This window comes from Microchirus variegatus, assembly GCF_963457635.1.
Source record: "Microchirus variegatus genome assembly, chromosome: 16".
Lineage (NCBI taxonomy): Eukaryota > Metazoa > Chordata > Actinopteri > Pleuronectiformes > Soleidae > Microchirus > Microchirus variegatus.
The window spans coordinates 7,501,841-7,646,019 of record NC_139817.1 but is presented as its reverse complement, the minus strand read 5'-3'; the positions used below and the strand labels follow the sequence as shown (position 1 = coordinate 7,646,019).

Sequence of the window (144,179 nt, the reverse complement as noted above, 5' to 3'; positions counted from 1 at the left end):
TGCTTTTCTTTCAGTATAATTGCTGTATTTTTTGTGTTGTTGGCACATATTAAAATTTCACAAGCACTGTTTACATTAAATATGTGGGGAAAAGGAAAAACAATAGCGCTGCTGGTGGTTCGTGTGCTGCTCCTGCGACGACTCTTTAATTATTCATTCTTGTATTTACACACACACACGCAGCAAACCAGTCATATCAGAAACGAGCGCTCGTGCAAATGTGGAGGGGAAACGAAGCTGGAAATGAAGAATTCAAATCACACAACGCGGCTAATTTCTCTCTTTTCTTGTCCAACTGCTCTAAATGTCCAGCTTGTCCAGCTTTTATGTCCACGTCCAGTTAACAAAGCAATTTATGCATCTTCTTGCAGCCACGTTCAATATAACAAGACACTAAAACATAATACATGTGCTTTAAATAAATAAATCGCACTTCTTTCCCCCTGCTGACATCGCTAGTATTCCAATTACAGCAGTTATTATTAGTTTCCTGTCATCTTCTGAGGCTGCAGTGTTGAATATTGCATTGTTAATGTTTCTGTTTTATTTAAAAGGAAGACAAATATGATATAATGCTTTATTTTGTATCAGCCTGCTGCAGAAATGTTTGGGAGTATGGAAATAACCCAACCTGAGGGGGAAAGATAATGCTATTGATATGTTTACCTCCATAATAATAGGAGAACTTAGGGGAACGCTCTTTCAGCCCGCTCAATAAAAACACGATTAAAGTGAAATGAAAATATGGGGCTCTTGTGTGCGGAGACTCCTGGGAACAAAAAAATCTTGATCCATCTTAACGACATCAGCAGAATGTATGAGGCAAATCAGTCTCTGGAGCCGTCAACGGTCGGCTGTCCACGAGATTGTTCCCCCCCCCCCCCCCCCCGTTCACGTATCCGCTCTGTTCTCTTCTATACGTCCGCGTATGAATCACGCGGCACGCTCATTAATCAGCGTCGTGGAAACCCGACGAAGGCGCGTCAGGCTTAATTTGGAAAAGCAGTAGATCGCTTCCCCACATTTTCGATATACCCGAGATGTATTGTTGCTTTTCCCCCCCTGAGTAAGTAGGAGGTGCATATGGGCATGAATTAACAGCAGTTTTCCCCAGACTACAAGCTTTGATTTTACAGTTATGGTAATGCATGATAAGGAACAAGGTGTGGCTGACGGTCACAAAACAGCTAGCTACGCTAATGCCAATGGCTATTTAAAAAAAAAAATGCATTGTGCCTAATGACGTTGCACAGTGTTTGTATTATGTTAGCCCTAAGCTAATGCTAAACGTTTGGAAACGGGTTCGCCGGGTTAGCCGCAAAATAGTAGCATGCTAATGCTAAATAAATAAAAATGTGCTTGTGTATTGGTGAATGGACATCGACTTCGTCGTTTCAGTATAACGCCATGTTCTGTGGTGAACCGTGTGAAATGATCCGCTGCCTACCCGTTGTTGACGATCCTGATGCGCCGTCAGACGCACTGCCTGGTGTAGCGTGATAAATCAACGAAAATGAAGGATGCACACCATCGGGCCATGGTCAACCCCATATCCAAAGTTTTAGGGCGATCTGACTAACGGTCAGCGAGATATGCCCGTCACAGACACACACACACAGACACAACTTGCTTTAAAGATAGATACTCTATACATTTCACATGCTACTCTGCTACAGTGAGTTTTACAAGGCATGCTCATTCTAAACCTCACGTTAGGCCGTGTGCACACCCGCTCGCTGTCATTCTCCTCACCTCACACCTGCGCCTCGGTGTCCGTCGTTTGCTTCGTTCTCCGTCGAGTATGAAGGTAATTTAGCAGAGAAACTGTCAGTTTAAGTCCAAATTGCCTCTGCAACACTTGACGCAGTATGTGTGTGTGTGTGTCCTCAAGAGCTTTGACCTTGGGAGACTTTCACTTTGCAGCCATGAGACATTAACTCAGACGGTGGAATGGAGACAGCGGGGGGGTCTTCATCTTCAGCAAAGCCTGTGAACATAATATCAAACACACTCAGTCATACAATGTCTTATATTTTAAAACTATACTGTATCATTAAATAAAGGTCCAGTGTGCAACATTTAGGGGTCGGATGTCAATAAGGGAAATGTTGCCAATGGAAATCTATCAACGTGCCTCAAGGCGGTTTGTCATGGAATAGAAAGCTTGTTGTTTTTTTATTTATTTTTAATAGAAAATAGTAAATAAAACCACAGTTTTTCACAGTTTCTTTGTCCTGACGATGTTCTAAATGTGGCATACCTGTACAGATCTGTGAAAATGAAGGAATTAACCCTTCAATACCGAACGTATCGCATAGAAGACACTTGGCATTGCCGTAATTACGCGACACTTTGTGCAAACGGTGTCAGAAAGCTGAGCAGCTTAGATACTTACACACTGGGCCTTTAAGAGTGGATCTGGGTCAGATTACTTTTGATATGCAGTTGGTTAATAAATCTAAATCACATTTTTGTCCGTAAGTAATAACCCACTGGAATTTAATAGTCGGAATAGTTTTTTCATGTGAATAAATAAAATAAATTGTGTGAAACTATAAGAAAACTTCAGAGGCAGCAAAAGTAACAATAACTTTATGTTTTTAATATATATATATATACATAAGTATTCATTGCACATGAATACACAGACTTCCTGTAGCTCTGTCTCACCTCGACGCTTTGAACGTGAACCTCTCGCGCGCCGTGATGCAGATCCACGCCCATCAGGCGCTGTGAACTGCGGAGAGGCCTCCCGTGAAAAAAGTTCACTGCTCCAGTTGTGATTGATTATCCATGCTCATTAATTTCCTCAAGTCATGGTTGTTGTTTTTTAAATCCATGAGGGAGGCGCGGCGAATCATTTGGGGGAGGCTTAATTGGTGCAACGAACGTCTCCCGTCGCACTCTCTCCCTTGACCTTCAAAAACGTAATTGCACTTTTAAGGTCACATAAAGGACATGATGTGTCTATTTGCTAAATTGCAACACTCATAACAAAGGTCAGATTTGCATGCGTGCAACCAGAGCAGATGTGTTGGTAGGATGCTGACATGAGTGGGCGTGTCTCAGAGACGTGGCGTGGAGAGCCCCTGTGCTCAGGGGGTGGAGCGCTGTGAATAATTAGCTTTCCGATTCGTGCATTAGCTCGTGTTTCCTTAGCTCGGCAGAGACAGCGAAACAGGTGTAGCAACAACAATTTATCATGTTACTCGCTGTAAGTATCACCTGCAAGACAACACTGGTGCACCTGACAGAGCACTTCCTCATCTGGGAGCGGGGTTTTTTTTGGTGGAAAGTGGATGTGAACACTTTGGGAATTCACATTGATTTTACCAGAAAAGATAGAGCGCAGAGCATTTAGGCTGCTTTTTCCATATATAGAGCACAGAGGCTGTAAGAATGTGCAATATAGAGTGTGACCTATGAAGGTGTGACCTATAAACACACACCCAGGATGTCCATATAAGGTGTTGTGTATTATTCCCATAGCAATTTACCAAGGGTGCACCTGTGGCACTGATCTGTGAAAATGTGTCTATTTCCCTCTTAACCCTGAGAACACAAAGGATTTCGGCTTTTTCCATTACTATGCTAAAACATATACAGAGGGTATAAGAATGTGCAGTATAATGTGTCTTATATACGTTTTTCAGCAGGCAATCTGATTAAATATATATATTTTTTCCATTTTCACCAACTATATAAAGACACTTGATCAAAAAGTACTACTTTTAATCGGATTGAATTTGTGAAATTTGGAAAAAAACGTTGCAGTTCAAAGTATTTTGTGACTTCTGCACAAGTATCAATACCCCCGTTTTATGCGATATACTGTCGAATGAATCATAACTTTGACTCAACAACACATAAAAACGCATTTAGTAAAGCCTGAAGATGTGACCTATACAAACACACACCCCCAGGATGTCCATATAAGGAGTGGTGTATTTTATCCCACAGCAATTACAAGCAATTTATGAAAAAAAAAACAGTATATTGTGTGACTTCTGCACAAGCATCACTACTCTTAATCATAAATTTGACTCAACAACACATAAGAAGAGTAAAAAAATGCACTTGTAGACTGGAGATATGACCTATAAACACACACCCACAGGATGCCCATATAAGGAGTTGTGTATTAATCCCTGCAGCAATTTACCAAGGGTGCACCTGTGGCACTGATCTGTCACAATATTTGACAGAGATTGAATCCTAGTACTGTAAGTACTGTATACTACGTTAATCTGAATGCCTCATTGTAGAAGAACACAATCTATTTGGAACCAGGTTTTGATTCAAGTGGTTTGCAAGAACATGAACTCGGGGCATAATGAGCTCAGAGATAACAATAGAAGATGTCGCAGCTTATACTCTCTCTCTGTGTGTGTGTGTGTCAGTGTGTGTGTCTGTGTGTGTGTGTGTGTGTGTGTGTGTGTGTGTGTGTGTGTGTGTGTGAGGGAAGAGTTCAGTACGCCAACAAACCCACCGCCCAGGGCAAGACATAGATGCAAGGTGGAAAGGAGGAGGAGGAGAAAGAGCGTACTTGGCATTGAAATCGTACCAGATGCTCTGCTACTGTGTGTAAGTGTCAGTCAACTCTGCGTGCAGCCTGCGCGGAGGTAGAGGTTTTACATTTATTTTTTTATTTTAACAGTGTGGCTCATTGTCTGTGGAACTTTTGAACGAGATATAACAGGCATTAGCACACAAGCGGTATTTACTGGGATGAATACATACATTTGGTGCTTTTTTCATAACTATAGTAGCTCCTCAACGTGGGCGGAGGTCAGCCGCAACATCATTTTATGTGGACTGAACCATTAGACTGAAATCAACTGAATGTGTTGTGTTTAGGCTCACGATGGCTTTTGGCCATACTATTGCTAAATACACAAGAATCCTCTGGTAAATATTGAGATTTTAGACATTTTCCCTTGCTAAATGTTGGCGAATAATGCATGCTTTCAGGATTTTTGAGTCTTTTTAACCGATCTACAGTTCGCCATTGTTCCGTTTGATTCTCGAGTTGGACGTCTCACTCATCACTTCCGATCAGTGGCTGTCGGTTTGTCTGACGTCACATTTTAGCATCGGCTCGGTGAGCTTGGAACTTCACCAAAGTGGGCACCAGGTATTATCACTAATGGAAAAGCAAAAAAAAATTAACCCGACAGGAGATGACCGACTAGCACTTTTTTGCGTTAGTTTTTAGCCCCTCCCACTTCCAATTTCCCACGCTTTTTCCTAAAACGACTTTCACACGCAAACGTTCACCAGGTCTGATGTGGTTGGAGTTTTGGGGCATGGGAAAGGCCTCAAAAATGTTATTTAGTCCGAGGAATAAAAATAATAATAAAGAATTCCTTTAGTTTCAATAGGGTTCTTGCACAGTCGTGGTCGAACCCGAAAAATTAAGTCATGCCGTAGAACGTAGGTCTTTACCAATAGCATCAGAATAATACGAAGAGGTGATAATGATCTTATTTGTTGGCGCCAATGTTGATTGAATCAAGTGCTAGTGCGGCAATAAAAGGATTACCGACTGTTCATCGTCAATCACGTTGATCATGTGCTGCGATGATGAGATGAACCACTTCTCCACGTCCATCTCTTAATTAACGGCCTCCCACTGTGGCTTATTACACGTGTGTGTGTGTGTGTGTGTGTGTGTGTGTGTGTGTGTGTGTGTGTGTGTGTGTGTTCCCACTGATGGATGGATTCAAGGCTCCCAAACACAGGCAGCTAACACTCTCTGTGACACCCAGGCCAAAGGATGTGGTTGAAAAAAAAAAAAAAAAAAGCCAAGGAAGTGTTGATAGAGCAGAAAATTGCCCTTGTTGGTCCCTTAAGTGAGGCTGAGAAATTAGATAGCCACGGTGCGGATACACCTCCATCGCTTCCACAGAGGCTCCGGCTCACACTGGGCAGGCACGGAACATTGGCTTTGCTGAGCGCCCTCTGCCTTTTGCCTCCTGATCAAAGGAAATCAAAAGCGTATTGAGGCTCAGGGTGAACAGAAAGGGGACAAACCCAGGAGGATTCTGGGAGAAATGAATGACATAGCACACACAGAATAGCCACAGGGTGAGGACAAAAATGTCGGGAGATTCATTCTTCATCCACTGCTTTGCCCCCAGAGATGAGCCTGTACTGTAACACTGCTGCGAGCCATTACCACACACACAATCAACAGTGCAGTGTAGAAATGTACGGAGCCCCCGAAGTGACATGAAAAAAAAAAAAAGGATGAAAAAAAAAATTAAATCTCAAGTTTCAAAGTCGAGATCTCAAGTTTCCAACAAAAAAAAAATTTGACATTTTTTTTTTCATCATTTTTTGGAAACTCAAGATCAATTTTTCTTTTCTTTTTTCGTCATTTTTTTTTCTTTCTCATGTCACTTCGGGGGCTCCGTAGTGTAGACATTTTTTTTCAATGAATATCACATTAACTTAATCAGAAATACACTCTATACATTGTTAATGTGGTAAACGACTATTCTAGCTGCAAACTTTATAATGGAATATGTACATAGGTGTATAGAGGCCCATTACCAGCAACCATCTCCAGTGTTCTAATGGTACATTGTGTTTGCTAATCGTGTCAGAAGGCTATTGGATTGGCTATTGGACCCTTATTATTATGAATAAGAATCATTATTTCTAATCTTGTCAATGTTTTGACTATACGTTCTATTCATTTTGCAGCTCTTTGGATGAATAAAAGTGTGACTTAATGGAAAACACAAACAAAAATGTATAGGTGACCCCGAGTGTACGTCACTTACAGTTGGTGCAGAGAAGACGGCCATTTTCATCTGTTTCTACACGGAGGGAAACAAAAATCATCACCACGTTTACACCACAGTTACACACAGATCATATACAGCAGATGCGCGCTGAGCGGAATTAATTCACATCACACTAACACTTTTCCCTCCACAGACGGCAGCTGAGAAGTACATAATGATGTCATTTCATCTTTGGCATTCCGCGGCGGCCTCTGAGGGGGCCGGCGGCGGCGGTATCCAAACAAAACACGAAAACGCCACGCGGCAAATTAAAAGTGACAGCTCCATATCATCTTTTGTTAGCTATGGGCTGGAAGTTACAGCAGGAGCCGCCGCCGCGACTGATACGGTGATAAATCTGCAGTTGGTGAGAGGATGTTGAGTTTAATTGACAGGTTATATAAAAAAACATATCTCAATTTTTTTTTTTTTGGGAGACGGTGGCTCTCGGTGCTGAAAACTTCTCTTTAGATGAGCGCCAGGCAGTTTTTCATATGCAGCAGATGCTCTGAAGCGATTTCTCCATCTCTGAGACTCTTTGTTGATATTGACCACGTTTTATTGCAATTTCTATAACACTCTTTGCCTTTTCCGGGCTTTTTTGGCTGCAGGTATCCACTCTCTCTGAACTGTCCTTTAAATTGGTCAAAGCCTCCCTTAATGCAACAGTGTTGGTTGTGAGGCTGAAAGCAGAGCCCAGAGCAGGAGGTTTTGAACTTCTGGAGTCAGTGGTAAGTTCAGTTAAAAAGCTTTCTCAGAGTGCAAAGGTGCATTATGTAATAAATCTAAAGCAAGTGGCCATAAAATCCTCCTCATATGTCACAGAGACTCAGGAATAATGTTCATATAACAAACTGAACTCACCAACAACAACAGTACAGACAAAATATTTGCATTAAAAATATATATTTTGCAGACTGCAAATCATGTTTATGTTTTGAAATCATGTTTTGGCATGTGGCGCCACCTACCGCCGTCTACCAATCATTGCAGTCAGAGAGTAGAGTCACAGCTGCCGAGCAACCACGGGTTGCCAGTTACGTCAGAAAACGAAACCTAAAACATCTCGGTATTTTGAATTTGAATATTCTTGCTTATGGCACCTTTGAGTTTAAGCCAAAGAAGTAGACTGGTAGTAGCAGATGTCCACCAGGGGGCGACACTGCTGGTTTAAAAGAAAAAAGAATTCCAATTTTCATTTCAATGGAAGTCTAGTCAGTAGAGTCTCAGCAACCACGGGTTGCCAGTTACGTCAGAAAACGAAACCTAAAAGACCTCGGTATTTTGAATTTGAATGTAGTAACAGTTTTTGGCCACATTCTTACATATGACGCCTTTAAAGTAGATCTTTGGTTTGAAGGAGAGGCGAGTTGTCGGTCCTTTTGCCCCAGTTAGGTTCGGTTGCTTTGCAAAGCCCCTGCATTTTATTCCGCTGGTTTCATGCAGCAGCAGCAGCAGGTGTTTCTCCGTCGACTCCTTCCACTAAAAACCAACGCTGTGTTATTAAAAATGCGTCTTCCTCAGAGAGAAGATACTTTAAAGGTCTGAGGGCAAAATTTGTGTTATGATGACATTTTGATATGGTGCGTTATTACTCTTAATGAGCCCAATCCTCTGGCACCCCCCGATGGAAAATCTCACTCTTGATGGTGTTAATGTCGGCTGATGTGAGTCACAGTTAGAGACCGTGCTGATATAAGACGGCTCCTCCAGGAGCCTTGATACGGCTCTGCTGCGCAGATGAATTCACTTCAGCTTTCTCGTTGATTAAACTGCGATTGATTTTGAATTTTGGCTCTGTGTGAATACAGTCTCTTTTTTTGTGGTACAGAATATCCTGTGGGGCATGAGCTATTTATTAATTAAGTATATTTATTGCCTAACTTTTTTTTTTTTTTTTTTTTTTACAATCAGGGGCTTTCAGCTCCTGTCAAATAAGCAATAGTGCCCAAGAGTGCAGCATACAAAGGGCAGCAGTGTTTGTGTTTTTGTTTGTGTTCATTATTTCTCTCGTACATCCCCTCTAGGCAAGAGGGAAATCAATAGGTGAGTTAAGTGATGAATTCCTCCGACAGCAGCGGGAGCGAGCACACTGGCACTGCCAGCTGTGCCTCCCTGGGCAATAAAGGTTTCTAACTCCAAACCCTGTAGTGGAAAACAATTTTATCTCACACAGGTGAGACATAACTCAGCCTTTAACAGCCGCACTCGCAGTGCCATCATTATCAATACAGCGTGCGTCCTCCTGGCTGCTGCGTCCTCAGTGGTGTTTGAAAAGAATTATTCGTTTCTTACACAGTTCTTACCATCGATCATTGCCTCTCTCTCTCTATATATATACTGAATATGTTCTACAATTAGATGATTTTCCATGGTGGATCTGCAGAAATGGTTACCAGTCTTGTACGTACAGGAAAATGACTTTGGTAGAAGTTGACACCTTTTTTTTTTTACAATATTATTTGAGTAAAAGTCTTATAGTATATGACATTTACTGTACTTAAGTATCACAAGTAAAAGAGTTATGAGAGTGAATGGATCAATGTGAAGCAACTTTGAGCTTCAAGACTCAATTTACTAACTCTTTATTTAATTTTTTATAATAAAAGTAACCACTTTGGTAACATTTAAGATTAGGGAACACATTCTCACTATTAACTAGGTGCTTACTAACATGCATATAAGTCGCATACTAGCCCTTTAATAGTAAATATTAAGCACATGTTGGAAACATCTTAATTCATGTCGTAATAGAGGTAGAATAAGGTGCTAATAATAATAATATAATAATAATAATACGTGCTTAATGATTACTAATAAAGGGCTAGTATGCGACTTACATATGTTAGTAAGCACCGAGTTAATGGTGAATATGTGTTCCCTAATCTAAAGTGTTGCCCACAATTTATTTAGGAAATGTAGTGGAGTTAAAGTTGCTAAGAAAATAAAAAAATTAAAGTACTGATAGGTGAATTTTGCACTTAAGAACCATATTTGTACCTACTGTTACATTACAACAATGCTAGCTAGAAGTCCTCTGTGAATAATGGTCTGGCATTTTTGCTAAATAAGACACCGACCAACCATGACCACTGGGGGCACTCGCATGACGTATTTGTCGCTATAAAACCACAATGGTAGTTTTTATTCCTTTTATTTGTATACAAATATCAGATTATTTGACATTAATCATGATAATTGTAAATATGGAATTATTTGTCAACTGTGCTTTTCAAGCTTTTCTCATGCTCACGTCGCACATATTAGTCATTCATAACTGCGCCTCGGTGCGATGCAACTACATTTTTTTCCTGCCCAGAAACACAAACCTGCAGCACGTTCAATCACACTATGCACTATAGTGGACAAGTCAATTTCCTTGTTTGTATTAAGCATTTGCATAATCACACACAAATAAAACAGCCCGCTGATCGAATAACGTGTAAACCGTGAGCTGTGACAAGGAATTAAAAAAAGGCTAAATAATTCATAGCTGACTCATGACGCTGCCACGGGGAAAGGAGACAAACTGTCGCAAGCATCTGCAAGAAGCCACTTCTGGCTGCAGGAGTGTGTGTCTCCACCTGAGAAAGTTGAAGAAGTTTGTTGACAACAGCGATAAAAATCTGCTCCTACTTTGCAAATCAAGGACCCAAAACAGCACTGGGAGAAGAAGAGGAGGTGGAATATTGGTCGTATGTTGAGCTTCAAGTTTGTGTCCAAACGTCAGTTATCGCGTTGTGTGTGCGTGCTTCTCCCAAGACTCCCAAGACTGCACCACCATCGCTGCCACGGGGGGGGGTGGATGTCGGGGTGTGTGAAATTGGGAATCATTTAGAGCGCTGTGTGTGCTCGTCTCTCTTATCGGCTGACCCGTTTTTAATGGGATTTCCAGTTCCGTGTTTTTCTGTGCTTTTGCGCGGTGAACTCATGTGGTCATCGCTCACTGACGGTGAACCAGAGAGAGGGAATTATGGCTCCTATCTGTGCACGTATATACACATGCATACACTCGTAACACACACACACTGGTCGGTAGTTAACAGGAGGGAAATTGTCACCATCTGCCTAAAGACGGTCAAATTGTGCAGCTTTTTGCAAATGGAACACACACTACAGCATATCTAATCCTTATGACTACATTCCACTACATTACCATATTATAACTTTCCCCTTTATCGTCCCGACAAATCCCCTTATCTTACCGCAACATGCTGTCACTGCACTTAGCATGGCCGCAGCGTTTGGTATAGCCCGGCCGGGCGCCGCTGCCACCGCCGCCTCGGTGAAACCACCCACGCGGTGTCAGTGACGAATGACTCCGTGCAGAGACTGCAGTGATGTGTGGCTGACACAGCAGCAGCTACAGGACTCTTGGAAGATCGATACTGCATTTGTGGAGAACTTCCAGAGAATCGGTGACACAGGCCGTTTTCAGCGCCGGCACCACCATTAAGAACCAGTATGTTTTTGAATTGAATTACTGCTTGGCTGGCTAATGTTAGCTTTATACGTTTTTTTAATACGACATTTTGTTGCTTGAGAGTTGCGTTTTGTCCGTTTTTGAAACTGGAAACTTTAAATGAGAACATCATTTACAAAAGTGGCATCACACTCGATTGTAGAAGACATCAAACTAGCAGAAAATGTTTCTTAAGGTTTATTTCCTCATAGACTTTCATTGAAATGGAATTATTTTTCTTTTCAACCAGCAGTGTCGCCCCCTGGTGGACATATGCTACTTCCTTGGCCTTTAAACTTAAGGCAGTCATATGTAAGAATGTGGCCAAAAACGGTTACTACATTGAAATTCGAAATACAGCTGAGACTCTACTGACTGCAATGATTGGTAGACGGCGGTAGGTGGCGCCACATGCCAAAACATGATTTCAAAACATAAACATGATTTGCAGTCTGCAAAATATTAAAAGGCTTCCACTTCATAAATCTGAAAACAAGGCTTTAATTAGTATTAAAATGTCTTCAATCCCCAAAAGTCTTAAACGTGTCAACACATAGGAAGTGGGCTTTTATGATTATTTTTAGTACGTTAAAATCTCAAAATAATTGCTAACGTTACACCGGGAAGTAGATATTCTAACTCTAACTGGAACAAAAAGTCAAGTTTTATGTTGAAATGTATTGTTGTTGTCTTTGTTAACTGTTGAATTGGTCTTAAATTGCACTCGAAGTGGCTTTAGGCTGTATAGGAATCCCGATCCAGGCATTAGTCCAACTATACTGTCTTAGTCCGACTAAAATCAGACTTTTAACATGCACACTGTCTGTATGGATACATTATTCAAGTAAATTAATGTGGGCTGCACGAATTCAATCATTTATTCAACTGTAGTTTTTGAAACACACACTGTGTGAAATAGTCTATATCTAATTATACATGCACACACACACAGCCTTGCTATCAGTGGCAACAAACTGAATGAAATTAATCAAGAAGCTTCTTTCTGGATGGAAAAATAGACGTCTGAGATCACAGGGGTTGCTGTAGAAGTGAATAACACTTAAGAACATGCAGCTCCGTGGAGACGAGGCTGTGAGTCTTTGTCTGTATTATACATTCACATTAAATAGATATTGTTGATAATGTTTTCCCCTCCTTTAGCTCCTCTTGTAGTCTAAACACAACTCAGGGGACACACACGTGGCTCATTATCTGCTAAATCAAATTAAAGGTTTGTTATAGGAGACACAGAAAATGTGTCCAATGCTCCACCGTGTTCACCAATTAGACTCTAACTTTGTGTGGCAGACACCGGTCAGAGAGTTTATTAGAGCGTCCGCGGGTCTTTAAGTGTCCGTCTGCGCGGTGTTGCTTCGCATTATGTTTGGACTGAACAAACGAGCACAGTGAAGCCAATAAAGAAGCAAAAACACTGAGCTAACAGACCCTTAAAAAGGGTTCAACAGAGCTGACAGGAGCAGATAGGGATGCAGTGACCGTGCTCAGGACAATTCTGTGACGTAACATTGACATAAATACCAATTTTCCTTAGAAAATTTATATATATATATATTTCTAAATGATCTAAAGAGACTTGGTCTAATGTTGCAAAAGTTTCTTTGTAGAATAATGCAAGTTCATAGCCTTACAACAGTTACTGTCATAGAATGAACAGAAAAGAGTCTTTAATAAATTAAAAAACTCAAGGCATACTAACCTTGGACTGCCCCCTGATGGAAGCGCGCGTCCACTGCACTTTTACAGCGTTTGCTCGGGGTCAGGTCAGATGCCGGCGGCGTGTGCTCGTCGCGCTTCAATAGCTTCTTACAAGAGGACGACGACTGCGTTTGTTTACTTCTGCTCTTCTTCCCCACAGTGGAACAGTGGCAGTCTGGCAGGACGCCTGCTGCTGTCATTTAAACTCAGACGTGACAATGTCTCCTCCCCACGTTCAGTTAGCCCAGACAAAAAAAAAAATATTCTCCCACAAAGATCTTACTTTTCAACACTTAATAACCGTTAACAACGGGGACACATGGTTTTAGTTGGACCTTTTGCTGTTGCTTTTGCAATTCCAGCAATGTCTATATTGTTGGGCACAAAGTTGGATTTAAAACGATGTTATTTCGGTGCGATTTTTCTAAAGTCAAACACAACAGCAGCTCCGCATTTGGCATTCTGTGTGTGACAGCAACCTCCTCACCTCTCTCTTTCCCAAGTGTCAGGGGGAACTACAGTGGCCGTTGAATACCAGAGAGGTTGTTGCTCTTTATGTGGAGTAAGTTTTCTACTTCCAGATGCGAAACCCAAGCAAAACTCACGTCTAATTCAATTCAACTTTATTTGTATCGCGCCGATTCACAGCGCCAACAACATCGTCGAGAACAGAGAAACCAGACAGTTCGCACAATGAGCATCGGTGGAGAGACAAAGAAACAGACTCAAAAGATGTGTGGCGATCTGCCTCGACCGGTTGCGGTGAAAGGAAGAATTTTAAATATGAAGAATACACAAAAATGTTATTGTTATATGTTGAGACGAGACGGTACTGAGTCAGTGATGACATGTTTATAGAACTACAATATCATTGTTGATAAAATGACACTGATATCAACTAGTCTACACAATAACCCACATGTAAAAGGCTCATTTTAAGCATACTAATGTGCAGTATTCAATCGACCCTTCCAAGTCAAGATGAGATGAATGGATTAAAGCAGGGGTCTCAAACTGGGGGCTCCAGGGCCACATGCGGCCCCCCAATCGATTACATGCGGCCCCCCACTTAATATCATGTTATGATAAAAACATGACCCACGACCTCACAGTCTTTTAAACACAGTATGTAGCTGAGGCACAGCTGCCAGCGAGGTGATAGAATATAATATAATATATGTTTGCTAGCAATGTTTTTTATAACAGTAATAATAAGACATTTGGTCATAATTATCCCATTATTAAATGTATCATATACAACATTCAATTACATATAAATACACTTGTCACGAATGGCAGTGGATGAAACGGCTCCTGGTACGAATTTTAATTACAGTACGCACACTATTATTATTTATGTAATTTAAAATAAATGTCTGTTTTTGATATTAATACATTCATTTTGCATCATAAATAGTATAAAAAGTATACGTGTGATATCATGATGCAATATTGTGAACAGCGCATTGGCCCAGGTCATTTGAGTTTGAGACCCCTGGATTAAAGCATGGACTAAAGATTTACGCCCTGAAACATCACGTGCATATTTCTCACCAGCCATGTTCCCTGGAAGTGAACTGCAAAAAAAAATATGCTGCATCTTAAATCTAAAGCTTCCATGCTTGCCAACGTCTATATTCTCTCATTTTTTATTCAGGACTTTCCAGGGCAAATAAAAAATAAAACATGTCGGAGTCTATAGTGAGCAGGCGTTAAGTGACACACACACACACAGACACAGAGAGTGAAAGTGTACAGCAGCAGCAGCAGCAGCAGCTACAACAACCAAGATGAGAAGTCATCCCTCTGTGGCCTTTTGATCTTCTGTTTCTCCACATCCTGTCGCCGCCACAGCGCCGGATAATGAATCAGCATCAATGCCTCTGAATAATATATCTCCGCGCGGATGCGGTAAATTTATTTCAAAGCGAGGCTTCGGCCTCGACACATGCGGGCGACGAGCGACAGCGGCTGAGCTGAGACAAGACGGAGCTAAAGGTCTGACCGGTGGATCTGAGACCGTACGCAGTATGAATCGACTTCAATGTCTCTGCTGGGCTCCAAATAAAAAAAATGACCTTGTTAGTGGAATCACGACATTGCACAAAGACAGTTTATACATTACCATTCAAATTATTTGTTAGCGGCGGAGGTCAAACGAAGCCAGGACTGGACCACACGCTCTTTTAAAGGCAGTCTTTGTATAATTTCTGATGGGAAATGCAAAAAACATACAAGAAAAACACATCAGTTTGTACATCACAATTCAAATAATTTGATTTCAATGTGCCGCTGGGTTCATACATCAGTGGAACACATGCTATGTTGAGTCAAAGAAACCAGGACTGGACCACACGCTCTTTTAAAGGCAGTCTTTGTTGAAACAAACAAGAAAATCACCAGTCAGACACACATGGAGCACCTACGGGAAACTAAAGGGATAAAAAGTCACATAACACACAATAGGGAGTTCCACATCTAAATCAATGCACAGTGAAAATAGCTTTTGTTGATTCATGCATTATTACACACAGACAGCAAGGCATGGTCACTGCGGTGTTTATCCCATAAAGAGCAGCGGTGGCATTAAGTGAAAGACCGAGCAGTGCTGCAGTAGAGCTGTGAGGTTGTCATAAAGTAGTAAACCATGATGCCCTTCAGGGTGTGTGTGTGTGTGTGTGTGTGTGTGTGTGTGTGTGTGTGTGTGTGGGGAATGAGCAGCATATAATATACTGTACTGTAGCTCCATATACCAGAGCATAACAAAGGAGAGACATGTTCATTCTATACAGAAATGGCCATTTTATGGACTTTGTTGTGGTCCGGTCAAGATCCAAGGCAAAGTTTTTTGTTGACAGTGGTCACAGCTCCAGCTGCCACGGACCGTGGAGATCACAAGCCGCTAAAGGTCATTAAATATATATATATATATATATATATATGAATAAATCCATGTTCAGTCTTTTAAATTGCTTGTAAAAGTATATATGAGAAATTATAAGGAATAAAACAAAGCCATAATTTGTTGATCGACCTCATTAACGTCAGAACAGTTGATGTTTTTTCCGCCTTCTTCGCGCCGACGTCGGGTTTAATGTTGTGACATTTTCAGTCAACATTTCAGTGTTTGCACTCGGTTAAAGTCGGTTTGTGAATTTAAATTCATACACTGTTATTTGTGTCGGAGACGGATAATTAGGCACTTTGTTGTGACGCTAAAGCTTTCAAATATAACATGAAGCTGTAGTAACCACATGTGCTGAAAGATGTGCACGTTCATAAATAAGGTGAAGTGGAAAATCTTGACATTTTGTCATACATTTTAACTTGCATCCGTCTAAATATTTGGTCAATCTTTGAAACTTTCATAGTGACTTTTTTATTTCCTTATAGCACCACTCTCTACAATATTACTGATTATACTAATATAGTCACTAATATTGTTGATTAATATCCTTTATACAACATTTATATCCTTAAACGATAAGGGTTTGTGTTGTGTTTCATCAAACTAGTTGTTTTTTTGTGTGTGAATACAAGTGTTTACAGCTTGACTGAAGTGAGTCAGAATACACAGTTTTATTGTGGCGTATTATGCCTTTAACAGAGTCAGGTTAGCTCTTTTTCTTTTGCTTTCAGTATTCATGCAAAACATCTGTACGAAGTATTTAACAGCATTTCTTAACAACTGACAAGTATATGATGGCGAACTCATGGTATGTCTTTGTCAATAATAAATGATGCAGTCGCAAAAGAATGCAGAACAGACAATTGAGACGCGAAGAAGAAAAGAAAAACATGCTCCGCGGGGATGTTATGGCTTTTATTTGCATCTGCAAGTTTTCTCAATTATCAGCACATTTCATAGCCTCAGTTTAGTTGCTCTTCTCTCTCCTGACTCTGGGAATTACCTTATTTTATCTCTGCAGTTCTCCTCAGAATAATGCACAAAAGGCTTCTCCAAACACACACACACAGTGGCATCACTCGGTCGCACACAGGCTGCTGCTGTCAGGTCTCAGCACACGGTCACGGCCCTGGTACGTGAATTGAAGCCAACAAAAATTATAATAATAATAATAATAATAACGACAGTGAGCTCCTCTAATCCACTGCTCTCATCCACACTTACTAAAAGGCAAACACGCCTGCTTTTAGCAGAGGTTGAGCGGCGCTCCGCCGCAGAACCGCTGATTCAGCAGGCGCGACGCTCGCCAAGTGGCTGGATTCGATGATATACAATAGGAGGAACATCCTATTATAATAATGCGATAAAAGAGACACAGGGAGAGAACGTGGGTGCAGGAACTTTTGAAATGTGCATGGCACTCAGTGGCAAACAGCGAGTCTCCAAAGTGATCTACTTTTGCAAGTTTTGCTCTTAATGTCCTGTCTGTCAGAAATAGGCCATACATAGGCTTTTATTTTGTGAATGGCGTCACTTTGCAACTCGCCCCCAGAAAAAGAAACGCTAATTGACACTCTCTCTTAAGAGGGTCAGCGACCAGTGTCTTTGAAGAGGCTCGATTAACATTAAAAGGGAGCTCCGTAATGGGCTCCGGGAAGAGGTTTTTTTTCTCGCCGTTTGATTGATGGCTTTTTATGCCGAGGTCTCACAAACAAGTCCTCCGCTTATTTCTCGTCGTCCATAACTGTCGTCTGAAGACAAAAAAACAAGTCCTCTGAAAGAAAGTATAGGGAAATATGATAATGTATTTTTTTTTGTGCACTGGGAGTAAGTGGAGGACAGCATCTGCCCAAACTGTGTGATGTCTTCTTAAAGAAAAAGCATACAGCAGCGACCAGATGGCTGCATGTGACTGATGACCACAGGCAATCTCTGAAAGACTCCATTTTCGACACGTGCTATATTTTATTTACTTACTTCACTCTTAGCTTGTTTTGCAGCGTAGCCAGTTCAGCATTTACGCAGAATCGGACGTGCGCATGCTGCAGCTAACGATTATTGACCCCCGCCAAGGAGGTATATGTTTTCGCCGGAGTTTGTCTGTTAGCAACATAACTCGAAAAGTCACGGACTGCGGGGACCAGGAACAAGTGATTCGGTAACGCTTTCTTTTACAGTCCCCTAATTACCAGGTATTTACCTGGTAAATTCATGGTAACACCAAAGTATTACTAGGTAATTACCAATGGTAATAAGAAAGTAAATACAGTGAAACTGTTGCCAAAATACTGGGCATTTACCTGGTAACTATATAGTTAATTATAGCGTGTTATTACTGCTGTTAATAAGAAGGTATGTACAGCTAAACTATGGCAAAACTATGGTTAATGTAAGTGTATTATTGGGTTATAAACTGGTAATTAGCAGGTACCTACAGTCCCCTTATTACTAGCTATTTACCCAAGGGGTAATCTAACAAACCTAACCCTAAAAATGTGTGGAATTACATGGAAACAAGCTTGGCTTTCTTTTACAGTACAGTTTTACTTTACTTACCGAGTACATTACCGTGCATTACCCAGTATTTTGGCAACGGTTTCACTGTATTTACTTATCTTATTACCCTTGGTAATTACCTAGCAACACTTTAGTGTTACCATGAATTTACCAGCTAAATACCAGGTAATTAGGGGACTGTAAAAGAAAGCGTTACCAGTGATTCAAATTTGGGCATGATTCGTAGAAGCTATCACTATTTTTTATCGCTATTTTGTAGGAACTGAGCTGCCTTGGGGCAGGCCTGCGCTCTCCGAGTGCTTTCTAGTTTTTGCAATAGATGAATCTGTCGATTATTTTATCGTTATTAATCGTTCAGTCCATAAAATGTGAAAAAAAAAAATCGTTGATCAGTGTTTGTCAAACCTGGAAAGGAGGATCTTGTCGGAATCTTGTGATTTATTTGTTATGTGGAGCAAAGAAACAAAGAAAATGTAGGTCAAATAATCAGAAATCTTATTTTAATAATGAAAAATGCTTCAAGATTATCAAAATAGTTGACAATTCATTTAGTTATCGATTAATAATGGAACAAGGATGCACTTTGCCCAGAGCTACAGTATTACCGGAGCTTAGAGGAGGTGCAGAGGTCCAGTTCTCGCTCAGATCGGTTGATTTAAATTACGCTGAAGGATTATCATGCAATTATAATGACATATAAAACACTTTAGGTCTGCAGAGTCGTCCATTTTTTTTTCAAATTCCATCAAGAATCACAGTAATGAGGGGTAATAACACCTGTGACACATGGACTCTACAGCTCTGGTAATGGAGATTTGATTTACTTGTATCCATCCTCTGGGTCTGAGTTGCCCCGAGGCCTCTTTGGTGTTTTACAGTTCTTTTTTTTTTGATTGGCTGAAATGTGTATGGCCTATAAGAGTGAGGCATTGAAGTACATTAAAGAGTCAGCGTATCTTAGAAAAAGAAAAGACGTTATATGAGAGCATAATGCAACAGTTAGTATGTTTACATTAGAAAACGATCCAATTATTGTGTTCGTCTGAGTAAAAATGGCCTTTTAAATGCATGTAAACATCCTGAGTTTGTACTAAATCTAAACTAAAGACATATTCAGTTAAAAAACCAAGGCTAAAAGTGCTGACGACACATGACAGGGGGGCCTTGTGTTGCAAAAACTGATCTCCATTCATTCCGCTGATTGATTGCCGGGTTAAGTCCATGTCTTGATCCCATCAGAGCGCCACGCGGTTTTATTTCCCTGCTGCCACGCGCGCTGTAACTCTCCATTTTTTCCAATGATTCATGAAGGGCCATTTTCTTTTTTTTTTGTCTCATGAAGCTATTAGGAGGTTGCCACCAGAGCCTGGGCATGTCACTCTGCACTTGTTTTCCCCCCAACGAGGCTGCATTATGAATTATGTTTCATAAGGAATGAGGTGATCTTTTTTTTTTCTTTTTCTTTTTCTTTCTACCTACCAAATCACACTTGTTTTGACATCACGTTCAGAGAGATGGTTCTGGACCAGTTTTGGTAGAGATCTGAGACACAATACGTCTCTTTTCCATTATATTATACAGCTCTGCTGTGACGCCTTTTTATACGAGACACAAACAAACCAGTGACGAGCGAAGCAAGTTCTTCTCGGTGTAATGACTCATTTAGAATCAGTTAATTGAATGACCGGAGCACAGACACAGTCGCTGACCTGAAACGCTGCTGAACAGGTTGTGATTTGGCTCATGTTGCCGTTAAATACACCAGACTACTCATTTTCTTGCTTCATGTGGGAGATTAATGCATGTTTTTGGGATGTTTAAGTCTTTTTAACTGATCTACAGTTAAAAAGATTGACTCTGACCAATCAGTGGCCGACAATCTGTTGACATCACCCCCCCCCCCCCCCCCCCCCCAACTTTGTTTATGGCTTTTCTTAGGGACATACATTTGACAAATGCATAAAAAGTTATAATGTACAAACCCGTTCCCTTATAACTCGATAAAACATAACATACAAGACACTGCAGATAACATGAAAAAACCTTGACGATCGCTGCTATCCATCAAAAGTCAGACATTGAAACAGGACAAAGGCACTTAAAGGTCAAAGGTCATTCTGGAACAGAGATGAAACTATTAGTTTCTCAAAGAATCGGAGCAATGGCCCCACCAGGTTTTCCCGAATTTGTCAGAAGAAGCCGAAAAACCGGACTTGTTCCAGTTTTAGGAAATAAAGAACATCCCTAATCCAATGACAAAAGGAGGGACCCATAGAAGTGGATAAAGAAGAGGAAGAGGAGACACCAAATAAAACAGTGAGTGGATTTGGAATCTATTTTTTCCACAAGATTGGATTAGAAATAATGATTGTATTCAAAATAATAATCGTCATCGTCAAAGAACCAGCAAAACTGTTTTCAGCTGTGCTAACATCATTGCACAAGGGTTTTCAAGGGTTTTCTAATCATCCAATAGCCTTCTAACATGATTACCAAACACAATGTACCATTAGATCACTGGAAATGGGCCTCTATACACTTATGTACATATTCCATTAAAAACCAGACGTTTGCAGCTAGAATAGTTGTTTATTTGTTATATTCATTTAAAAAAACATGCTTTTCCTTCAAAAATAAGGACATTTCTAAGTGACCCCAAACTTTTGAACGGTCGTGTAAGTAGAGTCGAGCCAAGCAAACACAGTGTGTGAAAGTGTTTCATATTTTATTCCGATATATAAAGTATAGCAGACATATTTAGGCTCTAAAGCTTTGCCTTTTCACATCATTTTACTGTCCGAGTTATGGGGGGAATATTTCAGGCGAAAATCTCACCATGAGGTGGAAGGAACAGCGTCGGCACGTAACTAAGCACAAACCACAGAGATCACTTTAACGTCAATATCAAAGATCAGAAGGTCTGTTGCTGATTTCTGCGCCATTGTTGAGGAGATTTGGGTCAGCGAGACGTCCACCACGCAGTCCAAGACCACGCATATATGCAGAGGATGTTGCAATGCTGCCAGCAAAACCATTTAAATATCCAAAAGTATGTCTTTTTAGGGACCGCGAGCGTTGCATTAGTCTCGTTTCCTCAGAGCATTTATGGCACCACGGGAGGTTAAAGAACACGATCACGTTTTTGCAGCTATGGTTGCAAAGAATCATTTCTTGTAGACCACATTTGCTTCCTCTTGATCTTTACTGTACATTGATGTTTCCAGAACTAATTCTACTAACTCACGCCGCGGTAATGTAAAACCCGCGGTGCAGCCTGTATCAGCCATTTGGTTTTCAGCATAATCCGTTTATAATTAAAAGAAAAACAAAAAAACGATCATGCCGTGAGCTCACTTCTCTTTCAGCTTTGCCAGATTTGCTCTCACACCCACCTTTTTCTGCCACTGCCAGCATCCTGAACATCTAGTGATGGAGGGGGGGGCGGGGGGGGGGCAGAGGGAGGAGTAATTGATGCGAGCGAGGCGTGACAACGCATGCAGTCACAGTGAAATTGTTCTGCCAGTACGGAGCTAACCCGCTCCATCGTGTGACATCCGCGTTCTCACCTTCTTGTGAGATTGAACATACATAATAATAAAAAACTTCTATCGAATCACTGCATGATTGACTTGATACTACACGTTTGGTTTTGCACCTTTTAGCTATTCGGATTTCTCTCTCTCATAGCACTTTTTGCATGTTCTACACGTGTGCGTGGGGTTTTCTCCAGGTTCTCCGGTTTCCTCTCACAGTCCAAAAACATGTAATATTGGGATGAATTAAATTAGAGACTCTAAATTAACCATAGGTGCGAGTGTGAGAGTGAATGGTTGTTTGTTTCGACCCGGATGTGGAGGATAAAGCGGTAGAACATAGATGGATGTCTCCAGGGCTGGCCCTAGGCATAAGCGAACTAAGCCGCAGCTTAGGGCCCCGTGACCACTAGAGGGCCCCCAAGAGCAATTAACTAAAAAAGAAAAAGTTTGGATTGCTGTAGTTTATTTATAATTTTTCTCCCCATTTTTACCAAAGCTTTTCACAATTTCAGTTCATTTAGTTTTACAAGCGTATTCGTATTTGTGACAGAGTAGAATAAGTAGAATACCTTTAGTATAGTTGGTGTGTGAATGATCAATAATCATTATTATTGGCAGTAACAGAGGGCCCCGAAATCACATTTTGCTTAGGGCCCCATGGAGGCTTGGGCCGGCCCTGTTGTTGTTGAAGTTTAAAGCTACAGTTGGCAGGATTGCTAGGAAACACAACAGGTTAATAAAATACAAATGTTTTGCGTCCTATAAGCTCTTTAGATGAGAAACGCAAGTCAGACACACTGCCGACTGTATCTGTAAAACCATCTGCTGATATTGACACACATCCTGCCTTCTGTACCTTTACAGAGACACAAAGGCCCTCAAGGCTGCAAATCTTAAACGTTAGTGCTGCTCCCTTGGACTTCCTGAAGCTAATACTGGGGCAATTATTATTATCATTTTAATTCCAAAAAGGAGGCTATAGCACGCGGGCTTATCTCCTCTGTTTGAGTGGGGGAACACCAGAAGAAAAAAAAGAAGCGGCGCTCGTGCACTTTCTCTTGCATTAATCTTTGCGAATGGTGATCTGCGCTGGCAGCCGCGCTGATGAGCTGCAGCGCTGATGGATACGGCAAGATGTGTGTTGGCTCTCTGCTCTTAACGTGCAGCCTCATATCACCAGATGGAAATGGATGGACACTGTTCTCCTGACTGCGAGTGTTTTGTGTTCCCACGTTATGGCCCGAGTGTGGGATTTATATAAAAACAGAAAATGAAGGTATACCTCAGGGTGCCGAGACATAAAGCAGAAAAAAAACAACCTGTGTTTGAGCCTGTGTGTGAATTAATGAGCAGGGTGGAGGAGGTAGGAATATCTAACCGTGCCTGATGCAGACGCTAGTTAAAAACTTGTCGGAAACGATCAACAAGACAGATTCGGCTCGTAGTTAACGTCAGACGACGCCGGCACACGGAGAAGACGGCGTCTCTGATACAGGGAGCTAAGCCTATTTTTTCTTTGTCGTGCTCTGTGAAATTATTAAGCTAATTGACAAAAAACGGGTGCGTTTTTACATAAATAATATGTATAAATATGTCCTGTATAAATGTCCTTGTCTTGTCCTTTCTGTCCCCCATTTTTCCTTTCACCACAATCGGTCGAGGCACATAAAAGGACGTTTTTCTCTCTCCGCTGATGCAATAAGAAAAAACAAATAAAACTGAATTGAATCCACTTGAACATCCACAAGTGCGAGGAGCTAAACACTTTCAAGCGAACGGGAGTTTGAAGGTCCATAGATTTGATGCCGTAATTAGGCGTTTGGCCGCCTCGGGGGCTCAATACAGGAATACATTTTTGGAGACAAAAGGAGGATGGATAACTGCAGGATACAAAATTGAAAAAAAATCAATAGCTGCATCTTACAAGGTTTTACTTATCTTAATCTTGCTGTTGTATATAATAATGTATCTGGTGCACATCTGTCAGTTATTTGGATATCTTTGCTTAGGGAAGTTAGAATGGCTGATTTTCTCTGTGGACTTTGCTGAAGGGAGTAAATGTGCTTTATAACAGTCACAAAAGCAGCTATATTCAATCTTGTCAAAAAAAAAATATCTCCCTCTGAGGTGCTTATGCATCAAAAAGAGAGATTGAGAGAGACAGACAGAAATAGACAGTGGCGTCTCTCCCGGGCCTGTGCCAGCAGCAGGTCGACAGCGGGAGCAGCAGAAGCCACTGGAGCTCCGCTCTTCTCCTGAGGCGACTCAGGAGGCAGCAGGTGCACTTATGTGCAGACATTTCATGCACCAGCTGAGCTGACTGCAGGTGTCTTCTTCTGTGTTTTCTCTAACTGTTGTTCAGATATTCATAAAACAAAAAGGTCAAAAAAAAGAGCAAGAAGTATTAAAAGGAGTGCGATTTTCTCAAGATTCTGGCAGTTTTACTGTATCCATAATGACATTTCACAGTTATCTTCCTCATTATGAGCGTAAGAAAGATCAACCTCAAGCCACTCGGGTCAGTATGTGGGCATGATACATTTCTGCAAACTGCATGTTTTAACCACATGGTTTAGGCTCAGAAAGCATGAGGTTAGAGCCAGGGAAATATCATGGTATCAACATCCTCGAGTGGTTACAGGTTCCCTAAGTAGGCTGCATATTATTATTAATCTGATTGTACCAATACCTTTTTAATTTTACTTCACACAGTTGGATTTTCTAAAGGTTTCATGGTCTTTTATTATGTAGTTTCTTCATCAGCAGAACACTGTCATTTTTCAGCCAACATGAGTCAAAGAGGACAAATGTATGCTATTTTCAGTGCTGGTGCATTAACACATCAGCAAGAAGGTGTGATTTGCTTAAAATAATCCAGCACCATGGCCAATGTTTGGACTTTAGCTGCACAGTCAGCTGGATATGTCACACTAACAGTCATCTAGGATGTTATCCACATACTATAATGTTTTTTTTTCATCATTAAAACATAGAGACATCACCATAATCTATCATTGGGGAAACAGCGCATGTGCTCTCAAATCAGGGAGGGAAGTCACATACTGCAGTGTCATCACAAGAGTCTCTCTCTCTCTCTGAAGTTGGACACTGTTCAAAGGCTGAGCGCATAAATACTGTGACAGCGACCGGGCTGATTTTCTGTGATATTGATACACTTTTTTTTCTTTTTTTTTTAGCAAACCGTAGACGAGAGAAGGCTTCAAGCTGACTGTCGGCTCCTCGCGATCTATAATCCGCTGTCAAGTGTTTTGAGCTCCCGTGACAAAAAACAAGAGGCTGAATTTGACAGATTCAAGCGCCTCCCTCTGTCAATTGGAAACAGTTTTTCTCAACACGTGAAGGCAGAGCTGCAGCGGTTATGTATTGTTTGCAGTGTTTCTCAAGCTCATTTAGATGTTGCATATGAACGACGTCCCATTGTTCTTCTGTAGTGTCCCAGACTTTGAATTTGGCACTACCTACTGCCTACTTAGGTGAACCAACTCCTGATATTCATTCATTCATCTACCACTTTATCCTCCACATAAGTGTAGCTGGGGGCTGGCGTCATTCCCACCTCACAGGATCGCCAGTCCTGATCCCCAAATCCACAGGTTTTTGGACTGTGGGAAGAAACTGGAGAACCCGGAGGACGCTGAGTTTTTCGTATACTTGTTCAAATCAAACTACAACGTGAGATGCCCAAAAAACAACAAATAAACAACAACAAGTAAAGAGTTAAGTTAACCCACCTGTCCTGGTTCACCATGGCATGTCTGATGCAGCACTGATGTTCACGCTGGTTCTGGATCTGCTCTGCATCAGCCTTTTAGCTTTCCCCCCAAAAGACTGCCTTTCATTGTGCGACAGAAACACCTGTTGTTGACACCTTCTCTGCCATGATGTTGCTGCAAGTGTAAGCAAATGATAGAATAAGCTCTGGTGTTGTCTCTTGAGCATGTGCGATTAATGCACAAAGAGGGGTATGCGCATGGGGGGATGGCAGTTTGGTTGCTGCATCACCATCCTTACCATTTTCTTACCACAGGCCTGTCTAAGCAATGCAGTAGAAAAATGATTTCCCACCCTACCTTTAATAACTATAACTAATAATGCTATAACATTACTTAGTGTCTTTATCTTTACTGTCCCACTGCGGGACTAATAAAGGACTGTCTTCTCTTTATATTATCTTCAAATTTGTCATGTTTTCATGAAAGCAGGCTCTTGCAAATCAGATGTTTTTATTATTCATTCATATGCTGAAGCCAGGGCCGGCCCAAGGCATAAGCGAACTATGCTGCTGCTTAGGGCCCAGTGACCACTAGAGGGCCCCCAAGAGCAATTAACTCAACAACAAAAAAAAAAGATCGCTGTAGATTATTTAGAATTTTTCTCCCCATTTTTACCAAAGCGTTTTCATAGTTTTTTTTTACATATTTAACTTTATATTTCATTTATAAACCATTTTTATTACCTTGTTCCGGGTGCTGCCTCTGTTGATTTACATTATAATTGAAGTTTTTGTTTGATATGTATTCGTTTATCTTATTTAATGCTGTGTTTTTTACATATAAAAGTCAATACAGGTGTATTTTGAATCACCCCCCCAAAGATTGTGCACATATTTAGATTTAAAAAATGCTGTAAGCTGTCTGCTTCCATGCAACAAAAAGTTATCAGATTTAGTTTTACAAGCGTATTCGTATTCATGACAGAGTAGAATAAGTACAATACCTTTTGGTAAAGTAATCATTATTATAGGCAGTAACAGAGGGCCCCAAAATCAAATTTTGCTTAGGGCCCCATGGAGGCTTGGGCCGGCCCTGGCTGAAGTGGATGAAAACTCACCCAACTGCTGAATGGAAGTGGCACGAATCTATTTTGTAGTGTATTTTGTTTTCTTTGTTTGTTTTGTGGACGTAATAATGAGGCTGCCTGTTTGTAGTGGAAGGGTAAATATAGGCTGCTTTCTTGGCTCCCCCACCCGCGTCTTTTCCGGGCCGCGTCTCTCCCGTCTCTCCACCCCTCCTTTTCCATGTATTATTCAAGTTGCGACCAAAGAGCTCCTCAGACCCCGCTGCCTGGTGACGTCAGCAAACTTACCCGAGCCGCTGCTGCCGAGACTGGAGGCAGACGACGACGACGAGGAGGAGGAGGAGAAGGAGGAGAAGAGGGAAGGAGCTGCTGCTGCTGCTGCTGCTGCTGCCGCCGCTGCCGCCGCTGCCGCCTCCTCCGCTGCTGCTGCTGCTGCTGGATGTGGACTTTTCTATCTACACCGAGCTCTTCTTCTTTTCCTCCGGGACTGTTCGGACTTTCTACTTCGCTTTTTCCGGTAAGTCAACCTCTCCTTCTTCTTCGTCGTCTTTTTGACAACTGAGATTCATCTGCTGCTTAAAACGGTCGACTTTCGTTCCCCCTGCGTACTCTATGTTGTCATGTTGCTTGTGTGACTACTGTAAGTTGTCATGTTTTTTTTGTGCTCCGTGTTGCGTTCGAGGCTTAAATCCACTCCCGGCGCTAACGGGAAACTTTGTTGCGCAAGTGCCGTGCAAGGTGGACCGAGCTCTGTCGACTTTATCTCCCCCCCCCACACACACACACAGGCAGAATAAATGTTATAAACCCACAACTTTTCGCTATTTTGACGTGAATGAATGAATGAATGAATGTGCGTCACCTGCTTCACGTCGAGCCCGTTTGTTGTTGTTTGTTGTTAAGCTAGTTTTGGGGCGTCAAAAAACAAGTGAAAACAAACCAACACGGCGCTGTCATTTGCATAAGCATAGCATTAGTTTTGTGCAATATTGGTTCATGGTAATTGTTGTGGTTACTGGCAGACATTTTGACACACAGTAGGGAAAGCACAGGTGTATGTAATCAAGTGATTAATGGCTGAGACCCATTTAGCTTCCCCCTCTGTTTTCAGGGTCCATGCTGTCTCAACCTGGTGAACAGTAAAAACTACATTTAAACTAGTATATTAAAAAAAAAAAAACCCACACACACTCAAGACTTGCCTTTTCTTTTTAGCCTCTTTTAATTGAATTCCTGTGTATTTTTTCCCTCCAAATATTCATATTTCCTCCTATTATACTCTGGCCCTTTAAACTCTTTACTTTTCCTTTATTTATGTATTCGCTAAATCATAGTTTTCTTGTTATTACTATTATATATGTGTGTTGCCATCCATCCCTTGCTGTGGAGTTGCTCCACTGAGATAAACAGTAGGTGGTGTTTTGTTGTGGAAGATAAGAACGTGGGCTTTTTATTTATGTACGGACGTTGTGGTTTCCTCAGCTCGTGTGAGGGTTCGGGCCATTTTTCTCCTGCAGTGAAGGGAATTCTAAAAAGGTCTTTTATTTTATATCCACTGTATCTTTCCATGCTTAAAGGTGCATTATGTAATAAATCTAAAGCAACTGGCCATAAAATCCTCCTAATATGTCACAGAGACTCAGGAATAATGTTCATATAACATGCTGAACTCACCAACAACAGTACAGCCAAAATATTTGCATTAAAAAAAACTTTTGCAGACTGCAAGTCATGTTTATGTTTTGAAATCATGGTTTGGCATGTGGCGCCACCTACCGGCGTCTACCAATCATTGCAGTCAGTAGAGTCTCAGCTGCCGAGCGTGAATGTAGTAACCGTTTCTGGCCACATTTTTACATATGGCACCTTTAAATTTGAAATTCAAGCATAAAAACAGGCTAATGGACACTCACGCTGTCCTTACTTGTTTTCAACTGCGTGTAAAGCCGAATATTAACTCATCCATGGTGTCAAGGTCCAAGAATTTAGTATTTCAGAAACTCCTTCAACTTGTCTTATGTACCTAATAAAGTGGCTGATGAGATCAACTACTTACAGTGTATTAGCGGTCAAACTATCGGTCTTCATTGTGCTAGAAATAGACAATATACAGATAATGTTGTCATTACAAATGAAGGTACTCGAAAGTAAATAGTCCCTGGCAATTTGGGTGTCACTACTTCATGTTTCCTCACAGCGGCGCTATTCAAATGAAAGAGGGCAGATGTTACCTGGCTGAAGGAAGAGCGAGTTTACAGCAGGATAATGGCAGATAAAGCTACATTAAGAGAAGCCCCATCCACCTTTAATACATAGACTTTATACACTGCTCTTTATGTTCTGAAAAAATGGATTATTACGTAATCGTTGTATCGTGATATTATTGGTAGTGTGGACAGTGCACCCTATGAGATGCAGGAGAAAGCTGCTGTCGGCCATCTTCATGTACTGTACATGTGTACTGCGCTGTGACACAGCCAGTGATGCACGCATGCATGCAATGCCTTTATGATTGACTCAGGCGGCAGAGGCAGCATATTGCCTTAATAAAAAAAATGAACCAGCAATGTGTGTTCATTGGCATTCACCTTTTTCATCTCTACCTGTCAGCTGTCCTCTCCCCTGCATCACAGTTTTCAGTGGTAAACATAGGACTCAGCCTGGCACGCCTGCCACCGTGAGTGCTGCGAGTTATTATCAGATGAAGTGGCGGACAAAACCAGTACCATTTAAAGCATGGACAGGCATCTCTGAGAGTGGAGCACTTCTGCTTTCCCAGTTCTGTTTTCCTGGCTGAGAATTTGTGTCGTGAAATTAGTTTGGAGGGAAAAACGGTTAAAGTAGTCAGCGTTTGGCAAATGGGCCAAATCAGCCTCCTGTCTGTGCCTGCGCTGGCTGAAGGTTTCACGTCCATTGGACATGCTGTGGATTTTTTTTTTCTCCCACCACCCATTAGAGGCAGTAATTGAATAGCTGCTCTCCAGGTGGCTCACGGTGAACATACAGTATCAGTGAGCATTAATTAGCCTTTAAGCCTTTTACAAAGTGCAATTTTGGGGGGACATTTTTGGATTCGTGAAAGTCTACCAGCACTAAAAACCAGGTGGCTGTGCAGAATCTGATTTAAAGTGGCGTTACTTAAAAGTCAAATGAATGACTTCATGTTGGGCACTCACCCAGTGTGTTGCTACCCTTTGCTTTATTTCGCTGAACGAGCTTTTAACTCCAAGAGTTGTTGTTTATATAATAATATAACAATAATAATGCTAATTTGTTTCGGAGCGAGCGAAATAGTCTCTAGTAATCCATACATTGGGAAAATGGTGACACACTACTAAATATGAAAGAAACAAGAAAATACACAAATTGCAACACATTACTGTGTGAAAACAAACATCCCAGCGGAGTGTATGTTAATAAAGGACATGTTTTTTTTCCATCTCTGCTTCCCTCAGTGTCAAATGATTAACTCGTAGTTGTTTTTCCACTCACTACTTATTCACGGGCGTTCGATGAGTCTGAGCATGTCTGATGTGTTTTTATTTTTTAGAGTGAATGAGGTTACTCATCATGTCAGTTGAGGAGTTTTAATTGAAAAATATAATTAGATTTTTTTTTTTTTCGTGCCTATGCAAATAAAATTTTAATTAAATTATAAAAATATATTTCAAATTAAGTTGATTTGTTGTTCGTTTAATTTTCTTTATTCGTTATTTGCTTAATGAGAACAGTTGGCCCTGATGAGACTATATTGATGATTAGTGATAAAGAGTAATGGCAAATTTGCTTCACACGACATCTGCGGTGCTCATCATTTGAGACGAGGCTGTGAAATGTGATTTATTATTTGGTCTGCCAGAGAATAAAGACATGCATAGAATAGTTGTTTACCCTTGAACACGCTAACATTGAAGCTGTTTACTTCGAACCTTTAGACTCTTTCATGGACCATGGCACTGTAAATTACTGAACTCGTACACTATCGCACTAACTTCTCTTGTTTATCCTCAAAGGTAGCCCACAGTGCTGTGTGAGTTAGAGGAGGAGTGGCTACAGTAGAGCGGCGAAAGCCAATGTGTTATTCTTTTAGTGATATATTTAACGATATCTTTTGCATTACTTATCCGAACAACGTCAAACTTGGCACCGCACTCGCTTGTGCCCGTAGCAAAACGCCTGTTGAGTTTGAAATCATTCGGACCATCGGTTCTTGAGATATAGGAATAACAGACACTGTTGTCAGTGATGGCACATTACAGCTATTTGTGTTTCCTTCACTCGTGTGACCCGACAGGCAAACAGCCAGAGAGGACAACCATGAAGGGCATGTCAGTCTCCTGATTAAAAAAAAAAAAAGCCCCATGATGGCTTTGATTAAATCCTTTTTTCATATTTTTGAGTTGCCATTTTATCCTGCATATTGTTCCCCCACTGATTTATCACATCTGAGAAATAGCCGCATATTAGCACATGAATTATGCTGTTCAGAAAGTCAGTGTATTGCCACTGTGCTCGTCGTCGTGTTTTACTACTCGCTCGCCGGGGTTCAGCAGGCACTTCATCTTTTTGGGGCACGAGATCACGCGGTGAGTGAGAACATCGTTACCATCGGCCTCTGCTCGCGATTCCTCACTGTCGCCAAAAAACTCTGTTCACCAAAGTTCATCTCTCCCCTGAGAGCTGCTCGTTGGGAAGGCAGACACGACTTCTTTCACAATAATCAACTTTTCTTCCACTCGGAGCTTTGCAGCTATTACAATACACTCATTACTAAATTTTGTAATCCTCATCATGCCCCTTGTCATAAACACCTTCTTAGAGACTAAAGCCATACCAGACACTTACCTTGTTTAAGGAAATTAAAACGTTTTTCTTGCAGAGTGAAGGCGTTGACACTCGTAAATGTCAGATTATTTGGTGCCACTATCATTGGGGCAGTTATCATACACCTTAATTAATCATGGGGTTTGACGTATGAGATAGTTGCCTGAGGGAGCCTTGGTTCTGGCCGCACTGCCACCTGTTCATAGTCTTTTCTTTTTTCTTTGATAAGACTGTTATTGTTCTGTTAAATAGGGGCTCCTTTCAAGTGCCAACAGTTCTTTTAACATTGCTTGAATGATGTGTCACTTTGAGTTTATGGACAAGGAAAAGGACCTGAAAGCGGTTTGGATCACAGTCGGTGCTTTAATGTGCGCGAGGAAAGCAACACAGCACAAGTTTGGGTGACTTTACAATCTTAGATCTTGTTTGAAGAGACAAAAGAATGATTTGACATACCAATTATTACATTACACATTTTCTCGTGCAGTGCAGTGAAAAACAGCAGCACATCATCTCTCCCTCTTGTTCTTCCTCCTCTCACATTGTTGTCATGTAACGGCAGCATCTCTAACAACCCATAGCATAACCGCTGTACTGTATGCAACAAAATAGGAACATAAGATGTAAATAAAAATGTATATTCTCTTGAATGTCCAACAGAGGGTTGTCTATACTGGTTGCAGTACCTTTTTATATTCTCTAAAATAACTGTATTGTGCTCATTTAAACCGTGTGGACGTAATGACAACCGTGTCAGTCTGAACGTATCAAGACCTATTTGTACATAATCTTTAATCACAGTCCGAATAAAACCCCATTTTCTAAGCCAGACAACAGAAGTTGAATGCATATAAAATGTGTTTTTGTATTCATCACCGTCTATCACCCATTGACATTTGTAGGAAATGTCTTTGACTGTCCCCGGGATATGCCAGATTGATCTTGTGAGTAAATCACAGCTTAGACAAGGGAAGCCGGTGAAGGGAGGGGGCGGGGAAATGAGCAAGTGAACTTCCATCAGCCACATTACATTATTGCTTTCAAAATGCGACCTTAGTTTCAAGGCAAATCACTGCGATTCGAGGCAAATCACAGCCACGTGTTTGATTTAATGTGGTCTACGTGAATGGCTGTGTGAGCAGCACTGCCTACTGTTGTACTCCCGTTTGTTGGATTCATGGAGCCAATTTCTTCAAAAAAACCTTGTAATGCATGCGCACAGCTGAATGAGGATTGCTTGTCATAGATTGGACACATAAAGTGGGCTATACATGTTAATTAAAGATGGTTTCTCTCTGGTAAATGTGGATGACATACGCCACTGGGATGAGAATCATGTCCTCTCACAATTAGCACTCATAGCCATCAAAATTTAATAGTGATGGCAACTATAAATAGACACAGCAGACATGGACCAAATCCAAAATCGGGTTCCAGTTGCATCTCTGTCCTTATCCAAACAGCCAGATCAAACATCAAACATCTTTGAAAATCAAAGCTTCACTTTAACTTGATGTAAATTTGTATACCAACAGAACCTTATACCACTGCAACTTATTTGACTCGTGGCTCACCCGTACTGTTTGTGCAGATGACCTTTTACAACCAGACATGTATTGAAAACTGTTCTAAAATATTGCTGCGTCGAGTGTTTAATTTCTCAGCGAACACTTCTAGTACTAAACATCTGAAGGACACCTTTGAGTGATTCTGTGTCACTTCAATAGTAAGTGCAGGGATTTCCACAGGCTGGCAGTCTTAGATTTGCTTTGTACTTTATGTAAATGTAAGTGCTTATATTTACACAGACCAGTGATAGTCCAAGGATAAGGGCTTGAATACACTATTAACAGCAAGAGGGAAAACAATCAATGACCAGCTAATAACCTACACAATAAAACTCAGAAACCATGGCGATGTAAGCAAAACGGAGCACAAAGTACACAAAAACATCGCAACCATGGAGAAAACAAACTGTTATGTATACATTAACTTAATACTTCAGATGTAGTGGGCTTCAAAGCATGACATAGCCTTAATTATTAACGGTTGAGGCATGTAAGAGTGTAGATTGATTCCTGAAAAGTTCCTGTATTTAGCAGGAATAGTTAAAAACTGGTTAAAGATTGTAGATCTGGCTATCCGAATCAAAAGCTGTGGCACAATTAGAGCATTCTTTGTAACTACCCCGGGTCTCTTGTTGAGTCGCGTCACTGAAAAGATCTGTGCGTGACACAGAAAGGGCTTTAGATCCATGCTCTCATCATAACATCACAGATTCTGTTCAGCATTTGCCGAGCTGACAAATCCCATTTAGGTCTGATGGCTCGGAACAAATATGACGTGGAGACAGACTAATGCTGTCTCCACCGCCGCTCCAATTTGACTGAGGTCTTTCAATGCATGTCTTTTTGATTCCCCCCCAAAGAACTAACCGACATCAGGCTGTGCTGGGTGTCTTTCTCAACTCAAGAAGTCGTCCCATTGTGAGGAAAACCGACTGCTTTTTATGGCTCTTTTATTCCTTGATGAGTATCATTAATTTCAAGGGGCAGGCCTCATTGCTTTGCAGCTGGCTTTTTATACGCCATTATATGCACCTTCTGCTAATGAGTTGGCAGAATTATGTTTTTTTTTTGTTTTTTTTTAATTGGTAATGTTTAGCCCTTCAGATAGAAGGCTGGCTTCTCTTTTCATTCTCCGAGGAAAACGGCATATCTCATCCTCACATGACTGAATGGCCATTAATGTGTTGTGGATGCTTTTTTGCCACGGCTGCAGTCTGGAGTAAATACTTCTCAGGCACATTATTTATTTTCTCTGACTCTATCAGCCTGGAAGCCTTCTCTATAAAAATCATTCACATTTAAAACTAATGAGATTTATTTGTGCTCATTACATTTCCACCTCAGTGTGCAAACACAACCAGGATCTCTGTGTTCCCTTCTTGCCCGAGAGATTGTGACTACATCACAAACATTCTTCATCACTTTGGGAAATATACATTTTGACTCACTTTCCAACCCCCAAAAAAAGGATGTTTTAAAGAATCCACTTGTGGCTGAAATATGCTTTGTCTTTTACCATCTTCTTCAGTCTTGTCATTTTTCACTTTTTTATATCAGCAGTTCCCTCGTAGCATATGGAAGAAAAATGCCACTGGGAAGCCATGGTATGGTATGCAAGATGGCATGTGTGTTTCTTTTCCAGCCCATTTTAATTTAGGAGAAACAGGAAAATATGAAAAATGTTAAACTTGATCGAACTTGGTGTCTGTCTTCTGGTGACAGAAGCAAAAATGCAACATAGTGCAATGGTAACATTGGCTACTGAATTAATAATGACACACATATGACCTAAATGTTCATGGGAGCGTCTGCTCCACTGAAGAGAGAGAAGAAAAAAAAAAACTATGTGGAGCCATAATGAGAGTATTATGATCCTGAATCTGAGTACATAGTCGTCTATTTCTAGCTGGCAATGCTTCACTGGCGTGTTCACTATTTAGTCTCTAAATGTGTCTGCTCTCTGGTGTAGGAAAAGCTATATACCCCTGGTTAGTAAGAGCTTTTGAAATTGAAAAGCAGGTCCCCCTGCGGTTAATCTGCAGAGCTTGGCTCACAGTTCCCTACAGGTTTGTTGCTTAGAGCAACAACTCTACAGTTCCATTGGTGTTAGGTTCACTGGTGATATTAAAGCATCAATTCCTATATTATGCTATAGAAAATGATATTTTTTGGACATTTCGCTCATGTCTACATTCTATTTTCTAACCTATTTCTATTTCCATTATGGCATACGAATCTGAACTCCTGTTTTATCAAAACACCTAAGTAAATAAAATCTAAAGGCAAACCCAATAATATAAAAAAAACATGTACCCCTTCTTATTTTCCAGATTTATTTTAGATTATTTTCAACCCTTGTTAGTTGTTCCTTTGCTTTATCTCACCGGCTCGGTTGGTGGCTGTTTAAATACCTGTTGTGGCCAAAAATGATGCCACAGAGGAAATCTAGTGTGTAATTGCCGCCCCTGACAGCAGTCTGGGTTAGTGTTTTTGTGCTGGAGCCCAGATACAGACCTGGAGGGTGAATCCTGAGAGACTGTTGATACAGGCTTGGTCTCTGTGGCCCACCGCCACAGCAGCAAGGATCAGTCATCAGAAAGCATGGCAAAATTATATTTTTGATGAAATATGTGCAGTTGGAGCACACACACAAAAAGGTGCCATTATTTTTCTGCTGTTTCTTTCTGTGCCTGTCCTGTCTCCATCAAACTTACTTAAGTGACTGTTCATCAGCCATAACTGTGCAGAAATTTACTGGAAATAATTATTGTGGGCTTCTAAATACAGATGGAAAAATAATGGATTTTGAATGGTTGATAGAGTTATGATGGTTTGTAATATTGAAAACCCAGTACCTGATTAATCGGCTGATATCCTCCTACCACTTCAGAAATTAATGTTCCTTGAAAATATGCAGCAACAATATTCATAACAATGTTAAAAAGATATGGAAGTGATGGAATTTACAATGTTTCTTGAAAGCACCTACTTCACTCTACTGTGAATTCTGCGACTCTCGCTAGCTCTCATGCGCAGATACAGCAGCAGTTTCGTTTCATGGCGTCTTCAAACGGTTGTTTTGTTATTAATCATCATTGTGTAGACACGCAGGAAAAGTGAGCAAATATTTAAACTAACGACTATTTTGATAGTCGAATAGGCATCGATTATTGAAATGATTAGTTGTCTAATCGGATAATAAATAAATCACACAATTATTCAGTGGCTTTCTGAATAATTCAGTCAAAAGGTAAATTAAAATGCTTAAATAAACTGAGTTGTCGACTTCCTTTGCAGAAAACCATCTGGAGTTCCTCTACACTTCTTTGGAGGATTGCATATATTATATCAAATAAGACATTTGTTAGACAAGACTAAACTTCAATATGCCAGGAATGCAAAACAAACAACTGAAAGAAGATTAATTCACACCATATTGTCTTTCATGACTTTTAACATTAACTTGTAGGTGAGGGACTGAGAATATAAACAAGAGTGCTGGCACCCGTAGTGCCAATTAACCTGTGATGACAATTAAATTTGTCGCCGACTAATTTTAGCTGCCCGACATGTGACTAGCCGGTAGCAACCTTGACTGTGGAGCCTCTAAGGGGAGCGGTGATCTGCATCTCCACCTGACTGGCAGAGGCAGTGCAGCCACTGGGCTCTATAGCAGCCGGTGTCCACTGATGCTCATAGTGTGAGAGTAGTAAGTAATCAGTTAAAAGATTTCCTCTGTTGCCACCAAAGAAACTCTGTGCCACCACACCACATGGATATGGGACCTCTGAGGGTGGTCCCCTCTGTTTCTATCACCTGCAGCAGATTCATTGGGCCCTGTTAATTGCAGGGCAGATTCCTCTGTGGCTGTGACTTTTTCCTCCCCGACACATCTGTCAAGCGTTCGTGGGTAGATTGGGATCTGGGGAGTGTGAAGGTCAATGTCAATTGCTCTTTACTGTGTTCCGAGTTATTATTGCGCTGCGGCAGTGAGACATCACCGTGGTGGTGACGTGTTTGGTCTGCAACAGCATTTTAACACGTGTGGTGTAGCATTTAACGAGATGTGTGAGCGACACATGGACGATAAGTACTGACATTTTATTCATTAATTTATAAATTAAGAATTTTATTTTGCTCAACTTGACAGTAATGACACTTGCATGTATCAACTTTTTGACTGTGTTGATCAGTCTTTCTTGTTAATGGTTACCGTTTGCAACAAGTGAGATGAATGGAACACAGTCTTTATTTAAATGAGATATTGACAATAGACTTCTTTGGGAATATTTTTTTGGCCTTAGAAAAAAGGTAATTGAATATATTTAATGTTGCAATAACTCTTGGTAGGGCTGAAATGATTACATGAGTGTTTTCCAAAGAATTAAAACTGTTTCTGTGATTTTTCAGCTTCTTAAATGTGAATATTGTCTGGTTTCTTTGCTCCGTATAACTAAGAAATCATTCAAATTGAATAATTTTGGTTTCTGGACAAAAAACAACAATTTGAGAACATGGTCAGTGTTCAGAGTTTAATCCAGATGAATGTTGGGACTAGGCACTTCTCTCCAGAACATTGTAAACTAGACAGAAATTATTCTTTAAATTACCAACTTACACATTCCTGAACACAAGCCTAACAACTCCGTAGAAGACCAGCTGCAACTGGCAAATCGCACAAGGTGTACACTCTGTGTAACCTTGGCAGCTATACTTTGTCTCCAAAGTGTTCCTCCTCATATCATTGTTGAGCCTAACTCCACTGGGGGTAAGGACCGATAACTCAAGCTATACAGTCCTCCCCAAGGTTGACTCTGGGTATCAGCAGAGGAAGGCGCCAGACATCTTGACCTGTGGCCTCTCCTCTTAACTAGAGATATACCTTAACTCATGGAGGACGCCCAACTGTTACCATCTCGTTGTTCATGTTCGGCATCGTCTTGGTTCTCAAGATCTCCGTCACTTTTCATATGAAGGATGCAGCATTAAAAAAATAAAATAAAATCTGCGTTGACAGATGTGTCTGCTCAGACAGTCCTGTGACAATTTTACAAAGTAACAGTGTGGCAGCGTAAGTGACGGAGAAAGAGCCAGGACAGTCAGGAGAGACTGACGGACTGAATACATGAATATATAAATTATAATATGATAAGTGCCGGATCATATTAATGCATGCTGTGAAGTGCATTTTGACAGATTCATATTTTCTTTTTGTCCTGCTATATTGTTAAGAAGGTTGACTATTATTTTAGTGTGACAAAAATGACCTATATATTGGCCAAAAAGCAAAAATTCAAGTCATCAAAGCCTCGTCTGATAGTGCAGGTATTCTCTCTGAAGAGTCTGAAATGATAAATTCCACTTTATTAGGTTGATTTATTTGGCTGTGATGATGTGAAATTGCATTCACGGTTGAAAAAAAAAAAAAAGGGTGATGGAAACAGAGGTTTGCACGGCCGCCGCCTTTGTTCTGTGCCGCTCCGACTCTTTCATCTCTGCTGCCTTTACGTTTGCCAAGTCAGCTGAACTACTCTCCAAACCAGATGTTTGTACAACACCCCCCCCCCCTTTCTGCTGTTCACTGTGATTGACTTTTTACCTGTCAGCACTTTTCAGGCAGTCACAGGAGAGAAGCTCTGGTATGTGCCAGGACTCAGTAATGGAGCTGTGACCATAGGGGAGTTCATGTCCCTGGTTTGAAACTCACATTTCTACATTATGAACAGGCAAAGTATGAAATGTGACTGTTTCATGTACCTGAGACTTGACTGGACGATGACTCAGTGGAGTTAGGGCTGACCTCGGGAAACTATCTTTTTTTTTATGACATATCTTGCAGAGTATTGGATTTGCACTTACATGACTTAACATTTATAGTATAATACATTTAAAACATGATGCAGTGTTTTCAATTCGAGATACCATCAACACTGCATAACGTAACGGCTCAGTCTATGAATCATTTATTAGTTTTATAAAAAAAAAAACTATACTTTGTTATAGGCAGTGATAAAGTGGGTGTGGCTTCTGCCTTTTATTACCTCCACCAAGGCAGCTTTATTTTCCCCCAAATTTGGTTGTCTGCATAATAATAATAAAAAAAAAGTAAAGGATAATTTATGATTAAATTTTGGATGTACATTATGGTTAGCTACACTTTTCCATTCTTCACAGGTGAATCTCAACTCTGTTTTGGAACTGCAAGATTCGTTATGTTACAAAAGATTGTCTAAAGCTTTATTTGAGTTTGGCCGTTGGAAACGACATAATCCACTTTGCCCTCGGACATCATCAAATGATTATGATAGTGATCTTATTAGATTGCTCTGAGCATTTCGGCGTCATTTACTAAAATTCAAAGATTCACACATCAAAGACACGTTTGCAAAGTGTTAAGAAGTGGTCGCCGTTCAAGTAACGTTCAAGTAAAGTAAGAAATAATAGATGATTATGTTATATTACGTTTTACGTATTTTTTGTTTCGTTTTGTATATACAGTAGAACGGTATTTCTGATTTACCAGCAGAAGAAGCTTGTGTACCACTGGTGTTACACGCACCACAGACTGAGAACCCATAGATTCTGGTTCTGTTACTGGCAGAGCAATTGTTTTCAGGGAATTAGAAAATGCCAGCAGTGACAAATGGACTCATTTACTGGAAACTGACTGTTCTTTTTTTTTTTTTTTTACCAGAAAATGACTCTTCTTGTCATGAGGACAATTGGACGTGGGACAACTTAGGCACTGCAGCCTTTAGTTACATCAGTGTGACCAAAAGGTTGCCTGGTGATGATACTGTTACTGTCACAGGTACATTATACCATGTTTTAAAAAGATGTGGAAATCAACTCAGATTCCAGGTCTGCATTAATATTTTACCTTTTTTTTTTTTTTTTACCAAATCACCCTCTTGAACATCCCCACACACAAACGGCGTCTATTCTGCTTTCTGACATTTCCACAAAGAATGTTGTTTTAACTTTATCTTGATTGACCTTTAAAATTATGCCCCAACTCCTAACCCTGTCATTGGTTTTTGGCGAGCCAGGCTCATCTCATCCCTCCCAGGCTTTTTTTTTTTGTTTCCCCCATAATTGTGTCCCCTTCATCTGTCACAGCATTCCCGCTGTCTATGAGGAAGAGACATTGATGGATGCTAATCACTTTTTCTGTGTTCCCATCAACCCTACAGCCTCTCCAACAAGCTGAGCCCGGGCTTATATACCTCCTCCTCCTTCAGCCTGTGAATAAATGAGCTGTTGTCCTCATTTCTAACACCGCTGTCACTAGTGATGCGCGGGCCGACCCGTAACCCGCGGGTCTCGCGGGTTACCCACGGATCGGGTTGGGTCGGGTCAAGAAATGTTCACTTTATTGGCGGGGCGGGTGGGGCGGGTCATGAAGGATTAAATATGTCTGGTAAATCCACCTGCGACCTGACGTCACAAAAGCGCCAGCAGCGGCCACAACAAACCAGTATCAAAAGAAGCGGGGAAGATGGAAGAAGTGAGGGAAAGATTACCGTCGGGAGAATACAAAGTTAAAAGAAAAGAAGGACAAGCTGCTAAATCTCATGTTTGGGACAATTTCTGTGAGGTAATTAGTGCAGTAGACGACAGCAGCATTGGTTACATGAAGTGCAATTCTTGTGATACGCTATCCAAGCATGAGAGCCACAAGACGGGTACGTCCAGCATGACACGACATGATTGTGGGGGGTCTCAGAGTAGTGTAACCGGCTTCCTAAAAAGTAACAAAATTCCAACGCAAGTCATTATCATATTATTTTATGATTTATTTAATTATTTATTGTTTATTTTTTATACGTAGGCTATATATATATATTTTATTAAGATTTTAATTTGTCGTTTCCAGTGCCGCTGTGTTCAAGCACATTTGTCAGACAGAATAAAAGCCTTGTTCAATGACATATTTAACGTGTATTTAATAGCAGCGGGGCGGGGTGGGGCGGGTTGTGAAAACAGATGCGATTGTGCATGCGGGATGGTGCGGGTCAAATGATTAAATAAATGCGGGACCCGCGGGTTGGAAAAAAACCCGACCCGCGCATCACTAGCTGTCACTGTTGGTAATTGAACTGCACTCATTGTACTGTAGTGACTTCCACACACAAATGCCGTAGTTATTATACCTGACATTTAATCCGTCTACATCTATTTTTGCAGACTGTAACACGGTTGTAACTTTAAAAAATTATTTCAACATCAAATCCGGCTTGTTTCTGTGTAAGCATTTTCTGGAATGAGACGCTGACTTCCTTTGTCAGGAATCATTTCAAGCAGTTAGAATCACTCAGCACTCAAAAGACATCATTAGCCCGCTAATGATGACATATTGCGATATAGTCTTTCAGAAACTTAAATATTTTAGCTGGCCATTTCTTAAAAGGAGAAACATGGTTGAGTTTTGGGTGAAAACCTTTACCCTCTTTGTTTTAGCTCAAAGAAAAATGCAGATGACAATCACTTTTGTGATCAGTTCAACCATCCATGGTCGATGGCTTTATCCTCCACATGAGGGTGGGCAATGGTGCCAATCCCAGCTGACATTCACGCTCACTCACACCTACGGTGAATTTAGAGTGTCCAATTTACCTCTGTACTGTGGGTGGGAAATGGAGAACCAGGAGAAAACCCACGCTCACAACTGGGAGAACGCGCAAAACTTGGTCGGTTACATCACCACTGCTCCGCCATGTGATTCTCAGTTTAATCAATCCTGTTGATTTCTTTTTATCCCTTTTTCTAGGAACACTGAATAATATATACATTGATTGTTGAATTGAAAGACTCCAAACCCAAAGATGCTAACTTGACTCCCACAAAAGACAATAAAAGTTGCAAACAGTCAAAACAGGAAGCGAAAGTGACAGTTTATCAATCTCTTCGTCGTTGATGCATCCTGACATTGAAAGTCATTGACATTGACACACTTTCTTAATTTATTGTGGGTGGGAGGAGTGAGGATGATTAAGTTAACAACAAAAAAAGAGCTCTGCCTTTGAAATAAAAGTAGGCCTCTGAATACTTATACCTGCCCACTGTGGATTAAGGGATATTGAAGGATCTGAGGTTCACAGCTATTATTTATATTCCACACATTTATAAAATAGGAGCCTGGATTTAGTGTGAGTTATTGTGTATTCAGTGGAGGACCATGTCACAGTTCTAATATATGGTCTTTCTGCAGGAGACCTAAGATGCAACTCACTCAGCCTGGTAATGACCTGGTTTACTGGTCAGTGAAGTGCACACTGAAGCTTTGCATTGATTAAATATAACACCACCTCTGTGGATAAATGCCCTTATTTGTCATTTTTTTTAATTTGCCCATGGTTCTAAGTGACCGACGATGACAGATAACGCTGCCACTGTGCACAATCGAGTTTGTTTGTTAGAGGAAGCGTCTGTGAATGATAAGCTTTCTCGTATGCAGCCGTGCAGACTACTGTTAAACCTGAAAAATTTCATTATTAATCAAATGATTTGATAACAATGTAATTTATTGTGTGTGACTACCCGACAGCCATTGTATTGTATTGACTTAAAGATGCATAATGCTCAACTGAGAGGAAAAACAGACCATGAAAACAGAAATGTATGCATTAAATTAGTCCAGGGGGAGATGAGCTTTTTTCTATTGCTGGACTCGATTGTGAACTTTTATGACACGATAAGCCAAGTACAGGACATCCTGAACTGAGGAACTTTCAACAAACTTAGCAGTTAACTTTTATAGACTGCATATAAAAGCTAGACGTAGTCTTCTGCCGTGCCCCTGGGGAAACGGACCTGGATGTAAAAATATATATTCCTCTGGCAAAAAGAACTAGCTCGGAATGGAAGTCAGTGGTAAAATGAGCCGACTTCTGACTTGATTTAAAGCTTAATATTCATAGTCTCACTCGCTTGTTTCAGGTGTTCTTCAATAGAACATAGAAAGATAATGGCACGTATGAGTGGACAGGTGATGTCTGTGAACTTCTGGTTGCAAAAACCCCAACATGGTGCCGGCCAAAAAGGCAAATCTCAGGCTTCAAAGCAGAAGTTTAGATTCTTAAGGGTGAAGTCGTTAACCGTTAATGAATATAATGGGGGCTAAAGCGTCAGGGCTAAGTCTATAGGATCATGTCCAGATTGCACGCATGGGTCAGATCCGATCAAAACACACTGACAAAACACATTCAAAGGTGCTTTGAGGACACATTCCTGATCTTAAATGAACTAAATCTATGCTCAGGACAGATTAGAATTAGTAATTTTGCACACACTCCATTTGGTAACAGTACATTTGTCCTGCACACACAGGGAACAATGGTTCCTTTCCTCTAGGCCATGGCCTGCTGTGAGATTACCTTCCCAGCAGAGCTGCAACTAACAATTATTTTTCGTAATCGATTAATATGTCAATTATACTTGAAGAAAAAAGAAAATATTCACATTTAAGAAGCTAAAACAATTGATTATCAAATAAGTTGATGATTAATTTAGTAATCGATTAGTTGTTTCAACCCTACTTCCTAGTGTCTGTTTGCAGAATTTACACTGATCGTACGAAGATTTTCAGTTCCCGTTACAGCAGCATGATTCACTTCTCTCCTTTTTGTTCTCGCTCTCACACACATTCACAGTCAGACTCATTAAAAAGCATCTTTTATTTTTCTTGCGAATACAGTTATCCATTTCAATGCCAGATGTGATCAGTCTTACTTAGCGCTATTCACATGAGATGGCATCACTGGGGGATGGATGTTACCGTCAGGTTGTGAATGGGGGGCCAAAGGGAAACTTTTCATTATTCCACAACAATGAATCCAATCAGGAATCCACAAAGAGACGCTGCTCTCTCTCTGCCTGGGAAGTTAGGCTGTTAGTTGATGAATAAATGAAATGCCTCCCTCCTCACTGTGTTTGTGAGGTGACGCAGGAAGGAGGGAGAACGCTAACGGCATTGTCGGAGAGGAAGTGAGCCAAAAGTTTGATAACTTTCTTACTGAGGTAGCACTGCTCAGAGGGTGCACGGCAACCCGCCGTCTTGTAAACACCAGGTGACCACCACCACCACCTGCTCCCAGCGAGAAACCAAGACTTTGCTGTAGGGTGCGCTGCGATGACAGTGATTGATACGTACATTTATGAAGGTGCTTACCTGAAAGCCCAAAGGGGAGGTTAGACTTTGTGGCAGGGGCACTGAGACAGGATTATCAAGAACTCGATGAATACTGCATGCCACAGTAAATTAAATATGGTTAAGTGAGTGATAACAATTTGTAGCTCAAAGGTTCCTTCAATAATAATAAAAAAAAAAAAAAAACAGAAAAAACTTTTCACTTCTTTTTAACAGGCTCATCACATTCAGCCCCATGTGGCGTTGCTGCGCTCCGTGTGAACTGAAAGAGCTGAGCCACTAAATCCTGACGAGCCGAGGGGAGTCTGACGTTTGCTTAGTTACCCACACTGCCATTTCCTGTCACAGTCACTCTGCGCACTGACGGTGAGAGATTGCCCCTGAGGAGATTGTTTTGGCCTCTGGCCCTTACATGTATTGAACTTTAAAGTTGGTATGAAATCTTTTCTTTCTTTGAGCGAGTCGAGCCCACTCCAACATGAGTCTAACATGCAGCAATGGGCAAGAACTTTGGCAGATTGTTGCATTGTTTATGGTGATGGGCATGTCAACGGCATGGCGTGTTTCCATGACGACTGACCAGAAAAAGACGCCTGTGACGTCATGTTTACGTGACTCCCGATTGTTAAAATGAGTCTCTAAAGCAATGCAGTTTTTCTTGCCACGGCACCGGAGGCCAAGCACCGTTCACCAGTTAGCTTTGTTAGCTCCTTTAGCGCCGTTAAGAGGGCCACATGGCATGGTTTTCTCCGGGTACTTTCTACAATGACACTAACAGTTTAAGAAACTCACTCAACTCTTGATAGCCACTGCTGATTTAACCTCACGCGCTGAACGATAACATGAAGATTGAACAGTAATTCAGAATGATTACCATTTTTTTTATCATAACATCCAAACACTTAAACGTAATGTTGTGTGAAGATACCAACAACCACAGGATCAGAGAATCAGTTGAGCTGTAGCCAAAATTATTATTGGACAAAGTTTAGTTTGTCGTCGAAGTTTATATTCATTTGTTTATTCAAATATGTTTAAGTACTCTTCAGACCAGAGAAAGAATAATTGTTGTTTACTCAATGATACAGTTAAACCAATATTAGTTTACCTCTAATAATGGGTCCACTTCATGACCTTCTTGTCTTTGACTCGAATTATGGTAATAAAATTAGGATTTAAGGATAGAAATTGAGTGAAATGTCTTTAAAAATTTCTTAAAAAATTTCTTTAAGTGAGCACACTTACAGGGGCTGTTACTGGCGACAGTGAGTAGAAGTAAACTACATCATTAATATGCAGATTAGTGCGTCGCTGTCACAAAAATATCCCCACACTTTGCAGCAATAGAGGTGTTGAAGTTGACAAATACTCCTCTACATCTTAATTTTGATTACACTGACCATACACGGTCCATCCCTGCCCTGTAGCCGTGTCTTCACTCAGTCTTGTTTACACACAGTTGCTCTGCCTGAGGTTTCCTCCTTGTTATTCGTCAGCGTTAGATTCAACAGTGTCCCCACGCTCGCTTTGCAGAGCTGACGTTAAATCTAATGAAAACTGATGATTCCCCCATCACAGTGGCTTAGACCTATCATCCACCAAGTTCCCCCGTCAAATTCCAAAATCATAACAGAAGTCAGCTGTCGGCACATCACCTCCCCTGTGATGCTCGCAAAGTTCAACAGATTGGAAAGGTCACATGTCCCAGAAAATAAAAAAGTAAAATATAGACACATTGAGAGCAAAATTCACTGCCAAGTCTTCTGACTTAATAACTTGAGGGGTGGAGAAAATGCAGCTCACTCTCTCTGTGACACTGTGCTGATTCACTCAGTGAGACGATTTGTTTTACTTTTTTTTTTTTTTTGACATGTTTATAGCGCTGATTTGAGTTACTTGAAGGGAAAGTGCTTATTACTTGCAGATAAAGTGCTTAATCTATTCATACCGTACAGTGTGTATTCACTTACTTGGCAGTTTCTATAGCTAAAACAAAAGTCGGTCTTATACCGCGATAAATTCTCGTATATTACTCGCGTTACATGCCGCACAGATCATTCGGGTACATTACAAATAAATGATGACGTGTCATCTTCTAATACTATATCACAACCGGAAAAACACAACAGAAACATGCGTCTTAAACTGTGTGAAAAATAGAAGTTTTCAGCCAATGTGGGGGGAAAATGCTGGAAAGTAAGAATGCTTTCATAAAAACATAAATTATTCATTGTTTTTTTTATTTTTTTAAATCAATTCTCAAAATCCAAAGTTGGGTGTCAAAATACTTTTATTTTGAAATGCTCCAATCCAAAAGAACCACAGTAGACCAAAGGTGCTGTAAAATAATAGATAATGAAATACATTTAAAAGACATAAAGCAACAACTGGATAATATTGTCACAATATTATTGTAATTGCCATAAGTAAGGCATATTTAAAAACACATTTGTAAGGCCAGGAGCTGCTGAAGAGTGCAACAAAGGAGTGTTTTGTGAGTTGAGATGAAGAGGGGGTTTTCGTGAAGCTCTCTGCACAATCAGGAAGCACGGATAAACGTGGAGTGGAACCCTGTGGTGCCGGATTGGCAACTGGGCGACAAGGAAGACGTGTGGAGAATAGAGAGACTGTGACTTAAAGAAGTGCAACAGCAGGCTCGATGAACCATTTTCAGTCCATTAAGTAGAGTATGAATAAATGCTGACCGGCTTCTTTTATGACTGAAGCCAATTTGTAGGCTTGCAAAACTTTACATAACGTATACACTCAACAAAAATAACAACTTAATGCTTTTGTTTTGTATATATTAAAGTAAAAGATGTACAGTTTCCTCGCTGCAAACAAAAGGCTTATTTCCTCACAAAGCTTTGATGCCAATACAAAGCGTTTTATACACAAAATCAATATAATTCACATCACCCCCCGCACCCTCTGGTGGAGGATAAAGCGGTAGATAATGGATGGATGGATGGATGGAGTATATGAAACCGTCAACTAGGACCATAAAAGCTACATCACTGGGATTTTATAAAATCCTATGAAAACTCAGAAATGGCAGTCCCACAAGACATAAAATGACTCCTCTCTCAGAGGTCCATGGAGTTGTTTTATTTTGGGAGTAATTGAGGGTTTTTCGGACAAGTCTGAGAGTCAGAAAGTCAAAATAAATCTCCTTTCCTATCCTCTATTCCTTGACCCGAATGAAAAATGCCACGAGGGTTGAAGAGAGATTTGAAGGAGAATTGGTAAGGGCCTAGGAGAGGAGAGCCGTGGGGGCAAAAGAAAATCCACGTACACTGACACTGAGGTTATGTTTTATCAACTTTATTTATAATGGAAGGTACAGCAGGAACTTTGCACTGGACACATTCGATTCAAGAAAGGTTTCTTCACAAACACAGTCCCACCTTTCACCACCGTTTTTCTTTGATTGAAATCCTTTGATTGGATTTACCTAAGTCACAAAATAACACGTTTGAAATCACATGATAAGGGATTAGTAAATCCACAAGTCCTCTGTGTCCTTATGTGAAGTTTCTTGATGGACTTTGGTGTGGGAATAGTCACTTTTATGGATGAGGAACCCAAGCAATCATGAATATTTCTCTCTGTTGCGTCCAAATGTATGTCCTTTAATGACAACTCTCTAAAAGTTGCTGCTGTAAGGATTTGTGGGACATCATAATTCTCCTTTCCCCCTGTAGAAAAATGATTCTGTTGCTCCTATGCTAAAGTTGATTGGATAAGAAGCTCCAATCATGGCTGGATCATGTCACACAGCAAAATACACTATTCAACCACAGCCTAAGCAATTCTCGATGTTGTCTGCATCCAGGAAAGAACAAAACGAATGGTCCCAGCCAGTCTGAGTAGCAACTGGCCAAGTTTAATTAAAGTTTAAGTGTAAGTACCACAGGTTCCGAAGCATCTTTGCCAGTTACTGAACTTGGCTACAGCTCAACTGATTCTCTGAGCCGGTGGTTTGTTGGTCTCCTCACGGAACATTAAATTTAAGTGTTGGGTTATTATGATAATAAAACCGGTAATCATTCTGAATTATTGTTCAATTTTCACGTTACCTTTCAGCGTGACATTAAATCAGCAGTTGATGTTCTGCAAGTTTCTTGTTAACTGTTGGTATAGTGGTCGCTGGGAGCAACAGCGTCAGTATTGATCAAAGGAACATCGTATGTGTCCATGATTAGGCTCCTGTTTGGTGCTATTTGTTTTGACTCTGGCATCTAGAGGCCTCTCAAAACTCTACTCGTCTGTGATACGTTTGCCAACAAGGTAATCAGCTGTCAGTGAGCACGCAATGAGGCCTGAGCCATGTAATCAGGAAATGTAAAGGCTGGTGTTTGAAGAGTGGAAAAAGTTCTGCCACATCCAAGATGTGCATTACGTCGAGGCCTCATCCTGAGAAGGGAGGACTGGCGTTCATCGCCTGCCCCTGCTATACATGCTGGGATTAGCTTTTTTGTTTTTAAGGTTCTTGGATCTTGGAGTGGTAATTTTGACACCTAAAAGTTAGCTAGACTCGGTACTATTGGGGACTTGTTTGTAACATTCAGCCGGTCAGAGTTTGCTTTCATGCTGTAAGCATAACGTAATTCCCATCAAGAGTTTCTGAAGGAGAATTTGAACGGCAAGCGCTATGTTTAGGTTGTGTTTACCACACGGTGCCCTGCCTGGTAGTCCGCCTCCTGCATTTGGTTCACTTTAAGTGAACCGAGGCCTACGTTTCTGGGCGGACCAGAGTGCTTTGATGTACATCAGAGTTTGGTTGCACATTTACTCCTCCCCAAAGGAAACAGACTCTCTGAGCAGACGAACTAAGGTCCGATTAAGAAGGGCTAGCATGAATGCAGCTTTAAACTTATACTGCACTATGACATATATGTCGATTTAACACTTGACGGTGTCTGTGTCCCTTGAGAACATGACCTATATGAGCTTCAACCCTCATTTGATTTGCCGATTCTTGGGCTGCTAACGCATCCACAATGCAGTTTTGGCGACGTGTGACTCAGATTAAGTGCAACATTTCAGTGAAGGCGTCCACTGCGTATGTTTAAGTACAGTGTCGTATACTTCCGCAATTGCATCACCAACATAGTTGTCGCCAAAGAAAGCATAGCATTGTAGCAGATTGTAGCGTTTTTCTCTTCTTCTTTGGTAGGAATGTGTCCCATTGCCGCCGTCATGAGACTTGTACCGCCACCCGATGGTTAGATACTACATGAAGTATACCACTGACTTTACTCTTCCCCACAGCTGCACATACATATTTCAGAAGGCTTGTGGGAAGAGCATCAGTACAAGTGAGCTGTCATTTTCGGAGGCCATTGATTAAAAAACAAACAAAAAAAAACTCAGTGGAACAAGGTCAGCTTTGAAGCTGGAGATGCCAGTCAAGGGATTTTTCAGTGGTAGAGTCGTAAGTACAAGTAAATCTACAAATAAGTCCTTTAATAAACCAGTAAGCAAACCTTTTTTGAAAAAAGAATGGAGTTTGTTGTCCCCGGCTCAGCAGAACCAGAGACGTGGAATGCTTCAATATTTATTTCAAACCAATTATGTCCACTGGTGACATTTGATCAATAATAGAAAAATCCCCCCTTTCTCGTTGCTCGTCAACCAACTGTGCGCACACTTGGAGAGAGAGCCTGGTTTGCTCGAGTGGAATGGAAAGTTCAGCCGAGTTGGACTGAAGGTGACTTGGAATCTTTAGTTAGTAATTTAACTGGGTCAGGTTGTACATTAATGCTGTGTTTGTGTGTGAGTGTACTGCTGGTAAGTCCTTTCTGTGATGCATTAAGTGTTTGGGCCTCTTACAAATCCCTCATCTTTTCAGGAGACTTATTCCGACCTTGCACATGAGAGGTCCAGCTAATGTGTCTCCTCCTTTGTGATTTTTTTTCTACTTTACCTTCAGTAGATCTCAGGTTTGAAAGATATTGTGTCAAGAAAGTTTATTCCCCACAAGTCTCAAATCCTTTGCTCATAAAATGGCGACTACATGAAATTGCAGCGTTGAATTTCAATGTATCCTTTGAAAGCAGGGTGTGATTAAGCGAATTAATTATACGTACGGGAAATAAATTGGTGTTGTCAACATCCAGAGATGATGAGTTGGTGCTCAAGTAAATTACTTGATGAAAAGAAAAAGAAAGGGGTACGGCCAACGTTGAAGAAGTAGAGAGGAGAGTTTGTGTGGTCCAGAAGCTTCACCTTTTACCACTTTGTCATATTTGAACAGACTTTAGGAAATCCTGTATGTGTTGTCAACAACAAAGAAGCAAAACTTAAAAAGAAATCAAAAAAAGGTCAGCTCCAGTGGTTTTCGATGACTGGATCCAGGTTGAAAAAGAGTGTATGGTGTGCAAAGGCTATAAGAAATGATTTTAAACCACAGCACAGCAAAACGTGGTAAACATTGTTTCAATAAGGGTTCATGGGATAGCTATGGAATTCACAACTTGTATAACATTATCTTCTAACAACAGACCGAGATTCCGTTTTCAGATTTTATTTTATTTCTTTTTTTGGAGCATGAGAAGACCATAAAACCGTGAGCTACTGCGTGCCGTTGAAAGTGATTTTTTACCTCGGTTATTGCTTCCAAATTAGTTTTCCCCCAAATACTTTTGTCAAAGCTGGGCATCTCTGATTGTGTGAGCGCTTTAATGTCTCGTTCCCTGGTCACCTTGTGCCCACATCTCAGCTATAAAATAAAACAAGTAAATGACATGCCCTGTCATAAACAAATAGAATTATGGCTCGGTTTCCAAAAAAAATAAGATCCAGGTTGTAAAAGGAAATTGTTTCCATTAACCCCAGATTATCAGTAAATGAGTAGTGCAAGTTTTGAAATTAAAATTGCTTGAGATTTACATTATAAGATTGTCCTGAAGCTGCATTTGCTATGCTCTATATCCCATGATGGTCATAATCCTTTTTCCCTGATAATGTGCCATGAAGGAAGAGCTTTTTTAGAAAAGCCTTAGAGTCATAAAGTCTCTGCCTATTTTCTCCCCCCCCCCATACTGTTTCAAAGCAGATGCATTTCCACCATGTACCCTCTCCTCTGTGTGTGCAGGTCAGAGCACTGTGGGTTTTTAAGATAATCACACCCCAACGTGTACCTTTTACCTTGCACAATGCAGGCAGGACTTTCTGCCACTCACGAAGTGAGATGGGCCCGGGCCAGGAGGTTGCTATCACTATGTTGCATGTCTCTTATCTACCACCTCCAGCATCTTGGTGCACTGGATCTCTTCTTCTGCCCACATCATGGGGTTTCACTATCAGGGAGCTTCATGCTACACAGCCAAGAGGGGGGGAATCAGATCTTTATTAACAGTTTTCAAAGAGAATTTATTATATGTTATTATGGAGGTCTGGGGACCACATGGTTGTGTAGTGGTTCGCACTCTTGCCTTTGCAGCCCGGCTTCAAGCCCCGGTTGGAACAAGGCCTTTCTGCATGAAATGTGCATGTTATCCCCATGTATGCCAGGTTGTACTATGTCAGCTAAGATTGCCACTGTGACCCTTCTTTGGAGGATAAAGCACAAGAAAATGAATTGATGGATGGATGTAGGGCTGGATATTCCATGCTAACTCATGGTATGATCCGAGTCACCGTAATGATGATAATGCCAATATCCTACATATAATGTACTCAAACAGCAAGGAAAATGGACGTGATACAGTATGTCAACCTGGACTCTTTTTTATCGACACTCACTTAGATGCCATACACTATATTTGATATATTACATGAGGCACATTATAATCCTTCTTTTTTGGATTAGAATCCAATTTTCTGCTCCAAATATATATAAAAAATTCTAATTACAGTTTTGGCATCTTTCACTATAGCGCAGTCCTTCCACTCTGATGAGTATGTCGTTCCTGGAGACCTTGGTGGTGGTGATGTTGATGTTTTCTTGAAGTCATCTTAAATATTGGGAGCATATGAAATATCTTCACTCGGAATAATATATCAAGGAAAGTTTGTTTTGGAATTGACTTCCTGTCAAACTATCAGAACTCGCCTCAAAATGATTAATAAACTAGAGTTCCGTCCTTTCCGAACAAGTAATCCTCCCCTGCCTTTTTGGACTTCTCACACCAGGGCAATGAGCAGGATTGGAAAGGTGCTGTACATTTCTGTCTTTGTTGTTCTGTCCCAATGTGCACTAAGAAGATGAATGAGTTGTAGTATAACTCTACTTCCTGCAGTCGACTATTGTCCTAATAATAAGACTTCTAGAGGGGCTATATGTAGCAAGAGTTTCCATTAACTTTAAAGAGATAATCTGGGTCTTTTGAAGTACTAACCCTATCTTAAGCATACAATTGCCACTTTATCTTGCTATCTTTTTATTTTCACAGTTTGTGTTGCGTTATAAACCATCCGTTTTCCTGCACCAAACTCTATTGAGAAAATGTGTGATTTTAGCTTGTTGGGTGAATGAAGGGTTCAAAACACACACATTTAACTTTTATTTACCTTGATGTAAGATTGGTAAGAGTCATAAAGTCTCTGCCTATTTTCTCTCCCCCCCATACTGTTTCAAAGCAGATGCATTTCCACCATGTACCCTCTCCTCTGTGTGTGCAGGTCAGAGCACTGTGGGTTTTTAAGATAATCACACCCCAACGTGTACCTTTTACCTTGCACAATGCAGGCAGGACTTTCTGCCCCTCACGAAGTGAGATGGGCCCGAGCCAGGAGGTTGCTTTCACTATGTTGTCTCTTATCTACCACCTCCAGCATCTTGGTGCACTGGATCTCTTCTTCTGCCCACATCATGGGGTTTCACTATCAGGGAGCTAATGGTGAGAATGGTGATTTTCTCTATGAACTTTGTTATTGGGATTGAGTGATTTACAAAGTGAAACTAACTTGTTATGGTGGCAAATAGCACTCTTATAGCCCCGTGGAGCCTGCATAGAGTTTTGCATGTTCTCTTTGTGTATTCGTGGGTTTTTTACGGGTCCTCCAGCTTCCTCTCACAGTCCAAAAACATGCAATATGGGGATTAGGTAAATTGGACAGTCTAAATTGACCGTAGGTGTGAGAATGAATGTTTTTTTGTCTTTATTATATGTGGCCCTGTGATGGACTTGCGATCTGTCCAGGGTGTGACCCCGCCTATCGCCCTATGTCAGCTGAGATTGCCACAGCACTCTCCTGCGACCCTCCAGTGGAGGATAAAGCTGATAATGGATTGATGGATGGACATGCCACCTTCTCTCATGGGGCTTCCATGCACAGGCATTGTGAATAACCATGTTTCAATAAAATTCCCATGTTTTCGGTGACTTAAAATGCTTTCTGCTGACCTTTTGTACCATTTAATGTCATTCATTGCCCTGAAAAGAAGGAAAAACTGGCATCTACTATGCCATTCATCTGCTCACATACAGCGTGAATATATGTGAAGAATAGCACAGGATAGGAGAAATTCTATCTCCTGTGGCAAGCTTTGTTTATGCCGCAGTGAAAATGGATAATATGAGGAAGGAGAAGACTCAGTTCATGAAAGTAGGGCACAGAACACACCACTGTTTCTTCCTTGAGCAATTTTAGTCAACTTGGTTCTGCTCCCAGGCAGCCAGACCATTAACTGCACGTCACTTTTCCATCACCCTATACTTTCTTTTTGCCTCCTCTTCAAGTGTCTGAATACTGACAGAATTCCTTTTCAAAAAAGATGCAGATGTCTCAGTTTTGTTTTTAATTAATTCCCCATTTCTCTACTCGTAGCAACAAGCCATTCTTTCTCTCTTTGGCTGAGGCGTTTTGATGTCACTGATAGGATCGTGAACTTGCAGAGCTCGGCAATAAATATGATGAACTCAAAATCATGGTAATAAAATTCCAAAACTACAGTGTGTTTGTGTGTGTGTGGGTGTGTGTGGGGATGATCTGCAGCAGCATATGTGAGGAAAGTGCTGCAATACACGAATCAATCAAGTGCTGTAAAGAAAAGACTTTTCACATCTATTAACACTCGCTGCCCTCTACATCTATAAATGTCATTTCTCACAGATTCCACAGGGCAACGCATAATAGAGCGAAACCTGCTTCCTCTTTTCACAAGTGTATAAACAACCTAGTTTAATCTCAAAGCGAGTGTCCTTGTATATATTACATATTTGTATATCTCCATATTTGTATATTCTCTCCACCAGACTCTAAAGTCAAGAGTCTGGTGGAGAGAATCGTAAAGTAATAAAGACAAAAACATGCATCATTTTCGCAAAATGCTTTTGATTTCATATTTGCCAGAAAGGCATTCCATAGATTTCTTTTTTCATTCATTTTGAGAGTGATTGATCAGTGTGTTTTTGTTTGCTTTCTTTAAACCATTAATAAACGTTGAGAGCTCACAAATCTCCCATCGCTGACTCCGTGCCATAAACTCAATAGTTTAAATGAATGAAACTGCCTTATATAGCGGAAGGTTAAGCTCATGGAGCCTGAATAAACAATTCCGTGCTACCAGGGGACAGCGCTGAGTCAGCAACCTTAAGCCTTTTATCCACAGAATATAATAACTATGGCTGATTATATGCTGATTTGTGTTTTTCCCTTTCTTATTCATCAGCTTCATTTCCATTTTCATTCTGTCTTGAGTCTCCTCACTCATTTCTTTTCTTACATTTGTCAGTCAAGAGGCTGCAAATGAAATGAAGTTGATACCAAAAATGTGTTAATGTGTTGTTTTCTTTTGTGTAGCTGTTGCAACTGTTGCCCATTGCAATTAGTCTAGAATTTGAAGTCGCATTCACGTGTCTCTGAAGGCTTCATTATGAATTGTTTCTTGTCTTTTCTTGCTTTCAGAGAATGCCGCACCAATGAGTATCCGTCAGCCCTTCGATGAGTGAGGCACAACAAAGGAACCTGAGCACCAAGAGTCCACAGTAAACAGTAAGACTAGAGCTGAAACAGTTAATCATTATTCAATTGCTAAATTGTAATCAAATAGGCACGCTAATGGCGCTAAACGAGCTAATGCAGCTAATGGAGCTAACTGGCAAACGGTGCCTGGACTTCCGGTGTCTTTTATCGGGCAGTCGCCATGGAAATGTGTCATGCGTTAAAGTACATTAACCTAGTGCCCAGCACTAAATTTGATATAACAGCACTCGCATGTACAGCTCCCCCCTGACACAAGTCATGTTCCATATATTGTAAGTATACTATTTCGCCCGTCGATAACACAGTCCAGCGTTTGGCAGCTTCCTTCCCCCTGTCCACAGAAAGCACCACAGCCAAGTTCCTTCACTTCCACTTATCCTCAGTTGTATTTGAAGTGAGTTTTTTTGCAAGTGTGGTTGTATGAGGTAGTGACACAGAGTCAACATTGACTGTCAGCACCGTGTGTAACCACCCCGTCAAGATTTTTTTTAGCCAAACTCTTCCACATCTTCTCCCACACCGACACACAGTCAGACAGCTGTTCATCTGGAAATCCTGCCCGCTTGCATTTGTTGAGTGATTATGACAAGAAGCAGCTGTGAGCTGTCATTATCCGATTTTGCCTGATTTGTGATTTAACAAGTGTTTAATGGGCATATTTTCAATATTTTTGCATGTTGTATACGTTATATGTATATTTATAGCAACACTGAAACCACTGCAGCATATGAATGACTGAAGAAGAGACTTTCAACAACAGGTCTAATAGTGTAAAGACACTAAAATATCGGTTTGGTGATATATCGTCATCCTTCCTTGTGCAATATGATAACAGACACACTTTGTTCTCTATGTTGGGAATAAATAGAACTTTTCAGATGTTTCTTAAGTTACTTTATGTTTGTTTTGCAATATATTGGTTATCACAGAATCATTGTATCGTGATATTATTGGTATCGTGGACCATGTGGTCCTGTATCGTATTGTATTGTCTTCTTTAGTGTGAGCCATTATTTCAGAGGCTGAAAGGAGTTATAGCCATTAATCATCAAGTAATCATTAAGCACGTATTATCACCTTATTCTACATAACCTTATTCTACCTCTATTACGACATGAATTCAGATTTTTCCGACATAAGGCGTTAATACGTGCTTACTAATAAAGGGCTAGTATGCTACTGATATGCATGTTAATGTTATATGCATAAAGTGTTACCGGAAATTGGATCAGGTATGTTCTTGTGTCTCTATAGCAATACCTTGGCTGTTACCATTAGACCCTTCGAGTGCCTCGTCTTAAATCTTTTGCTTCCTGTATCACTTTGACTGTCCGTTAGAGTAAACATGTCCCCGAATAACTTGTTCTATTCTATAATTTGAAAATTGATGCTTCCACGCTCTCCTTGCTGTCGGGGCGTTTCAAAAAACTGTTCCCGACAGTAAAATATGACCACATTTAAATGACTCCGCCGCATCCAGGCTTGGCGGATGCCTTATCATGCAGAAACAGAGGTGTCGATTAGAAGTAAATTATTGAGGTAGATTTTGGATCATATATAGGCCAGCGTAATCCGTCTTTAAGATTTATGAACGTGTCATAGACGGTGAGAGTGCTATTTTTATTCCTTTTTGAAACACGGTGTGAGTGTGAGCGGCATATACACACAACAACGGAGCTAATTGCAAGGGTTATCGTGCGGCATCTCTTTATTTTAAATACAGTAGTGCTAAAATGATACGAGTGTTGTTTAATACCCTCTGAGATGGCGTAATAAATGAATAGCTGGTGTTTGTGTTGAGAAGGGTGTGCTTGTTGTTGTCTCTGACCTGTGGTGTCATCATCCATTCATCATGGCTTTAGATGAAGGCCATCGACTATGGAGTAGCTACCATGCCCCTGCAGATATGCTAAGCTTGGTCAGCAGTTTTAAGGGCTGGAGTCAGGATATGGTTACACACTGGTAGTTTGGCTTTGTCCTAAACCTGTTTAAAAGTTTATCTGTATCTGTATTAATCTGCCAAATACTCCTGTGCAACTGTAGTCCTGGCGGGTTGCATTATCACAGGTACAACAATCCAAATCTTACACTCACTTCTACCTCTTTATCCACCATATAAGGGTTACAAAAGGTGCCAATCACAGCTGAGGAACGGTACATCCCAGATAGGCCGCCAGTCCATCACAGGGACAACTCTTACACCAAACTATTAATTTGAAGACGGCCCCTTGGGCGTCTGTTCTTGAATCCATTAATCAAGTGTTTCCTTTGGGGAAAAGATAGTTCTGTAGAAGTCATTTTTGTTTCACACGACTGATTCGAGAGCACCCATTATGTTTTATCCCACGGAAAGAATTTTGAGCCACCTTAAATTCACATAATAATCCATGTTCTCTCTTTGTTTTGTCAGTAGGTGGCGGTACTGAGCTATAATTTCATTTCAGAGTGTAGTAGAGTGAGTACATACAATCCGAATAGATTGCATGTATGTTAAAACTACACCTGAAGTTCAGTTTATGTACCAGGTTTTTCCCTTTTCATTGCTCTGTACAAGTTTTCCTTTTCTAAATCCTGTTTGAATTTAGTTGAAGTTCAATTGAAGTAGTACACTTTAAATTCAAATCTTGTTTGTTGTTTTATTAGAGGTTGCAGTACAATTCTGTTTTGTTGATGATGTATTTCACATCATCAACAAAACAGAAACTGTCTGCTTGCGTATTCAGGGTCTCTCTCTGTCAAATGCTCATGCTAATTATAATATTGAACCATGAGTGTAGAGCGAAGACCAATGAGCATTGGTTATGGTGAGTCAGCAAACAATGCAGTTAAGGCTGAACAGTGTGTCTGGAGGGACGGCTGTGTGCGTGAGAGCATTTTTTACTTGTCTTCCAATTGTCTTTTGGTTGCTAATTGTAATGCCAATTTTAGTTTTAGAGAAGTTTAAATCCATGCACACACATTTTTTAGTGCATAGCATAAATATAACTACTTCAGATGTGAATCTACTACCAGATCTTAGTATGTAAGAGTCAGACCAGGTATTTCATGGCAACAATTGAAAAGACGTATTTTTCCCACCCCCTGATTTTCCCCTATCATGAAAACCATTTAAAGTTTCCACTAAAGTGCTGCCATCTTTGAAAATGTCAGACTTGCAATAGCTGTCTCGATGAGATCTCTCTCAAACACTAAGATAATTGCCTCAATCCCTATTTGAACGGACATTTTGTGCCACAGCAAAGTCCCACAAACATTTTGCAATCAATATTATTTTGATGATGAAGATGATGTTGAGATGGCTGCAAAGAGGTTGGAGTACACTCTAAGAAATAGAAGTGCTCAGTAGAACCATAAGGTTCTTCAGCTTGTCCTCATAGGAGAACCCTTTTTGGTTCCAGGTGTAACCATTTTAGATTCCACCTGGAACCCTGAGGGTTACCAAGCATCCTTATAAATCCCTGTATTTGGGAAAGGGGTTTTAAAGGGTTCTATGGATCATGGTGGTTCTTACTGGAACCATTAGTGTGAACAAATGGTTCCACAGCCCTTGCAGAAGAACAGTTTTGGAACCCTTATTTCTGAGAGTCTATGACTGCAAATGCAAAGAAGCGTCCAACAGAAACTTGAAAAAACTCAGTCGTTCAGCAGTTTGCTGAATAAATAAGTGCTTCTTGCCCCCAAACACTTTCTCAGTCCAAGACCAAACAGGCAGAATAATAACATCATCAACAACAAAAATCATTAATACACTAAAACAGCATGAACCTGTCGAATTTGGGCCACACTTCAGTGACTATTTACTGTCATTTAGGTTTTAGGTTTCATTAAAAGTTCTCCTTAATTTCTCCCTCCGTTACCTTTTATCCTCGAGACGTCATGCTCAATGTACACATTCTTTAACACACACTGCCTGATCTTATGTGTTCCGTGTCCCCTGACTATTTAAAGTTTGTCTCAAAAATAGAGCCACATTTCTCCCAACATCCCTCAAATTGAATTGTACAGTTAGGAAGTTAATGAGTTGTGCCAAATACCTCTTGATCGGATCACTGCGCTCTCTCACAGCTTGGTTTGAAGATAACTGGTTATATACTGTAGTCTGTATCCTCTCTGGCACAGGACAGCAGAAATAAGTGAGTGCAGTTAAATTTGCTGTGACTTCTTGTACACTCTGTTGGGATTCTCCCTTTATATTGCTGCATTTAAGTGAATGTTTTTGGTATATTGCATCATGTTAATGGGTTATCTGTGCATTGTTTTAAACACATTATCTCAGAAATCTGTCTCTGGATACACCCAATAACTTTTGCAGCAACTGTGAAGGCACTTTAAAGTCGTTCTGTACCCTTAATGTTTAGTATTGAGTGGTATTTGTCTCTTCCAGACAGTTGCTGCAGGCAAAATCAGAAAGGTGTGCAGCAAAAGTTAACTTTAGTCACACCGTGTCGGCAAGACCTGACCTTTCGAGCTGTCAAGAGCAAAAATGCACTTGTGAGGTTGACAAGAGGAACATTAACACATGACATGTTCCTGCACTCACCTTGTACCACATGATATTGCACGGCTGACCTATTTTAATTACAATCATCCAAAAAAACACTATACTTCATGACCTATCGAATTTGCTGCTGCACAGTTTGGAGAGTAAATTGATTTCAGCGTGTGTGACGTGTAACTTTAAGAAAAATAATGATTTCAAGGTTCTGTGAGGTTTTGCCATCGCCTCCGATAGTTAAACCGTTTTTGACAGAGTTTACAATTGGATGAAAGCGCACACGCGCACACACACACACACACACACACACACACACACACACACACACACACACACACACACACACACACACACACAGAAAAGGGGTTGTTCTACACATCAATTTGACAGAATGTGTTTTGTTGTAGCTGCCAAAAGGATTACTGGCACTTCCTGTAACACCTTTAAAAAACCGCCAAGGTGCACTATAAAACAATGTTGAGAAAACTCAAAGGCAATAAACTCAAATTAAATGTTCACTTTCCTCTTTTATGGTGACGATGGTCATGTGTCCACAAGACAAATGTGGCAAAATGCCCTTTGAGCAGTGCTACTTTTTTTGAGACACTTGACACTTGTTTTTAGTAACGTTTAGCTATGTTTTTAGCTAATGCTATATAAAATATGCTTTTTCATCACCACACCATAGACGGATAACCAATGTCAGATGGGCTCACGCTATGCTGAGCAAGCCCGTCAGTTCCACATGACTCTCGCTGTGTTTCCCAGTACAGTGGCGTATTTATCTTGCGTTGCCTGGCGACATTCCCATTCCCAGGCAGGGATTTGTTTTATGCCAAGACAGACAAAGGCAACAGCGACATTGCAATTGTGAAAAAATAAAAAAGGCTGCAAAGAGGTTGGAGTATGACTGAAAGAAGAAGAGCACCACAAAAAGTCTCAGGGAAAACAAAGAGTTTGTTTGTTCCTGTGTATACTTTCAGTTCAAGAACACCAAACAGATGCAAATGCAGCTTTAAGTTAAAACTAAATTGTGCTCTTATTTTCTTAAATAATTTTCTATGGAGAGCCTTCTTAACTCGCGATGACATCTTTTTAGCGTACACTATTATTCACAATAAGCCCCCCAATAAGAATGTCGCAATAGCAGTGCAAAAACCTACACAACAGTGCAGCGCTGCTTTATCATAGTTTATTATCAAGTTTACTGACGCCCCTAATACACATCTAAAGACACGTAACCGCCTCTGCTGTGTGAGAGTTTTAAGTGATATAGATTCCATGCTGCGAAGTGTATGCAAGTTAAATGGATTAGTTAAGATCTAAGCTTTTCAGACATTGCGTGACGCAATAACAATTTAAGTTTGTGTCCATCAAAAACAAGTTTGAAGTCTCTCTTTGTGTTGCTAAATTTACTTGGCTCAAGTATCTGGGTTTGCAGAATGGAAGTGCCTGAAAGTTGAATTCTCTTGAATAAAAGAAAATGGGCCGACATTTGGCTCAAAATATTACGTCAGTAAACCTTTTCTTTTGAGAGTAAATGGTCTCAATCACAAGTTGCAGGGCTTAAAAAATGATGGCCATAAGATGACTGCAATAATACACTCACTGGTCACTTTATCAGATACAGAGGACATCTAATAACAGCGGCTTTTGCTGCTGTAGCCAAGCTGCGTTAAGCTTCAACATGTTGCCATTGGATTTCTATCGTCTTAAACCAGTTCTTAAACAAGCAGTTCTTTTCAGTGTACTGAATCATTAGAAAGATTAGTTCAGTACAGTAATACACCAGCTGTTGACGTTGATATTTTGAGGATTTTTAAGTCATTTTTAACTGATCTACAGTCTGGAATTGCTTGGTTTGGTTTTCTTGTGCTGGTCTTTGTGCTCATGCCTTTTCCAGTGATGTAACCTCTCCAGAGCAGGTACCAAAAAAACGATACCCCGCCAGGTACTATCCCTAATGGAAAAGCAAAAGAAACTGAGTTGAGTCAGGATTACCGCTCAGACTCTATAACGTAAAAGCCCCATAAACTATAAATGATTCACCCTAAGTCATTTACGATTGTTGAGATACGCAACTTAAATATTTCAACGTAACCTACATTGGTGAGAGTGCTTTTCTAGATTGAGCATATCGTGCTCATTGATAGGACACAAATATTATATAGAGTCTAAAGGAATGTCAGTAATGTGGCTTATGGGATTACGCTCTTTCTCGGGTCGCCGATGCATCATTGCGGCGTGTCAACAATAACTGGATAAACTGCCTTTCCATTTTACTCTAAGGATGAATCGTCCTTTTATTTAAGCTTTACCAAGAGTTTGAGATGTTGTGGCGAGCGATCCAATAATATCTTAGATAACTGATCAGCCTCAGCTGTATTGCGAGTTAAGTGCTGAGCGCATCATCACAGAGGCCATTAAATCACACACTTAACAGCTAAGTTTCAACACGCGGAGGTTTACAGCATGACTTGACAAAAAGCTCAAAGGAAACCAAATTATTCAGGGATTACGGTGGTTGTTTATTTTATTTATTTATTACAAAGATACCATGTGTTGACACAGATTCATGTGGAATGATTGTGGTCACGCCAGCTATTAATTAATTTAATTAAGATTCCCTTATTAGTCCCGCAGTGGGGAAATTTCCAATTTCTGCATTTTAACCCATCCGTGACTTAGTGAACACACACAGCACACAGTGAGGTGAAGTACATGCTAACCCAGAGCAGTGAGCTGCCTGCATTCAGCGGCGCTCGGGGAGCAGTGAGGGGGTCAGGTGCCTTGCTCAAGGGCACTTCAGCTGCGGACAGGTCGGGGTTCGAACCGGCTACCCTCCGGTCTCAAGCTTGAAGCCCTACTTCACATTGTTGCTCAGGTGAAGCACAAATCGTGTTGAGGCAATGAAATTATTGGAATCAGAGTCCGTTTTAAATCTGTAAACCATAAGATCTGCAGCAGGACGAAGATGCATTAAATCTTCTATGTATTTTGTTTATTGATATTGTCCAAATAGTTTTTTTCCTGTACATTGTATACCTGTGCTTTAAATAAGGGGAAAAGATAAAGTTGCAACATACAGGATGTTGCAACTTTATCTTTTCACACTCGCTCATGTTGTTTTCAACTTTTGTCCTGGATGCATCAGAGTTGTTTTTCTTCTCTCTCTCTCTCTCTCTCTCTCTTCTTTGCTGCTGTTTTCAATTATGTCTTTGCTTCTCAGAAAAAAAATGGACACCTCTTTATGTTTGTGCTCTGGTGCAGAAGCAACATGCAGTAAATATACACAGTGAATATTTACACACGCAAACACATCTTACAACTTCTGTATTTTTATCCATTGAAGTAAGCACTCAACAGTTCTGTGTGTCTGTGTGTGTGTGTGTGTGTGTGTGTGTGGAGCATAAAGGGCCCCACTTTTCCCGGAAAGCGTCTGGTTCAGCCACTTCCCTTTACGCCGCCACAGCTGTCCATACAAGACGCAAAACATGAAATGATACAGGGCAGAGCAAAAGACAAACCCCCTAGAAAAAATAAAGTGTGAACAGCACTAAATCCCTGTAGTTGAAATGCTTTCTCAGGCAGAAACTAGAAGTTCTGCTGGGCCAACGAGAACTCACACGCCACCTCCACCTCCAAGGCCCTGACTGAGCTGAATATCCAACCACAGCAGGATACCTTAAGTGACTTTTGTTCTTATGGCTGGCAAGTGTTTAAAGGCTTTTTATTTTTGCCTTAATGCCAATATCCATGAGAATTACTGTGCTTTCGGTCCAAAGTATGCCCATTATTTTTGGATACATGTCTTCATTGTTGGTGAAATCCAATAAAAGCCCAATATTTAAAATTCCTTCAGCACCCGACCACAAACGGCTGAACATGTGAGCCGTTCGTTTATTAGATTATTTTGACTTCCTTTTCACACCTTCTTCAATAATTTTGTTGGAAATTTACATTCAACTCTTGAAAAGGGGTCTTTGTACCTTCTTTTTTTTTGGTTGTACCTCTCTGAGACTCTTAAAAGGCTTTGAGGGATGTGAAGCCAGACAGACAATTTCAGACTAGACTCCAGGGAGAGAACATTTGGTTGAGGTTTTAGACATGGGAATGCGTATATATATATATAACGGCATGATGGCTGTATATTTTGTATATTTTATATATATATATATATATATACATCCATATATATATACATCCATCATGCCGTTTGTGTTGCCTCTACATTCTCCTCCTCGCTCTAACAGGGTCCTATTGCCAGTCATTCTCTGAAAAAAGACAAATTCAATGTCAGATTGCCTCAGTTGTCTCTGGAATTAGTAAATTGGCACTACTTCATATCACCGTCGCTTTGTTTTTGATCGTCCAACACGTTGTCCCCGGCTCTGTTGCAGTTGCGCATTATTGTGACGATGAATCACACACTGGAACAGAGAGGGGTCAGGCTGCAACCTCTGGCACGTCGGCTTTTATAGGTCGTCTCTGGAATGTAACCGCGCGTCGCAGTGAAAAGGGGTCGCTCGCTGTTTTTTTTTTTTTGCACTCGCAAAAACTCCAAAAGAATCCATTTTGGACAAAACTGTGGGCGGAGGGAAGTTGGGTTTGAATGTCAAGTATCATGTGTCTAGGCAAAAGGGATTCTTGTTGAGTTTGCAAACCCCATCATTTCTCCTTACTGCAGCCCTTAGTGTACCACCATCTGGCACAGCTGAAAACTATTAAGGTCTGCTGGAACTTCCTCCTCACTATTCTTTCCCCAGTTTTAAGGCAAGTAAGTAGCTTTTATCTCGGCTCAGTTGTTGCTGTGTGCATGCTTCTTTCTCTTCAAGGATCTTTGCAAAGACTATAGCTGTGACTTTCCTTGATAAGGTACGTCAGGGTGCTGCATTTGAGCCACAGGAGTGTCCGTAAGAGAGAGGGAGCGAGAGAGAGCAAGTCTGGCTTTTAGATTACTCTCTTAGACAGCACGGCTGATTCAGCTCAGGAATTCCCGGGGACTAAATTCATAAACAGATTGTTGTTGTTGTGGTGAGTTATCTTGTTTTGTTTTTTTCCCGGGCCAGATTCCAGTGAGCAAAGTGAAGAAAACAACAGAGCTTTGTTGAAGTTGCTTTTTCTGGGGCATTATTTTGAAAGTTTTGCATTGCTTTCCATCCCCTGTTAAACGCCTGCTGCCATTCCAAGTACATATGGGTCAGATTAGTGTGTGGCTGAGAGACATTTGTGACTTGGATGTTGACTTAAACCTTATTTTCCCCTCGGTTTTTAGTAAGACTTCATTGTCATTAGCTTTAACCAAACTGTTTGGATTCATTTGTTATTTTTTAAAATGTTGTGTGGGCTGAGGAGAAGACTCTTCAGGGTCACAGTAGGATGGAAAGTTTTCCCTGAATTCCAAATGTTTGAGTCACTGAAGGTGAATTATATTTTGGTAAGTAAGTGATGTGAGGTTAAACACTGACATTTTAAGTGTTTTCCTGAGTTTAAAAAGTGTTCTGTGCATTTTTCTATCTTGTAAGATGTCAGCCCTCAGAGGCTGCATGCGGTTATTTTAATTACCATCACAAAGCACCACACAAGGAGCATTTTTCTTGCTCGTGTGTCCGTTTACATTCTGTGATTAGACCTTAATTGGAATGGAGAATGTTGTGTGAGCCCAGTATGCACTTGTGTTGTGAACTAATGTTGTACACACATGCATTGAGTAATCCTGAACAAGGATCAGTTGATAATATTTTGCAAACCTCTTAAGGAATCATTTTCATGAATTTTTGAAATTCAGGAAATGATCCATTTGCCGTGATGCACTTTCTGACTCACATGCATTGAGTAGACCTTTACCTGTTACTCCCACTGCAGCGGGTACACGTTGAAAAGGAGACTGAGGAAGTTCACAGCTCTGTGTAAAGTCTGCGTGTGTGTTTGTGCCTCGGGGTCGGCACTTCTCCCAAGGGGGGGCTGCTGTTGAATCACCAGGCAGGAGGCTATTAAAACAGGTCGGAAACACACTGCGGCTGTCAGTCAGAGAGTGTGTGACATCACACACAGGTGTGAGGCGGGGGCGCTGTATTACATCATAGTACTGCACAAACAAACAAACAAACAAATAAAAAAGTCTGCTACCAGAGGTTTATGCGGAAATAAGTTCCTAATTGGGATAATAAGGACATCTTTTTGACAAAATATCAGACCTTTACTTTACTTGAAGAATCCTCTGTCAAACCTGCACTAGAGCACAACCTCAACTGCATTTCCTCTGTGTCTTTCACCCCGGGAGTGCTGCTTTTGTCTTTACGTTTTATATTTTCGACATGGAAATGAGAGAGTGAGACGGCGATGACATCTCAAAATGACTTTCTTCGAGGGGCAAAGGCTTTTAAATCCAAAGGGCTGCTTCTCAAAAGAAAAGTAGTACCAAAGCCACCACTGCCAAGGTCTTCATTTTGGCAGTCCATGATACTGCAGAGTCATCTGGTGCTGAGATCTGCACAATACTGACTCCCTGTTTTTTCCTGTGAAATGTAAACAATACTTGTGTCCTTGTTCATCTGGCTATGCAGTGCTTTAAGCAAAGCAGTGTCGACCTGTAAATACAGAATGCCTTTTTTTTCTTTCCCCCTAGTAGCATAGATGCTATGTTTTGGCAGACTGAGGAATGTCACAGTCTCCACCCTCCTAAGCTTGTTCCATTTAAATGTTCTTCAGTTCACTCTAGGCCCTGCCTGGCAAAGTTTCCCCACTTACAGTGAAAACCCACATTGTGTTTGTATATGCAAACTACATTTCCGTCATGTATTATTCTGCGTTCTGGCGGTGATTTAAGGAACATTCTCCTTCCTTATCCCTCATCAATCTACTGTCCATATGACATAATGACAGTGTAGAAACATAAACTTGTGCAATTTTTATTCCCCTTATGGCCATTCAAGAGAATACAGGTCTCAGGTACTCGCCATTACTCACCTAGGTGCTTACTAACATATATAAGTAGCATACTAGCCCTTTATTGGTAATCATTAAACACATTACACCTAATTCTACCTCTATTATGACATGAATTAAGATTTTTCCTGCATAAAGTCTTAATATGTGCTCAATAATTACTAATAAAGGGCTAGTACGTTACTTATATAACGTATAATATATTATACTAATATAATATATATAATTAGCGTACGAGCCCTTTTGTAAGCGTCAATTTAATGGTGATGATGTGTTCCCTAATCTTAAGTGTTACCAACATTCCTGTATAGCAATAGTACCTGGTTCCCCTTTTTTTAGTACTAAGCAAGCTCAGCTGATAATGTGTGGGACGTCTTCAGACTGCCGGTCACCGATTGGCCAGAGAGTGCCGTCACAGGAAGAGGCGTACGAGCAAGACGTCCGACACGAGAATCAAAGCCGAATAATACCAAACTGTAGATCAGTTTAAAATACTTAACAATCCTAAAAATGTGGGTTAATCTACAACAGTTGCCAAGGAAATGTCTAAAATCTCATCATTTAACAGAGTCTGGTGAATTTAGCGACAGCGCTGCTAGCATCACAAACCCTACCGTTGTATTTCAGTTCAGTGACTGTGTCAGACTGAGTTTGTGCTCAGGTCATAGAGGAACTGAACAAAATTAACTGATTCTAATGATTCCGGTGCACTGAAAACAAACAACGTCACGGCAGATTCATGCAGCCGTGCAGTGATGACTCTGCCCACGTTGAGAAGTTACTATATTGTACGGAAAACGAGGCGAGGTTAGACCACGTAGTGGAAACACGGCATTTGTCAAAGTGACTGCCTGCTAACGTCCGAGATTGGATCGAGTTGAGATGCAGGTCTAGAGAAGTTTAAGTTCTCCCAAGAGCCACATCCATTTCCATAATTCATAAACAGATGATGTATGGAACAACCTGAGCAATCAGGAGAAAGTCCTTGGTAGGAGAGGTTAACAAAGGACCTATAATAAGTACACTCTGGCTGAACTCCAGAGATCCTGTATGGGGAAGGGACAAACATCTAGAAGGGCAAGTATCACTGTAGCTCTCTCTCATTAAGGACAGAGAAGCGACTCTTCGAGTGGGAAAAGTAACATAAACGTACCTGGAGAAGCCTCACGCTGTGAGAAACAAGGTTTTCTGCTCTGATGAAACAAAGATTGAACTGTAACGAGGAAACCAGACGTCGCTCGTTATTTTTTCCGTCTCTCCACAGTGTTTTCAATCATTGCCGAGACTATTTCAAACCAGATTAGAAAAAAAAGGTAATTGGCACTCTGTCTTCAAGGTGTATTTAAAATAACGGTTTGTTTATCACTCGCTCTTCCCGGCAGTCGAGAAGATATTTGACTCGATAGCCTGAATCTATCACTTTGTACTGGCACCATACTGCTACTCGGTCAAACCTAATGACCCATTAACTTCCCGTCTTACAGTGATCAATTTGTTTTCACATACTTAAGTTTTCTTTTTTTTTTTTCTCTCTCTCTCTCTCTCTCTCTCTCTCTCTCTCTCTCTCTCTCTCTCTCTCTCTCAAGGATTTCATGTTTCCCCAAGGATACTTTATACATCAAAACCTATTTTTGGATTGGCATCATTTCTGTTGAACCTATGAATAGATTATGCACATCATGCAAATCACAAGTGGTATGTTTTTTTTTTTAAAGTTACAAAAGTTAACTTTAAATCTTGAAAAATATAAAAACAGTGCTGCCCAAACCTAGAGATGATGATGTTCTCAAATGTCTTTTTTTAGTTTTATTGATTTATTTGTTTTATGGAGCAATGAGAGCAGAAAATATTCTCATTTAAGATGCTGAAAAACAAGAGAACTGATTACTAACTGATTACCAAAATAGCTGGTTTTTAATTAATTTTGTAATTGATTACTCACTGCAGCTCTGTATTGAGTTGGGCAGGGATCAAAGCTCATTCATTTGAATCTGCTCTGTGAGGACGGAATCGATGCTGTCAGTTCTGTAATACACCAATATTTCTTACAGGTTCGATCACATGGTGTGCAAAAGTCATCACACCTGGTTAAGTTTAAGGTTAAGATTTGAATTGTGGTTAGATTAAGGTTGGGGCTAGGGATTAACTGGTTATGGTTGAGGTTAGGGATAATGCATTGTTTAGGCTGTCCAAATAGAATAACATAAAAACAGAATTCAATGCAGATTTAACAGAATTGTCAGTCCACTGCATCTTTGTATCAGATATAATTATTCATCCATTCATTTCTTATATTTTACTACCTTTAGGAATCATAAGAAAGCAATACAGGAAGTTAAAATTGCAATTTTTTTAGGGATGGGAATCGGTGTCAGTCAGTATCGGTCAATATAGGTATCGGACCGATACTGATCAAAGTCGGATATCGGATGGATAAATATGCAGAATCTACACATGCTACACATATAGCGCATGCTTTACTATGCACAGACTGTTAAAATGTAAATAAATATCAGCAACATTATTTTAGCTAAATCATGTTTGTGTTGTAACAGCACAAATGTGTTGTTATCAGCTTCATAGTTCATAAATGGTCCAAAATGACAGAATAATCAGAATTATATCATTATCGGTAGATACTGGAGATTGTGATATCGGTATCAGACACAAAAAAAGCCTTATCGTCCCATCCCTAATTTTTATACATTCACAACTTGTATATCGTGTCTGTTGTATTATTGGATAAAAAAACATAACTCTTTGTGTTGACATTAACCTTTTCATCTGGAGATATATCCTTCAAACTAAAATACACCCACCAAGTTTGGGATATAGTTCATCTTATTTGGAAGTGTGGTTGTACGAGGCACTGACACAAAGTCGGGTCCAAATGATGATTCCCTCTTTATCTCATTGTTCTGGAAAGTCCTTTCCGTCTGTCAATTCTTTGTCTAACGGCAAGACGACACAGGGAAACGCATAAATGAAATAGTGTGTTTCATATAAACCTAAATATTGACCCCATTAAGATTCATATGTTGTTCAAGTGCACATCAACTGAAAGTTACACAAGCATTTCCCAAAGACAAACTGTTCCCGTACAAAAATGCTCCCCAGAGCTAATGGATTCTTTATGACTTTCATGTGTAACGCAAACACAGTTTTCATAAACAAAGCAATGCTTGTAAAATTTCGAGCAGCTTTTTTTAAGACTTCAATATGTTGGCTGTTTGCTTCTTTGGCCGTCAGAGGCATTTTTCTAAAGTACGTGAGCCACATCTCTCATATTGTTTTGCCTCTGTTAAATAGTAAAGAATATTGATTATGGAGCTCATTCCTCCACTTTTGTCCTTCAGGTCCTCAAGACTTCTGCGCTCTCACGAGGCACCGATGCAAAAGCCTGAAAGCAGTCACATTTTCAACTCCACTGCGGGGGCGGACATTTTGTAGTTTTTTTTTAACATATATATATATATATAATGCAGCACTGTGACTGTACCTGTTTCTCTGTTGGTTATGTGCATTGTGTTCCAAGGCTGCACTTCTACTGTACTGCATGTTTCAAAGAAAGAAGAAAGACAACCACATTTATCTCCTCTTTTATTGTGACTGTCGGTGTGAGTGCAATATTTATCTATACCAGTAATTTTTTATTTACTTATTTAGTAATTTTTAATCTGAAAATATGTGTAAGTGAGGAGCTGAATGTGTTTTTTGGGTATACAGCCCTACTACTTTTTTTGAGCTACATTTGGTAGAAATCAGACAGATTCCTGAGCAGTGAGTGCTTTATTATCAACACTTCAAGGTCAGGAGAATACTTCTGGTCTGGGACATTATTTGGACAGTTTAAGATTTCAAAAGAAGCCTCCTGATTTTTTTCTTTTTACTCTTTCTGCATTTTGGTTTAGTCTTTGAGGTCAAAGCCCATTTTTAACCCCCGTCTTCCTGCTGCTTTTCCAGGTGGAATATTGGCAGTAACTCCAGAGGGACTTTGGAGACCGGCACATTTTTTTCCATTATGAACCGCGCCTTCAACAGGAAAAAAGGTGAGCAAAAGTAACTCATGCACATCAGTGAATGAACCTCTCAGAGGTCTGACAGAAGAACATTTACATGCGTCATCCAAAAACAGTTGTTCTTCAAAACTAAGCGATTGGCAGCAACACTTTTCTCTCACCCCACATTTTCTGCCACAAAAACTGAGTTGGTTTCTCCAACTCATGCAGGAGCAATGTTATGGGGGATTAAAACTTACTCCTGAGTCGGCTCAAGGCCACTTTTACCGACTTCTGTGGCCCGAGTATCAAAACATGCATTAAAAGTGATCGCTGCTCCTCCAGAAAGCTGCCATTTTATAAGTGTGCCACAATAAATGTGCATTACGACCTTAATCCGTCTCGGTTATGTGCGCATCTGACACGTCCTTATTGAAGATAACATATTTATGTTGTGCAATAGAAGCTGTATGTGAGTGATCGACCCCTGCCCTGGGTCTGTTTAAGCAAAAATGTGCCCTTGCGTCTGGGTGTCATTGAGCGCTTTGGAAAAACTCCGGTACATGTCGTGTCAGGAGACGCACATTTCATCTGGATAAAGCCCTCACTGTTTTTGTTTCGGTGTTATGTTCTGCCAGAAACATTTCGACTTACTTTGAGGATATTTTTATTATCAAGGCTAAGTTTTACCTCTTTTTTGGGGGCTTCCATAGGATGTCGATGGAGGAGAAATGGAGGAGCATTGTTCTGTCATTTTTTTAAGTTTTTTAAGTCATGACAGTAAGACAATTCCATTAAAAACCTTTTCCCTGACTTAATTTTGTAGATAAAAAAACATACAGTACATCGAGGAACTTCAAAGTCCGTTTGACCGACAGAGGCTGCAATAAATCGACCCAAACTAAAATGCATTCATTACACAGAGCTGCTGATACAAGCCGAACACTCATTCTACCTTTGCCTTTGCCCGAGACAGGATAAGTTAAGAATGTTGTGTGCAACTCTTAAGAGTCTTGAGGTGACCCTGGCCAAATGCAGGGGGAGAAAAATATTTTGGAAGTGCAGTGTGCAAAACAGTTTTGATGTGTTTACCACCATCTGTCCCGCTCCCTCTGGTGCAAATCAAAAGACCTGGAGAGGCATTGGACTGTGTTGTGTGTTGAGGGGGAAAGTGTCCAGAGCCCAGGTGCTGCACAGGGCTTTGATGATATTTGGATTTTATAATTCACTTATTCACATTTGGTCATGTTTTATAAGATGGTTATCAGGGAGGATAGGTATTCAACCCTGTAATAGAAATGCTGGGGTTTTTTTCACCTATGTCCTTCTGTTGGTGTGTTGGGTGCTTTCACAAAACTTTGTAGAGCAAGTCATAATGTGTCTTTTCTTGTACTTCTGTCTGTTTTTAATCATTTGTTCCCTGAGCTTGGCAGTAAACTGAGCTGAAAAAATGAGGTATGGGGCCAATAAAAGAACCTACTAAACTTTGGTTTCAGATCTGGTTAAGCTGGAGGAGACGGGATAGACTGTCACAGGACAGATTGCAGAATACTCGGAAACTAGTATGCAAAGTATAGGTGTGCACAAGAGAGACAGATTCATATCACAATTAAAGCTTTATTCTCAAAGAAAGACAACACAGCTTTATTTAAGAGTAGCATGGAACCCGTTTGTGTGTATGCGAAAGACATTTTTGCAACTTGCGCGCAAACATTCCAACGGACTCTCCAAGTTTCCCTCTGTTGTGGAACAAGCTGAATTTCACAGGAAAGTTTATCCTTTATCCTGTGAAGATTTGTATTTGAAAACTGTGAATGAAAGGGTTGATGTGAGGAGTTTTCACCAATCGACTGATGAGGACACGTGTTGCTCACCCTCAGATGACTCTAATTTGTGTTGGAATGTTCTTCAGTGAACTGTTGATGCTCCTTTATTAAACCATATCGGAGCTAATGTTCCAAACCAGCTGGAAATATCATACCAGAATAAAACATTTCAGCAGCTGACAACTTCTCACATGAGCTAAATAAGTTTGTGTGTTGATGTTCGGGAGAAAAGTTACAGGATGTTTGAAGCCTGTCTGTCATTGTTCCTGCTGTACGCAGAGTAGTCCACATACATGTGTCCAACGGTTTTTGATTTATTTATAATCATTTTTCACCTTGCTACCGTCGCTGTTTGGCTGAGGAGAGTGAAGGCTGGCACCGGCGACAGCTCCACTCCACTGATTTACCTCCCCCCTTTATCTCTGTGTCTGGCTGTGTTTTTGGACTTGATCACATCTCGCAGGTAATGCCAGCAAGGATCTTGATCATTTTTATCTGCCGCGTTTATTACCCCCGTGCTATTGGACGTGACTTGCACTGAGTAGATTGACTCTCGTTCGGACCTTCTGGTACAGGCTGCATTATCGCAGCATCTTTGAATACATAACAGTGAAATATACTCAAGTGTCATCAGAGGGCTAAAGCATGCAAATCATGCCCTTCGTTCTTGCCATCTATCTAATCAAGCATTCAATCATTCAGGACAATATTAATCATCGTCATAATAAATACATACGTACTACAAGGTTCCACTGTCCCAGAAAAGCCCTGTCAAAGGAGACATTCTGTCACCTTTTGGGAGAGAGACTATAAAGCCTATCATGTATGTCCTCATCGCATCAGCAGTAACAGATCTCAGGCCAACATGGTCTTGAATTATATATATATATATATTTATAATTTTATCTTACCCTAACCCGCCTAACTCAACCCTTAACCGAATCCTAACACTAAAACCTAGTCTGAACCCTGGAAAAGCCCTTTAATGTTGTCGGGCCCAGTTTGTATATTTTTTGGTCCTCACAAAGATATAAATAGACTCACACACACACAGAGAGAGAAAATATACCCCATGCTGGCTAATACAATTGTCTCACAGTTAGAGATGTCTCGATCATTAAGTTTGTGGATGACACCACGATGTTGGAGCTCATGTCTAGAGGGGATGAGTCTGCTTAATTTGGGATGAGGAGGAGCTGCTGAACTACACCTTGGTCCTCAACACCACCTAAACCAAGGAGCTGATCATTGACTTCAGGGAAAAACAAATTGGGACATTTAACCCTAACCCTAATTTAACCCTCAGATCGGTCGAAATAAGGACAAATTTACTGAAAAACTGTTTTTATCTCAAAGCCATGACACTGAACACTCCTCACAAATAATGCTGCTGCATCAAGAGAAGGTGCAATATCTCGTGTCTTTGCACTTTAAGATCTTAAGGGTTGTTTGGCAACGATAGGCTCGCAACCAGTTGTGTTGAGCTGGTGAGCGTGCAGTGACAAAGACATTGTGATAGCAGATGTTTTGCAGGCAGAAGTTGAAATTGATAATGTGACAAAGCAATAGTGTGGGAGTATTTAGGCTGCGCGTAATGACAGTCATCACATTATAGGTATGTAAATGTACCCAATCCCCTCACAATCTGAATGACGGCTAATGATGGCTGGATGGCATTATTCCATATCACTAGACACAGTAATCAGGGCTTGTCAATGATTCACATCATTGTTGTTGAGCTGCTTTTTTGATTGTTATTATCCTCGGGAAGTCTTCTATGAGTCAGAAAGCAAATGTTGCTCTGCTGTAAAATGAGCCATGAATTTATCAAATGAGGCATAATTAGTTCAAATGAATGATGCCGAAGCACAAAAAAGCTGAATGTAATCTGATTGCCAAATATCTCTATGCATCATTGTCTAAGTCATCTGAACAGGCCTATATGATCTCTATGTAATTTATTGTTTTTGGCTCTGTATAATCTGTATGAGCCTGGAATGGGCGATTAATTTCTTCTGACCACTTGATATTTCCTTGAATTGAGAGCTTTTAGCAAAATGGAGAAGTGGTTTTTGTATTAATTTACAAGGCCGTTATACAAAAAAAAACACTTTTATGATCAATTTAATGCACTTCAATGAGAAGTACCAATGTGGACATTCTAGATTTCAGCCGTTTCTGTCAGAGCGGTTGAATTTTTGAGGCTTTACAAGTAGATCGAATCAATACTTTGAGTAGTCGAGACAAAACCTCTCAAAAACAGCATTTGACGAATGGTGCCACATGGATTTTTGTGCTTTTGTTCTTTGAAATTGCTTTATCTTGAAACAACAACAACAACAACAACTGGGCCTCGGTGGAAATGCAGCTTTTCATTTCCGCCGCATGGAAGTTGTCTCCTGTATGATGGAGAACTGTGCATGCCCAGCAAGTTCACAGTGTGTCATTGATTGAGCACTGCAGTGAATTAGGCTAATGCCTGGCCGACGTCATGTGGCCCTGTGTTGTGCACACGGAGCTCCGAGACCTCTAAGCTAAGCCCAGAGAATGTGAAAGAGTAGTGGACAATATTTAGTGAGTTTCCTGAATTAAAGTATTCATTACTCATAGTAATGTTCGCTTTTATCTCTATTCCTCTTCACTATTCCTTAGTGAGATGAAATCGACTAGATAAGGACTTAAGACACTAGCCTTTAAATATACACTTGAGAGCAAAAGGTAGATGTTTAAACAGATAATATTTGTACTCTTATTGTCAGTAGAGCTCCTCTTATCAGTCTTTTGTGGATGACTTAAGAAAAACTTTTTTCTCTGGAAGTGATGTCTCTTCATTCTCATACTAATGCCTTATGCCTAAAAACATGAAGATTAGTCTACAAAACATCCAACTTTGTCGAAAACATCATCGAGCTCATATTCAAACCTCGTAACTTCTTAGTGAAGTAAGGTGTTAACAAAAGTTAATTTGTTAATTTAACGAAGGAAGTGCTTCAGGCAGTGTTGACGGTGCACGGAACACAACCGATTTAAAAACGCAGAGCATGCAACATGTTTGATTTGCATTTACATTTCAAGGACTATGAATGTTTAAAAGTAAGATTAATTAGTTTTTGTGTAGATATGACCAATGTCGATGCAGCTTCTCAGTCATCCACATCATAATCTTCTTCAGGAGTTTGGCTGTGGGCGACTGGACTTGCTTGAGTTTTGTTAAGCTAGTCAAGCAAGTCCAGTCGCCCACAGCCAACTACTGAAGAAGGTATGACTCCTATGAGTACATCTTTTATTTTTCTTCTGTATTCTCTCCCCTGTAACAAGGATTAAAAGGTTCAAGGTAGATTTGTCTTATAGAAAACGTGTAGTTCAACAGACATGAACTTGGACTTGTGACCCCTCTGCTCTCACACATCATAAGTGATTCTACAGAAAACCCAAGAGGAAGTAAGACGCGATCACGTCCCCTGTCCCCCGAGAAAGTTCACTGCAGTGAGACAGTGATGCATTGGCACTTTTCAGGCTGTCACCCCTTTGGAATTTTTTGGCTCATCTTAATCCCACACCTGACAACTCGACCTTTATTAGGTAACCTTCAGACAAGATGACTCCCCCCATGCCTCACCAGTTAATTATCTTTTTTGGCAACTTGGCCCAAAAAGAGTTTCTAACTCGCCGAATTTTCGGTGCACTCACATAGTTGTTGATTGATGCCTCAAAATGGCGAGAAAAGAAGACGAACCTCCTGCACATCTTCCCTCATTTAATCAGAACAATGTGTGCTGACGCCTTGGAAAAAAATCGTCGCCCCTTCCTGTCACGGTTCTTTCTTGAAATTTACAGTTTCCTTGCCTCCTTAGCTGTGCATGAAAGCAGGAGATACATCATCCCTCTATCAACTGTCATTGAAGCACTCCGCAAGGAAATTGATTGCACTTTGGAGGGAGAGGCAGACGACTGTTGCAAAGTACGTGCGGGGATAATCTCGTTGCACAGCTGGTGAAAACACTCACGAGGAGGACAAGATAAGTCGAGGAAAGGCTCCTTTAAAACTTACACAGAACTACATATAATATTATTAGATATTTGCTCTTTTTTACGTGCAAAAAGAGGGTAGTCTTCTGATTGCAAAGCAAACTCCCACTGCGGAACCTTGAGATATGCAATTTGGCTGGCACCACGTCAGTTTCTGAAACTGAGAAATTCATGTCCGCTCATAATAAGTGCCACGCTTTATCGTCTTTTTCCTTTTAAATGGGAACACAACTTATAAAATCTACACCATGTTCTATTCAAGAAGACCAGAAACCAGCAATTGAGAGCATTTCCTTGTCAGCAAAAATGTTTCCTGACATAAATCAAGTGAGAAATAGGCTCATTTAAAAAAAAAAAAAAAAAAAAAAATTGCAACCAGCAACCAAAACATGACAGAAGTCGTATACACTTCAGCAGTTGACCTCGAGAAAAAGATTAATTGTGTGTGTGGTTTTTGTTCATAAATACGTTTTTAGTAGTACTGATCACAAGACAATTAGTGTGTAGTAGGTGTGGGATGCACAGCAATCTAAACATCCAGCAGTGTGTCTCATTTGCCTATCTATAATTGGGTCTAAATGAGCCTTTAGCAGTCATTGGACCCGATTCTTTGTTTAGGTTTGTGTCGTTACAGTGATTTCCCGAGTCAAGAGTTTGCCTTTTTTGGTTTCCTTTGGAAATAATATGATGGATTAAGGAAACATAAGCGCTTACAGTCGAGCAAATGAGGTGCACTGAATTAACACTAATTATCATAGACTTAGAATTCATTAAGCCACTTAGCCAACAACATCAGAGTAAACAAAGTGATTACAGACTTCTGCAGAGGACACGGAGACGTTGATTCACGTGGTTGTGCACCTTTTTTCAGAATCTTGATGAACACACACAATCAACCTGCGTGAGTTGATTGCTCCCAAGGTCACAGTCATGCATCTACCGTCGCGAGATTCATTAATGGCACGATACGCCATTTATGAATTAGAAATGAGGAACGAGGGGCTCTTTAATTAGTGGATGATTTAAAATGGCATAATGGGACTCTTTGGATTGAGCCATTGGTGACCTGTAATGATCTCTGTTCCACAGTTTAATCTTGAACGACCATCTGCAGGGCAAGTAGACCATTAACTTTGTGCTTGTGCGTCAAAAAGTTTACTCCTGTCAAAACACAACTGAGATTATTGGAGCTGTTGGTGTCACTGAAAAGAGAGGGGGGGAACGTGTTATTGGTTTCTCCCATTTTTTTCCCCCGTGAAAAGGTTTTTTGTTGAGTTTTTCTCACGCAGCGTCAAACTTGTGTCATTAGTATTGATACTTATGATATACTGTACTGTCATTGGTCATGTGTAGCTGCTGCTCAAAAGTTTCTTTGTGCAGTCATTTTTTGTTCACAAACAGCCAAAGCACAGACCCCAGGCTGTACAGATGTGTGGCGAGCAAACCGCTGCAGCCGTGTGTGTATGGATTGTGAATGTAGTGCATGCTCTCACTGATGTCAGACTTTGCAAGTTAATCCATTTTCTGTTAGTTCCCCCAACCAGAACATTGGTGCACGTTCCTCGGGCGTATGAGACAATGGACCCCCAAATTTGCTGCGTTGGCACGATGTGACTGATGTGTAAAGCAGCGCCGTGTGTGGTCATCGAAACTAGGAAATTGCTCTATAATTGCAGACCATTTACCATTGTTTTCGTCTTTGACAACTGTTCCAGCTAAAGGTGCTTATCTGTGTGACTGTAATGGGCAACTGTCAGGAGTGAGTGTGTATAATATTAAGATGGCCAGTTCCTCTAAGTGAAACCTCTCGACTTCATAATAGTTTCCGTTCTTTGGTGCCTTTCTTCATTCATTTGTGTATTAGGAGTTATGGTAAATCTGTATTGCAATGGTGAAAAAGATCTTTGTCCCTCTTTTTAAACAATTCAACTGATAATAACACAGTTGTACTGGTGCGTTTACCATAACCCCGAACCGGCAGTTTAAAAAACACAATTTTCCAACTATGTAACAAATATTCAACTCCCTCAAAGGAAGAAAGAAACAGCCCACATGATTTTTCATTTTATTTCCAAACTGAATTCCTTCATCCTGCTGTTTTGCTTTGGTTTTATTCTTCTTTTAGCTTTAAATAAATCCACATAGTTGACATGATTACAGACATTCTTCTTTTGATCCAGTGATTTTGAAGAGTCACTGACTGAATATCTCGCTTGGCTCATCCCTACAGATTATCTCTGCCTCTACATCTACTGCTATGTCACGCGGTGTCGTTAATACAGTGACTGAGAGAGCTTTGTGTCGTTTCAGATAAATCATGGATGCACACCCCGGAGGCACTGGCCAAGCATTACATAGCCTACAATGCTAAGGTATGTGCCACTGTCACATTGTCTGTACCGAGTGAAGCCGTGTTGTGATGAAAGTCATTGCTGAGAGACTTATATGTCATTTGTCTACTCATGCATGTCTTACTGTATGTCCCATGATGCATTTCTCCTGAGAGAACCAGACCACTCACAGTGTGTTTGGTTGTTTAACCCAACGTAATTTCTAATTTTTGAAGTGCCTACCTTGACAAGTGAATTTGGCTTTTCAAAAATTACACATTTCTTTTCTTTCTCAAGCAGATTTTTACCGTTATAAATCTTTTTAGAGCAACTGGTTTCTCTTGGTTTCTCTTCAAAGTTTGATTTAAAAGAGTCTCTTTGTGTTTAATTTGTCTATTATTTAACATGTGTGTCAGTTCTTAGGGAGTTGTTTATGTGAAGTGACTCATGCTTCTGTCATAACCAGCCAAGATTCCTGATCCTGACGCAAGAATTAACTGGAATAAAGGGGGCCACACTGTGGCCTGACTGGAAACGGGGTCTATTACAAACACTTTTGGTAAAAGAAATTCCAACAAACGCATCTTGGAGGAGGACTCAAAAGATAGAAAGACTCTTGTCAGGTGCATCGTCTGCGGCGGAGCTCTGAAACGACCATGTTCAGCTACTGTAAACTGCTGAAGCTCCTTAATTTGGCTGCGACAAAGAAGCAGAGTGATATTAAGTCAGAAGTCGTCCCTAAACTCAAAGCATATCAGTTTCCACCATGTCTACATGTCTTCAGCTTTTGCCCGTCTGGCTGAATTTGCAGAGATTTGAGAGCAAGTCGCTTATCACAGACAGAGTTGAAGGGGAATGCGATGAGGAAGTGCCAAGCAAGGTTTTTTTTGAAGTCTGAAACACTTGGGAAATTTGATAGAAGGCTCAGCCTGACTTTTTCTTTAACCTCTGTAATAACTGGAGGAGTGATCCTCTTAGCCTCAAGAAAAGCTACACGTTTTTCAATTTTTCCATCTATTGATTCAACGAGAAGTCGACTACTGCATTATTTTGATCTCACATACGGTATTTTATATGTACGTTTGTATTGAACCTTTAAACCTGTAAATGCAACGTGAAGAAACACATAGAGGATGGATTCAGTACAGTCTTCTTACTGGGTTACAATGCCAATTATTCTTTTCTAGACCTCAGAATGATAACAACTTCAAAAATCCCATATCTCAAAATGAGAATGGCAGAAAAATCCTTACACTAAAGAAGCTGCTTTCAGAAAACTGCGATAAACGCTACTTGGTTTTCAGGAACTCACAGAGAACGCACTGAGAAACAAGTGTTTGATTTAATTGAAGTCGTCAATATTAAGAGACATTTCCTTAAAATTACTCATGTTAATTAAAACTTGAAGAAAATCGAATTGCGCTGCTCAAAAAAACAACAGTCCGGAGCCGTGGGAGAGTCGGGGGTTTGTAAGGAGCAACACTTCCTCACTGATACAACACAGACGCTAAAGGTGATTTACACGAGCAGACGAGCCATTTACATTTGTGCAATGCATTTTGATTTAGCGTATAGATTGATAATTTCAGTCACGTTTCAATCAGTAGATGATAAAACATCCTCTCTGTCCCTGGTGGAAACCTAATGGGCTTCCAGCTCCACAATCTCACATTTCGTTCCCTCAGCAAGACAGAAACCAACACCTCCACACACAATGTGTCGGGGAGCTTTTTTTCCATATTTGAATTTTATTAGTGTTAATATTATTATTATTAGTGTGGAGTTGACAGTGTAGAGTATTGATGACTTCTGGAGCCCATCTGTTTCCGTGCTCCTGTCTTTTGTGAGATATCTCCGTGCCTTTGACTGTTGCTACTAACAGCAGCTGCTGGTGTTTTCCTGGCTGTGGCGTCGATTAGTTTCTGCCTCTACCTCTGTAAACGGCAAGTGTTATTGGCTTTGGAGGCTGTGCGGTGAAAGAAAATTGGAAGAGGTTTGAGAATTAATATAAGAATTGCAGAGAGTTAGCGACAACTCATGATGAGGTCAAGCCCCCACTCCTGAAGCGAGTTGGGGAACTACAGTGGCCTTCCCATCACAGAAAGGATGTAATCACTCTACTTTTTCCTTGTTAAAGAAACCTTTAAATATGGAGCGAGCGAGCTGTGTGAGTTGTTAATCACAGTTTGTTGACTGCCCCAAGGTGAAAATCAAAGTATTTTTCATAATTGTTTGCGTCGGAGAGTGTGCTCGACTGAAGCCTTCAGCGTCGGGAATGAAGGACAGTGTGGTGTTTTTTTTTTTCGTTTTTCGTCCGCATGAACCGGTTGATGGATGAGTCTCTGAGCTTGTTCCTGCCCCGGTGAAGACTCCCCAGGCGCAAGCCGCGAATACACCGGTCAGGGACTACTACTTCTCTATTTTATTCTGAGCGTCTGTCAACGGCTTTGTCTGAATGTCCTCAAAAGTCTGGGGAACATTTGTCATACGCAAGTGCTGTGTGTGTCAGAGTGCTGACTTTAGTGTATAAAGTTGCTGTGTGTGTGTGTTCTCTGGCTCTAAGTAGCGAGTGGTGTGGGGGAAATGTGGAAGGTCGTCCAACAAATATTGATAGTTTGACTAATAATACACTCATATTGAGGGATTTCTTAAAGATTTCTTAAAGTTCCCTTGTCCTAATGAACATGTCTGTGACATGCTTTGGTCAAAATACCATAAGGATGAAGCACCATAGCAGTTCAATCACCCTGCCAAAACAGCCCTGTTCAGAGTTTTGAACAGTGTCTGCCTCAGCATCACTGAGGCTCCGACAGCTAACGGCAGTTAGCATTTGGAAAAGCGATCATTTGCCGACTCTCGCCGGCACTTTGCCATCATATATAAAATGTATCCACTGAACACTGAACTATCCTCTGAGGCTGGAAGTTTGTGTAGAACTCTGTGCTGCACTGGGCAGCCAATAGAACACTTCGCATACTTCCGCTCCTATGCTCCCTCGCCTGTACTCTCGTGTTTTTTTAGGGACGTCAGGTACGGTGCGAAAGTCAACGTCCACATGTTTTATCTCCTTTACTTAGACTGAGGCAGACCACAAAAACATTAGTCATCTTTTTTCACACTTTGCCTACTCATAGGGCCTCCAGAGTCCCAAATATAAGTGAAAATGTTATTAAAAAGTTTGTTTTGCATATTATGTCCCCTTTAGCTTCATCATCTGCAACGTTTCTGTTCTCTTAGTGTCTGTAAAGAAGACAAGACGGGACACAAATTCCCCTTATAGAACCAAAAAAAAAGCAATAGGAGAGTATCATCTGCAAACTCCACTATAAACGTGTACATTAGTAAAACCGCTGTAAACCTTTAGAGATTTTATTGTGCAGTAAAGACTATCCCCTATCCGTCTGAGCTGTCCGTTTTGGTCCAGTGGGAGACATTGTTTTTGTTGTTTGTTGTCAACCTTTAAGGGGGAAAACGCCAGCATTTATGAAGTCTGAAATTGAAACAGGCTCCACACGTTGAGCTCAGGATGCACTGAAGCACTGTGTGTGTGTGACTGCAACATTTACTGCTGCTTCTGCCAGATGGAAAGCAACATGTTCAGGCACAAAGGTTAATGGCTCCATCTGTTGGATAATAGTAGAAATGCTGTCTGTTTCTCTGTGTGTGTGTTTGTGTGTGTGTGTGAGGGATGACACTGACAAAAATGTCTCCTCTCTGTGAGCTATGATAATATATAGAGTTATATCTTATTGAACTTGAAATATGCTCTGCTCAGGGCTGCGGCATTTATCAAGTGCACTATTCAATAAGTGAATGAAGATATATTTGTGACAAAATGTCAGTAAATATTTAAATTTGATAAGCTGTACCAGCTTTGATTCATAGCACAATATCTGTCAAGATAATCTCATGATTTTCTTTCAACAGTACGGTACAGCTCTACCTCAGCGACTATATTTTTCTCCCCCTTGGCTTTTTCTTACCTCTTCTTTCTCCTCTGCCTTTGTTGCGTTGCTGTCGTGTCATAAACGTACAACAACTTTCTGTTCTTCTTTTTTTCAGCTCCTTGGAAACACAGAGGTTGAGGCCCCCAAAGGCACCGAAGTTGTAAAGGATGCAGTGAGAAAGTTAAAGGTAAACCCAGTCTTCGGGATCGACTGAAGTCGAAAAAGAATTAGAGAGTGTTTTATGAGTGAATGAGTGCGTGGAAGCCTTTAACAGCACTTTCTAAAGTCAAGCTTCCCAAGGTAAAAGCAAACATTCAATGAAACAGCTGCAAGAGTCTCGTCAATTAACACTGTCTCCAAGTGGTTCCTTAGTTTAAGTAGATGCTGCAGCCTAAGGTGTAATCCTCACAGACACAGTAACTCACATTTTTGCTGTGTTATTGGTTCTAATCGGCTTCTAAACTCAACAAGGCCTTTCAACATATGCTCTCAATTTCATTTTCTCCGAATGTCTCATAATACAAATCCCCCGCTCTCATTTTTCCACCTTCGTTGTTTCTCATTAGTTGTGCTTTTCTGAAACTGCAAAGGAGAGAATCAGCTTGAACGGCCACACGTCCATGTGCCTTTTTCGGATATGTTAACGCGTTTTTGTTTTTCTGGGAGCAACGAGACTGAATCAAAGCTCGTAAAAAACCATGAGAACAAGCTCAAAGGCACAGTACGTTTCCTTAAATTAGGTCAGAACCATCTGTAACTGAGCCGTCTTTATTGCAACACGGCAATGCCATGCCCAGAAAACTCCTCAATTTATCATCTTTGGACCGCGCAGACAAATGTGATATTTTGCTTTTTAAGGCCTTCTCCATGTAATTCCCCAGTGAGGGACACACACTGCTACATGTAAGTCAAACTGAACCAAACCGGCAGTGTTGGTGTGTAAGCTTGGGAACTGCTGGGACCCAGGCTTCGCTCCTCTCCCACAGCTTCTTGGTAGCGTGGCTGTGCTCGCTGTGTGCTGCTGGCCTCCTCTCCTGTCTTCTCCTGCCAACAGTTGAATCTGGGAGGCCACTTGTAGAGGGGGAGGCTTGTTTTCCCAAAACCCCACACCTCTATTGTTTCATTACATTTGATACTCACAGTCTGTTTGTAGAGACCAAGGCTACTCTGCCAGGTAACGCTGACAATCTGGACAGGCTTGGTTTATTTTTCCAAAGACCGTGGCAAGAGGGGGGATGGAAAAATAAGGTGAAATTGGGTCAATTACTGTGATGCATGAGGTAAATCTTGCCGTGTAAGACATTCTTTCCTTTTTACCCGTGGACCGTTTCACGCATGATAACATCTGAATGTACTGTATCTCAACACTATAAGCTTAAAGGGCCAATTCACCCCAAAAAATATACAGTTTTTTTTTTACAGATAAATGTGCTATTCAATCATCAGAAAGTGGAAATAAGTGGAAGTGTTACAAACATGAACATTTTGTTATAGGCATTATATGCTTTGTCTTGGAGTACGAGAAGTCATAAGTCGTGCTCGTTTCCTCACATGCACTGATATGTCCACTGAAGTGTTAAATGCTTATTGAGTTGAACTCTCTTGCCAAGTCCCTGTTGGCATTTGAACCACTTGGCACCGAACCTGAAAAAGACTTAAACTGTGCATAAAAGAGTGACCACTTAGCTGTATTTTTCCCGCAGGACTTCTTATAAAACATGTCACCTTGATCCTTAAATTGTCCTTTACAAACTTTCATCACAACTTAATGACAACATGCTACTGCAGATTTTTATTTTTTTTGTCTGTAGACATTTTTGTTCCTTGTTTTTTATGCTCTCGTTAGGGATTATTTACAGCTGAAAGAAACCCAGAATTGTTGAGGCCTATTTATGTTCTGCACAAGAGCAGCAGACGTTCATTTTACTGATGATGACATGAAATGGAGCAAAACCACTGGACATCATGGGGCAGTATAGAGTCAATAGTCCACATTGGGATCTAAGGCTTCACTGACTGTGAGTCTTTATAAATGGATGTTGGGACTAGAGCTGCAATTAACGACTATTTTAATCATCGATTAATCGTTTAGTCCATAAAATGTCAGAAAATGCTAAAAAACCTTAATGAGTGTCAAACCTGGAAATGACAACGTTCTCGAATGTTTCGTTTTGTCCAAAAACCAAAATGATTCACTTTGTAATGATTTCTGTGTTATGAGGAGCAAAGAAGCAAAGGAAATATTCACATTTAAGAAGCTAAAACAATCAGAAATCTAGTTTTAATCATGAAATAAGCTTCAAACCAATGAATCGATTTTCAAAATAATTGACAGATTCATTAATACAGCTCCAGTTGGGACTGAGCCTAAGCAGCTTTAAAGACGTGTACGCCGTGTGTTTTTGACAAGCATTCCTTGAGTTTGTTTCTTCCAAATATCCTGTCACCTTATCATGTTCATCCTGTTTTTGAAATGTTCTCGTGCAGTTTCAGAGGCACATCAAGAAGTCAGAGGGACAGAAGACTCCCAAAGTGGAACTGCAGATCTCCATTTATGGTGTGAAAATACTAGATCCCAAGTCGAAAGTGAGTCAACATTTTCAAATGCCACTGTTTTCACTGTCCATCAGCATACATTGACATGCGCCTGCAAATAGGCTAATAACTCCTCATTTACACAAACAACAAAAAATATAAACGCAACACTTTTGTTCACAAATCTGTCTAAATCTGTGTTAGTGAGCACTTCTCCTTTGCCGAGATAATCCACCTCACAGGCGTGGCATATCAAGATGCTGTTTAAAAAGCATGACTATTGCACAGGTGTGCCTTAGGCTGGCCATAATAAAAGTGGTCACCAAGAAGTCACTCATTATTCAGTGTGTCCACGTGTTGGACAATAATAATGATGTTGTCGCTTTTGTTTTTCCAGGATGTGCAGCACAACTGTCAGCTACACAGGATATCCTTCTGTGCGGACGACAAAACCGATAAAAGGATATTTACTTTCATCTGCAAAGACTCGGAGTCCAACAAACACCTGTGCTACGTGTTTGACAGTGAAAAGTGTGTAAGTGTTCTCCGTTTTCGTACGCATACGAATATGAATTCGCGACTCGGCTCGTACATTTTACAACGGTCAGGTTCCTATTGGACGATACCAGCTGTCCCTCACACTGGTGTCCATATGTGCCCTATATTATTATCTATTTTCCTTTAAAATGGGTCGAAACTAGCTTAAATCTTTAGGCAGATTTTCCCAAAGACTTCCATTTAATCCCTTGACCCTTGTGGTATGTTTCGTCAAAACAAGCTGTCTCTGTTCCTCTGGTTGCTTCAGGCGGAGGAGATCACTCTCACCATCGGTCAGGCGTTTGACTTGGCCTACAAGAAATTCCTCGAGTCCGGAGGCAAAGACGTGGAAACCAGGAAACAGATCGGGAGTCTTCAGAAAAGAGTGAGTCTCGTCTCTCTGTTTGCTCTTGTGAAAAAAAACAAAAACAAAAAAACTTTAATTGACTTTGAAAGTCTGTGCCATGACACTGACACATTTATATTCTTTATTAATGAACACAGAGTTTGTTTGTATTGATTGTTTTCTTCCATCATCCATTCTGGACAATTTAGACTTATATTGATGGGGAAAATGCCAGTAAAAATGTGAAAGGGTTTATTCAGGGAGTGTTTTAAGGCATCAACAAAAACAGTCAGCTTTGACTTTGCCATTGCTCCCTTTTTCCCGCTGGCAGGGCATGAAGTGGCAGTCATTTTTTTAACATATGGCCGACTTGAGATTGTATTAGCTGAGACTTGCGTGAAGTTGATTAAATCTTTCCTTGTGTCCCACTGGCAGCCATGTTTTCAACGAGAGAGTGCTTTAATGTTAATTTTGTTATTACAAAATGTGCATATAATTGAATTATTGTGCACCCCCCTCTGAAATACTGCACCTATCCCACGGGTTTTGGCTTAAAAGGCATGAGCGCAAACAAAAAAGTCAACTGGATCTTGACAATAACGCATCCCAAAGTTCACCAAAAAGATTGTCAAGAACTTTGCCATGGTGACTTATGTGAAATGTTAATGTTGTTGTTGGTTTTTCACTGTATATGACATTATTAACGGTGTCCAGCTCTATCCAATACAATAAAAAAAAGGCAATGTGTTGAAAATATCTGGTTGATGGTTGATTGGCACTTTGTAGATCCAAGAACTGGAAACGGAAAACTCTGAGCTAAAGAAACAGCTTCAGGATCTGGAAGAGCAGCTGATGATTGCTCACGTGCCACCGGTGAGGACACACAACCTCTTCAGTTAAGAAACTTAACAAAAAAACAGGATGTTTTTTTTTTTTTCCTCAACAGCAGCCACAAGTGACAGATGAATCAGTGTTTATGCTAGTTTTGTACACAGTTACCCACGGTCACTATCTGATTGACTCTTATCGGTCACAGCTCAAGAAAAACCCAACAAATGACCCTTTTACCCTTTTAGTTGTTCCCAGTCCTGCAATTTTGATATATACACATTTAAAAATTCAAGTTTAATCCCAAAAATGTAGTCATTTTGATTTTCTTTGTTCCTTTAGCCTGACGTTAACCGCAGCGTTAACCTCAGCTTCACTCGACTCACTGACTGATTTAAAAACGTTCAAAAGTGCACAAAACGTGACCACCTTTGATTCTCAAAGCTTGACATAAATTGAATGCAATTTTTTGGAAACTTTGAAGCCCGAGATGTGAAAGTATTTTTAGAAAACGGCTGCCTCTGCAGATATTACTGCCGTGAATTAATTTTCAGACTGAAGGTTCTCAAACAATCCAGTGTTTCTGCGGGGACTCAGCGGGGGGTCTATCTAAGCCGAGTCTCCTGTCAAAGCAATTACCCACCTGATTGGTCTGATGAGGGATGTGATGCATTCGCCCTCTCAGCGACTCAAACGCAGCTTCACTCACTGAATAACAATGTCCCTCTCTGGTCATTTTTTCCCCTCCAGCCGCTGCACATTAACACAGACGATGAAATGTACATGCTCCAGACGCCCTCGTCTCTCTACTGGTGTCACAACATCACGTCACTGTCCTGTCTGGAAATCTCCTCTGTCACGCTCACTCCTATGAGCTCGCCGGATTCCAACTTGTCCGCCGGGCTACTAACACCTCCGCCTGCCAAACCTACTCTCCTTCCTCCTAAGCTTACCGAGGGATGCAGCATCCCACGGCCTCGCGTAAAAACACCCTCTGCTTCTCTGCTCTTCTTCTTTCTGCCTTCCTGTTCTCCTTATTCTGTGTGTCTTGGTTTTTTTTTTGTCTAACTTTACCTTAAACCTTTTTCCCCTCACCATGCCTTTGAACACAGGCAGGGAGCATCTCCACGAAACCACTGTCCACAGACGTCTTCGACATGGTTCCCTTCTCACCTGTGACACCGTTGATGCCCGCTGTGGCCAGTAATGGCTGCCCGCCGCCGCCGCCGCCAACAACATTGCCACCAGATATAAGTAAGTCATGACTTTCTGGCTGTAGAATTGTCAACAAGTGTTCAATGAGTGAGTGTTGCTGCTCCTTTTTCCAAGATAACTTTCCATATCTGGCAATTATTCAACCGTTTAGGAGTTACGGTACACTCTTAGAAATAAAAGTGCTAAGTAGAACCATATAAGGCTCTTCAGGCTTGTCCTCATAAGAGAACCCCTTTGGAGGGTTCCACAAAGAACCCTTTTAAACCCCTTTCTTTAGGAAAGGGTTTTTTAGAAGCAAACGGTTCCAGGTAGAACCTCAGCCCTTGTAGGAAGACCCTTTTGGAACCCTTATTTCTAAGAGTGTACTGAGTAGCTGATGTCGCCAATGTGTCGCATGGGGATGCTGTGCCAATCTCAGCTGACAGTTTTTGAATATTCTGTATATCACAAGCGGTCTACGAGTTACGGTAATGAGAAAAACAGGATGGTAACCAAAGGTTTAAAGAGCATCTGTTGTGTCGTCACTGCCTGTTGAAGATTCACTCAACAGTGTGTGTGGTCTGTGTTTGTAGGGAAGGACTTGTTTGGTGCCGAGCCTTTTGATCCGTTCACCTGTGGGGCAGCCGACTTCCCTCCGGATATTCAGTCAAAGCTGGATGAGATGCAGGTGAGCGTCAGCACACAGAGTCTGGCAATGACACCCAACCATCGCCTGTTATTTTATTACCATTTTTCTTCATTTTAAATTTAGTGTTAATGCACTATTTTAACATGCAGTAAATTATAAATAGCACAGGCTCACAGGACATATTCTGGCCCTTTTATGGTTAAAATAAGCACACAAAAAAGTCCAGATGGACATTTTCAGGCTTAGGTGTTAAAGAGTTAAGCCCCTTTTCCATTGGGCATCTCTGAATTGTGTCTTGTGCTTCTGCGCAACAGCCACATATGTGGTGTTCCCTTTTAATTTTTGTTTAAAATACCTGTATTTACATGCTCATTTTGGTGGAAAATAAGTGGAGCACAGTAAAGCCGCTTTTTAAACTGGCAAAAAAACAAAAGCACAAACACCCACTTACATCAGTATTTGTGTCTGGGAAAAGATACAACTGACAATATTCTCTATCTTGGACTTAAGTACCACACATCTAAAGGCTTCCAGTTTACAGTAAAAATTAAATGACATAAAAACCAGATGTACCAAATCACATCTGTTACAATTTGTACAAACTATTGCACAAACCCTGGGGTAAAAAAACAACAGGAGTGTGTTGCACAATGTTTTCCATGAGGTTCATTCAATTTGATTATTTTATCTATTTCAAAAAACACCTGAGCATAATTTCATGTCCTTCAGCTGCCTTATACATATTGAGATTTGTTTGGGTGCGGAAAGCAGTCAAGTGTTCATTAATAAATCCTTAGAAAAATGTATTTGTGGTCTGATGGAGCAGTAAATGAAGCAGCTGACTTTAACATTGTGTTCATTAGTCGGTAACACCTGTAAGGGCACCTGTCAGGCCACAGATCTATGGAGATAGAAAGGGAAACCTCATTTATTTCCAGATTTGAGCAAAGCATTGAATAACATTCAAAATGACAAATGTCACTACACTGTAAAACCTCTCCGGTGGGTTCAATTTACAAAACTTGGCTAATTTATTCCAAGACATCACAGGGTTGGATGTTGCCTGTTATTTCTATCATATTTAAGACTGTTCTTGTTTCTATCTCGTATATTATTATATAAACTCAAGTCGACTTAAATGACTAATAGTTCACATGATTAACTTTTCATTTTATGGTGAAAGTGCAGTAGGTGCATGTGCAAAATCTTTTTACTCACAACATGGCTGAAACTTGTGTGTGACTGTGTTTGCAAAGTAGCTGCTTTGGTTTTAACCATGTGTTGCCAGTAGGAGGCGATGCAACTCTGATTGTTTGTTTTTTCTTCTTCACCTTCCTTCGTCCTACGTCTAAACTATTAACATCCGCTCATACCTCTGTTCCTTCTTCCACGTGCAGCGTCAGAGATGGTTTGTACTCTCAGCTCTGTTTGTGTTGTGATTCTGGTCGTGTTGCCGTCTTTGCACGCATGTGTGGTTGTGTCATCAATTAGCAAATGTATCCTCTCAGCTCTTTTGCTCAGTAGTTTATTTTAGATTTTTATTTTACTGGTACCTGGATATATTAAAGTTAAAAAGCTATTTTTGGCTGGCTTTTTTTGGCTTTTTTCAGTACCCGTTTTGTTTCACTGGAGCCTCCATTTTCAGGCCTGACTATATTGTATGCTTCAGTTCATTGGTGCGCATGCTCTCGCTAGGACTTCACCACATTTCTGTGTCCTTGCTGTTTGAGTGAAGGGTTGCACATCCCCCACATAAAAAGCAAGCATCTGTGGTTATCGTCTTCTTCCTTTTTGACCAAAACAAGAGTCTGCTAAGTCTTGCGCTGACAGGGAGCATGTGGCGTCGGAGCGTAGAGTCTTGCGCGGTCTTAAAATTTGCTCATGCAGCTCCTTCTATCGACCGTATTGGACCTACATGCATGTAAAGGACTGGTGTGTATGATCTTGTATGTGGTGCATGGCATAGCAACAGTGTTGTAATCCCTGCTTTTTAGATCCTTCCCCCTAACCTAATGGCTCTAATCTAGCCAGACTGTGTGGGTGCACTCATGATGTCAGTGTGAATATCCATTGACTGTCACAACTGTTGAGTGACTGTGTCTTTCCAGGAGGGGTTCAAAATGGGATTAACTTTAGAGGGCGCCGTCTTCTCCCTGGACCCGCTGGACAGCCGCTGCTGATGCCAAGAAGATGCTCCTCGTCACACACCTTTATCTCGTTTGTTATGAAGTGCCAAAATCTGTCCCGCAAGCCGAGAGTCGCGATGTCACGGTTTTTCATCTTGAGGTTTATATGCATTTGCATTTAGATTGGATTTTTTCGATATATTTCAAGGCAAACTCAGATCCATTATAGAAAATAACTATTTTTGTAAAAAAGTAAATAAATAAAATAAAATGGAAGGGAGGAAGCGTTTTGTACAGGCAATGTGAGAGCTGTAAATAGTGGAGTATGTGGAATGATGGTACGCGCCGTGGCGGAATTTTCACAGGAAACCATTTTGTGTGTGTGCACCATTTGAATTCTGTGTCGTTAACACATTCCTGTTTGTACGCCTAAACATTCTGGAAAGAGAAATAAATAGAACCTATTATCTTTAACACACAAACGTTCATCTCGTCCATATCATCACATGATGCAGCTTAGTTTCCACACTTTGTGTAGATAATTAATCCACTAGGATATACAGTATATTGCTTATATACCATTATTTTTCACTTAATTTTTTTTTAGTATGAATTGGCATTTTTTTTTTTTCTATGGTGCAGACTTTGTCCAGTACTATCAGCATTATTTTAAATTTTTCTTGCATTCTTTGCTGTTACACTTATTAAAGAAAATCTCACGACAAAAATGAAATGCTGCTCATTGATTCTGTTAATGGAAATTCAGCTCTTGGCCATCTCCATGCATTGAGATGTTCTTTATGTGTAGCTGCAGGTTTGATTTATGATGGGGGGAATCTATGCATCTTTAAACTTTTTATCATTCATTTAATTAATAGCCTGTCAACTTTTCTCACTTTTAGGCGTTTTAGATCTCGTGTGACGTGACATTCTTGGGCTTCACCGCAATAGCAACGTTGCACTAGCAAAGACGGTTTGAAGTATGACTGAAAACGCAAAGAAGCACCCACAAAAAGTTTCTGAAGTGAACTCACACTGCTTTATCCTTCGCATGAGGGTGTACATAGTCCACGCACACACTTTCTGGCAGGCTGTTTACACTGTGAAGTGTAATGCTGCCCTCCACAGTTCAAAGTTCTTCATCACAGTTATTGGAATAGTGTCGGCCAAGTAGCGTGAGGCGTAACGGCGCTTGCTTCAGCACAGTCCTTCAATGCGTGTTCAAAGCTCCCCATCGCAGATCAAAGTCCTTCTTCTTCAAAAAGGTTGTCACTTTATACTCTCATCCTTTCTTAAAACGTGTCCAGGAACTGTGAAGGGCAGGTGTTGCGTAAAGCCTACTGGAAATTCTTTCTTTGAAGAAAGTCTAAGCCCAAGAAGAACTTATGCAAAGGGATTGTTAAAAAGATCCTTCATCAGGGATCTTTCAAACGGTCTCTGACGGGCTTAATCAGCTATCTCAGTTTCTGGCAGGCTTAATCAGCTATTGATCTGACTTGCCTACTGAAGCTTCGGAGTACCTGTTGGGTAACCCAGGAAGCATTGTTTCGTTGACGACTGAATCGTCGCCGGCGGGGCGTATCACTTTCTCTGCATCGATTGTGACTGTGGTTTGTGAAAGAGTGTTCTTCAAAGCAGGCAAAATTATCTCTTACTGTTGAAAATGTGTTATTTCTGAACAAAAATGAATGACTGTTTCCCCAAGTTTCAAAACCACATTCACTGTCCTCACCCCCGAATTGACTTGATTTTACTTTGATGTGGAAAGGTGAGGTCACCAGGTCCACATCAAAGGTGTTATCAGATATCAGCCGTCAATTAAAAAGGTGTGTTGACTGATATTTAGCAGTTTGCAAAAGTCATTGGAAAAAGTTAAGTTCTATTTTGACAGAAAAACATCACGAAAGCACCATTTATGGATAACAGTGAAGAGTCCAGGAGGGAAAGAACACACGTGGAGTTCATGGATGACAGATTTGGCGAGCAGTCCGCCATGGAGGACAGAATTGGCGAGGGCTTCATGCAGGAAAGAATTGGCGAGGGCTTCACGGAGGAGATAATTGGTGAGGTCTTCACAGAGGAAAGAATTGGTGAGGACTTCATCGACGTCAGAACAGGCACAGAGTCCATGGAGGACAGCACAGGTGTGGAGGACAGAAAATTCAATGTGGAAAGAACAGAATCAGAGTCCACGGACCACAGGCCAGTTGGGGAGTCCATGGTGGACCAAACGATTGAGGAATTACTTGTGGGTGGAGCAATTGTGGAGTCCATGGTGGACAAAGCAATTGAGGAGTTAATTGGAGATGGAGCACTCGAGGAGCAGCTGGACAACAGGACAGCCGATAATGCCAGGAAAGCAAGAGAGAAGCGGATCCATATCTTCCTCGTACTAACAGTCCATCAGATTTTGAAGAAAACTGGCACGCTGAAGTGCCTAAATGACGTCGTTACGGCCACGCACGTAAAGCGCCTGGTGGAGCTGACTCTGGAGAAGCTCGATCTCACCGACGACCTCGTTCCAGAAATCAGTATGCACAAGTCTGTGGCAAAGAGAGTCTCGAAAGACCTGGAGAAGAAATTTGTCGGGAAGGTGAGCTGTATGCTGCTTCTGCCAGATCCAAGTGTGGAGAACATCATCGCTGAGTGCATTCAGCAAAACACCAACATTGAGTTGTCACAGGGCCCACAAAATTTCTGGAAACGCCTCTGTAGCAAGATTTTCTGATTTCGTCAGTAGTTTTAAGGACAGAGGAGGAAACGGTCATGATGATGTATGCTGTAAACTGAAGAGAAATTAGAGGAAAGGACTTAGGCATGAATGCAGCATAACGGATGCTAACTGCCACGAAACATCAACTTGTTGATATAAGACAAATAAAATGCTGATGTCGAGAAAATTTATAATAAAACACTCGCGAAATGTGTCCCCAAGCATGTGCTGGCTACTTGCACAAAATGGCGCAAGAACGAAAAAATAATAAGCACAGTGTGAGAGGGAATATTACAAACAAGACCGTGCTTTTAGTGTTAACCTTTATTGTAATTGCACAAGACAACAAAGTCATTGACTGATGACAAGGGTTTTATTTTATATTTTGTAATTTTTGTAAAGAAAAATTAAATTATCTTAATGTAAAAAATCAAAAATGTAATGTACTATAAAATGTTGAGGAAAAAAAACACAAAAAGTTTCATTTTGGGATAAGACAAGCGAGATATGTCTGTCTGTCTATTGCCGCACAATAATAATAAGTAAGATGGAAAAAATGACAATTTCCCTCTTGTGGCTAAAATTTTTTATTTTATAAAGTATGCAGTAGGCTATAATTAAGCACATTTATTTGGTGTCCCTAAAAAAACCAAAACATTTGTGGTTCCTGTGTGAGAATGACAACGACTGCACGTCAAAACACCTCGTCAGCACCGCCGTCATTGGCCTCATCCAAGATGGTGACATTCAACAGGTGTAGTCGGGACAACCTACATACAGGAGTCCGACTTCTTTTTGGGAGTGACGCTATCATTAAAAAGTGTCACACGTCATTCTCATCATCTTATCTCATCTCTTCTTCCAATAAACGCTGCATTCTTAGTTCCAATTGGAGGCCTTTCTTATCAGCCCCGCACCCTTTCTTCAAGAAACCAGTCTGTTCTATGCATGACATCACACATCCAACATTAAAGGCTTTTGATGATGTCAGATGTCACCAAATCAAAGGCTATTCCTGGCTTTGGTCAAGGAGACTGTAAAGCGTCTCTATTTGTCTGTGGTGTTGGAACATCACACTTACTGTCACTTCAAAAGGTAAAGAGACCATGGGTGACAGTTCAGATGAGGAGATCTCGTCACCACCCTCCCCAGAAACGAGAGAGAGAGAGATACGCATATTCCTCGTTCTAACAATCCATCGCATCTTCAAGAAGTCCGGCGTACTCAAGTCGCTACGTGACAATTCAGCAGCCATGCACATACATCGTCTGGTGGAGCCGACGCTGAGAAAGCTCGCTGTTCCACACGAGAGCGTTCCGCAGGTCGAACTTCATCGGCCCGTGGCGAACGGTGTCGCGAAAGAACTGAAGGAAACGTTTCGGAGCAAGATGCAACACACGCTGCTCCTGCAAGAAGCGACCGTGGAGGACGTGATCTCGGACTGCATTCAGAGACACACGAGCGTCGAGAAGTCACGGAAAAGAAACAATTGGGGCAGGTCCTGTAAAACCGTCACAGTGGTGGTTATTATCGTACTCATCTCATCGGCAGCTATTGCTTGGCTCTGTCTTTTATTTGGGACTTAGTTTTTGAGTCACTGAATACTACTGACTGAGTCAAGTAGCTGTTATTCCCGCTGTCATACAGTGCGAGTGTCCCACCATAGGAACGTGGTTCTTATTGACTTGATGTGTAGCCTTTTTCCACATTCAATGTACATATGCTACATGTTACTATACCACAGCATCCATGGCAAATGTTTCCGGATGCATTTTATCAAGTCTAATTCAACTCCAAAATTAAATGATCAACGTAATTCTGAATTATGAAGTGTGTAAATCAGTTGAGTCCATGTTTATTGCTTTAAAAAAAATATATTATTAGGAACCCCATTAGCTGTGCCCTAAAGCACTGCTGTTCTTCCTCAATTCAAAACATCAATCCATCCATCATCTACCGCTTTATCCTCCATCCGGAGGGTCGCGGGGACAATTCAAAATATAGTTTAACAAGTTTGCGTCAATATTCTCATCATTTCCAATAAATATGCTTACGTATGTAATGCAAATTCTTATTGGAAATAATGACACTAATGTCTAACTGAACTTAAATTAGAAGCCTTCAGTGGAGAGTAGTGATATCGTAAAAAGATGATCTCTCAGAGAGGAAAGACGGACAGTAATAGATGATGGATGCCAACTATTGTTTAAACCACTGCTAACGACCTAGTGGTTTCTCGACCTACTACTCTACCTGGTACTGTAGATGCAAAAGGTAGAATCAGGTTAAAGCTATAAGGAGGAAATAATGCAATTTATAAAAATGTTTCAACTGCCGTCAAATCAACCAACCAAGGCTTTTCCATAAGACGTCAAAGGCATTTGATGACATCATATCCTTCAAAGGCACACCTCAAAAACACGTTATAGGTAAAGGGGGGCTAAAGATATCTAGAAGGTAGAAGATCCAAAAGAGGAAAGTCCCATTACAGATACCAATTACAATAAAACGCCACCCGTCAACAAGGGATCTCCTGTTTGCTGGCCTGGTAAGAAGGATGGAGATAACGGATAAGGTGGCCATGAATGATAAATCGATTCAGAACACGGTGGACCGATCTGAAGCTGACGTCATCGACTTTCCCGCCTTGGAGCGTGAGCTGCAGGTGGCGGTGGAGTCCGAGCGCAGATACCTGCGAGAGAACGAGGCCAAACTCCGGGCGATTGGCCAGAGAGTCGCCTCCTACAAGGAGTTCAGAGACCTGGTGCTGGCCTGTCACATGAAGCCTCTGGAGAAGAAAGACAAAGACAGAGCGCCACAGAAAAAGAGCTGGAACCCTGTTATGCCAGGCAACCAGTAATGTTTGGTCACCAGTGCATTTAAGGAGCACATCATCCCATTGGATTTTAACTTTTTTAAACTTTGAACTACTATGTTTTCTTGTCCGTGAAATCATCCTCGTCCAAGAAGACAGACACAAGGACGTGCCAGAATGACTTGACATCCATGTATAAATCAAGGTCAAAGGAAGTGGGTTTTTCTTTAGAAATGGAACTGTGATTTTTCTTCTTCTTTTGGCTTCCCCCTTTTGGAGTCGCCACAGTGGATCATCCATCCATCTTCCATCAATCCATCCATTATCTACCACTTTATCCTCCACTGGAGGGTCGCTGGGGGGCGCTGGTGCTAATCCCAGCTGACATAGGGCGAAAGCGGGGTAGACCCTGGACATGACGCCAGTTAAACAGCCTGCCTGGAACCTTTTTGAAAAAGAAGAATCACTGGCATAAGATGCAAATTATTATTTTCTTTGGTCCATGTGTGTGGCCCTACATTTGAACAGTTTAACAATGATAAACAGTTAACTGAAATAACCTGTAGACAATATTACCAAAGTGTGAATTGATTGAATTGAATCTCAACAAACAACAGCAACTACTGACCAAATTTCAACAACTTAAATCACCTTTTATTGAATGCTGCATTTATTGTTTTCCTGGAAAGAACAATTTAAATACATAAATTATTTCATAGACACTGGCCTTTAGCTTTTTACATACATTTACATTTACTTTCCACCCTCCTCTCATCAGTGGTAGAGATAGAGAAGCCTCGCAGCAGGAGTCTTCTTCTCTACTTCATTCCCTTACTCATGCCTCTCACCGTCCCAACAAATATCCTCTGAGGAAATGTTTTTCAAAGGCTTGATTATTTATAGGATGAAGACATAAATAATCATACTGTAGTAACACATGCAAATTGCTCCAAAAGTAAAGTGAAATTCAAACTAGCCAACTTATCGTTGGGCGTAGGTCATGAAACCATGAGACTTTTTTTTGGCGATTTTGGTTAAACGTGATGTTTTGTGTTAAAGTAACTGCAACTTCCTCAACCTACGAGTAGAACATTAAAGGTTGGGGGTTTTTTTTGCCAATAGGTGGTGCTATAACTATACCTCAATGTTGATGTTCAGATGTTTTCAGTTTTTTTTTTTTTTTTTTTTTTTAATAGACACATACAGTAGCTGAAAACATATCTTGTAAATGGTGGGGGTCATTTTTGATGGAACACATGATTAAGTGGTGGGTGTGGCATGGAGGACTGGTTGCTACCAGGAAGGAAAAAAAAAAAAGTGTGTGTTGATTAAGATGTAATTGCAGGGGTTGGCTGACTGCAGACAATTCCAAGTTTAAGGCTGACCACAGGACTCTTAAGTCTGAGAATGGCTGGCACACAATGTGGACTAACGTGCACAAAAATAATCTGATGAACAAAACTTAATGTGCTGTTGACAAGATTAATGTAATGTAGCGCTTGGAAAATGTGTGGAAGTAGTCGAAGATTATGTCCATTTATTTTGTGCCTTTTTCTTTCTTATGAGGGTTTACCCATTTTGCTTCCAGGAAACTTGACTTTAATTTAAGTTGTTTTTTTGATGATCTGTTTCATGTATTTTTAATATTACCTTAACACAAGTGCACAGCAGTGCAGACACAAAATAAAACATGGAGAGACAGACCACAAGTGTTATTCAATCAAGTATTTATTTAAATTAAGCAAGTTCTTGTTGAAATGTTAGATTTTATCAGATGGAGGAGAAAACAACAAAAACAAGCCAAACGTATTGAGAGAAAAAAACAAAAGATCCCAGTGAGCATCTGAAATGATCAACATCTCCATTTGATGATTTTATGACATCAAATTATATGACATCATATATCACATCAAAGGCTTCATGCAACATAATGAATGACAACTGTCATTGAAAAACCCAACGGGACCATAATTGACTTCAAGGCCTATACGTGAATGTCTTTAAAAAAAGCACCGAAACCAGAGTGAGAACAAACCAGGACGGAAGATAAAGACACAGGAGAACTTCCTCGTTGACACATCCACGTAAAAAAAAAATGGAGGACGTGGTGGATAAGTCGCCCCCAGGGGAAGACGTGGTGGTGAACATGGCGGAGACCTGTACTCGTCTGTCTCCAGAGAAAGAGGTGCAGATACAGCAGTTCCTCATCTTAACGCTCCACCGTATCTTCAAGATCAGCGGCGCTCTCAACATAATCAATGACCTCTCGGCTGCCACACACATAAACCGCTATGTGGGGATGTTGCGAAGCAAGTGGGATCTCCCCGAAGACTTCTCTCCGGAGGTCACCTTGTACAGGTCAGTGGCGGAGGGTGTGAACAAAGAGCTCAAGACGATGTTTATGAGGAAGAGGGCGCACATGCTGCTTTTGCCGCACCTACATGTCCAAGGAATCATCCTTGAATGCATTCGGAAACAGATCAAGATTGAAATGAAGCGTCCTTGCTGCAACTGCACCCGCAAATGTATCTTCGTCACCACCTGCATGGCTACGTTTCTCCTCATCGCAGGCGCGATTGTGGCCTTGTGCCTCTTTTTGGTCCAGTAGTGAGACGTGTTTTTTTTTTTTTGAGTCGAGTAGCTTTTATGTGTCGAGAAGTGATATGGTGTAAAGTTGGCTGGGTTTTTTTGGGGGATCGAGGAGCAACACACTTTCTTCCCAGTCACCAAAACCGACTTTGACACAAGAGTTAGGCTAACTGATGACAAAACATTGCAAACATGCAGACATGTGAGTATGTCCATGTGCATGTGTCAAAACAAGGCTTGTTCTATAAACGGTGAACATCAAGACTGTAGGAAACTTTAGAGGGCCTTTCAAGGAATGACTTTGAAGCCCTCCAAAAGTTGACTGATCACCGCTCACAATTTAAATCCTTTTGCCTCAAATGACTTTCAAATTCACCCACGAGTCATACTTGACTCGGCCTATTTCACTGAATGAAATACTTCATGCACCGTTGTGTTGTAAACTGTAGCTAGTAAAGTCCAATAAATACAAACAATGGAATCATGTGACGGCTTGAACGCTAAATTTAAAAACAAACCAACTTATGTCATGTAAGTGCATTTGTCTTTTTAAATGACAAAATAATGTGTAATAAAAATTGATTGTTTTGCAAATTCTGCAAAAGTTGAACTAACCTTGACCTGAATTAATGTGACAAGAGCTTGGGGGGATTTACAAGCATTTTTGTTTAATTTGTTGCATAGCAAGAAATACAAAAGCACACAGGCACTCACAGCCACCTTATTCTGTAAAAGTGATTATATAAAAAAAAGAGCATATAATACTGCAAAGGGGGAACTGACATGCATAAAAAAAATGGAATATTCTGTGCTACCTTTGACCGAAGTAGAGGGAAGGAAAAAAAGTGTCCCAAATCACCACACACCAGTCACACGACACCTCATTCATCTCTCCATCTTTTGACAGAAAGATCTTTATTGTCATCCCCAAACCCTGCACTGTACCGCGAAGCCGGGAGAAGTGCACAAAGATCACACTACTTACAAAAAACAGCACCTGTGAAAATAAAAATAAAAATAAAGAGAAAAAAGACTTACACGTAGTGTCATCATTCTCTCAGTTTTCGGTGACGAGGTAGCTAACACTGAGGAATCGACAGTCTTAATGTGTCTTTAATTTTCTACGTGATCGGTACAGAGTTTAAAAATAACTGGATACAGACATTGGTTTCATCAAAACTTGTCTTGAGAAAATACCTGAGCTGGTAAAGGTGTCATCAGCTGTATTTATTTCCTCAATAGCACCACATTGTTTTTATATTCAGACATTTAAAATGAAAAAAAAATCATAAAAAGAGTCACTGCCGGACAACGTTTGACAACGTGTCAGTGGGAGGGGGGAATTCTGGGCCTATAAACAGCAGTTAAAATATATCTTTTAGTTTTTTAAATTCATAAATTTTTTTGTAATATTGACTTGTGAAAGGAAATGTTAAAGGCTAAGATCTTTGCAGTAAACTAGACTGTAGTTAGTTTTCAAAATGCATGAAGAGTCAAGTCAAGCATACACAAGAAGACAGAGGAATGATTCCGATGTTTAACCCTTTTTTTTTTCTTTTTTGTGTCAATTTCAAACATTCTTCTAACTTACAAATCACCGATGTCTTGAACTGGGTCGAAAGGCACAATAAATATCTTGCCACAAGGCCAGAATAGTTCTCAGTACTTGTATGTACAATGTGGCTGATCGTGTCAGCGGTCAGTTCAAAAGTCTGAGGACTGTCCTCGACGCATCCATATTATTGTGCTTTCGCTCTCTTATAAGAAGCACACGGGCCCGAGGTCGATGCCGAATTCTTGATTTGGGCCACCAATGTCAACAGGAGCAATATCCAAAATTGGAAGTCTTGCTGTTTTCTGTGTCCTGTACTCAAACACTGTCTTGCCCCAGTTGCCGTTTGCTTGCTGTGGATGGGAACACAAAGAGGAACTTGGTCAGTGCAATGTTATATCTGTCATCGCTGAAAAACAATAAAGGAAAGATCTATTGGAAGCCTCAGCCCATCACAATGTTCTGGCTCACTGGTGTTACTTAATTCCCATGAACACACAATGTTGGGGATTTTAAAACCAAAACTATTTCCCGAAAGACACTATCCAGTTGTATTCTCGTGAAGCACCACCATTTAGTTTGATTTAAAAGGGAAGTACAGCTACAGTATCACCTATGCATCCATTAGTTCTGCAAGTATTTCACAATAAAAGCCTTGTTCCAGGGAAACTAAAAGCTAGAACGCTTTTCGAAGACGTATTTGCGACAAATTTGACAGATGTAGGCGTTGATATTGTGGGTTTCACTGTGAATCTGGGGAAATAAAAGTGCTACTACTAAAAGAACTCGACCAGAATTACAGAATATACAGTACCTGATACTCTTAATAATGATTTTCTAAAAGCTACAACGGGACTTACTGAGCAGGAGTCTTCCACCACTGTGTATCTAAAGCGGTTGTTTCCCTCTGCTTTAAGCTCCAGGTCGTTGGAGCCCTTGAGGATCACGGCTTTCTTCAAATTGCCCGTCTTCTCGTCCTTGTAGCCCACAGAGTTCTTGCAGTGGTACGTGATGCTTTGAGACGCCTCTTTGGACAGGAGGCGGATGAAGGTCATCTGCACGGCGATGGAGTTGGCCGGCTGATCTTTGTTGCCGTAAGCAAACTGGAGGAAAGGAATAGAACGATCGATAAAGAGTCGCCCACAAACAACATCTATGTTCCACCAAACAAACGACAAGCTCTCACTTGAGTTCCTCTGTTGATATCTGCTCCGAACCACACAGGCTTGTTCCTGGCGGAGCTCCACCACGCTTTGCGAGGCATGTTGGGTGGGTTGGCGGAAATGCAGGTCTCCCCGGTGTCCATGTTGCAGAAGACTTTGATGGCGTCCTCAGCGCTGCCTTGGTTTGGATCGACCCAGAACTCACCTACAAGATAAAAATGATCAGTGGGTCGTTAGGCTTTGGTAGTGCTGATATTTTGCTGATGTTTCGAGACATCGAGACATTTCCTGATAAGATTCCATCCACACATGTCTCATGTGAGAAGGAAGCAGAGTTTAGATCATGATAAACAAGTGGGCTAACTTGGAGAATAAAACTGTGATCACTCATCACTTTTTTTCCACCATCTTTTAGTTGATTTATGTATCGGGTTCAGGGAGACAGAGCCATTTGTCTATATTTGTGAAGTGTCCACTTCAAAGCCCAATGCTTCTCTTCTGGCTGCTGTAGCCTGATTATTATATAAAAAGCTTGTTCTAAAGCAGCACATTTCTTTTTATTTCAAGTGATTATGCACATTTTACAACCTCTGATTTTCTTGTAGCATGAAATCAGACCTTTATAACGAGTGTGACACTCTCTCCCACTCTGTGTGATTGCTTGCCAACACTCACCACTCTTCTTCATGGGGTAGCATCGCTTCAGGTCATCGCAGGTCCTGGCAGGATATTTCTTGCTGCCGTCTGGACTCTTCATGCTGCCAATCTGGCTGCTGAGAGCCTTCAGCGTGGCCTGGACACTGGGGTCAACAACCACCGCGTTGGTGGAGTTGCTGTTGGGCAGAGCCTCATCCTCACTAAACTCAGGAGGAGGAGGAGGACCAGAGTCGTCATAGTCCTGAGGGCCAAAGAGATCATCCATGGCAGCCGTAGGAGGTCCTGGGGGACCGGGAGGACCTGCAGGACCAGACTCTCCTGGAGGACCCTGTGGATTTAGGAATAGTTGTTTTAATTGTTTGAGCTGTTGTTCAATCTCCTAAGCCTATTTTGTCAGTCACTGCTCAGAAATTGCACACTCATAATAAATCGTAAATGGAACACGAGGGATTTCAGGATGAGTATCTCTTTGGAATGATGCAGATGAATCTCTAAACGTCAATCAAATCAAAGTATAACGTGAACATCATCTCTGCTCAGTTTGACTTTGATCAAGTGAAGCAGAACAAAATTAGAGAGGTTTTAGTACAGAAATTACAGACAAGGTCTCATTTGTCACATTTTAGAAACAGTTGTGCCTTTTGTATTTTTTCATGTTTATTAATGTTCAGTACAGCAGTTCATGGCTTTGTTTCAAAGTTCCTGCATAATTCTATGTATTTTCCATTCCAAAAACGAACACCAGATGGCTCGATTGAGCTGTCTCTCTCTTTGTTGGCCTGTATCTCAGAGAGGGATGGGTCTATATGAATCATCGACAGCTCGTTGGCTGCCTTACAGCCAATAGAAATTGACAGCTTTGTTAGCCAATGAGAAGCAGCAGAACGCCCCGATGTGACACGACTGGCTGCTTCCCGTAGGGTCCCCTACGGAATGTTTTGAGTGTAACACGAAGCAGGAAGTCCATCTGACTTCCTGTGTTTTGTTCGACTGAAAAAATTACTTTTAGCAAATAAATCTTCAAAGGAAATATTAATTTTACAGTTGTCATTCGGCGAACCAATTTCTATTGTCTTTATTCTGTGGCTTTTATCTCCGTAATGCTTTTTCATAGACTGCTTTGACTTATACCGTCAGAAACGGTCGAGTGGGTTACGCAGCGTTACCATACAAAGATTGATGATGTAATACGTATTTAATTATTTGAGCTGTGTTTGTGATGTCACTCTTACCCTAACCCATTTAAAATAGGTTTATACAGCCCAGATTCTGCTGTTTAATTTGATTTCCAGCATCAATATATTCTCTCGTTAAACTTTTCATGCACACTTGTTTACGAACTCTTTACGAAGAATCTCTCACAGTGAGAACTCTTTCTATTTACTATGTGATGAGATCCTACCTCTGGCCCAACTTCTCCACTGATACCACGAGTTCCGGGAGGTCCCATGGGCCCCGGCTGTCCAAGGTATCCTTCCTTTCCATGAGGCCCAATAGGTCCAGGAGGTCCCTTTAGGAGTCACATTATGGTGAATACTTGTTAACCTTATATGAGTGCCTTGATATAAATCTTAACTCAGAATTCTACAAAAGATGAAATTGAGTGATTTACCCTCGCACCACTTGGTCCAACAATTCCTGAACTTCCTTGCTCACCAGTTGTACCCTAAAAAAAAGTGATTTAATTATTTTCCTGGCTATAAATTGAATGGTGAATCTGAAATGGGTCTGACCACATGATTTCATTACTGTGACTTACTGGAGGTCCAGGAAGACCCTGCAAACCCGTGAAACCACGATGTCCCTTCTGTCCCCTCTCTCCATGATCACCAAGGTCACCCTTATCTCCTCTTGGTCCTTGAGGTCCCTGCATAAGAGATTCAGCTCATATTTCTTTTTGTCATGGGAAATGGACTAATAAAAATGTATTTACAAAAGCCCACAATGCATCTAAGGTCTTTCAGCCCCATTGTGTCAAGATGCTTTGATCTGGATATTGCAGACTCACCACTAATCCTCTCTTTCCGGCCGAGCCAGGTGGACCAACTGGTCCTCTTGAGCCCTGCAAATGGGTCAGATCATTATATGGCCTTCAGGGATAACAGGCCACTGCCAGCAAAGATGAATTCCAGCTCTCACATCCTTCCTGTCACTTCATATTAAAGCCAGTCACGTACCAAACAGCCTCCAGAGGTTAAATACAGTCTCCTACCAGAATGTTCTCGTTTGCATGAATGAGTTTACTCTTTTACATTTTGCAGAGACACCGACTTGGAAAAAGTCCACTTACAGCCTCTCCTCGCCTTCCAGCATCACCTGATGCACCAACAGGACCTGGAGGGCCAGGAAGTCCCTGTGGCCCAATCAATCCTTCTGGACCAGAATCTCCTCTATCCCCCTAGAGAAGTAACACTGGTTATTTGCTGCGTGAAGTGTACAACACAACATGTAGCACACAATTCTTGCAGTCACTTACTCTCTGTCCAAGAACACCATCCCGGCCTGGTGGGCCGTCAGAACCTGCAGGGCCCTAAAAAGCACATGAAAACATAACACATGTGACTACTTTAGAGAAATCCCTGAGGGAAGAATTTAAAACTGATACTTACATCAGGACCAGGATCACCACGAGGTCCATTAGCACCAGGAGAACCAACTGGACCTGGGGGACCTTTCTCTCCAGATGATCCTGTAGAACCCTGTTTTCCTGGTGGACCCTAAGAGCAAGAAACAGGTAATTAATAATCAAAAACACACTCATCAAAAGCCACGTTTAATTTTTGGCTATGATGTCAGTGATACAGACCCCTGGTCCTGGAAGACCTGGCATTCCACGCTCTCCTCTCTGACCAGGAAGACCCACAATTCCTCTCTGTCCTGTGGTTCCAGCTGGACCAGGAGGACCGTCAGGACCCTAAAGCATAGATGAAAAATGCTCATTAAAACAAGTTTATGGAAACCTAATGTGAATCTGTTTGGAAATAATACTAAAAATAATATTAATATTTAAAAAACAGACAAACAAAAAAATATGTTTTGATATATATGACTTGTTGCAGCTAGATTTTCTTTTCAATCTCTGTCATAAAACCTAGACTGTTTAAACTCACGACACTGAGTGGCCTTCATTTTAATGAATATGTGTTTCAGAGGAATTACCATCGTCAACAGTAATTATAAAGCAGTTTAAATAAATACAGCATGCTTGGGTCAATAAAAATGCAATTTTCTTTACAGCATGCAGCAGCATGGAGCGATAAGTGGACCATCAGTTTTAATAGTCTTACAAAAATGACAGAAGGACAAATCTTTCAGTTAATTAGAGACATTTTTCCAACAATGTTCCAATATAAATGTTTTAATTTGTTGTGTCAGCATTTATCAAATTGCCTGTCATCACTAAAACATCAGTTTACCGTGGGTCCATCTTCTCCAGAGTCTCCTTTGTCCCCTGGGCTGCCTGATGGTCCTGGTGGACCATGCTCTCCTTGTCTTCCAGGGGGTCCATGGTCTCCACGAAGACCGCGAGGTCCCTCTTTTCCTGGAAGTCCAAGAGGTCCAGGTTCTCCAAGTGGTCCCTGATAGGAAAAGGTCCACCTTATATTATCGCACGACTGTGTAAAGATGCACTCAGACTCTACAGCACAGTAATTGACACAGATATTTGTTGCTAAAATTAATATGAATGGTTTCTCCTTTGGATCATAATCATAATTTACAATTTGAGGCTTTTGATAAAATAGTATTTATCTATGTGGGTTGGAATGTATGTAAGTGGAATGTGCAAATCACAATGCTAATGCATCACAGATGCTGTAGAGGCCCACTTTGGATCTAATATGCAACTAGAGCATGGCTCAGTCTAAGCTCAACCGGCACCAAGGAGAGTCCAAACCAAGATAGAAGAGTTTTGCAGATGAACAGGTGCAGTCAAATGTTCGATGCTTGGAGAAATTTGATTTGAGAGTAGCTGCTGCTGTGTGTTCTAATTTTAATTCCACCTGGTTTCTTGACTGTGTTGAATGATACTTACAGTTGGGCCTGGTGGTCCCACTCTTCCTGCAGATCCAGGGAAACCAGTGGGGCCCTGGAAGCAGAGAAATTAATGTGCTCAGACATAGATCTGCAAGTTTCAACTGATTGACATCTGCACAACAAGAATTAAAGAATAAGGAGTCTTACTGGTGCACCCTGTGTTCCTCTTCCGCCTTTCAGTCCAGCAACACCTACGGGTCCCTGAGAAAACAACAGTCAATTAGAGCCAAATTTCTCAGCAAACACAGGTATAACAACTACTAATGACACTGTTTATAATAGCACGTTACTGTTTGTGTGGAAAAAGTAACAAAACATGTCTTTATAGGATCTGCAGCTCACATGAGGTCCATGAGCGCCAGACAAGCCTTGAGGTCCAGGTGATCCGGCATCTCCTTTCTGGCCCGGCTCTCCAGGCTCTCCCTTGACTCCGGGTTGACCGTCAGGACCCTGTAGAGTGTAAGAGTTGGGTAAGAAATTATTTCAACAAATATATAACTGCTATAAAGCTGAGAGATGTGTTTAATTACTTACAGGGGGTCCAGAAAATCCAACGGCACCAATTGGACCAAGTTCACCTCTTGCTCCCTGTGGAAAAATATTTATATGCAAGTTTATACCACTGCGCTATAAACAAGACCAAATAGGATTAATGACAGACCAGGTAGACTCACAGGCATTCCTCTGGATCCTGGAGGTCCAGCTGGTCCTTTGGGTCCAGGTTCACCCTGAAATGATTACACAGATTGACTGACAATAGTTTTTGAGCATGTGTCGTTCCATAAAGCCAGTATTTTTTTATTTTTCTAAGAAGCAGTGCTATAGCTGAAGTCATCACAAGCTGACAGATGCTTTGAGTCTCTGCCAAGAAAATAAGAATGAACAGTTTAATGGGCATCCCTGGGAAATAACACTTTCTCAGTCACAACTTCACATTCTGACATAGTTGAGGAAGTGCAGAAGGAGGCAGTAGAGGGAAAGGAACGAGGAAAGGAAGACAATAATGCAACATTACAGATGTAAACTGCCATTAAAACAACAACAAACAAACCCGAGGTGACAAAGATTGAAGTAGAAGAGAATTACATTAAGGAAAGCGACAAAGTAATTGATGATTTAATCCAGGAGAAGGCAGTAAGTCTCAGACAACATTATGGAGGCCCACTGGGGAAAAACAGCACCACCAGCTAACCAACCATACTTCCTGTAGCATAATCTTGAATCATTGATAGCTGCTTTTGTGATGTGCGTAAAATACAAAACAAAACAAAACTGTACCTTCTCACCACTGGGTCCGGCAGGTCCTAGTGGGCCAACAGGACCTGGGGCCCCCTGTTGGCAGAAAAGAAACACTGTTGGAGATACTGGCTCATCATCGCTACCATTAACCTGTGCTGTCATGTCAGTGGATGCATCTATTTGAACAAGCTGTGACAAGCCTTACAAAGGTAACTTGAATGACTGTGTTCATGTCGACTATTTGCACTGAGTGAAAGAAAAATGTTCTTACTCTTGCTCCATCGTTTCCTGGTGTACCTTCTGATCCTTTCTCACCAATAGATCCCTATGCAGACAGAAGAAAATAAACATTGTACATTCAAGATAGCTTGTGTTATGCATGCGCTACACAATGTTTATCGTGAGTAAGAAATACAAATATTAGAAGTTGATGATGATGACAAACTTACCCTGTCACCTTTAGGCCCAGAAGGCCCAGAGATGCCTCTTTCTCCCGGCATTCCCTGAAGACCTGGAGGACCCACATCACCGAGGGCACCAGTAGGACCAGGGCTTCCCTGCAGTGACAAATACCAAGAGTTAGTGTTTTTCTTTTGTCTGTCTGTGGCATAAAAAACATACAATAGATTGTCCTATTGTAATAATACCTTTGGTCCATCTGGACCAGGGGCGCCGGGAATTCCTTTCGGTCCCTGCAGACCATTTGGGCCTAAATCTCCTCTCTCTCCAGGTATTCCACGCTCCCCCTGGAGAAAAAAAATATCACTTTCACAGTCAAGCAGGAAGTACGAAGTCTTTGTCAACTGTAGAGAATATGTGATCGGGAGATTCACTTACCCTTGGTCCAATTTGACCAACAGCACCAAGCTCTCCAGGAATACCCTGACAGACACAAACACAGGTATGATTTGAATCCAAACAGAGTTTACAATACACACACAACTGATGTATGAGTGTGTAAACATTTTGGCACACTCACTTGATCACCTGGTTTTCCAGGTTCTCCTGGGGGACCTTGATTTCCAGGCAGACCCTAAAGAACACATACGTTTTACATACATGGCCATTAGAATACTTCACACATTCATGCTCACTGTTAAACTGCATCTTTCTTTGACATTTTTTTTTTGGTGAGGCATGATTCCTCTACTTACTCTTCCCAGAAAACAATGTTGTCACGTAACATTTAATTTCCTAATGTAATAAGGTACTTTTAAAAAGTAACATTGGACGACCAGCTACTCATGGAATGACTCTCACTACCAGACAAAACCCATTACCTACCTGGAATCCATTTACACCTGGAGGTCCTTGCTCTCCTCTGTCTCCTGCAACACCCTGTGAGGAAAGACATTAAAGTATCAGTCATTTGTTGATGACAGTTCGGGAGGAAAATGCAAATAATGTAAAATACATCAGAAACTTACAGATGGCCCTGGGGGACCAGCTGGGCCCACTTCACCATCTTTTCCAGGAGGTCCCTGAAAACAAAGTGGCAGAAATAAGATCAAGCAGAACCCGATGATCCATGTTAAAGAAAACATGCAAACAAGTACACCATTTTTTCAGTCATCTACAGTACTCACCCTTTGACCTGACACGCCTGCAGATCCTTGTTCGCCTGTCTTTCCTGGGTCACCCTTTCAAAGTAAAGTGAATTTAAGAATGAGGAACTGATCGATCACCTTTAACAGACCTTTAATACATTGACTTTGCCATCTTACGCTGAAGCCCTTGGGGCCTGGAACTCCCATAGTTCCTGCAGGACCTCTGTTTCCAATGGACCCTGCTGGACCTGGACGACCATCCTCACCTGGGGCACCCTAAATAAGAGGAAAAGCAAATTTTACTCAGCCTTTGAGATATAATCTGACCACATGTCACAGTATGTCCAACGACTTATTTGTGAATGATCAATTTGACCTACCAGTGGTCCTGGCTTGCCTTCTGCGCCCTGGACTCCAGGGGTACCAGTAAGACCCTTTGAAATATCAAAGAAAGTATAGTTAACAGACATTACACAGAAAAAATAAAGACAATTAAAAGATGTTCAGTCTTGGAAGAAAAAAATCAAGCTCTTCAGTGTTACCCTTGCACCTGGTAGACCAGGTTCTCCTGTACGACCAGGGTCGCCTAGAGAACCTTTGGGCCCTGGTGGTCCAGATGTTCCACGATCTCCTTGAGCACCCTTTACAAAAAATAACATTTTTGATTATTCAATTTTGCTGTTTCTATTTGCTTTTGTGGTTATACCATTATGAGTTAAAGAGTAAACCAACTTCTAGAAGCAGTTTGTGTGAAAATGCACTGTACCTTAGGTCCTGGAAGCCCATCAGCACCAGGGAATCCTCTGTTACCAGGAGATCCCTGTGAAACACATCAACACGTTAGATTTGTACACACCTACAGTGACAAAAAAAAGGGTGGCTCAGTTATTGACAATATTACAATGAGACGCAGAATGATGACTCACTCTCTCACCAACAGGACCACCAGGGCCGATAGAGCCAGAGTCTCCACGTGTCCCTCGCTTTCCTTCCTCGCCCTGAGGTCCAATCACACCCTGGGACCCTGATGGACCCTAGAAAGTTGACATGTAAGTCAAAACACAGTTGAAACCAAGAAAGTCCCCTTCCTTGTATTTTATTCCCTTGTTTTAAAAGGTCCAATCAATAAATAATTTGAATTTTTACTTAAATGCAAAGAAATTCTGCAGATTCATATGGAGCTTACAGATTCTCCTTTGGGTCCAGATTCTCCTTTAAATCCTGGTACACCAACATCTCCCTGGAACACAAACGTTCAAAGATATTTTGTATGTAGTATATTTTACAAAAGATTGATAAAAAGTTATTCTAAAAGCCATATTACCAGTTGTCCTTTAATACCAGGCTGACCAGTGCTTCCCTGAGGTCCTGGCGGGCCAGGGGGTCCAATATGGCCGCCTTGACCTTGTGGACCAAGATTACCCTGTGAAAAGTCAGTCATGTTACATGTGACCTCACATCATAGCTTTACTGTATTAGAGATTGTCATAATTACTAATATGTTGCAGTTCTACTTTATATACAAAACTGTGTACATACCACTGGTCCCTTGGCACCAGGCCCACCATCTGTGCCCAAGGGTCCCTTTAAGCACAAATGTTATCTGGTTAGATCATAAAAGCAATCCATACAAAACATCCTTATGATGCTTTGTATGTAATGTGGAAGTAGAAGTAAAGTAAGAAACTGACCTGCAAGCCAAGTGGTCCCGCTCTACCCTGATGACCGGTCTCTCCTCTCTGTCCCTGTGGGCCCTCGGGACCCCTGACTCCAGTGGGACCAGCTTGTCCCTTTAGGAAGCAATCACAGTACAATTAACAAACAGGAAATATGACTTTGACACATCTGGTTTTGAATTAGGTATCACATAAGAGTGAAGGAAGAGTGATTTATCTATACTTGCCTTCATTCCTGGGGTTCCTGGATATCCAGATGGGCCACTGAGACCCAGAGGACCCTGTTAAAACAAACAGCAACGATGACTTACATGCATTTATACCTTATGTGGAAGTGACATCACTGGTCTTATCAGGTAAATGTAAATATTGACATTTAAAGGTGATATGTGTAGGAAATATGTTATATTACATAATAAAATGGCCATGATAGGTCAACAGAAAGATTTGTTAGCCATGGTTAGCAAATTAGCAAAATTTGAAAATAGGAAGATACTGGTCGATGCTTATTAAAGTATAAACGCTCCCTTACCATTGGACCAGGTTTTCCAAGATTACCAGGTGACCCACGTTTTCCCTAAAAGTAAAGAAAGACACAATTCATAAACAGTTCATAAAATAGGCAGTCAAATAGCAGCCCTTAAAATAAACCTGTTGTTTTCAAATGTTGGATTTTTAAAGACATTAAGGAGAAAACCGGCTACAGTTACATAGTGTTATCATCCTTACTGCTATTCCGCCGGGTCCTGGACGTCCTCTCTCCCCTGGCATCCCAGCGGGACCCTGTTAGACACGTACAACTCAAGATTAGAGCCATCTTTCATGAAATACTTGTATTTAAAGTTAAAGTCAACTCAACATAAATAAAGCAGTTGAACTTTTAGAATATTATTTACCATGGGTCCAGGTCCTCCCATTGGACCAGGGGGGCCAGTGGCACCCTGGAAAACCACAAAAAAGGGATGTGTTTTAGTGAACATGTAACATGACATGTAAGATACTTGACAAGCCCTTTCAAACTGCAATTAAGCAATTCATTCAGACATCATTAGTATTATTTAACGAACAAGCAGACAACCACTGAGCACACAGACTGGAAATGAAAGTACCTTAGATCCAACAGCTCCAAATTCACCTTTTTGACCTTGTGGTCCACCGTGGCCCTGACAAGAAAAAAAAAATACTGAACTGAAAGTGACTCTGACACATTTTCTCATCATCATCATGTAAACCAAAAGGAAGGAAGAATGTATTTGTTATGACATCTGTGTTTATTGATAGTCAATACTTACTCTGTGACCCTTCAGTCCAGGAGGCCCGGGAGTACCAGGGAATCCTCGAGGACCCTACACAACGTGACATGGAACAGCATCATCAGTTCGATCTCCTGAGGATTTAACAGGTACTTGGTTTAGTTGTGAGTGTAGAGACACTTACTGCTGATCCAGGGAATCCAACCTCTCCAGAATTTCCTGATGTGCCTGACTCTCCCTGTTTGAGGACATTAGGACATTTATTTTGTTGTAAAAGTTAAGGTAATGTTTTTTTAAACTCATCAAGATGTCTAGAAACATGAACCATCATTGGCTTCTTTGCAGGAACCAAATCCTTTCATTACACGGTTGTCATGACGCATGAAGTCTTTTATTATCTCTTACTAACACGTGAAAGACAAGGGAGGAGAGAAAAATGTCCAATAACATGTTTGTATTCAAGGGAGACTCAATCTTCTGTCACTCTGGTGTGGAAAAGAAAGTGTTAGCATGCAGGTCAGTGAGGGTATGCAATTACACAAGCAGTAAACCATGACAGCTCGGGTGTCTGTATTGTGTACTGTGATTGTTAATTAGCTTCAGGATCCTCTTCAAACAATGGGACAAAGAACTAATTAGTCATTTGAAATGTTTCTTACAACTGTGGTTGCCAACAGGTACACTACCATTCAAAAGTTTGGGGTCACCTATACAATTGTTCTGTGTTTTAAATTAAAACTCACACTTTTATTCATCAAATGAGTTGCAAAATGAATGGAAAATATAATTTCTAATCATCCAATAGCCTTCTAACGTGATTAGCAAACACAATGTACCATTAGAACACTGGAGAGATGGTTGCTGGAAATGGGTCTCTGTACACCTATGTACATATTCCAGACGTTTGCAGCTAGAATAGTTGTTTACCACATTAACAATGTATAGAGTGTATTTCTGATTCATTTAATTTTATGTTCATTGAAAAAAAAGGGCTTTTCCTTCAAAAACAAGGACATTTCTAAGTGACCCCAAACTTTTGAACGGTAGTGTAGAACAGAAACAGTGGCAGTTCACCAAAAACTAGACGACATCTGCTCATATACATTGTCTCTCAAGTCCAACTCCATCACTGCACTGTAGTTTATCAGGAGCTAATTCGTTGGCAGGAACTATAGTCCTTGGGTTCCAAGATTGCACATATCATGATAGAACCCAGTGCAATACTTACATCTTCACCTGCTTTCCCTGGAGGACCCTCAGGTCCCCTCTGGCCACTTGGACCCTAAAAATACAAACAACGACAAACAACTATATTCAACCCAATCCAGTGGTCGTACAAGAATGTGCAATAAGACTTGAACACACATAATTGAATTTATAAAGGAATAGCATTATACCATATGTCCTGGATCTCCAACATCTCCAGGAGGCCCTTGTTGTCCACCATGACCCTAAACAGGAGGGAGGGAAATGTTTGAATTAAATGAACTAATATTATTACTTATTGCATGGTTGTCATGGTCAAACATGGTGAAGACGCTGTGCGAACTTACTGGTGTGCCGCTTGGTCCAGGAGGTCCTCTTGTTCCTGCCTCACCCTAAAACAGAGAGAGTGAACAACGACCAACAATGAATTAAGTCGTTTAAATGAACCGTCAATAAATACATGATTGAAAACGAATGCAGAGAAAGATACTTTACACACACAGAGACTCAGGAATAATATTCATATAACAAACTGAACTCACCACCAACAACAGTACAGACAATTCGCATTAAAAATATATTTTGCAGACCGCAAATCATGTTTTTGGCATGTGGCGCCACCGCCGTCTACCAATCATTGGAGTCAGTAGAGTCTCAGCTGCCGAGCAACCACGGGTTGCCAGTTACGTCTGAGCTACAATGGCGGAAAAAACGAAACCTAAAACACCTCGGTATTTTGAATTTGAGTGTAGTAACTGTTTTTGGCCACATTCTCACATATGGCACCTTTAAAACAAGAGAAAACATCTCTGCTTAAACACAGAGGCTTTAAAATGCATCATGGGAAAAGTCGAGTAAATTCTACTCCCTCAATCTAACACTAGATCTATGGAAGAACATAAGAGCATCCCAGCTCACTGAAGGTAGAACACATTTTCATGGAAAAAGCCAACAGATTGTGGTTTGCTAAATGGTTGTCTTCCTCAGACGTTCATTCGTTTTGACTGAAAACACAAATTATTTAAACCCAGAGCTCGAAAGGTGTTTCAGCAACTCTTTTGAGCATTGGTTAAAAACATATGCAGCGAGTATTGGCAGCGAGTACACACACATTTTAACACATCGGCATAGAGATGTCCTCAGAACTGCCAGCTTGCCGCTCTCCTCTGCCAGAAAAAGTCAATTTTCTTACGCGGAATCAAAGCTTATTTCCGGAGACATATGGGGCTTTTGTCGGATTAACAGAGACACTGACGCATTTTGGCAGCTTTTTTTTTCACATTTTCGCCAACGTCGTCTTACCCTGGAGCCGCTCAGCATGCCTTGTGGTCCCGATTTGCCGTCAAATCCTGATGCCATGTGGGCTCCGAGACCCTGCTGCAGAAACAAAAACACCACTTTGTTTGTTTATCATTTAGGGAGACAGAAGGGGGGGATAAATTAAAAGCAAATCCGGTGTCCCAGTGCTTTATAACGGCAACATAAGGTTATAAAATAAAACTGTGCAAAACAAATCTAACTAATGAAAAGCTGTCACATATTATACTCGGTACTAAAAAGCCCAGTTGGTACATGATTCACCTTTAATCCCATCATACACATAGGCTGTCACTGACATCACATTAGCTACAGGGAAGTTTAGTTTAGGCTTTGTTTGTTTGCTTCCGTTCCCGCACGTGCATGTATTTGAAGAGCACTTCCTGCTTTACTCACCCCAGGGTGTGTTGGATGTCCTGGAGGTCCTGGTTCACCAGGCTGACCCGGCACACCGGGCTCTCCATCGTAACCTGCAACACCGCGCAGGCCCTAGAAAGCACAGAGATAGATAGCGGGAGAGGGAAACTGCTGAGTCACTCATTTAAAATAAATTGTTAAGCTCATTCTGCCACCAAGTCATTGTTTTACAGCTAGGAAAGCACCTCGCTGCACTTTTTTCCCACGTAATTGTGCTGATTAAGCGTTTTTTATATAAAGAAGTGAAATAAAGACTCGCTCAATCAATCAGTGCCGCCAAGTCACTTTGCTCAGCTTCAGAGTACAGTGGGTCCAGTTTATTACAAATGATGCAGATTAATTTCTGCGGCTGTGAAAGTGTGTGCAGCGTGGGGGGGGGGAACCGTCAGTTATGTGCTAATAAATCACTCTAGAACCTGCTGCCCTCAACCGGATTGCAACTCCACCAAGAGGGCACGTTCATTCATCAAGCAGCGACGTTTTTGCTTGGTCAGCGCGCTGTACATCAGCGTTCCTCATTACATTACATTTAGACTGTTGGTCTCTTACCCTTGAACTGTCTTGTTTTCATACATACAGTATTTTTTACTTTGACCTCTGTTGCGACTTTGATAGAATGAGGAGTAAAAGTTTCTCATGACGTCAAAGAGTCTGGAGGTCTGGAGCGAGAGCTGCAACTAACGTTTATTCCCGTAATGGATTAATCTGTCGATTATTTTCTCGATTAATAGCTTGGTCCGTAAAATGTCAAAAAACGTTGATCGGTGTTTGTCAAACCTGGAAATGACGATTAGCAAAATAGTTGCAGATTAAGTTAGTAATAATTGATTAATTGATTCAGCTCTAAAAAAAACATCTTCATGTCAGGCTGTATATGGAGGCTAAGAAACAGAAATGAACGGCACAGACTGAGTTCTTGGCACAGATTCATAATTGCACTATAAATGATGGCCAATAAACTCAGGCCTCTAAAATGCTATTACGTCGTATATGACCATATGTGCTGCGGAAAGCCCTAAAAGGAATATTGACGTATGACAAAATGTACTGAGCAAAAAAACAGGCAGAAGGATCAGATCACCATGTGGTAACCTAAGACTATATGTTGTGTGTTTTTCTGTCTGTGCAGTGTTGTGGATGTGACGTACAGGCCTTCCTTTGTTTCCACGTGATCCTCGATCTCCTGGAGAGCCGGGAGGTCCCTGTCGTAAATCAGCAAAAAAAAAAAACAGTCACGACACAACAAAGTGTACCGTACTTCAGGTGTGTGTAGGTTGTTTCAAACACCACACGGACTCAGACAAAATATATATAACACCATGCACAAAATGTGGATGCCCTTTTCAAGGTGATGCTAAGCAGGAGGTAATTGTCCTCTTCTGCCATCTAGTGTCGATTTAGGATCGCTGAACAACCCTAAAAGTAGGGAACAATGGTTAATATCCTCACCATAGGTCCGGGACGGCCCATAATTCCAGTGATCTGTGGAGGAATTATAAGAAAAAAACACACTCAGATCCTGCATTTAGACTAAACCTTTGTTTGATCATGAAAAAAAAATCTGCGTCAAATGTTTAAACTCACAAGTGGGACATCGCCAGGTTCACCCTTCTGACCCTGAAGGAACAACCAGAAATGACAAAAGCCTTTAAAACTGCAATCATGTGATGATCATTAAAAATAAAAAAATAAAGGACAATGCATAAGGCTGCACCCTACCTTATAGATCCTGTTTCCACCTATATTGAGAGAAAAAAGCATACAATATCACATTATTTCTTCATTGATTAAAGACAAACAAAAACTCATTTTAGCCACTTAAAAAGGGCTCACCTACTAAACTCTATGATATCTTCAGAATATGTTTGCCTTTGTATTGCGCAGTTAGTTGTTTTTTGTGATCAAATTGAACTTCCTGTGCCAATGTGAACTAAAAAAAAAACACTGATTGCTCTCTCTCTCCTTTTTTTCTACAGCGACTTTGGTGCGGGAGAGTGAGCACTTTGCAATCTCATTCATCCTTCCAGTTGTAAAAGGTCGTCTAAAGGTGAGACAAACATATGATCCATTTTATTTGGGAACACCTTTTGGCTCAGATCTGTTTTTCTGTGTGGCAGACAAGGATCCATGTCATCACGCTGGTTCCTAGGACATCAGGTGTGAACAACACAAACTAAACTATCACTTTTTATGTGTTTGGAGTGCAGCAGCCTGATAATAGCTTTCTGACAGATTGTCTTTTAACCCACCGAAAGAAGTCGTGCCGCCGTCGGTGGATGCAGCCTCGCAAACGGGGCAGCACTCGCCGTCGGGGATGGTTATCTTCTCGCAGTTGGTCACCTCGTCGCACTGGATTTCGTCGCACAGGACATCGCCGTTGTCACAAACACAGATCCGGCATGGCTCCGGCTTCCAGATGTCCCTGTTTGTGTACAACTGGCCGTCAGCCTTGCAGTCCTTGCTCGCATCTGGAACACGGAGAAGACACTATCAGGTTTGTGCAGTTAAATACATCACACACACAAAATAATTGAGTTTTTATTCTCCTATTATCACCCTTCCTTTAGTCATGTTTTCTGTAGCTGATACCTGCCCCAACATGTCCCAGCTGCCTCAGCAGAGGAAATATTTCACATACATGCTGTGTTGGCGGTGATGGAAAAATGTAGATAGATTTTTTTTTGAATGTTAAAGCCAAAGTCATTCATATCAACCGGTGCACTCGACCGTCTCTATTTACACAATGCCGTACACGGCACACAGCTGAAACAACAACAAGCGTGTGTGTTTGCCATGTGTGTTCCAGAGTGCAGCATCCTGCACAGAGACTCAGAGAATCCCAGTCTAGAAAGTGCAGCCCTTTGTTGAAAGTCTCCAGCCGTTCTCCGGCATGAGATCACTTCACTTCCTGTTCAAGCTCAAAAACTGGACACATGTTTCAAAAGACGGCAGCTTTTTTTCCCCCAAAATGTCTCCATGAATGTGTTTTAAAAGAACTTTATATCACAAATGTGCACGAAACAGAACTCAAGCCACTATATTATCAACATGTGTGACTAAAATGCATGCTTATATGTGTTTCTTCTTCCAGAATATGCAAACAAATGCGTAGATATGTTGGACATCGGTCAAGTCTGCAGTGAGGAGGCCCCTGAATCCCTCACCTGTTCCTATTAAAACCAGCAGGTGGCAGCTCTGAGCTTCAAACTACAGGTAAGTCAGGTTGTCTGGCTCCTAAAAGAGAGGCTTGCAGAGTGTAACCTGGCACCTATCGAATAATAGAGTGTTCTGTAGAGAACACGGGCTTCATGCTTCCAGGTTGGCTTTTCAACAAGACTACATGTTGTAACACGGTCGACCCGATGCAGATTTATTGTATATTTCAGTTCGACAAGCATGAGACAGAAAGTAGTAGCTTGAGTGTTGACCCTGAATCGGAATGCTTATCCAGATTCACCGACATTTTTCTTTTTTCCTCCTTTGGTCTTAACCTACATCGCCAGAAAATTCCATCCACATCTGTTCTTTGCTTTTTTTCCCTTTTTTTTAGATATGCTGCTCACAGACAGACAGACGAACACAGCCAAAAAATAAAAATAACCTCCACAGTGGAGCTCATCACTTTGATTTGGCTTGTTTTCTGATGCCAAACTCAAACTATAAGACCCACCCTACTCTCATTTTCTGCTTATACACTTGTGTATAAGTGGGAAAAGTCTGATTAAATACACCGGCACATAGCATACGTCATAAAAATCACCAACAGCTCCTAAAAACACTATTTATATCCATTTTAATTGCAATTGCAACTCCAGCAGATGTTCAAATTTTGGCACCTCCCCATTGGTAGGAGCAAAAAATACCATGTGTCTGACTATAAATATGACATCAACACTCTCTTGAATTTGTCTTAGTCTTAACACTCTTCATTCAAACGCAACAAAGTCCCCAAAACCAACACGTTCACATACAGGCCTTGACGAACTCAAGAGCCTCAGTGATAAACACGACGAGACTCTGTTGGTGCAAGATCGGGCAGAGTCACTGTAAACAGAGGATGGAGTGATAATTTACATCCAACGTTGCCTGAACAAAAACATCACATGGTCGTCCTTTAATTAAGGGGAAACTCGAGGCTCGAGGTTTGTGCAGCTGCGCCGTGTAATCTGCTCATTACATCTAATCTCACAACAATGGCTGAATGTGATATAGTGAGATTGGCAAGTGTGGTGTTTTCATATAAATGTGTATTGTGTAGACACCGACAGATACTTAGTGATGGAGTAGTCTGTTATAGTAGGATAGTATATTATCTGCCTTTTAATTTGACTTTATATTAACGTTCACTCACACTTTGACTTAGATCAGATCCTTTCACATAGGTCATGTGTACTTCATCTCTATCTGTGCTGTATCTTTACTTCGACTCTCTCAGTCTCTCTGATAAAAGTATTTATCGATGATTTTAAAACCAAACTTTGCCCTTTCAATGGCCAGAAACATCAAAAGTCTGAATCTACAGTTGTGACCATTTTAAAACGAGAAACAACGCATATGTGTCAATTTCTATTGATTTTCGACAACAGTTCACTCGTGTTTTCTAGAAAAAAAATACACTCTTAGAAATAAAAATGCTAAGAACCATATACGGTTCTTCGGCTTGTCCTCATAGGAAGTTCCACCTGGAACCTTTATTACCAAGGTTTTTAAAACCCTTTATTCAGGAAAGGGGTTTTAAAAAGTTCTCTGGATGAAAATGGTTCTTACTGGAACCATTAGTGTTACCAAGAACCCTTGAATCAAATGGTTCCAGGTAGAACCTCAGCCCTTGTAGAAGAACACTTTTGGAGCATAGTATCTGTAAGACTGACAGGACTTAAACTCTTGTCAGCACGTCTTTTGCCACTTTTCTTTCCTTGAAACAACCTGGAGTGAACAGTAGTTTTACTTTACACCGGTTTTCAGGGATGTGTTGTGTGAAATTTACTGGAAGAGAAGTGTAGTTTTTTTTGGAAGCGGCCTGAAAAAAGCCACCACAAGCCTTTGGGTGGGGGGTAATGGAGGAGGGGGACGCTCACTTTTTCCCCTCCTCTCAGCTAATTCATCGCAGTCTCCACACTTTTCCACAGACACCAAAGAGCCACATTTAGTTGAATGGTTACAACAGTGAAAAGGCATTCCCCCACCCCCCCTTCATGACTGCTCCATCTGGATTTTCCACGAGTCAGCGTTGAGGGCAGACAGTTAGTTTCCTCTCCTGGTTTTTAAAACATGGAGTCTGCAGCTCCTCAACATGACTCATGTGTCTCGTCTATACCTAACCGTCAGACGCCAGCCCAGATAACAAAGAATCCAACCTCCTCTCCTGTCCTGAAGTCACGAAGAACTCAAAACCTGCCGTTGATGTGATGCAGTTGGCAGATGTTAGCAAAAATGAAAAAAAAAAAAAAAAGGGGGGGGGGGGGTTAGTTTATGTATTTCCCTTGGCTTATATGGAAACACTCATAACATAGTGTGTTTGGGGAGAATCTATTGCAGCCAGAAGTTGAGAGGTTAGTAAATGACCTTATGGAAACAATGAGTCAGTTTAAACTGGATCGCTCATTTCCTTTTTGCAAAAAAAAGGGAGAAAAAAAGAATTAAAGACATGTGCGAACGAGTGCAAGCCCCACACTGATTGTGCTTTTTCAGAAATGATAGCTCACGACCACATTCGAAACCCCAATTCTTCTTCTGAGTAAGATGCCCCAGTTGAGATGGCCAATGCCGTGAGGAGCACACCCTGATTTCTCATCCAGATGCAGATGAGTTACAGCTGCTGAGAGGCAGGAGGCTCCGCAGCAGCTGCAACTTTACCCTTCAAGACCCTCGGTGTCCTGGTCAAACAACGGTCTTCTTCCCCCTGTAGAGGACATTTACCTACACTGATAATACTGTCCCTAAAACCAACTGCTCCACTAACATCACATATCAACTAAATAACTCATTACTGTCTTGCTATGGTATATAGTTTCTGTTCAATGTCCTGAGGCGTGGAGGATTTTGCTTTTCCAATGTCGATGCGGCTCAAAATCTAAAAAAGAACACGCTTCCAGTTTTAACACGTTGCCGCCAAACAAAAGCTCGGTTTTATCTCGGGGGGGGGGGGGGGGGGGGGGCAGGCGATGTAGAACTCTCAGGCCAGGAAAGTTGAAATGAATAAGTGTCTCGCTGATTGCACATCGAGGCCTTTCCAGCAGCAACAGACCCCGTCTCTAATGGCTCTTCCTTTAAAAGAGGCAACCACAGTTATGAGTTGTTCCCATCACATGTTCGGCACTGGGAGGACTGTGGTCCACCACCACTGTCCACCCTCCAACCTCTCTCTCCTACTCTCCTCTACTTTCTTTTGCCTTGGATTTGATATATCTCCTTGGTGGCTTTATACAAACCTGCAAAAATACCAATCAAATATTGGGTCTTGTTGTAAAATTTAAGTAGGTTCAAACCCTCTCTTGGTGGCGACTCTTACCTCAGGGCCGCAGGGAGTTGTCTGCTATGCATACCTTCTCGCTTTACCCTGAAGATAAACTTCCATTAAAGGTCCAGTGAGTTAATTTATGGTGAGACTACAGGGAACACACCAGAAAATGTGTAATTTGTCTGTTTGGACAGTCAGTTTTCACTATGATTTGTCCTTTTCGGGCTACTGTAGAGACATGGCGGTGCAAGATGGTGGCCTCTGTAAAGCCAGGCTCTTGCCTCAAGTCCATATTAAAGGCTTAGTCTTATGAAAACCAAACTATTCTTTTTATTTTGCGCACTTACTGATCTATGTGCTCATGCATCACAAATATTAACCCGTTTTCTATTGAAATCTATTGCAAATTTCAAGGATATTTTCCAACATTTAACTTAAAATATCTACTTTTGAGGAGTAGATTTGGGGGTTTGTTCAATAAAATAAGCAGAATGTGGTACACAAAAGTGCTAAGGAGAACCACCTTATAAGGTTCTTCGGCTTGTCCTCATAGGAGAACACTTTTTGGAGGGTTCTAACGTCATGCGTTATTTGGTAAATCTGTTTCCATTGCACTTATTCACATTTAAATTCATCAATATACAGTTTTTTCCCACTTTCCTCAATGTTGAACCCTTTCAATTCAGTTTTTTTATATGCAAAAATGTTTTAATTGAAACACACAAATAACAGTAACTAAAAAGGGTTCTTCTGCATCTTCACACCAACGTGTGAGAGTAACAGTGATGCTGCAGGACAGATGGTTAAATGTTCTAAACATTAATATTATTCTGCTATTTAGAGAGTTAAAAAACACAAGCTGTTGCACTGAAAGTGTGACCACAACATTAATGTCAAAGGTTGGCCTTTGCCTGAAGCTCTGACTGAGGTCAGGATCAGGGCAGTTTTTCTGTTCAGGCATGAATCCAGAGTCCACCCACTGTTTCAGCACTTGAACCATGTTTCAGTGTCTTCTTGAGGATTTTTTTCATCTGGTTTCTGTTTTTGACTCAAATCTGAGCCTTTTTTTCAGATAATCTAGAAACCACATAAATTATTTTGGTTTCTTTCTTTTTTTTTTTTCTTCCCCCGTCTGCTTTTCTGCATCACATATGGTGAAGAAATATGTCTGTGAAAAGGCAAGAAATGTTACCGCTCGTGCAGTAGATGTCATCTCTGTTACTGCGTGAACGTGAACCCGGATATTTTAGCAGAAGTTAACTCTTGTGCACATACTTTAAACTGTCCAAAGACATCCACTGCAAAACATATACATGGTGTTGTGGAAATTTCTCTGCTGCTGGTGAACAATGAAATAGTACAAATACAAATACCTTAACCACTGTTTTTTTCATATTCTCTCAAGATATGCGAACAAACAAATATTACATTCAGGCGCTTAATGTACAAAAGACGAAATGGCTCACATTAATCATTCCAGTTTACCCCGAGCAGAGCGTTAATGTATACAAGGGCTCGGCGCTCCCCGGTGTTTTACATCAACTGAGCACACAGCCAGATGTGAAAGATAAACTGTGATTCTGTTCACAGGCAAACTGAGAGAGGAACGCACGGTGTGTTCTCGCTGCGCGATCAAAACATAGAACTGAAGTAGGGTACGATATAAAAGTTAGAGGAGACAGAGTAGAATGGCATTGCCGTTTAAATACTACATCTTCTGCAGTTAGTAAAAATGTAATTTAAATTTAAAAACTATTAATAAAGCGTTTAGGGTTAGGGGTTAGGGTTATATATAAAAAGCATGTATAGATTAGAGTTGAAACAACAACAATAACTATTTTGATAAAATCATGAGTTGCAGCTTTAGTATAGATTGTATGATGTTTATGATGAAATCCCACATGCTGCTATGCCATGTGATTTTTACGTAAAGAGTTATAAGTTTGAAGTTTGATGTTTTCCTAGAGCCTAAGGATGCATTTATTCATTTATTTCACTAGACACTTGGTGGAAGCACGGTAAACAAACACAAACAGATGCATCACACGGTACCCTAAAAGTATTCAGCCCAAAACTAAGGTTTTAACCAACAATCCACATTAAAAAAAAACAAAAAAAAACACCACATGCCGACCAGTGAAAGACCAAATGATGGGATGCACATGATAGTCCATTGTCATTCCTAAGGTAGGGAGGGGACTCAGAGTTGTTTTATGAGGTGTCCAGTGTTGGTGAGGAGAAAAAAACCCAAAGGCAAAGGGGATTTATTGCCTCCACATTTTGTCTGACCTCAGTCGCTGCAGCACTCTCTCTCTCTCTCTCTCTCTCTCTTTAAAGCAGATGGCTGCCTGAGGCTCTATCTCTCTCTCTTTCTTTTTGTTTCACATCATCTTGTGTTTTCTCATATCTTCATCCAAGCTCTTCCATCCTTCAGTCTTACTTTGGACTTCTCGCTCCTCCCTTTCTTCTCTTTTCCTCTACATTTGTGTGTGTACTTCCCTCTCAACCCCCCCCCCCCTCCACTTTAATACAGTCATTATGTCTGTGCCTCCATTTTGTTATTCTAAAAGCTCGGAGAAACGATGCAGCTGTTTGGCCACGACACGACAGCATGCATGAACCATCCTCTGCACATGAGGATGGTTCCCATAAACATTTACATTTTACTTGGACTGCACATTGACACTATTTATATTTGCATTTGGTCAAAGAGTTCTGACTAGATCACATGTTTACACCATAGATACACCCCCCTTAACTTAACTCGATGTTGTTTTAATCATTCCTCAATGTTCCCTAACCTCTTTCTGAAATGGGGTTTGAGAGTAAGTAAGTGGATTAAGGGCCCGATGCCATCGCAGCCCTTGCAACAGTTTTCCAATGCGTAAAATTGCTTCTCAGTTCAAGCTGCTGGAAGACGTGCTTGTTTGAAAGTAAAACATGATGCGATTTTCACAGAAAATGCGATTTTCACAGCAGTGTGCACAAAGCGCAGTATTATGCTTTTGTTCGCAGTGATTGAATCAGTAAAGAAAACACAATCCAGTATCATCTTTTTTTTAAATGGAAACCATGACTAAATTCCTGGTGAACTCCATCAACTGTTCTGGTTTTATTAGATACTTTTATCTATTTTTACACAACTGAAAACACTTAGCAGCTTCTCTTTCGGGCAGGTACAAAGCAAAAAGGGATTTTTTTTGGAGACAAAACAGAACAGATGATGTATATCTGACCTGTAGCCAGTATCAGCTGTGCTTAATCCTGCTTAGATAACTGACCATAGCTAAGAAACTGTGGGGGGCCCCTTCATTCCTGTGGTGACATCCCCCCGAGGGGACACTCAGAATTTATCACTTTCCCTTTATTGCTAAATAAAGCCCCTGTTTCTTGCAGCCAAATGCTGGCAACAGAGGTGACCAGGTCAAATGTGAAAATGATCAAAGACACACACCTGGTATACACTTTACTGCAGCACAGATCCACTGTGAAGAGCATCTCCATTACATAATGTGTCCACTAGGGAGCGCTGTGACTTGTTTGTTTGTGTTTATGTTTTTTGGAAACACAGCAGCAAGGATGAATCTATTTCATATTGTTGCTCAATTAAAAACCAAGATCAGTATCAGTTAAAAGTCCAGTCCAGGCTCTAAACAAGTTAAGATACAACTAAAAGCAGAGGAATAAACCATACAATCATGCAAATTACTGTGTTTACAGAGTCTACAGGAGCTGTGTGGTCAACACTGACAGTCTAAATTGACACCATATTTGAATAATTTCTTTTTTTGGACTTTAACCTCCAACATCCTCCAAAATATTTCATCCAATTCAGATAGACTAAAATGTATTTTATTTATTGATTTAAGTAGAAATACGCACATACTGCTATTTCTATATCATTAAGAGTCAATGAATCACAAAACACTGTTTTTTGTGCTATAAATGTTGCATATAAACTCCCTCACAAGCAGACTCAGTTTCTTTTTAATATAATTTAATTACGCATACAAAAACACACACACACACACATAGAGAAGTCCTTTTATCAGAGAAGTGGAGCCTGGCTAATGTATTGTATACTCATATCGCCCTCTAACAAACATCTGTGTATTGATATTTACATAACCCATGCAGAGAGATATACCTTGTTTAGTCTAGAAATAGTGGCAATTACACGAATACATTGTTCAGTTTTTTTGAGGTATCAAGAGCCAGAGCTGGGACTTGGAAGCACACGGTCACTGCAGCGATGGCTGCCAGCGCGGGTTCACAATGAAAAGCAGATGTTAGACACTTTTAGCAATAAAAAGATCACCCTTCTAAATTCTATGCCTGCTTAATATTGCAAGAATACCGTATGTTCATCAGGATATTTGACATTTATCCACGGCTCAGTCCCACACCAAAGCCCATAGAGAAATTCTGTGATTTTACATCAAGGCACACACAGGAGTTGTCGATGCACTGATTCCTCCCTCAGTAAGTTCAAATGTGTTATTTTGTGATTATAGTGTTTGAACTCTTTTGTTAGGAATTGCTCAAGAGACAAAAAATGAGCAAACATGGCAGCAGTAGACCAGCAACTCCCATGTCCATGTGAGCTAAAAAAAATTCTGCTTTATTTCTATGGACTTTGGTGCAGGAGAAGAGAATTTAGCAGTTACTTTCCTGGATGAAAATGCAAATATCTCATAGGACAACACGTATAGAATTCCTGTATTGACTGACTCAAGGCACTTTTTGAACTGTGCATTCTCACAGTGTCATCAGCAGGGGGTGATTTCTTGGCAGGTCAGTTTCAGTTTGTTTGCTTGTCGCTCCTCCCTTCTATCAGCAACAGCTGCATACTTTATTCAACATGTCATCAGCAGCTGCCTGTGTATGTGTGTGTGTGTGTGTGTGAGCCTCAGAAATGTCCTCCCAAAGGCAGATTTGGGGCTTCAATTCTATCAAATCAACAACAGATGACCCAATTCCCATCCTTACGAAAATGAAAAAGGCAAAGTTAACATGTTTCTATATTTTGTACACAAAGAGCTGTCAATGCTGTGACTCTGGCAACAGCTTACATACTTATTTTATTTTAGTCTATCACAGTATTTTATTCGTTGAAGGCAAAAGGCAAAGCAACAGGAAGTCATATTTTATTTAAATGTTGTGATCGCTCTTCTTCTTCTTCTTCTTCGTCTGATCTTTTTTTTTTTTTGAACGAAAAGCAACCGCAGCTAAAAACATTGTCGAACTTTCGGAGGAAATTCCTGCTCGACATGACTTCCTGTGCTGGATTCGGACCAATCTGTTGTCATTTAGAGACTCAGAGGTACTTTCCCCCTCGCAGACATGTAACAAACTGCCCTGTGGGCTTCCCTCATTTTTCTGCTTTTTCCCACTGTCACCACTCAGTTTAACCCTCCTGCCTCGACTCCTCTCTGTCCTTCTCCTCCTCCTCCTTTCTCTCACATCCCTGTCTTCTTCCTGCCTTTCATGACTCAAATCTTTACTGTTTTAATCCAGATTACACTTAGACACTAATTAGAATGCCACAAACTGTGTATAAATGTCCATACACCACAGAAAAACCAGGTTTCTTTACGGAATTAAATGGTGGCTTTTTGCTTTCATTAGTGTACATTCACAACAGTTCAAAGTACTCGGATTTGAAGTCACGCATATGGGCGACATATTAAACCACATAAAAGAGGAGCGGTTTTCAGTAAGGCTAAAGACCCGGCTGAGTAAAGGCTTCCATCGACTTCAATTCAAAACTAAATCATCCGAGTTGCTGCAGCTCGTCTTGGACGCCGCTCCGTCGCAGTAGCAGTTTCACCCATTTGGTGAAATCATCGCGGGGTTGAATGGTAGCTATTAATCACCGGGCAGAGCTACAAGCAGACATTTCCACATCTCCTCGGTCTCTGACTCAATGTGAGAAGCGTCTGTTCGGGGACACTTTGGTCAGCGGGTATAAAGGGCAGCACTGTGTTCCAGTAGTGCATCCTTCTTTGTACTGAATAGACTTTCTTTCCTACACTGGATGCATTTATGAAAAACCACAATGAGCAATGGCATTCTGATGCAACAGATTTTAAAGGTCTAGTGTGTAATATTTGTGGGGGGAGGGTGGTTTATGAACAGAAAATGATGCAATTTTTTAAATATGTTCCCTAAATGTATTGATTTTCACCTAAATATTAATAATTTCGGTGTTTTCTTTACCATAGAATGGCCCTAGGGAAGAATGTCATCTGTTAATGAGTAGAGAGAGGCTAGAGATGTTACATACTGGTCCTTTAATAAAATGTTTTTGGATTCTAAAATCTAATCCAATTGTCCAATTGCGATTGTAAATGACATTTCAAGAAACATCGGCGCCTCTGATGAGATCTGGCAGTGTTGCACACCAAAGATGCCAGTAACTGTTTGTACCGCTGGATCGTTCGCTACGAAGCATAATATTTTCCCCCTCTTTTGAACACGAGTCTCTTAGTAAACATCCGTGTTTGTACAGGGCTACGTGACTAATTTTGTCACTGCTTTAAAACTTTATCCCAATTAACAGATATGCAAATACCACCAATTATTTGTACAAGAGCAAAACTTCCTCCTGGCAATCTAAGTCCATCAGCTGTCCAACAAGCTGTTAAAGGCCTAAACATAATCTCGGACCACATCGCTAACCCTCGTCACCCACCAACACCCGTGTAACTCCCACTCATTCACCCGCACATGTTGTACGCATACGACCGAGCTGCAAACGTAGAATTTGGGGCTGGACCGCAACCTGCAATTATGGCCGACAGTCACCATAATGTGGTGCTCGAACGTAAGCGCTAGGAGCAGTGTTTGAACGTCTGACTGACAGTGTTATCCCGTTTGTTAACCGAGGCTTTTTATGAGGTAATATGACCCCTTACAATGCTAAATGTACAAATATTGGACACACAATAATCAATTAGTAAATACTGAATTACTTCATGTTTCATCTCTTTGTCAGTTACGTAAAAATAGTATTCTGCTTCCTGTTTACACCGACACACGCTGATTGACACATAGCTAACGCGCTTGTCTGGACACAGATCAGAAAAAAGTGCTGTTTTTCAGATAAAAACCTTGTAGGTATGGATGTGGCCTCAGTCTCTGGGATTTTGACAATAAATCTAGATGAGCGTTTTCCAGCGTCACACAACACAACAGCCAGAACTCCTTAACCCTTTAAGGTGCTACTCAACCATTTGGTCGACCACACTTTAAGTCACGATATCTCATTGAAAAATGCATCAAGCTGAACTCACTAACACTAAATGTGACTTGTTCTGAATGTTGTACATTATGAATTATGCAAACCAGGTTTATTATGAACAGACGTCTCAACCGTTTGGTAGAGGCCTGTATCTGAAATACTGTAGGGTCTAATTTCACGTTATTGTTATGATAAATATAATACAAAAATGCGTTTGCTTTTTTATTGGTGCGTACCTTAAAGGGTTAAACCTCTCTTAAATACCAAATACGCTCATTAGGGGAACGCTAAAGACGTGTGTACACATCTCTTCTTATGACACTCGCGTGTAATTACTGACAATGAAGCAGCAGAAGGTTAATCTAATTTACTAAACTATTACCTGACCCAAAACACTTCACCGCAGGTAGAAAAAGATTCCCAGATGGTGACGTTTTACTCCTCGTAAAAAAAAAAAAATGGAAGATTGAAAGGAATTATAACACTCTTTGAAAATTGTCACCAGGGGAGAGAGACACACAGAGACAGAACATGAACCAAGCGAGTGCCATATTACACTCAGACCTGCCAACCTGCGGAGAGCTGCCGAGGGCAAAAGTCATCCAGATCTCCTGGAAACAACCACAGGCAGCTGTTTAAACACTTACTGCTGAGGCTAAACTCCGCTGCCCGAGCGACGGCTTACTTCTCAGAAACAGTAACATGACAGTCATGGATTTTTTTTCCTGGCATTCAAAGATGGAAAATATTACTTTCCTTTTTTTTTTTAAATTGTCGAGTGATATAGTGTACGTCTGCATCAGATAACTACGAACTATCATTACCTTAATGGAAGATGGTTTGATTTCAGCAATTTGATACTGCTGGTGGAGAAGAGGGAGGCCTTCAACAGAGAGGGGGGTCAAAGGTGAGGGTACAGATTATGTCAGTCAAGCTTAAAGAAAACACTGGTGGATCCTACATTTCCCATAATACAACGACAAATAGCACCACTTGCCCCCCCAACATCGCCAGGTCGGAATGCTGACTATACAAATCTGAAAAAATAGTTTTTTTTGTTAGCCATCTTTGAAAAGTACAGAAGAGTTTAAGGGCCAGAGGAAAACAAATTCTCAATTAATCGCAGAATTCTGAATTGAATCACATAACTCTGACTTTAATTCCATAACTCTGACTTTTATCACAGAATTCTCACTGTAATCTCAGGAATTCTCACTGTAATCTCAAGAATTCTGACTTACATCACTGAATTCTGACTTTAATCTCAGGAATTCTGACTTTAAGCACATAAATTTGACTTTAGTCTAAGGAATTCTGACTTTAATCACATAATTATGAATTTCGTCTCAGAATTCTGACTTTCAGTCTCAGAATTCTGACTTTAATCACTGAATTCTGACTTTCATCTCAGGAATTCTGACTTTAATTTCATAATTCTGACTTTCACCTCAGAATTCATGGAGAAGCGGGAATGAAGTCTGATTGAGAAAAATGCAACTTGTGGTCAACCAGATCAGTGTTTCACAGAAATCTTCCATTTCAGACACACAGTTAGCGATGTAGCTTCATCCATGCTACGCTGCATTGTTTACATCCCACCTTCCACTAACCCAGTAGGCTGAGTCGCTCCTCCAGGCAGTAAATAGACATTCATTCATTCAGGCATTCATTCAATCACAGCCAGTCATGCCACTGCAGTTAACCTATCTATCTGATGATATCATGTCACATGGAACCTAGTGGTGGACAGACTTGTGGACACAGTTTGACTCAGAGCAGAATTGGGACAATAACAGCACTCTGCTGAAAACCCAGCCCTTTCTGTGTTTACGTCGCCCTGTCATCCTCCCACATGGACAGGATGACAGAATCACAGGGGACACTGGTGACTAGGTGCCAATCAGGCAGTGGGAAAACCTTACAGGAGGAGCCATAATTGCACGGCTTTTGAACAAATAGTTCCTTTAACTTGAACCTGTGGAGGTGTTCAGTGTAAAGATAAAGCACCACGTGATCTAGTCACATTATCCAAGTGCCAGTTCCAATTATCTGTAATGCTAACACTTTTTTTTTTTTTTAGAGAAAAAAACATTTTCCAAACACTGCCAAAGCAACTATTTTAACATCTGGAAGTCATCCCCTCATCCCACGCCTCCATTTGCTGACTGCAATAATTTGGTTTATAAGAAGTTCCCATGGAGCAGAGCAGTCCTCACAAACACGAGCTGCTTCAAACTCCTATCAGCTCCAAGTTTTGTGCCACACTCACACTATAGCCTATCTGACAATCAATAAAACAGTCGTCCTCCATTTTGAGACGATGTACAATCCCTGCAGCGCAGCCCCTCTAAGCTCTGGGAGAAAAGAGGCGTGTAATCAAGTCATAGCTCAAAAATGCAGCATGTGTTTCCAATCAAAGCCATCTGTGGACCTGGTCGAATTCACATGTTTGTACATCTCGGCTTTGCTAGAAAACAGCACTTTATGCAGCGTGAGTGATGTGGCAACAACAACTGGAAGCAATTTGGAGGACGGACGGACAGAGTGACCTCATGTAGATTTGGAGTGGATTTCGGAATAGGAGATTTCTTTTTCTCTCCCCGTTGTGGGAGAACGCTTTCGAGTTGATTAACAGCTTTTGGCCGCGATGGCTATCGCAAAAAAACCTGGGGAACACGGGACAGAATGTAAAACAAAAAAGTCAGCCACTGGTTTCACAAAGACAGAGTGTTTGGTTTCTTTCATATAAGGCGCTAAGTGGCATCTTTGAAGATGTTTTATGGCTATGTCAGCATCTGGGGGGAAAAACGCTTAAATCTCTCTCTCTATAGCACACAGCCCTTTTTTTTCCTGTTATTTGAGTCAGTTCTCTGTTGCTGTTTCTTTTCCATGTTCATATCCCTAAAATGCGTAATCTGAACACCTCTGCTACTCCTAATACACTCCAGGTTGCACCGTTGTATGAGGTCACAATTTCCATCTAAGTCTGCTCCTTGATCTCACTTCTTCCAACGTTTCTTCGTCTTTTCTGCAAAAAAGCAAACTCGCTGCACATGTGCGGACATATGGCTTTCATCGGGGGGGGGGCGCCGTAAAAGTGCATTGAGTTTGGATTTTGCAGCATTTACTTTAAACATGTTTTCGGTCTTAAGGCCCCCGCATATTTGGTTTTCAAGTTGCACCAAAGGCGGGGCCCCTGCTTTGAAAATCTGTCCAAAAACCTTTTTGTGATTTCTATTGTAAGAAGCATGGGTCTGCTAACAATATATCTCGTATATTTGAGGTTGCAAATTCCGATATAAAACTAGTAATGTGTGAGGCTAATACTTCTAGTTGAATGATTCTAATAGAATAGGCTTTTAGGGGGTAGTTTTAGATGTGCACAGCTCTTCTTGCAGCACAGCTACGCTAATTGCTACAACAAACCGCACAGTCGCCTGCACATCAAAAACCATTCCATACAAACGTAGCTGCACCCACACACACTCACACAGACTCACACACACACGTACGTTGTCTTTGAAAGGCTGCATGGTGAACCACATTTTCCCTTCAGCTACAAAAACCCCACCAACTTTCCACCGTTTTTTTATTATTGGTCGAAACCGCCGCCGTTCCTTGGAACGAAGCCTGCGCTGTTTCACGTGAACAAATATGGACACAGAGAAAGAGAGAGAGAGAGGGAGAGTTCCTCTACTCCTGCTATACTTCAAACAAATGGATTCACGGCCTTCCATCCTGGTCATGTCAGAACAGAACAAAGTTTACATTACGTAGATCGTGGTATCTTGTTTCATGGTCATGTGCTTCCCTGCTCCTTAAATGGCAATAATTGGTGTTAAATCATGTTTATTCAGCACAGTTTAAGTGTGCATTAAGACATGTTTTGGACTTCACTCACCACAGGGTGGCGCTATGTCTGGTCCCTGTACAAATTAATTGAACATTAATGATTTAATAAAACTATCCAGGGGGAATGACACAGCTTAAAGTAATAAACAATACTGTCTGTGCTGAATGCCAAACTGCATCAGGGGCCCCATCAAATGAACTTTCCAGAGCTCAGTGAGGTCCATTACTTCATACACACACACACAGTCCCAGTAATGACGACACAGGGCATCAAATTCTCCAGTTGGGGGGAAAAAAAACTACGGAGGAAGCACAGTTCAAGTAAAACAAGAGCACACTCAGGTGTTCCAGCTGTTTCCAGGAGTTTCCAACCTGAAGACACGAAACAGCATCTCTGCTTCTCATGTCTCCTCACTTTTGCCATGAGTTAATTTGCCTGTGTTCCCTCAGCGGCGCGCGAGGCCAGCGCTGAAATGATTTCTGCAGATGTACGATGTAGTGGAAATGGAGGGGAGATGGAAACGGGTTGGGGGGGGTGGGTGGGTGGTTTTAGGTTTTTGTTTAACTCATAATGAATGTTCCAAAGTGGTGAGGTGATGCTGGGGTACACATTTCCATCGCCCTGATGGTGACATCACTTGTGCCATCACTGCCATGACAGATGCAGGACAGTCTCCCAACCACACAGGATAATCCACAGTAAATCTGTGCTCGTTCTCATGTTCTCAATCATCACCATATTGAACAATTCCCAATCCAACAACAAGACCAAACAATGTAGGAAAAGAAGCTCATCTCACTTATCTAACTCTTCTCAGAGAGGAGCACATGTGTAAAAAAACTCCAAATTACTGAGCAGAAAACAAAGTCCAACATCTTCCCAGTTTGCACCGACACCGATAAAAGCAGTATTGTTTGAAAAGTTTGAAGGTCAGCCAACACGAGACAAGACGCACACAAAAACAAAGAGCTGATCACTTACCACTGGTCGCGTCTTGACATGTTACAATCAAAACCTGAGCCACGGACACCACCAGAAAAAGGAAAGTCCTTAAACGCACAAAGCTCATCATGTCTATAAGAAAGACATGGGCTTTTCCCTGTGTGCAAAGAAAAAGAAAAAAGGGGGGGAAAAATAAAAAAATGCCAAGGTTATCACTGCACCACCATGAATACAAGAGTGCCTCTCCTTGTAAGCAGCAAGCAGACCCAGCCCAGACTGTGTGAGTGCTGCCGTTTTTTTTGGTGTAGTTACAGCTTTAAATGAGAAGAATGCTGGCGGGCCTAATTTTCCTCCCCCTTTTTTTTTTGTCAGCCCTCTCCCTTAACCATCCTCTCACAGGCTTTTGTGGCTGTGGGAGAACTACACCCATGTTCACAAGTTCGCATACTTTCCAGTGATCCTTCCCGTCTCCGCGCGGCTCCGTACCCTCAAAACCGATCGCGCTATCTCCGATCCGCCGGGAAACGATGAGATAAGGAATAAAGAGAGAGAGAGAATTTGAGTGTTTTCAGTCATTTGTCTTTTGAAGTGGTTGCTAAGCAAGGTCATAAAAGCAGCTGTTTAATTGCAGTCTTGTGGGACACCAGACAAGACACACAGTGAGCTGAGAAGTCACTTTTTTTTTTTTTTTAATAGGTAATTAAAAGCAAGAATAGAGTTTTATAACTTTATTGGTTGTTCTGATGAGAAATCACTGGAGCAAACAGGTTTGCTTGCTTGCTGGTAGAATCGGTGCAGAAAAGAACTGAAACTGTGTGTGACAGTCACTTTGGGTGGTCTGGAACGTAGGTGGTCATCCCAGAGTGTCCAGGGTGTAAATTTAGAGCGATATCTGAGGTCAATGCCTCTTGACTTCTGGGGAGAACTTGGAATTCGCTGAATACCGTGCAACATATTGACCACAATGTACAATACAAACATGGAAGTACACGTTTCAGCAAGTCATTTTTTTTTTACACATCATGCTAATCTAGTGAAGATTGAACGTAGGCCTGAACAGTTTAGGAAGTACGTATGTTTTGTGTTTGTGATGCAGCTCACGAGACGTGCAAGGATGAGAACTTTAATTCTTTCATGCATTCACTGTCTTTACTAGAGTGTCCAGTTTAAGGGAAAATCAAGATTTACAGATATTCTTGGTCCATGTTTGGATAATAGTTCATATTTTGTGTTGGTATCCCGTCAATCGGGTGATTTTTGAGAAATTTGGCTATTTTTAAAACCATTGTGAGACTCAAAAGAACAACTTCTGTGGTAGTGAGGACAGGCGTCCTACAGACAATCCAAAGTGTACACACAGATTCTATAGAAGACGAAGAAGTTTATGAAGCCAGTACTGTACAGACTGTGCTGTTCCCTTTCAAAACACGCCCGATTGACGCGATTGTGATACCAACACAAAACAAGAACTCGTTGTTATCCAAAAATACACCTAGAATGTCTATAACTCTGGATTGTACCTTTAACCTCTGCATGTTTTTGGATTGTGGGAGTAGCTGGAGAACATGCAAACTCAATAACCTCTGTCTTTTGCTTGCAAGGCAACTGTACTAGTCTCTATTCTGCCAGGTGGCCCAAAGATACAACTTCATATTCTTATCGGCATAGAACATAGAACAATCAAAAGTTTGAGCTTATTATATGAAAAAATTCATATTTGGCACCAGTCATCTGTAACCAAACCAATGTAAATGTCCATAAAAGCCAGATACATGCTGCATGCTGCAAGATTCACCCCTACGCAACTTCCAAAGCCAGAGGAATCGCACATTGTACATCAGAAAAACACATGTAGTCATGGCGACGGGGTCGACTGCAGAGCCGTCTGTGATCTTTGCCGTGTTTGTGGATGTTGACATTCTCTTTTTTTTTTCCTTCCCGCTCTGATAAAACCTCTGTTGTTTTCCTGATCGGGTTTCAGCCGCCTTGTCCTCGTCTCTGATTGGCTGCGGTCGTAGACTTTTGAGAACGAGATTGGAGAACTGGAGGATTTCCACTTCCCCGTGTTTCGATCACATGCCGATCGGGCACCATTTAGCCGCGGCTTGCAAAACTCAAGTGTGTTATCAGTGTGATAATTGTGTTGAGTAAACTAGGCTTAAAGCAAACCCACTGGAACTGGTGGTAAATCTTGAGTGGAGCAAAAAGTGATATCAAGTACATTTATACACAAGTAATTAATACGAAGCTTTGCCGACTGCACGCTGAACTGTTTGAGTGGAAACAGCTGTGTGTCATGTTCACAAGGTGCTAAAAGCATCAGGTGTGTGACTGTGTGTGTGTGTGTGTGAAAGAGAGTCGGGGGAGGAGGTGCAGAGCTAATGAGAAAGACAGCTGTTTTCTTGTCCACCCCGCCCCACAAACCAGGTCGGCCTCATCAGAGAGTCCCTCTGCTGCAACGCTCACAGGAAGCCTCGCTTGTGTTTTCCTCCCTCTCCAAAACTGATGGATAAAGGAAACTTTTAAGGCCCGGTGTTAGCAGCACTGCCAGTTGCAGCCTGATTTCATCACGACTCCAAACAAGTGTAGGCGCTCCAGGAATCAGTTTGTGCACCGTGAGCTCAGTAAAAGCCGACTTTACAAGCGATTTTTTAGAAAATGAACGACATGAGCTGCGTTCGGATCGGCGTGCCTCACTTCTGAATTCTAATTAAATCTAAAGGCCATTCCATATCACTTTGGAGAAGTTCCCAAAGTTTGTTTGTAAACAGTCCCAACTGTGGTATTTGGCGTTGTTTTTAATATCACGCCATGTCGTTAATGTCACGTCAAGTCATTGAAAACACACTTTGTAATTGGTTGCATGTGTACTGGAACTGAGCTGTGAAATCATGTCTGGGTACAACTATTTACAGTTTAGACTTCTTAATCAGGTTGTCATTATTCCATATTTGCATGTTTTGTCTTTGTATAAAAGCTGCGCGGTTCATGAGCTCATCTACAGTTTTCTGTACTAAATTACTCGAGAACCACCCTGAGACGTTCACATGTCAATGATATTCCATAAATACTGTATATTTGCCACTTTACCTACCATTATACTGTCTTTTCTCAGCACACAGGCTCCATCATTAATTTCAAATGTCTACATTTTGTGACTTTGGTGTTTGAAATCCTGCATTTGGATTTAATTAAGTAACTCAAAGTTACCAAACGAGGCAGCAGGGGTCCCAACGGCTAAACAACGGGGGGTTAAACAAACCCCAAAAATTGACTATAATGGTCTTTGGTGCTGGAGACTAAGTGGTTTACAAACCATGTTCCCAGTGATGGCTCCCTTCTGTCTCATGCAGGGTGCACATCAGGAATGACTATGAAGATGTATGTATATATGCAGATATGTACATATATACATATATATGTACATATCAAGGTTTATCATGCATAATGGCTTCTTGTGTGATCCCACCGTACTTCAAGGCACAAAGTCGGGGGCAAATGTCCGTTGTTGTCATTACTCTGTCATCGCTAACAGTGACATGAAAAGAAAATTTATTATTAAAATTTCAAATTTCAGTCGTCTTGGAGATTGTTATCTAACTCCACTTCCTGGCTTTCCTTCTCTTCTGTTACCGGCCTGGGTGAAATGAAACAGGCCTGGATTAGTCGCAGACAGGGTGTCCGATCAAGGTTACACTGGAATCTTCGGTGTAACAATATACTCTAGTAGTATATTATATATTATATTCTTAATTTTCTGCTGTTGAAGGAAGTAGTTAAGGAAAAACTGGCTCCCATTTTCCTCGACCGGCTCCTCCCAGATTAATAAACTCTTCCTGTTGGGACTTTGTACAGCAGACTGTAATGATATCCTATGTCTGGCAGCCATAAAAAAAAAAAACAGTGTTGTGTAATTGTACCCAAACGGCACAACAACAGCTTCACAACTATATTAATGTGTCTCTTGAGCCAAAGTTGACGACTGTAACAGCGATAGCAGCGACGCTGAATATGCACTTAAACCTCAGGACTCTTTTAAAAGTGAAGTACCCTATTTGCAACAACAAAAAAGCAACTGTGATTGGCTTTGTAATGATTGTGTTGCTTTTCCTCGAAGAACATGGATCACATGGTATTGACAAGACAGCACAGGAGGGGCCACGCATTTTAAATAACAACCCAGACAATGGCAGTAACTCTGCAACTTGCCGAAATATTATTATAAACAGACCTCACACACAACCAGAAAGCTTATTATTCTTTGCAAAGTAGTGTCATTTCAACCTAGGGATTAAAAACACGCACATTTTAATCCACAAAGACAGAATTCCTTTCACTCCTGTCGCTGTAAATTTAGCTTATTAGACCAGACCGGAGTACATTTTAGAGCAGCTGGATTGCACATGCGGGCCTATTGTAAAAAACGCAGACCTCCGTCCATGTTCCTCAAAATAAATGATCATGTCAAACAATCCAGTGGAGATGAAAAGGAAAAAAACTAAGCTCTAGAGGACGTTCCGTTTGCGTAAACATCTGACACAGCTGTGCGATGTAAATCACATGTACGCGAATAGGAGGACAAAATGGCATCCCAAAAAAAAAATACGGAGGGTTAGTGGACAGCAAAATATGTAAAAGACATTTATTGAGTTAGGTTTTAAAAGGAGTTTGAGGAAAAACAAACACAGGGGGAATCTCTGGGAGGAGAAGGGAGGCCAGACAACAGCGTCAATAAAACAAAAACCCTGAACTGATTTATGAGCAATAACTAATAAGAACTGGAAGCCTCGTCAGAACTCCTTGTCGAAGGCAATCGAGCCTGGAGAAGAAGAACTGCATCCACTGTCAGTTTGTGTGGAACAACCCACGAGAGACTGTCCAAAATAATTGTTTGCTCTTATCCCTTTATGGAAACAACACTCCCACTCCAACCTTGATGATGACTAACTTTTCACCCCACCTTCATGTGTCCTTGTTGCTTACACACTCTTTTACGAGGACACCCCGCCCCCTAATATCCACACTTCTGTGTCCAACCAGGCACCAAATGTCATTCCACATTTGTTTCCTGTCATCTCTCTACTCTCAATGAGACCTGTTAATAAGAAAAAGTCAACACACTGAGCTGAATATTGAAGTGTGAGACTGGGAGTGTTCGAGAAGAAACTTATTGGCGAGCTAAAGTCTACATTCCTGAGTATACAATGTCCAAAAATGTAGGTTGGAGCCAGGCCATTAACCTCTGTTTGTGTGATTTTTATGAAATCTTGTAAAAAAAAAAAAAAATCTGTTCCAAATTCAGTTGGAAAGTTGTCTGTCTTTGGCATTGGAGTAAAAAGGCAACGCTGAGGTTTTTTGCTAAGGTTTGGGGCCATGTTGTAAACAATGTAATGCAAGTGTAAACAGAGCCGAAGCAGTGGCAACTGAGATAAAGGCACGAATAACCTTCTTTTGTTTGTGCGACCAAGTTGAATTGTGGATACAGCGCATTATCATGAAAGTGCACGTGCATTTTGATCTTTGAGTTTTGTTTCATTGGATCCAGATGATGCTATTTTTTGCGTCGAATCACACAAAACCTTTCTGACAGAATTCTCCAAGGCAATGTAAGATGTTCGTGGTCTTCCTACGCTGGAAAATCCTCCCCCTGTGATATCTCTGACTTGCACTGAAACTATTGCTGCCAAGGCTGCGATGACTCCCCCCCCCCCCTTCCTCCAAACATGAAGTTTCTCAGTCCAAGCTCATCTGCAAAAGTCATCTCGCCCCAACCCCCAATCCTCGCTTTACCCACAAGACATTTGAGCCCAGCAGAAGAGAAATAATAACAGGAGAGAACTTTGATGAAAAAGAAAAATCGGATTTTCTGAGCTCATCCAAAGCAGTATGGAACAGTTGTATTCATATTGATTTCAGAATGTTCACACCCGCCTGATTTTGCCCCGTCAGGTTTCCCCGAGTGTGTGAGGATTGAATGATTCTCGCTCTAATTAGCGTCTTTGATGGCGTAATCCAAGAGTCGTGTAGCGTGCAGGGGTTATGTTGTTCTTAGAATGAGGCACATTTCCGTCAAACGTAAGCACAGGAAACTTAGCGACCTCAACCAGGGGGGCCCCCCCCCCCCCCATGGTTGAGGTGCCCACATATGAACACTGCGTGCTGCAGTCGACCTTGGGGTCAACGTTCTTTACCCCAAGAGAAATGAATTGTTTCCTGAGGCTTCCTGTTAAAAATGTGAGAACATGGCAACCCGAAGAATCCAGGCTAAGGGATTCTTAAGTAATCAGGAATTCCATTACTGCCTCCTTGTATTTCCTTCTTCTTAGCTCACTTAAGCTATCATAATTTAAAAGCTATTGTGACATATTCATAAATATTGGGACACAAAAGCACCAGTTTCAGACACTTTCTATGATTAATATGCATTATAATAATGAGAGGATGAGGGCAGTGATGCAACATTGGATTACCAGTTAGCCTTGATTCAGTTACTGTTCCACTTTTCGTTTTCCTCCACTTTGAATTCTTAGAACACCTTCTGCTTTTAATTTTTCCAACACTGTTGCATCATTCAAGTCAAGTGGTTTTCAACCAACTGCAGCTGTGGATCGGGCTGACATTACATTTCCCTTTTGACTGGACAGGCAAGTTCATCTTTGTCGTAGCTTTACCGTTCATTATCTGTTGTGTTTCTGGCCACATGATGAAAACTAGATCCCAATTTTTGTCTCTGTTTTGGTCTTAATCAATCTTGCTAGATACAGTGGATTTAGCAGAGTTAATCTGCTGCATTTAGAAGACATGGGAGTGACAACACATTTTGGGTGATAATTCTTTCCTTTCTATGAGTGGCACTTTCCACATGAACCGTAGCTGACTGGCTCTGTGTTAATGAAAGCATTATGATGAGCGGAGCTCCGGGAGAATAATACTGGCCAAGATTTGTGAACTGGCCGCGTGCGTGTCTTTGAAACCTTTCACTGCTCAATTTCTCATGACAACAGCTGCGCCGATAATGATGATAAATGCTTTTCGAAGGTATTGTCCAGGAGCTATCGGAACAAGTCCGCACAAATCGTCCGAACAAAGCAAGGAATGCTGGGTGACAAATGAAGGAAAACCATAACAAAACACAGGCTCCTTCAGGCTCAGTCATTTCTCAGTAATATGGCAAGGCTGAAATGACAGGTGAGTGAAGATCTGATTCATGGCACAGATTAGCTATAGATCATGAATGTAAAAACATAGTTTGGATGTTACATTTAGACGTCGTGGTTAATTAAACATCTCCTTTAAATGAGGGCTGTTGGTTCTGATGTAAAAGTGGTTCAGGATTGATTTTCGGACTCGTTCTGTGCGAGATCGCGAGCGGTTGACAAAACAACCCAAACTTCAACATATTAACATGTGTGTAGCTTTAATGAAGTGAGCCTCAAAGTCTATTTTCTCATGTGTGAACTTGCTGGTAGCTGTTTTCACTGAGCTCACATGTTCCAACCAAGAGCATATAAAGAGCTATCCATCCATACGGCCATCCAGCCATCTTCTACCACTTATCCGAGGTCGGGGGTCCTGGGAGCACCAGCTTGAGCCGAGAAGCCCAGACTTCCCTCTCCCTGCCCACTTCGTCCAGGTCTTCTGGGGGTAACCTGAGGCATTTTCAGGCCAGCTATAGACATAGTCTCTCCAGTGAGTCCTTGGTCTTCCCTGTGGCCTCCTACCAGTGGGACTTGCCCCAGAACCCCTCACCAGGGAGGCTCTTCTTGATGCTGAGGAGGAGCAGTTCTATTCTGAGCCCCCTCCTGGATGACCGAGCTTCTCACCCTATCGCTGCGGGAGAGGCCCATACACCCTGCAGAGGAAACCCATTTTGTATCTATTTCTTTCGGTCACTACCCACAACCCATGACGATAGGGGATGAGTAGAAACGTAGATCGACTGGTAAATTGAAAGCTTCGCCTATAGCCTCAGCTCATTTTTCACAATGACAGACTAAATCTACTGTTCTGAATTTAAAAATAAGGAGATTTTGGCTATAGTCATGCATTTCAGCCTACTGATGTACAGTAAATCCCCTTATTCTGTTAAAAGCTATAGGATGAGACATTGCAAACTTACTGGGGGGCACTTCAGCTATTCAGTGCATTGTTCCTTTAAATTTGCATGAGTAGCTAGGGAAGTGGAACAGCCAAAGCAAATAAGAAGTGGTATAACGTTATTTTCACAGCGGCCTCACATTTAACCACATGTACATTGGTTTTTTACGTGGTTTTGGGGGAAATGATTTGCACCTTGTGGAAAATGTGAGGAGGACTGAGGCTACCGAGCATGAGTCACTGGGTAGTTATCTCTCCGAAGGGGGATGGAAGTCCTGCGTTTGAGTGCCGGACTCAGACTTTTGTTTACTTTCCAGACAGAAGAGTTGAGAGGCACACGATGGGGGAAAAATGGTGGGGAGATTTGTAACTTAACACATTTCTCTGTTACCCTAGTCCTACAGTAAGGGCTTCCTTTCAAACGGAGCTCAAACTCAACTGTACGTGATCACCATCAGGATTGACAGAATCTTAAGTTAATATTTCAGGGGGAACAAAATGCATGCAACCATTGATTTTCCATTTCTAACAAGATCACAGTGCTGGGCTGCTCCCAAAAGGATTTGGAGGTTTTAAAACAGCGGTTTGCCTCTGGGGATGGCGTGATGCAAGTGATAGGGGAAATTATGACTCCCTCTCAGTAACTCTTCCAAGTCTTTGGTGAGATGTGTGGACTGCAGTGGATGCACGCAAACAGGCGCTTTAATGTCATTTATTAAATATTAGTCTCCAAAAGGATTTCCATTCTTTTTGTCCCTACTCTATAGGCCCATTTTCACCAAGTGGTGGTGTTTGGTTCAGTTCAGAATGTTATATTTGTGTTTCCATTGTCCAAACACTGGGAGGAGTAGCAAAATAACCTGTCTGTACCATTGTAGTTTTTGGCACGATCACCATCCAGGCCACAGTGGCCAGAGCCAAACTGCAGGACCAACATACCATAAAGTACCTTGTTTAAGTATATCTTTAAGTCGTTTTTGAGAGAAAGTGGTCAAAATTGCGTTAAATGCTAATTTTTAGATTTTTTTCTATCGTGTCCAAGTCGCACATAATTGTTCCAATTTTAACCAAACTTGGTACACTTGTTGCTCTCATGATTCCAAACAAATTTCTAATGTACTTCCATTAGCTCCGCCCACCCAGAAGTCTGCCATTTTGAAAAAACGAAAATGGCTCGCCTATGCATTTGAACAAACTCGTCCTAGCACGTTTGAGCTAGCCGCGCCAAACTCGGTCCATTAATGACAAATTTGACGTTAAAATGGCAGGACAACTACTTTAAAATTCCAATTTTTGACCGTAGTTTTGCTTTTGTTTTCACGATCTCCCAATCTTTCTGCTTGACTATCTCATTTAAAGCCTTTCACGTGGAACAGGACTGAGCGTGAATGTTTATGAGCACTGCACCAGAGGCTTCATGTAGTCTTAAAGCACTTTGCATGCCTTCCGGGGGCTTTTGCTCTGTTGTCAGAAAAGTTTGGAAGATGGCAGGAACTTGGCTGAATGTTCAGCATGTGTGCTGATGTCTGATGGAGGGGGGGGGGGGTTCAGATTTGACTCGAAGAGATGAAGAAGTGCTCAGTACTTTTCAGCTCAAACTGACACACACTTTATCCCAGAGGCATTAAGGAGTTTCCACAATGACACAGGGAAACCAGCAGGTTAGGAGAAAGTCTGAGACTTCACTGCAACAAAGGAGTTCTTGAAATTGCTGTTTTCAGGTTAATGAAATGTCCAACCATCACCTCGGGGTAACGGTACGATTGCTTTGGTTAAGGTCGTTGATGAAACAACGTGAAAGCAAGACAAGATTGGACCGCACTGTGCAGATTAGGCAGATTAAAGCTGCTATGAGTGATGTTGCTTTTAGACTTACCTTGAGCTTACTGCCGCCTAATCCTAGTCCTTATTTACAACACTAGCCTTAGTCTTTACCCAAGACAGTGGTCCTTGAAATAGAGTGACAAGGAAAAGTGGTTGAAATCCTGTTGGACGTCCCTTTGAGAAGTTGTGGGCTTTTACGTGAAGCCTCACTTGTGTGCACAATGCTTTTAAAATGCGTACAATATTGCCACACAACGTCACCAACATTCAGTGCTTCTATGTTGGTGTAATGCAACAGGATAACACATTCCTCATTGCATCAACACAATAAAACTGTATTTTACGAGCAAGTTTCTCAAAGAAACCATTCAAGGAATCCTGATGAATCTTCACTCGCATGCAGCACTTCATTTTGCCCCATAGCTCCGCCCCCCAAAGAGAATTCATACATCCCCCTCAGTGAGGTGTTGGGCGAGGAGGAACTGCTATTTAAAGTGAATTCTAGTTTAAGTGTATCACTGACAGCAGCTTTAAAGAGACCACCAGTTAATTAGATTTTGGTGGTCAAA

General features: G+C 41.1%; 2 protein-coding genes across 5 annotated transcripts; one reads left to right on the top strand and one right to left on the bottom strand.

Moving 5' to 3' along the window:
- Positions 1 to 27,211: 27,211 nt before the first annotated feature.
- gulp1a (GULP PTB domain containing engulfment adaptor 1a) lies at positions 27,212 to 91,669 on the top strand. 4 transcript variants are annotated; one of them, XM_083903262.1, is made up of 12 exons: positions 27,212 to 27,265; positions 55,147 to 55,233; positions 70,631 to 70,716; positions 78,831 to 78,892; positions 82,913 to 82,984; positions 85,285 to 85,383; positions 85,730 to 85,867; positions 86,138 to 86,254; positions 87,002 to 87,088; positions 88,156 to 88,297; positions 88,831 to 88,925; positions 90,995 to 91,669. In XM_083903262.1, exons 3-12 carry the CDS (start codon positions 70,689 to 70,691, stop codon positions 91,064 to 91,066), a joined length of 912 nt encoding a protein of 303 aa, XP_083759388.1. In that variant the 5' UTR covers positions 27,212 to 27,265; positions 55,147 to 55,233; positions 70,631 to 70,688; the 3' UTR covers positions 91,067 to 91,669. The 4 variants fall into 4 exon arrangements, with proteins under 4 accessions (XP_083759388.1, XP_083759387.1, XP_083759390.1 ...); XM_083903264.1 differs by lacking the exons at positions 27,212 to 27,265; positions 55,147 to 55,233 and adding exons at positions 64,718 to 64,753; positions 87,794 to 88,024; XM_083903261.1 differs by lacking the exon at positions 27,212 to 27,265 and having other exon boundaries at positions 55,140 to 55,233.
- A 7,893-nt stretch (positions 91,670 to 99,562) lies between these two features.
- col5a2a (collagen, type V, alpha 2a) lies at positions 99,563 to 133,919 on the bottom strand. Its single transcript, XM_083903164.1, has 54 exons — positions 133,729 to 133,919; positions 117,441 to 117,659; positions 116,911 to 116,930; positions 116,776 to 116,808; positions 116,641 to 116,673; positions 116,340 to 116,393; positions 115,171 to 115,263; positions 114,760 to 114,834; positions 113,805 to 113,849; positions 113,649 to 113,702; positions 113,480 to 113,533; positions 112,436 to 112,489; positions 112,291 to 112,344; positions 112,108 to 112,161; positions 111,895 to 111,939; positions 111,728 to 111,781; positions 111,531 to 111,575; positions 111,226 to 111,279; positions 111,014 to 111,112; positions 110,862 to 110,906; positions 110,647 to 110,745; positions 110,509 to 110,562; positions 110,249 to 110,356; positions 110,089 to 110,142; positions 109,865 to 109,963; positions 109,703 to 109,756; positions 109,500 to 109,598; positions 109,362 to 109,415; positions 109,203 to 109,256; positions 109,060 to 109,113; positions 108,755 to 108,808; positions 108,613 to 108,657; positions 108,423 to 108,521; positions 108,225 to 108,332; positions 108,047 to 108,100; positions 107,815 to 107,868; positions 107,211 to 107,264; positions 107,071 to 107,124; positions 106,879 to 106,986; positions 106,684 to 106,737; positions 106,535 to 106,588; positions 105,918 to 106,079; positions 105,308 to 105,415; positions 105,111 to 105,218; positions 104,978 to 105,031; positions 104,792 to 104,899; positions 104,510 to 104,563; positions 104,261 to 104,368; positions 104,114 to 104,167; positions 103,904 to 104,011; positions 102,520 to 102,829; positions 101,868 to 102,049; positions 101,542 to 101,784; positions 99,563 to 101,034 (listed from the first exon to the last, which is right to left on the bottom strand). Exons 1-54 carry the CDS (start codon positions 133,817 to 133,819, stop codon positions 100,888 to 100,890), a joined length of 4,488 nt encoding a protein of 1,495 aa, XP_083759290.1. The 5' UTR covers positions 133,820 to 133,919; the 3' UTR covers positions 99,563 to 100,887.
- Between the last annotated feature and the right edge of the window lie 10,260 nt (positions 133,920 to 144,179).

Bases quoted from the DNA above. Each gene is read 5' to 3' on its own strand.
- gulp1a (XM_083903264.1), top strand. From the start codon at position 70,689: ATGAACCGCGCCTTCAACAGGAAAAAAG. The intron at 78,893-82,912 runs GTATGTGCCACT...TCTTTTTTTCAG, and splicing joins ACATAGCCTACAATGCTAAG to CTCCTTGGAAACACAGAGGT. The intron at 85,384-85,729 runs GTGAGTCAACAT...TTGTTTTTCCAG, and splicing joins TACTAGATCCCAAGTCGAAA to GATGTGCAGCACAACTGTCA.
- col5a2a (XM_083903164.1), bottom strand. From the start codon at position 133,819: ATGATGAGCTTTGTGCGTTTAAGGACTTTCCTTTTTCTGGTGGTGTCC. The intron at 104,168-104,260 runs GTAAGTCACAGT...ACTTTTTTTTAG, and splicing joins AGGGTCTTCCTGGACCTCCA to GGTACAACTGGTGAGCAAGG. The intron at 104,012-104,113 runs GTAAATCACTCA...TGACTCCTAAAG, and splicing joins TTGGACCAAGTGGTGCGAGG to GGACCTCCTGGACCTATTGG.